Below are 144,179 nucleotides of genomic sequence, written 5' to 3'. Positions count from 1 at the left end.
TTTAAAATGAGATTAAGAGTGATTCTAGAAAAGTATCTAATGTTTGGCCACTTAAGAATATACCTATCAGTGATTTTACAGTATTTGATAGTCTTCTAATTTATCTGTGAGTCACAGACACCAGAATTTAGTTAACTGACCGTTGTCTACACATGAGAAGGAATGATTTTAGTGGCAGAAATAATATGTAACTATCAAGAATTTAAATCATGCTCTATTTGATTTTAGATATTCTGTATGTTTGAATTTTGTTTTTTCATGTCAAACTTTGCCATGTTCTGCTGATACTCATCAAACTTTCTTCGTGATTACATATCAACTGCATAATGGGATTAAAATTCAGATCTTAAAGCCCTACCTAATATTGGGATATTAAATTTCAGAGGACTTTTAGATATTCCATAAAGTAAATACATCTGTGCAGTTAATTGAAAATTGAATATACACAGTAAATCCAACTTAAGAAAAACACTGATGTGACGTTAGTGAATTAAGGCCTGTAGGAACAGAGGGGAGCACAAATGTTTTCATCCTCTCTACTATAGGTTTCCTCGCTAACATCCACCCAGTATAACTCTAATGCCCTCAGTCCTTCGTCATGTAAGACTTTAACGGCAAAAGAGAAGAGGACAAGATTTGATTTTTATTTTTTCCTTTATTCTTGCATATTCCAGTTTATTCTATTGGTTAACCAAAAATAAAAAGATAAAACTTCAAAACAATCATGATAATTCGGTACGCTACAATAATTATTTTGAAGATGAATTAAACACATATCAAATGGTCATTAACTTGAACTTCCCAGATTTGAATTATTATTTCAAAAAGAATTCATCTTTTTCTCTAAATCATTTTCAATTATCTTATATACTCAATCTTCTCTAGGACTTTTAAATATTATTTAGCCAAGTAATTACTTGCTAGAAAAAGTGTAGGGCAGAAGAAAATGTAAGGATCAAAGGATGTTTGTTCTGTTTTTTGTTTGTTTGTTTGAGACGGAGTCACGCTCTGTCACCCAGGCTGGAGTTCAGTGGCACAATCTTGGCTCACTGCAAGCTTCACCTCCCAGGTTCATGCCATTCTCCTGCCTCAACCTCCTGAGTAGCTGAGACTATAGTATCATGCCACCACACCTGGCTAATTTTTTATATTTTTAGTAGAGACAGTGTTTCACCATGTTAGCCAGGATGGTCTCGATCTGACCTCGTGATCCACCCGCCTTGGCCTCCCAAAGTGCTGGGATTACAGGCATGAGCCTCTGCGCTCGGCCCGTATTTGTTTTTTTAATAATGATTTAAGAAAAATATTCTCTGTGTCTCTTTTCCATTAGGTCCTGAAACCTGGATGAGTAGGAGGGAAACGATTTTCATATCTAATAATAAAATTTATTCTGTGAACGTTTATAATATGTGTTAGCTTCTTAAGCATCCTCCTGCTTTCTTTCCCAACCTCTTGATTTCTCTGTTACCTGTTCCCAACCAGTTCTTCCTCCTTTTCTTTCTCAGCCTGACTCCCATTGATTTTTCTGCTGTGATGTTTTCTTTCCCAGGTGACACCCATGCTGCCTCCCTTTGTCAGGATCATGATACTCTTTGAGGAAATCCTTTATATCCCAAGTTTTCTTTCTCAATACCTCCTTCTTCCTAATTATTTCTTTCTAATTTCCACATATTTTGAGGTCCATGCTCCTTCAAGCTTCCTGCCAGTGGGAACTTCTTTCATTCTACCTCAGTTATGGGCCCGAAAGACAAATTAATGGCAAGTTTATTCAATACCGGCTGTGCATTTCATGGCAGGGGAGCTGGTAATAGGTCACAACATCCAGAAATCACTTTAACAGTGGAACATCTGTCATGACCAAGGGCCAGGCCCTGTCTGTGCTTGGCGCCAGGCCTGCAGCACCAATTTATAACTCCTTTTAAGGCCCCTGGCTTCTGATATAATCACTGATAGAGGGTGCGCAGTGTCAACCACAATTAATTCCCAAGTTCACCTTCCATTCCCAGGAACCAGACTATTGACTAACAGAATGTTTTACCCAAAGGATTAAAAACAACTATGCTTAAGGAATATTATCTATAAAACCCTCACTGGTAGGGCTAGCAAAAGGCCAATATGAACTGGATTATTTTTAGCTTGATGACAACAATTTGAGACAAAAGATAATTTGAATCTTCCCAGAAGGAAGTGCCTCTATCTTTAAACTGAAAAGCTCAAGGAGTAGAAAAAAAAAATTAAGAGCTGTAGAAAGACTATGGATTGTGAAACTTTTATTCATGAATCACTGTCACTGAGTGTGGTTTTGTATTTCTTAATCTGAAGAGAATTTTGGAGTATAAAGCAGTGACTAAGAAAAAACTGGGATTGCAAAGCAGGCATTGTATCAACAGCGGAATTCCAGGGTAATAGTGGAAAACAGCACACACTGCTTACAAAGTCAGATTGTTTTTCCATCGAAATTCCCTTTTAGGAGCTCTGTCAATCAAGCAAACTCCATTCATTTTTTAAAAGATAGTTAGATACCGTCTAAAAGTGCAGTCTTTCCAACTTTACCCATCTTTTTTATTGCAATCTAATAGTTGTCTTACATACCGGGATAAAATTTAACCCCCCCAAATATCACAGAGGGTATAATATTATGTAAAATAACTTCAAACGAAATAATACTAAATTTAAGAAAAATCTAAAAACATTAACTTACAGGATGTAGAGGTGCCATATTCATTCATATTTATAGAATGGATCCTCATAAATGTAATGCATTCCAAAGACAGAATATAACATGACTAACCTGAGGGTCCTCAAGTTTTCAGGACTTTGGAATTGGCCTTTTCTTTAATTTCCAAATAAAAATCATTCAGCTCTCCATCCTGCGTGATTGCAGTCATGCATGCCTCCTTTCACACTCCACTTCCTTAATTGTACTAAGAACTTTGCAGAATGCTTATATATTCCACTTGCCCACCTTCAGTGTCACTACTCACTTCTTGCTCTTTCAAGTCACTTTCTTTGTTGCTGGCCAACTCACAGAATTCAAGTACTGGTGGCACGTCTTGAAAACATGCTGCTATTACTTTCCTGTCAGCCTCAGAAGAGAAAACAGCTATACTCATCATGAGCTTAGTACAACTGTGGTTAAAAAACTGCCTTGAAATCTTCTTCAACAAAGTTTAATGCAGGCTTCAATGATTAATAAGACTTACTTATAAATTTAAATATCAATAAAGGAATCACAACAAAGAAAAAAATTTAAGGTCAGATATTATTAGTACTAAAAAAGGCCACATGCCATGCCTTTTTTTTTTCAGAAGTTCCCTGGTTGTCATCTCCTTCCTTTCCCCTGGACCCTAAGGCTGAATCCCAGACCTTGGCAAATCAGGGTCTTTTACTCTGTCTCTTATCATACCCCATTGACCTTGTCTTTTACTCCTGTCAGCCACCACCCAGGGGAAGCAAGGAGTTAGCTAGTCTAACAATCTCTCAGAACCGCCTGCTTAGTCAATGGATGCTGTCCTTTTTACTACCGAGCAGAGCAATTTTTTTTCTTTGTGTAAACCTCTTTCATCAGACATACTCTGAACTTTACCTTTTCATAAGCAATATCTGTGTTAAGGCATTTTCCCCAAATAAAGTGTCTTCACTCTACTCAAAACTGAATTTTGCTTTACCCAACCTCCTCTCACCACAGAATTCACAAATAGTTAAAATGTTTTTTCCTACTGCATGTGCATGAAATCACTATAATCTATAGAAATATGTTCTTGGGGTTCAGCAGTATTAGACATATCTAATTTTTGAAGGAGATGAAAATAAAGGGAGGTATGGACAGAGGAAGAAAGAGAAGGCAAAAGTTCTAGAGCTTGGAACACACCTGTAGTCCCAGCTACTTGGGAGGCTGAGGCAGGAGAATGACGTGAACCCAGGAGGCGGAGCTTGCCGTGAGCCAAGATCATGCCACTGCACTCCAGCCTGGATGACAGAGGGAGACTCCATCTCAAAAAAGAAGTTCCAGAGCTTGAAAAGAAAAGGAAACATAGTTAAGAAGGAAACAATGTATTGCAAAATACAACTGGCACTTTGCTATCCTACATACCATTAGGAAATGTCCAGGTAGTGTTCATATGTGTGTGTGTATGTGGTATAATATACCAGGCTGTGCTGAATTCAGTATTATGCATAACAGTAAAACCACACTTTTATGCCATTAACTGTAAGTTTAAATAAATGTAAAAATTCTCATGGGGTTCTACTTATATCTGTCAAATTATTCACTTTTTGTAATGATAAGTTTACATGTTTCTCTCTGTCACTAGACTGGACTTTCTGGGATTATAATCATAGCAACTGCAAAAAAAAAAAAAAAAAAAAAAGAAAAAGAAAAAAGAAATTCTCATGAATTACTAGATAATGAAATACCAAAAACACAGCAAATCCTCCTGTATTAGTCCATTCTCACATTGCTATAAAGAAATGCCCGAGACTGGGTATTTTGTAAAGATGCTTAATTTCTTTATAATTGGCTCACAGTTCCCCAGACTATACAGGAAGCATGACACCAGCTTCTGAGGAGGCCTCAGGAAGCCTTTATTCATGGCAGAAGGCAAGGTGGGAGCAGGCACTTCCAATAGCCAAAGCAAGAGAAAGAGATGAAGAGAGGGAGTGCCTCACACTTTTAAACAACCAGATCTCATGAGAACTCACTCACTACAGTGAGGACAGTACCAAGGGGATGGTATTAAACCATTGATGAGAAATGCCCACCCCCACCACGATCCAATCACTTCCTAACAGGCCCCATCCAACACTGGGGATTACATTTCAACATGAGATTTTGACAGGGACACATATTCAAACTATATCACCCTCTTCTTCCTTTTTTTTCTTTTCTAGGTTAGAGGCAGAGCAAAAGCCAGAAGAGGAGAGAATCTCTGTCCTGATATTTTCCAGCCACTTGCTCCAGCTTCCTCACATTAGGGTGTGACTCCAAGGTCATTTCACCAGGCTGACTCTTGATCACTGGGTTGCCAATGGATGGGGAATCCAGCCCAGAGTGCCAGAACAGAAGCAAGACAAGCCTCCACAACAAAAACAAAATATACAAATGGGACTTCATTAAACTAAGAAGCTTCTGCACAGCAAAATAAATAGTTAACAGAAAATCTACAGCATAGAAGAAAATACTTGCAAATTATACCTCCAACAAATGACTCATTCAGAATTTACAAGGAACTCACGCAACTCAATGAGAAACAAACGAATCCCATTAAAACCTGGGCAAAGGACATGAACAGACAGTTCTCAAAAGAAAAAATACAAGCAACCAACCAACATATGAAAAAATAGAATTTATTTACGTTTACAGGTCTCTCCCTCTTCCCCATGTCTCCTCCACTAATCCCATCTCCTGCCTGTGCCATTTTACAGACACTGAACATCCAAATATTTACACAATAGGAAGAAACAGGAGACATTTTTATACTTGCTGTTTTTTTGCCACCCTAGCAATGATTCTCCCCATGACCCACACTCATGACATTAGCACAGGAACTCCCTCAGTAATAAGTACCTGAGGGTTTGATTAGCTCAAAGAATGTTTGAAACTTACATGTACTTCAGTAAACACAACTTCATTGAAGGCTTCCTTTTACTTGATAAGACCAGGCATAGGTAAGAATAAGATAATGAGATTGATTTGGAGAAAAAGTTCTTCAGAGGATCCTCAAAGGGAATGATTCTGAGAGAATCAGCAATTTGTCCAGGGCCACATAAATGGTGAGCATCAGGACTAAAACTCAGGCCCCCAGATTCCCAAATGAGTACACTTTAACACGTGCCGGTGACCCTCAAATTCTGACGTGCAAAAGAATTATCAACAGTGATAGTGAGACCCCGTCTCCAAACAAAAAATTAAAATTTATTCAGGCATGGTGTTGTGCAACTGTAGTCCCAGCTGCTCAGGAGTCTGAGGCAGGAGGATTGCTTGAGCTCAGGAGTTCAAGGCTAAAGTGGGCTATGATTGTGACACTGCACCTCAACCTGGGTGATAAAGCAAGACCTTGTCTCAAAAAGAAAAAAGTACCAATGAGGCTCTCTAAAACCTGCAAGCTTCTTTGACTCATCCTCAGAGAATCCTGTTTGGGAGAGTGGGACCTGGGAATCTGTACTGCTACTGAGCTCCCAGTGATTAGAGCAACACTCTGGGGAAGTGAAAAGGGCATCTAGTTGCTGAAGAGGCATCGATTTTGCTCCTGGTATTTATAGACATTTTCATTCTATCCTTAGTTATTCTCTCACATTTTCCCCTTCATCAACAGTCTCATAATTAAGATTAACTTAGCAACAAGTAGAAATCATGTTTAAACCAGAGGCATGATAAACTCTATGTAGTATTTTGGGTGAGGGTAAGTATGGAAAAGTCAGTCTCCCTCCTAGTAAGATGGCATGTCTTTCAAATAATTACACAAGCATTGCCTAAATATATGCCCATTTAAAAATTTAAACATTAAACAGTGCAGAAGAAGATAAATTAAAAGTGAATTTTTCCCTTCACCCCTCCCCTAATCTCACCCTCTACCCAGAGTTACTCCTGCTAACCATTGGTTACGGACCCTTCAGTATTTTCTATACAATGACATACACAAGCATCTGTGCCCTTTTTGCCCTTTTGCTTTTGAAAAGTTATGTTTATAAAAGGATCAAGGCATTTTTTTATGATATAGGTGACAGAAGATGATCTCACCACCACAGTATCAAACTTAAATTAAGGGCACTTCAAGATGCATGATTATTACTGGTAATTGCAGCATCAACTTTTGACGTTTTTAGAAATGAAGACTTCCTGGATCTTACTCACCTCCCCAGATACATGTTGGTCAGTAAGTGATATTCATCAGTCATATAAAAAAATACCTGTGAGGATGCTAAAGGAAGAGGAAAAGGCTGGCAGTCACATCGTGTGAACTTGTGAACACTCTTATAGTCCTCACTTGAGCGCAAGGTGCTAAATTAATTCACCTCATTGCAAGTTCTGCAGGACTGAGAATGTTTCCATGAGAAGGGTTGGATGGGGTGGGGCTGAGGGTACAATGGGGGATGCTTCTATGCATTCCCATAAAATGTACAGCATTCACTCTGCTTTCTCACCCTCAGCATTCCACTGAAATGGCTCTTGCAAAGATTACCAAGAAATCCTAGTTGCTAAACTTTATCTTCTTGACTTTGGTGGCATTTGCTGATTGACCGTTTCTTCCTTCTGCCAAGATTCTTCCTCCCTTCCTTCTCCTGTGGTTCTGATGAAACTGAGTATTCAATCTCTGTTTTACAGATTTCTCTTTAATATTCACATCTCTCAGGGTTCCATCCTGGAAACCTAGGGTGCTTTTATGCTTGTTTTGTATCCTCTATCTAACAGAGCTGATAAAATCCTATACTCTCAGCAATGACATCCAAATCTGCATCAACAGCCCCATTTTTGCATTGAGCTCAAGGCCTCCCCTTCTGCATAACCACCAGCATCTCAAACATGGCATGTCTAACAGGAAATGGAAGTCTTCCTCCTTACTTTCTCACCAACCCTGCTCCCGCCACCCCATGTATTACTCATATCAGTTAAGGATAAACCAGCATATCAGTTCTTCACATTAGAAATGGCATTGCCATTCCTCACTCCTGCTCTTACCTTTTCTTTGCATCAGTCAATCATCAACTCCTATGAAGTCCACCTCTAAAATATTTATTTACTCTTTCACTTCCTCTCTCCTCCCATTGCTAATACCCTGGTCCTTGTCATTGTCACTTGGAGCAAAGGATGCCCTAGAAGGCATCCCTATGTGGAATCTCTGTCCACTTCCAATCCCAAACATTTTGCACCAAAATGCCAGAAGCTTCCTCAAATGCCAGAATCTTCCTCATATATGCTTTTGACCATCCATTTCCTTCAGCCAGAGTGTTCTTCTCTGCCAAAAAAAGTCCTTCAGAATGTAAAGTAAATACTTTCTCTTCTATAAATCTATGCCTGGCATCATCTCTCCACACCTCCTCATAAGCAGTGAGACCTTCCTCTGTGCTTCCACTGTGCATCTACCTCCATCAGGACGCATTCTAACCTCATCTGGCCAACATGTTAGTAAGTGCTCATAACAATATATTGTGATAACACACATCATATCAAAACTCTACTCACTCTAGCAAACCTACTAAACTGAGAACTCTGGTGTTACAAAGACACATTTTTGAACCCTAGTACCAGATCTAAACCCTATCCTCCAAAATCTGTTCATTTGTTCTTTCATTTATTTATATATCCAGTAACTATCAAGTACCTACTGTGTGCTAGACATGGCTCTAGGTGTTAGGGATAGAGCAGTGAGCAAGAGAGATAAAAACCCTGACCTCCTACTGCTTACATTCTAGTGATAAAAACAAATAGACAAATATATAACTAGAATATATCATATTCCAGGCAGCAACGGGTGTTAGGGAGGAATATCAAGTAGAAAAGGGAATCATGTTGGGATATGGTTAAGGGTGGGGTTATTCTAAATAAAGCAGTCAAGAAAGAGCTTAAGATATCATAATTCTAGTTTGTACTCTAGGGACAGCTTCCTATAAAATCCAGGGAAAGCAGGACACTGAGCCTATGTTTCAGTCCCTTACAAAAAACAGCGGGGTGAATAAATGGTATATAATGGTTTGGAACCCAAAGTGCCCTTCATCTTGCCACCATTTCCCATGGATTCATGAGAAGTATGAATAGACAGAAATGTTTTCAACAACAGAATACAGTTATGGGTCATATGTCTCTTGGGAGAACTTTGGACTTTACAATGAAGAGAAACCTTGCAGCCTTAGGGCCTTATGGGGAACTTCAGAGACGTTATGTTAGTGAGAGAGTATGGTGTCCAGAAAGAAACCAAGACACCAAGCTAATGTGAGTGGGATCACCAGAAGAACCAATCCTATATCCTGACTAATGTTAAGTGGTAGAATCTGACGAAAGCAACAGTAGTACCCAGTACAGCTGGCAAAGCCCAGCAGACACCACAGTTTCTACTGGAAAAAGCCTGGAACAAAAGAGGGAAGAAATGGTAAATGCCCACAGGGAGCAATGAATAAAGTTGGCACATAAGCATATGTGAGATACCTCTTGGGTTTCCAGAGAATTTTTAGAAGGGTGCTTTAGAGAGATTTTGTATCCTTTATCATTAGGAAGTGGAGGTGGTGTGGAACCAATCAAAGCATGTTATCAAAAACAAGCTTGGACCTGAACGCTCCAGTCAGGCTGAAGAAGGCTTGGTAGCCTGAAAAAGCAGAAGTAGCCCAGTTCTGGAACAAGAAAATAAATGGGTCTTAGGGAGGGTGTCTCTTAAATTAATATTTTTATTTTTTATTTTTTTATCTCTTTCTTCTCTACACTGGAGACATGGAGCCTACTTACAAACTAGATCCAATTCCATGAAATCCAATGTTTTTACATAATTAATTTTATGTATACTAGTTTTTCAAATGTGCCAACAATTTTTATGGTGTCAGGCTGACATGTAGCTTTAGAAAACATTATTTCCAGAATTATACACATGACATTGCATTACAACAAACAAAAGTCATTTTTAAATAGGAATATTCTAATGAAGAAGTGTTTTGTTTCATTCTCTAACAAAATTTAGATCCTTTAAATACCATATTCAGCTATTTCACTGACATTCTGGTGGGCTTCCCTGGGTTTCTCTTACCTAATAATAAATTATCAGGGATTATTAAAACAAGTATCATTACTCAAGCTGTATTTGAAGGTCAGACTTATATAGAAATTGATTGGCATCCTAGGGACAGTTATTTTGAAGAGATTTATTTAGTAAGTGATGAAAGCTACAGTCATCATGTAATTTTGAATTTTTTTTTACCATTATTTAGAACTTAAATTTATTTCTGGAAATAAAACGATATAAAGCAAGAGTTGTGTGACAAATTCACAAATGTAAACACTGACACTTCCTATTCTATCATTCTAGACTGTGAACTAAATAATATCCTTGCAATAGTATATTATAATTGTAAATGATATCGTGTGGAATGATAGATTGCTCCAAAGAAGGCAGAACATTTATGGGGGGCAGGGGAGTGAGAGAGAGAGAAAGAGAGAGAGAGAGAGATCCTGCTAACAAAATTTAGATCCTTTAAATACCATATTCAACTATTTCATTGACATTCTGGTGGGCTTCCCTGGGTTTCTCTTACCTAATAATAAATTATCAGGGATTATTAAAACAAGTATCATTACTCAAGCTGTATCCAATCCTGCTACATTCTATTTGTTCAAGCATTCACAAAGGTCCATCAAGTTTTAAAAACTGTGTCTAGAGGAGCGATAAACTACCTCTTGGTTGGAAAGTTACAAGGGTCTGTCGGACTGGGAATATTGTTATAGCCATTTTTGGAAAATATTATCCACAACAATGGGATCTCTTAATTAACATACTTGAGATTACTTTGAACTCACAGTACAACTGCAAATAATTTATTTTAGCCTATTTAAATGTTTCCAAAAATGAAGTTGAATGTAGAAATAAAATTGTAGGTTAATCTGAAAGAGAAACTTAGTCAAGTGCATTTTTAAAAGGAAAGATTTCAGCATGATGAAAATGTACTATTTTGGTTATTCATTTGGCCACATCTAATTGGTCAATAAATAAAACCTATACTTTTGTGGTTGTAAATATGTGGGTGAATAACAGGTAGCTATAACCATACCTGCCTTGCTGTCTCTCCAGCACTCTAACATATATGTTTAGTGTACGTATGCATTTATATATACTCAAATATGTACACACATATGTGTATATTGTCCTTTTAAGCTAATTCAGAAATGCCATTTTAATAAATAAATGCATTTTATTAGAAATTAGATCATGGTTAATTTATACAGAGTGAAAATTTTGAAGAAGTTGCACTAGATTCTAGATTTAAAGAAACTATGCTCTTTGCAATTAAAGTCACTTCTATAGGATGAATTGTGTTCCCTCATCCAGATTCATGTCTTTAAACCCTAACACCCAGTAACTCAGAATGTGACTGTATTTGGAGATAGGGCATGAGGTAATGAGTTAAAATGAGGTCACTGAGGAAGACTTTATTCCATTCTGACTGGTTTTCTTATAAGAAGTGGAAATTTAGATACACGGAGAGCCACCAGCTGTGCACAGACACACTGTGATGAGGCAGCAAGAGGATGGCCATCTACAAACCAAGGAAGACAAAACCACTCTGCTGGCACTTTGATCTTGGACTACCATCCTCCAGAATGTGAGAAAATAAATCTCTGTTACTTAAGCCACCGAGTCTGCATTACTTTGTTACAGAAGCCCTAGCAAATTTAGAATACAATCACTCACTTTACTATTTGAATGCATGAATGAGGCCTAGCATGGTAGCTTTCACCTGTAATCTCAGCACTTTGGGAGGCTGAGGCAGGCAGGTCATTTGAGTCCAGGAGCTTGAGACCAGCCTGGACAACATGGCAAAACCCCATCTCTACAAAGAAATAAAAAGTTAGCCAGATATGGTGGCACATGCCTGTAGTCCCAGCTACTTGGGAGGCTGAGGCATGAGAATAATTTGAGACCAGGATGTAGAGGTTGCAGCGAGCCATGATCAGGCCATTGCACTCCAGCCTGGGCGACAGGGCAAGACTCTGTTTCAAAAACTAAATAAATAACTAAACAAATAAATATGAAATTATATATCTCTAATATGTTTCTAAATATTCTGTCACAAATTTTCGCTCTCAAAAATTTAAATACAAGAGGGAAAAGTCTATTATCTTTCGAGTACTATGTCTTCACTAATTTCTCTCCTACCTTTGTGTCCTTCATACACTCTTGTCTAAGGTCTTCTGGCACTGTGTGTTTGTGATCCTTTTATAAAATACAGTTCTGAGTATATTCGAAGCATTTCTCATTACTTTGGTTTCCTAGAAAAAGCACAAGATAGAGTTAAGATGAGAAGTTTCATTATCTTTAACAAACATTAGATTAATTTAAAGATCTTTAATGATCTTAAATCATTAAAAATAATTAAAGACCTTTAAGTCAACCTAAAGTTTAAATATAATTTTGGTTATAATCTTTTTTTTAATAAAAATCAAGGCTATAGGGTCAAGGTCAGAGCATTTGAGATCTGAGTTACTAGCCATGATGGACTTTTGCACCCCTCTATGATTACTAATGCATTGCCTTCTCTGCACAACAGTGATGCTACTATCACATAATCAATGTTGAAGCATAATCTGTAGGCAGAAACAACAATTATGATACATTTGTTCCCACTGAAGAAGGAAAAGTATACTTAATCTACTTAGAGCTGCAAGCAATTTTGTTTGCATTTTGTGTATATATGTTGATATGTGTCTCTATATTTGTGTTGGCATATCAATTAAGAATAGTGTATTCATACGTTTTCATGCAGCTGATAAAGACATACCTGAGACTGGGAAGAAAAAGAGGTTTAATTGGACTTACAGTTTCACATGGCTGGGGAGGCCTCAGAATCATGGCAGGAGGCGAAATGCACTTCTTACATGGTGGCAGCATGAGAAAACGAGGAAGCAAAAGCAGAAACCCCTGATAAGCCCATCAGATCTCACGAGACTTGTTCACTATCACAAGAATAGCATGGGAAAGACCAGCCCCCATGATTCAATTACCTCCACCTGGGTCCCTCTCAACAACACATGGGAATTCTGAGAGATACAATTCAAGTTGAGATTTGGGTGGAGACACAGTCAAGCCATATCAGATAGATTAAACCACTTATGAGGTTAGTAACTCAGTATAAGTTCCTTATTCTAAGCTACTGTTCCCTCATCTATAAACTGGGCTAATAAAACACTGTTTCCAAAACCTTGGACAATGGGATTAAATCAGAAAACATGTTCAAAAGTCTTTGCAGAGCGGCTCATCCATTGCAAGAGGTCAATGAATGATAGCAACTATGAGCTTTTATTGTCATAAAGCTCAGACATTGGATTCTTCAAAGGCAGAGACTATAGTTATCTGGGGAAAGCATCATGCCTGGCATTGCAGACTCTTAATGATAGTGTAGGTTAAATTCAGCTGGACTGAGCTGAAATAGATAAATATTATATTTACACAATGCTGTAAATTTCTGTTGCTTTCTAAAAGTATTTTGATATTGCAAAGAAAAAAATATCAAATATTAAGGTGAAACAAACTATATTGAGGAATCAAAGTCAGTTCAGGCTGAATTCTATAATCCCAACACTTTTAAACAATATAGAGTCAGTAACCAATTACTCTATTCTAAATAGACATGTTTCACAGAAAATTTAATAATTTTTTTTTTATATTCCAATTTGTTTTGTTGATCAAAATATTTATCTTTCCATAGTTATTTAGAGTGGATACATTTGATTTGTGATTTTTAAAAATTTCAGTTTTCTTTTTGAAAAAAAGCAAAGCATTTTGTTAATTTTCAACTTTCATGGGTCTGAAATCAGTTCAAAGCTCAAAACTGATAGTGGCACGAGTTCACTCAATTTAGCACAAGTGTGTTCTCTCTGTTCCTCTCTGAATGTTACAGATAATTTATATTTTTTCACATTCAAAAAACTGCAACAATAAACTCAGGATAAGAACGCATCATAAACTCATAAGATTTTCAAAATATCATTTGATTGCATATTTCTTCTTATAGTTTATTCTAACACAGGATTTCTGGAAAAGTATGCCAGACCTATAGAACAGCAAAAAAAACCAAAAAACAACAAACAAACAAACAAACAAACAAAAACAAGAAAAAGGTGTAATGGGAAGATCACTAGGATAGGATTCAGGAATTCAGATTTCAGCCCTGACTTCCCTATTTAAAATTACATCATCTCTGGTTAATATCACTAAAGTTCCTTGGATCTCATCCTCCTTTTCTGGAAGGTGAGAAGTATGATGTATGCATGCCCTTATCTATTAAAATGTGATTATGCTTTGAAAAATCACAAGCACAATTCATATATGAGATGATATTCCTGTATGTTGTCTGCCGTGGCATATATTTTTCTCTATAAAAGTAAGTACTAAGTTAATGCCACCAATAGATCTTGCATGAATTTAATAATGTAGCTCTAATATTTACTGCATGCTTATTATGCAGCATTTATTGTCTGCTTAAGAATTAGGGACCTTAAATACATTAACACTTAATCTTCGAAATGCCACTACTATAGGTGGTCATTGTTATCCTCATTTGAGAGACCAAAAACCACTAGGAACATTAGTTCTGTATGTTTTGTCCCCATGTGCAGAAAAATGTTCTAGAATGGAGCAATGAAGCATTATTATTTCCATTTAAGAGACGAAGCCTCTGAGACATAGGGGTTAAGTTGGCCAAAGTCAAACAGAAGGTTACTGTCACACAGAGGCCCCAATACTACTGTGAGGCAAGTACTGGGAGTTAAGAAGCTGCCATGAATTTTGCAGGTAGAAAGTGGTAGAGCCAGGCCTTAAACTGAGGTCTGCGTATCACAAAGCTGATGTTATTTCTACTGTGGCACAGTGTAAAATGATCTGTGTTAGACAAGCAAAGTGCTACCTCCTTTCATTTAATTAGCCATTGTAAAATAATCGTATTGTGTTTTACAACTTCCTTGTTCACTTCCTCCTCCCTCCTTGGCTAGAAAGCTCTTTCTCTCTTCTTCTAACTGATTTAACTGGCCTCCAAAAGTCAAACTGGCTTTATTTATTTATTTTTTCCAGAGAGGAAGATTTATGTACCATTACCTATTTTTTTTTTTTTCCAGCCCTGCTTAGAGTTCAAGGATTTCTTCCTTAACAATGCTAGATCTTTGATGCATTAGATTTAAGAGGAAAGTTTCAGTGCAAGGATAAATTGACGAAAAACTTTTCATTGAAGTTCAAATAGAAAAACTTTGTACCATAGCAAATAATCCAGATTTTAGCCAACTCTCTTTGTTCACAATGTCCTACGGTGTAGGCTATTTTTTAGTGAACCTTCTCTCCAGGAATCCTTCTTTCTTCAGATACCTTTTTTAGGTTCACTGTTAGTGCTTTAATACCTTGACTACCTATTTCTGCTCAACGCAAACTTTTTAGTTTCTCTTTTTCTAGTTAACACCATTGGAAATCAGATGAAAGGCAGCTTCTCACTTTGCACTGATAGTTGATCAAGATAAGCCAACACAAAGGTTACAGAGATGATATTGTTCAAGTTATACTAAGGTCGGTAACCAGTAACCCAATAATGGGGATTGGGGGCAAATCAGTACAGATAATCTTCAGCTTCCAATGTCTGCACCAAAAAGGTCCAGTGCTAGCCTATTTCCTTTACTCTACATAAAGGAACCTCGTTTTGCTTTCGGAGCCCTTCATTGTCATGAAATCAGTCATTGAATCAAAGTCCTTAAGGACATTTTCCACGCTGTAAATACTTCTTTGAAAGGTGTCTAATTATCCTGTAGTCCGGGTAGCTATCCAGCATGCCCTAGGATGAGACAAGTTACTTTTTTACCTTTTGACTACATAAGGAAACTCTGCAATGTAAATACTATGCTGTATTATCAGAAATGTTTAACTGACTTCCTAGCTCATAAATGTTCCCATTTAACAACAAAGTACTGTTAAGGGATACACTAAAATATTATGGTTAAAAGAATGGATTTTTAGAGTCACTCAAATACCAGCTGAATCCCAAATTGGCCACTTTCTAGCTCTGTGACCTAGAGTAGTCACTTAAGTACCCTTGTGACTTAGTTTCCTCATCTGCAAAACAAGGTAATTTTACCCATCTCGTAGATGGATTTGATCATCTTATTTCCTTTCTCTAAATAATGACAATGATAAGCACCACATTATTCACAGTGAGCTTACCAAAATCAAAACCAAAACAGACAACAATAGCATTCTTAGCAGTGTTGTGAGGACTATTGTAGAGCACACCTTTTTGGTGCAGACATTGGAAGCTGAAGATTCAACAATATATGGAAAGTATTTAGTGCTTGGTAAATGCTCCCTAAACAATTATGAACTGATCTTAAGTCTATTGCATAATTCTTAGGTTATTTACAGTATATTATTTGGCTACCAGACCATAGAGAAAGCAAATCATAGATCAAATTCTCTCACAAATGTAGACATGACTAACCAATACATTGACAAGTGGACACAAGTCAGGTCATACAAAATATTATTTAAAGCTTGAGTAAGTCCCAGTTCTTGGTACAGTTAAGTGCTCCCTTTAACATCTGAAGTGAAAAATTCACTCAACACAAACATATCCTTAGAGTTTCTCTCAGTCAATGGCTAGAACCAGTTTGTTTAGGGTTCATGTCCTTAGCATCACTTTTATTGCTACAAGCTTCAGGCCTCCCTGGATTCTTACACCCTGGTCATGTTTATGTCTCTAAAAGAAGTTTAACCAATCCACATATTCTTAAGAACTTTAATCTTACCAATTAGAGCTCTCTTTTTACATTAATGATGCTGATCAGTCAGTCACTATTTTCACCTCTAAAAAACCATTTTCCCATATAGTATGCTATTCATGAATAATATCTATTAATAACATTCTTATTTTGAACATATTTCCAACATCTGTGGATAAGCTACATATGGGTAATATAAGTGCTTGCATTAGTACCTGCTAAAGCACTGTATTAATACGTTCTTATGCTGCTAATAAAGACATACCCGAGACTGGAAATTTAAAAAGGAAAGAGGTTTAATTGACTCACAGTTCAGCATGGCTGGGAGGCTTCAGGAAACTTACAATCATGGTGGAAGGGAAAGCAAACATGTCATTCTTCACATGATGGCAGCAAGGAAAAGTGCCCAGCAACAGGAAAAAGCCCCTAATAAAAACATCAGATCTCGTGAGAAGTCACTCACTATCACGATAATAGCAGCATGGGGGTAACTGACCCCATGGCTCTATTACCTCCCATTGGGTCCCTCCCACAACACATGAGGATTATGGGGACTACAATTCAAGATGAGATTTGGTTGGGAACACAGTCAAACCATATCAAGCACGGAACTCCCATTAGAAAGCCTGTTTGTCAGCTGTGGACTGAAATTCTTGAATAGAATGCTCTTAGCATGTGGGATGTAGGCCTCACTCAAATAGCAAACACACAATACCACACTGCATATTTTAAGGTAAATGAAAGCTATCATGACATTAATCAATCCAATTTAAGAATTAATTTTTGCTCTCTTTTTTTTGTTTGTTTTTTTAGATGGAGTCTTGCTCTGTCACCCAGGCTGTAGTGCAGTGGCACAGTCTCAGCTCACTGCAACCTCCGCCTCCCAGGTTCAAGCAATTCTCCTGCCTCAGCCTCCAAAGAAGCTGGGACTACAGGTGCATGCCACCATACCCGGTTATTTATTTATTATTTTTTGTATCTTTAGTAGAGATGGGGTTTCACCATGTTAGCCAGGATGGTCTCGATCTCCTGACCTCGTGATCCACCTGCCTCGGCCTCCCAAAGTGCTGGGATTAGAGGCATGAGCCACTGTGTCTGGCCAAGAATGCATTTTTAAATAAACTATAAAGGAAACATATTTAAAAATTCAGAAGTTATGACAATGAACATCTTGTTTAACCTGTGTCTCACCTTGGGTATAGTTTTCAGAAAAAGAAAGTTAGTGCCTGGCATTTGCCAACAAAAATAAAAAAAAAAAAAAAAACAGGTAGGTGAGGGCGAGTAGTGTATGTGGCCAAGGATGACAATGCCTGGGGCTTACTAACCAGTCTAAGTTTGGATATCTAAATTCTAAAAGCCATCTCTACCCTCAAGGCCTCTGGAAAATAGGTTGAAAGCTGATTAAGATCTCCATAACCTGTGAAGATGGGGATCATTGCAAACAGTCAGTTTCTAGCTGAGAGAAAACTCAGACACTGAGGTACATTGTTAACAAATGTATTTTATGCAAACTTGATAAGTGGTCTGATGACGTTGAAAGGAGACACGAAAAATCTACAACTTGTCTAAGTGGTACATCCGCCTCCCCCCCACAAAAAAAAAGAAAAGAAAAGAAATATTACAATGCCTGTTTCGGACTGTGGAACCCAAAATGGTAAAAGTTATCTGTTCCCTAGTTGCCTTAATGTCAAATTCATTCCTTATCCACCCCAACCCCCAAAAAGGCAGAAAGAAGAAAGAAAGTCCCAAATGTTTGATAGCTTCTCAGTATTCCCTGTTTATAGTTTTCATAGGAAAAGACACCATGGAAGTTGCATTCCATCTTGTGACAGAACTTTCCAAAACATTACTTTTGTCTATATACCTCACCCTTTATTAACTTTGTCGTTTCAAGAGTGATGCAAAACAAACTTGTCAATTAAGAAATAAGCCATGCTCCAGGAACTTCTCATTAAAATGATTCACTAGAGGACACATGTTTCAAAAGTAGAATACGAAAAACAACATTGCCACAGGTGAAGCCACAAATCTTTTAAAAAATCAAATAACCAAAAAGAATAACATTGCTACCAAAACCACCAACCTAAACTAATTTATCTAGTACAAATAAAAGTTATTAGACATAGAAAAAGTCACAAACTAAAATGATGCCAAAATGTACAGTTATATGATAGATTTTTAAGTGCTTATGAAGAAGAGGGACCTGTGGTAAAATTTATTAAAATTGTGGTATTACATTATATTTTAGCATCTAAAATGTATGCATTCAACAGCCTCCTATATTCTGGGAATATAGAATATAGAAAAGTATATTCATAGAAATACATATCACTTAGAAAATCAATTCTATCTTTTTTTCTTCTCTAGAAATTACTTTCTGAATAATCTTAAAACCATTGTCTCCTTAACAATGAGTCACTCTACTATAAACAACACTAGAATATTTACTCGTTGATCTTGATTCCTTGGAAGTACTGCTTCCAGACTAACCAAAAGGTTTTGCATAAGTCAAGTCTGAAGATGTGTGTTCTACTCCTCATTCTATCATAAATTAGCCCCTCTGTAACCTCAATTTCATCACCTGCAGATTAACTGTGTAAACTACATTTTAGCAAAATTTTCTTTTAGTTTTATAACCTGTGTTCACGAAATAACTCACAAACTCATAGTTCCTAAAAATCTCTAAATTTTCTCTAGTTTCTAAATTTTGAGTCACAAATATTTATATTAATAAAACTTTTAATTGCAAAAAAAGAATACACATATAGGACCTTTATCAAGACTTGATAAATGTTCTCTAGAATGTTCCCACCACATTTCTACAACTCATTTTACTATTTCACTCAACACATTTTGAGTAACAGCCTCTCCTTCACTGAGTGAAGGCTCGTGTACTACAAATTAATTTTCCCGTTAACAGTAAAACTAAGATTGTAAGGAATGAGCAACCACTCTGCTTCAAAGAGAAAGTGATATTTGAACCAGGCTTTGAATGATGAAAAGGAGATTTCAGGCAAAAAAAATGGAGGAAAGGCTACTCCATGTTAAAGGAACAATGTGAGCAGAGGCACAAAGGTGTCAAAGAGAAAATGTTGTTTCCTGACTTTTTAATGATTGCCATTCTAACTGGTGTGAGATGGTAGCTCATTGTGGTTTTGATTTGCATTTCTCTGATGGCGAGTGATGATGAGCATTTTTTCATGTGTCTGTTGGCTGCATAAATGTCTTCTTTTGAGAAGTGTCTGTTCATATCCTTTGCCCACTTTTTGATGGGGTTGTTTTTTTTTCTGGTAAATTTGTTTGAGTTCTTTGTAGGTTCTAGATATAAGGCCTTTGTCAGATGAGTAGATTGTAAAAATGTTCTTCCATTCTGTAGGTTGTCTGTTCACTATGATGGTAGTTTCTTTTCCTGTGCAGAAGCTCTTTAGTTTAATTAGATCCCATTTGTCAATTTTGGCTTTTGTTGCCATTGCTTTTGGTGTTTTAGACATGAAGTCCTTGCCCATACCTGTGTCTTGAAGGGTATTGCCTAGGTTTTCTTCTAGGGTTTTTATGGTTTTAGATTTAACATTTAAGTCTCTAATCCATTTCGAATTAATTTTTGTATAAGGTGTAAGGAAGGGATCCAGTTTCAGCTTTCCACATGTGGCTAGCCAGTTTTCCCAGCATGATTTACTAAATAGGGAATCCTTTCCCCATTTCTTGTTTTTGTCAGGTTTGTCAAAGATCAGATGGTTGTAGATGTGTGGTATTATTTGTGAGGGCTCCGTTGTGTTCCATTGGTCTATATATGTATATATGTTTTGGTACCAGTACCATGCTGTTTTGGTTACTGTTGCCTTGTAGTATAGTTTGAAGTCAGGTAGCATGATGTCTCCAGCTTTGTTCTTTTGGCTTAGGATTGTCTTGGCAATGTGGGCTCTTTTTTTGGTTCCATATGAACTTTAAAGTAGTTTTTTTCCAATTCTGTGAAGAAAGTCATTGGTAGCTTAATGGGGATGGCATTGAATCTATAAATTACCTTGGGCAGAATGGCCATTTTCACGAAACTGATTCTTCTTATCTATGAACATGGAATGGTCTTCCATTTGTTTGTGTCCTCTTTTATTTCATTGAGCAGTGGTTTGTAGTTCTCCTTGAAGAGGTCCTTCACATCCCCTGTAAGTTGGATTCCTAGGTATTTTATTCTCTTTGAAGCAATCGTGAATAGGAGTTCACTCATGATTTGGCTCTCTGTTTGTCTATTATTGGTGTATAAGAATGCTTGTGATTTTTGCACATTGATTTTGTATCCTGAGACTTTGCTGAAGTTGCTTATCAGCTTAAGGAGATTTGGGGCTGAGACGACGGAGGTGCTAGAGAGGATGTGGAGAAATAGGAACACTTTTACACTGTTGGTGGGACTGTAAACTAGTTCAACCATTGTTGAAGATAGTGTGGTGATTCCTCAAGGATCTCGAACTAGAAACACCATTTGACTTAGCCATCCCATTTCTGGATATACACCCAAAGGATTATAAATCATGCTGCTATAAAGACACATGCACACGTATGTTTATTGTGGCACTATTCACAACAGCAAAGACTTGGAAGCAACCCAAATGTCCTTCAACGACAGACTGGATTAAGAAAATGTGGCACATATACACTATGGAATACTATGCAGCCATAAAAAAGATGAGTTCATATCCTTTGTAGGCACATGGATGCAGCTGGAAACCATCATTCTGAGCAAACTATCGCAAGAACAGAAAACTAAACACCACATGTTCTCACTCATAGGTGGGAACTGAACAATGAGAACACTTGGACAGAGGAAGGGGAACATCATACACCGGGGCCTGTTGTGGGGTGGGGGGAGTGGGGAGGGATAGCATTAGGAGATATACCTAATGTAAATGATGAGTTAATGGGTGCAGCACACCAACATGGCACATGTATACATATGTAACAAACCTGCACATTGTGCACATGTACCCGAGAACATAAAATATAATAAAAAATTAAATATAGATATAATATACAACCTAGACATCTCATTCTTATATATTTACCCAAAAGAAATGGATAACTATATGTCCAATGAAAGATTTGTACAAAAAAAAAAAGGAGAAAATGTTGAGAAGTTCAATATGGTTATGTGGAAGGAGGTGGATAACAGTTGAACATAGAGAACTATAAATATTGTGGCCAAATTGTAAGGAGTCCTGGATTTTATTCTCTAGGTACGGAGGGTAAAAACACCACGACAGACAGAAAAGTGGCAAGACCACATTTTTACATGTGCAGCTGTAACTTTGGCAGCAATGTTGAAATGGACTTTAGTAATAGAAGACCAAGGATAGGAAGACCACTGGTGAATAGTTTAGGTGAGATTCAGGAGGCTCTCAAGTAGGGCGGTGACAAAGGAAATGAATAATATGCTTTGGAGGAAATTATTAAACACTAAAATAGTAAGTTAGAGAAAGTCGGTTATTATTTAACTATTAATTATTAATCATGTGCTTTAAAGGAAATAGTGTCATCTGGAAGTATTAACAAATGTTTGCCGAGCAAGGGGATTAATGAATAAATAATTGAAGTTCTCTCTGCAAAACTGAATTTGTACTTTTGAAATATACCAGAAATCCTATCTCTAAGATCCACTGGATTTATTTTCCCTCAAGTTACTACTAGAATGTGTAAATAAGTTTATCCCTTTAGATGTTCTTGGTAATCTCTTTTTCTCATTGGATCATGATAGCCAATACTGTAATGAGCATTTTAGCTTCAAAATACATTAAAAATTTTCTTTTCTTTTCTAATTTCAAAAGTTTTAGGGGAGTAACTGTTTTTTGGTTACATGGGTAAGTTCTTTGGTGGTAATTGCTGAGATTTTGATGCACCTACCCCGGAGCAGTGTATTCTGTACCTAATGTGTAGTCTTTTATTTCTCACCCCCCATCCACTCTGGTCTCCAAGTCCCTAAAGTTTATTACATCATTCTATGGCTTTGCATTCTTATAGCTTAGACCCCACTTGTAAATGAGAATATACAATACTTGGTTTTGCATTCTTGAGTTACTTCACTTAGAATAATGGTCTCCAACTCTATCCAGGTTGCTGCAAATACCATTATTTCATTTTTTAGGCCTGAGCAGTATTCCATGATGTACATACAACACATTTTCTTTATCTACTCATTGGTTGATGGGCATTTAGGCTGGTTCCATACTTTTGCAATTGCTAATTGTGCTGCTATAAACATGCATATGCAAATGTCCTGTGGGTAGATACCCAGTAGTGAGATTGCTGGATCAGATGGTTATTTTGCTCTTCATTCTTTAAGGAAACTCCATAGTGTTTTCCATAGCAGTTGTACAACTTTACACTTCCACCGGCAGTGTAGTGTTCCCTTTTCATGATACCCACACCAACATCTATTATGTTTTGATTATTTTAGCTATGGCCATTCTTGCAGGAGAAAGGTGGTATCTCGTGGCTTTAATTTTCATTTTCATGTTACTTAGTGATGTTGAGCATTTTTCATATGTTTTTTGGCAAGTTGTATCTCTTCTTTTGAGAATTGTCTTTTTCTTCTTTCCTTTTTCTCCTTTCCCCCTAGGCTCCACATGTAACCTTGAAGCATACTGCAGAAACCTTTTTCTCCTTAGTTTTAAAATATAGCCTTGAAGTCTTCTTTGGAACACTATGCCCCTCTCTCACCACACACTTCCTTGATATTATGAACATTTATCTAACTGTGTACTTGTTAAACTTATCCCATGCACACTTACAAGTTGTGCTTTCTTAGAAGTTCCAGAAGCTAATTTTGAGACAGACCAGGCATGAAGACCCAGACACAAAATTCCAGAGATTACCTCAAGGTAGTTAGTCAACAACCTTGTTGAGATGATGCCAGCCCACACTCTAGGCTAACCGTAACTCAAGATAGCCACTGGTACAAGACACACAGACCTTGTACCCAGTGCCACTCAAGCATGCCTCCCATTCAAAGTTCCCTTTTTAAGCCCCTCTCCCCAGCCTAAAGTTTGAAATGGTTTTAAGGCACTAGCCTTGGCCATTTCCTCACTGCAAGCCCTGGAATAAAGTAATTTTCCTTCTACTGCACTTCTTTCTTGTTACAAGCAGTGAGCAGCTGAGCTTGCTTCTTGATTATTTGATACATATGGAGTATAATTGCTTATCCATATCATAATTATCTCCAGGGACACTCATGCTTTTTTTATTTTTTGTCAAACAAATTCCATTTAATATGTAATCAATGTTTATTGATAAGACTAAACAGAACATTCTGAGTTAATATGAATATTTCTAGAGTTTCACAAGAGAAGTAAAAAAATAAACATTTCTAAGATGTGTTGTTATACAAGCTCAACTTTTTTCAGGAATGTAATTATTTACTGTTGATTTTTAAATTGATCATACAACTAATTTCTAGGCATAGTATTAAGAGGGAAAAAAGACAACCACCAACAATGTAAGTATTTGCTATCTGATATGGTTTGGATGTTTTGTCCCTTGTAAATCTCATGTTGAACTACGATTCCCAGTGTTGGAGGTGGGGTCTGGTGGGAGGTGATTGGATCATCTGATGGATCCCAAATGAATGGTTTAGCACCATCTCCTTGGTGATGAGTGAGTTCTTACTCAATTAATTCATGCAAGATCTGGTTGTTTAAAAGTCTGGGAGCTCCTTCTACTTGCTTGGTTGGTCTCTCTTGCTATGTGATACATCTGTTTCCCTTAACCTTTCACCATTATTGCAAGCTTCCTGAGTCCTCACCAGAAGCAGATTTCAGTACCACATTTCCTGTACATTCTGCAGAACTTTGAGCCAATTAAACCTCTTTTTATTTATATAAGCTACCCAGTATCAGGTATTCCTTTATAGTAACACAGACTAACACAGAAAATTTGTACTAGGGAGTGGGATTTTGCTATAAAGATACTTGAAAATGTGGAAGTAGCTTTGGAACTGGTAACAGGCAGAGGTTGGAAGAATTTGGAGCACTCAGAAGAAGATGGGAAGATAAGGGAAAATATGGAACTTCTTTGAGAATGGTGAAATGGTTGTGACCAAAACACTGATAGAAATATGAATAGTGAAGGCCAGGCTAAGGAGTCTCAGGTGGAAATGAGGAAATTATTGGGAACTGGAGTGAAGGTCACCCATGTTATGCCCTATCAAAGAAATTGGCTGCTTTGTCTTCATGCCCTAGAGATTTGTAGAATTTTGAATCGAAGAGTCATGACTTAGGATATATGATGGAAGAAATTTCCAAGCAGCAAGTGTTCATGATGTAGCCTGACTGCTTCTAACAATCTATACTCAGATGCAGGACCAAAGAAAGAACTTAAAGTTGGAACTTATATTTAAAAGGGAAGTAGAGCCAAAAAAGTTTGGAAATTTTGCAGCTTGTCCATGTGATAGAACAGGAAAAGTCATTTTCAGGAGATAATATAAGCAGGCTTTGGAGTGGCCATTTGCTAGAGAGATTAGCTTAACTGAAAAGGAACCAAGAGCTAATATCCAAGATAATGAGAAAAAAGCCTCAGTCATTTCCGAAGTATCTGAGGAAGTCCCTCCCATCATAAGCCCAGAAGCCTAAGAAAAACAAATGGATTTGGAGGCCTAGTCATGGGCCTGACTGCCCTGTGCAACCTCAGGTCACTGCTCCCCACATTCTGGTTGCTCTGGTTCTGGACTTGGCTCAAAGGGCCCCAGACACTGCTTTGGAGACCATAAGCCACTGTAAGCCTTGGTTGCTTCCACGTGGTGTTAAGCCTGCAGGTGCATGGATGCAAGAGTAAAGGAGGCTTGGCAGCTCCCTCCTAGATTTCAGAGAACATGCAAGAAAGCCTGTGTGACCAGGCAGAAGCCTGCTGCAAGGGTGGAGCCCTCGCAGGAAGCCTTTACTAGAGCAGTGTAGAGGAAAAATGTAGGGTTGAAGACCCTAAACAGATCCCCCACTAGGTCACTGCCTAGTGGAGCTGTGGGAAAGAGGCCATCATCCTCCAGATCTAAGAATGGTAGATCTACAAGCAGCTTGCATCCTGAACCTGCAAAGCCTCAGGCACTCAACTCCAACCCACGAGAGCATGCACAGCGGCTGACCCACAAAGCTACAGGGGCAGAACTATCCAAGACCTTGGGAATCCTTGCACCAATGTGCCATGGATGTGGGTCATGGGGTCAAAGAAGATCATTTTGGAGCCTTCAGATCGAATTACTGCTCTGCTGGGCCTTGCATTGGACCTGTAGCTCCTTTCTTTCGGTCAATTTCTCCCTGTTGGAATGGGAACATATGCCCAATGCCTGTACTATTTATTGTTGCATCTTGGGAGTAAATTACTTATTTTTTATCTTACTGGCTGATAGGTGGAAGGAACTCATCTCTAGATGAGACTTTGGACTTGGGACTTAGAACTTATGAGTTTACACTTTGGGGGACTATTGTGAAAGCATACTTGTGTTTAGAAATGAGAGAAGGACATGAGATTTGGGTGGCTGAAAGCAGAACTGTATGGTTTCTCATAATCTCCCCCCAAATCTCATGTTGAAATGTAATTCCCATTGTTGGAGATGGGACCTGATAGGAGGTGATTAGATCATGGGGGTGGACCCCTCATGAATAGTTTAGCACCATGTCTTTGGTAATGAGTGAGTTCTTGCTCAGTTAGTTCATGAAAGATCTGGTTGTTTAAGATCTGAGACTTCCTCCCCCACTCACTCTGTTGTGCTGTCTCCTGCCATCTGACACACCTGCTTCTGCTTTACCCTCCTCCAGGATTGTAAGCTTCCTAAAGTCTCACCAGAAGCAAATGTCAGCACCATCCTTCCTGTACATCCTGCAGAACTGTGAACCAAATAAACCTCTTTTCTTTAAAAATTACCCAGTCTTAGGCATCCCTTTATATTAATGGAAATGAACTAATACACTATCCTTGGCAATACTGCTAATCCTTATTTACATAATCAAGAACAACCCTGAGCTAGACAAATGAGTTTGATGCTGTTTTCTGAATACTAGAAAAAATATATTATTCAAAGAATACTCTGTGAACTTATTATGTATTTCACCATTTTCAAGGCTGGTAAAATCACACGCCTTCACACAGGCAAAGAGAACTTTACATTCTTATAGTTTGGAAACTCCATAGGAAGGAAATAGTGTTCCCCATTAGCTCTAGCAGAAAAGTCCCACAGTGGATTCTGATTGACCCACCACATGTGATGTACCCATTCCTCAACCAATCAGGACTGGACAGATCAGGGAACTAAGCCTATCTCCTATAGTGGAGGGAGGTGGGAAAACAGAACCATGCGAATGACAGTCTCTCCTGAAAGATTCGCAATAGTCTGAATTCTCTAAGGAAAGTGAATACTAATAATGGAAGAAGAATGACAGTAAAGTGTGCTAAGCAAACTTTAAAAAAAAAGTCCAAGCCAGGCATGGTGGCTCACGCATGTAATCCCAGCACTTTGGAAGGTCGAGGTGGGTGGATCACCTGAGGTCAGGAGTTCGAGACCAGCCTGACCAACATGGAGAAACCCCATCTCTACTAAAAATACAAAAATTAGTTGGGCATGGTGGCTCATGCCTGTAATCCCAGCTACTCGGGAGGCTGAGGCAGGAGAATCACTTGAACCTGGGAAGTGGAGGTTGCGTGAGCCAAGATCATGCCATTGCACTCCAGACTGGGCAACAAGAAGGAGACTCTGTCCTCCTCCGCTCCCCTCAAAAAAATTTCTAACCACAGTCCATATGTCTAGGTTAGATAATGGTTTTCCCACTTATCAAATGAGGGATCTTGAGCAAATCACTGTACTTCCTTGATCCTGTTTCCTTATTTATCAAGTAGAAAAGTTTAAAATTACCTGTCTTATGTGATTTTCATAAGAAGTTATTGACAGAATATAAACTAAGGGCTTAGACCAATTCCTGGCTTATATGTGGCAACAGCAACCTAATTGACCAATATTTAAGGGATTCACTCTGTTCTTTTCCCTGTGATAGATATTGACAATAAAATAATGAGCAAGGGCAGTCATAATGACTTTAACCAAATAGTCAAACAAATATAAAACTACAGTTGTTTTGTAAAAAATAGGTAATTCATGCTTGACTTCATAAGACGAGAATTGACCAAAGCAAAGAGATCAGGGAAAGCCTCCCTGAGGAAGGAAACATAGGTAATACTGAGTTGAGACCTAAATGATAAGTGGGTACTTACTAGGCGCAATGATAGGGTGAAACAAAGTGGTCCAAATGGAGGCAGAAAGAAGGGTATTTGCAAATGGTCTGAGGTGAGAATTACCAGGACAGAAGAGCCTTGGCCCTGGAAAAAGGGGATCACGTAATGAATTGACCTTGGAGAGGGAAGGAGAGGCAAGATCCTGGAGGCCTTGAAGGCTTTGGTAAGGTGCTAACTTCTTTATTCCAAGATCAATGGCAAGCCACCAAAGAGCTTTCAGCAGAGGAGATTTCATAATCAAAGAGAAAGCATTCTTCTCCTTTTCCCCCTCCTCTAGTCACCCAAAGACAGATACAGAGAGCCTGCCTCTGGTCTGGCTTGGTCAGGCAATAAGTTTCAGTTTGTGAGAGCCATTTTTTAAAAGAAAAATATTGACAACAATATGTGTGTCTAAAAGACGATATCCACAAAATAGTGAATGAACAAGAGATATTTCACATGCACAAAGCAAGATAAGACTTATTTGGTAAATTACACCTGCCTCTTAACAATAAAAATGATAAAGCTCAGGAAAAAAGCTTTTCAAAATTGGATTAATAAATAATAGCATGACTGACAAAGAGTATTGAAAGTATTCAAGCAAAAATTAGATAATTATGAAATACTTTTCTACCCAGTGTGTTAAATGTTGAACTCCCTGAGCTGTACAATGGTAGACTGCTATTTCCATAAGAAAACATACCCCATGCCTCCCATCTACCTGGAACATAGCCCTGCCTCTTGTTCAGTTTAAAGTAACTCCCTGGTTTTTCTTCTGCCAATCAACTGAATGCTAGCCTGCATCCCCTATCAAAAGCCAGTCTTAAAGAGAGATCTCAGTCATTCTGACCTATTTGCGACTTCCATATAAGCCTACTCAAAATCTATCATTTGCATATTAGCTCTTTCTAATCCCTTGGATATTTGCTTTGACATTCTCTTGATTTAATTTCAAGTAACATTATTACACAACAAAATTGTAATGCAGCAGTATGAGGGAAACAGAAGATACAGTTATGGATGAGAAAGTCAGTGATATCAATGAAGCTAGAACTAGGGAATAGTGGAGGTGGGAGGAGACAGAGAGAACTGAGAGGGAAAAGAACGGAAAGAGGGAGGAAGAGAGAGGAGAATGAGAATGCATTGCAGGAGATGAACATAGCATGTATTACTGAGTTGAATGAAAAGAAATTGAACTGAATTTCTGTTAGGAACACTGCCTGGTTTCTTTAAACCTGGTCCAACGAATCAGTCTAATCCTTCTTATTGGTCTCATAAAATCCGTATGGTTAGATCTACGATTCACAGGCTTCAGTAATTCTCATACGATTTTGATTATTTTTGTCATATCTGTCCTCCTTTAGTACTACTTGTTATTTACTTAATGTTATACATTAAAGTGAGTTTATGTTGACACTAAATATTTTTTTTTTTCCTTGGGGGGAAAATGGTGGTAAAAGGGTACACAGTTTTAGTTAGACAGGATGAGTAAGTTTTGGAGATTTATTGTACAGCACGATAACCACAGTTAATGTACTGTATACAGTTAACCCTTGAACAACACAGGTTTGAATTGTGTGGGTCTAATTATATGCAATTTTTTTTTTCAAACTCAGATAGAAAATACAGGATTCTAGAGATGTAAAACCCATGTATAAGCAGGGCTGACTTTTGTGTCAGCAGGTTCTGCAGGGCTGACTGTGGGTCTTGAATATATGTAGATTTTGGTATACCTGAAAGGTCCAGGAATCAATCCCCTGAATATACTGAGGTACTTCAAAACTACAAAGAGTAGATGTTAAATATTCTCATCTCCCAAAAATGATGAGTATGTGAGGTGATGGATATGTTATTTAGCCTGATTTAATAATTTCACAATGTATACATAAGCAGAACATCACATTGTACATGGTAAATAGATACTACTTTTGTCAAATATAACTTAATAAAGCTGCAGAAAAAAATAAAATGCTTCACTTCAAAATAGTCTTAAGGAGGCCAGGCACGGTGGCTCATGCCTGTAATCTCAGCATTTTGGAAGGCCAAGGCAGGTGGATCACCTGAGGTCAGGAGTTCGAGACCAGCCTGGTCAACATGGTGAAACCCCATCTCTACTAAAAACAATTACAAAAAAATTACCTCGGCATGGTGGTAGGTGCCTGTGATCCCAGCTACTTGGGAGGCTAAGGTGGAGAATGCTTGAACCCGGGAGGCAAAGGTTGCAGTGAGCCAAGATTGCGTCATTGCACTTCAGCCTGCGAGACAGAGAGACTCCATCTAAAAAATAAAAAATAAAAATAAAAATAAATCTTAAAGAGAAAAAAAAAATCACTTGCAATGCCTTCAGTATCTAAATTAAGCAGCTCATTTTGATATTTGATATTCGATATATTTGTATTAAGAGTACCTAATGTATAAAAATCTTTCTAAGCAACTATCAACTTGGAATCATGATTGATGTGCTGTCTATACATATTTTTTTCTAACCTGAGGAAGTGAGAACCCAGTCCCACACTAAATTATGCAGTCAAGTTTCCCACATTTGGGGAAATCACAGAGGTCAGCACATCCGGATTGAAATAAATAAGCTTCGCCCTGATTACAGGTTTGGCATATTCGTGTTTAACAAACGCACCTAAACTAATTAAAGCAAATTTGGAATCCTACTCTATTATTAAAATAACTAATTTCTAAACTCATACATCATTCTTTCTTTTAAAGATCATTGATGTTAATGTTCAGCTAATATTTTCTTTTAAAAAATTAATGAAATGCTTTGGAATGTTCTCCAGTTATACAATCAAAAACAGACACATTTTGGAAAATCAATAAAATATTTGTTTTAAGTATTTTTTAAGACTCTACAGCTGGAGCTCCAGGTTTAAATTAGAGCTCTGCCATTTACTAGATATGGTTGGTCAAGAAAATTAACCTTGTATTTAACTGTCCATAAAATGAGAATAAAATAATAAGATCTATACTAATAGATTTGATGAAAGAATTTAATGAGATAATCTATGCGAAGTTCTTAGTCTGGCACCTGGTACATGAATAAGTGAATCACATAATGATGTTAGCTATTATTACTGTGGTGGCATTATCTTTCGTTCAAAAAAGTACAACTTTCAAAGCTTTGCTGTGTTGGTGACCTGTAGTTTAATAATCTATCGCTTCTCTTTCAATCTTAATTTCCAAAGACATAGTAACAAACCATTCCGAATGAAGCATCTCCCCTTGCAAAACTTAATCTTGAGTCGACAATTCTTGTAATTATTAAATATTCATTCACTAAAGTAATTTTTTTTTAAAAAAAAATAGAGGTGATAGGACAATGGCCTAACTACAGCTCGCAATTAAACTTTATTTCTCTAAGGCAGACAGGGTGAATTCTTTGCTCTGAACCTCCCCGACTTCTCTTCCTCTCCGACTCTATAAAAAAGGGAGCTCCGAGTCCTCTCTGGCGCACGAGGTTATTTCGTATGTCCCCAGGCGTGCCAGGTGAGCCCCGTCGGATCCAGGAGGGTGAGCTGGGACTCGTCACGAGCAGTAGCTGCAGGTACCAAGCTTCGCCCTCTGCGTCCCCGCGCCTCCCGCCGGTGCAGGTCCGGGGCCCCCAGGCGAGGAGACGAGGATGGCCTAATCTGCCCAACTTCTGGGACATTTACCGTGCTCTGGCCGCCTTCCCGATTCTTCCCTCCGCGCCCTTGCCTGCTTCTCGCCTACCCGGGGCTCCGTAAGGGAAGGAGGCGTGTCCGGAGCAGGCGGGAGGGAACTGTATAAAAGCGCCGGCGGCTCAGCAGCCAGGCTTCGCTCGCCGCCTCGCGCCAAGACTAGAAGCGCCGCTGAAAGCACGGACAGTGGAGAGGGCGCTGCGCTCGGGCTACCCAATGCGTGGACTATCTGCCGCCGCTGTTCGTGCAATATGCTGGAGCTCCAGAACAGCTAAACGGAGTCGCCACACCACTGCTTGTGCTGGATTGCAGCGCTGCCTTTCCTTATGAAGAAGACACAAGTGAGTAGGGCGCGCCCGGGAGCTCCCAGGCTCGCCAAGAAAAATCGTGTCCGGTGCCCCGGGGAAGCCGGCGCGCCCTGGGACCTGGAGCTGGGGCGTGCAGGGCTGTACCTGCCGGGTGAACCAAGAGGGTGAGGGGGAGGCCGGCGTGGTGTACGATCCCCAGCCCGCTGAGCCAGGGAGAAAAGGAGTGGGAGTGCTGAGAGGGAGCCGGTGTCAAGTTTGGAGATTCCGCAGTTAAGTTTTGAGCTGTCAGTCGGAAACCGCAATTCCCGTTTGGTGGAAAGATTGGCTTTTGGGCCGTGGAATTTTAAGTTATCACGGGAAAGCATGTCTTTGCATAGGAGACGGTTTTCCCGTGGATTCTGGGAGATTATGAAACAGCACCCCACGCGCCACCCTCGCTGGCTCTCTCTCTCAGATTTATTTGCGTAGCCCCGAGGTGGGCGCCGGGCACTGGGAGCGGCGCGGACGCGGGTGCAGCCAGGGGAGCGAAGCCAACGCGGAGCTCCTAAGCGGCAGCTCTCGGCAGGGCGGGAACCTGCCCGGCCCGCCCGGGAAACTTGGCTCTCGGCGGTGTCTGCCTAGTTTGCGGCTCTGTGTGGGCTCTAACGAGCTGTAGTACCTCCACAATGCATGCACCTTTTTCCATTTCAGCCGGGATAAAGGCTTTTTATCAAATAGGCACCTCTAAATGATAGTGATTGAGATAATTCCTAGTGCTGCTAAATTCTGCATTATGCATAAAGCACTGTGGGTAAAGCGCTGCCCAGGGGGACAATTAGATTTTTTTTAGTGGTTTTTTTTTTTTTTTTTTTTGAAGAAAATACCTGGTTCGTCGTTTAGAAAGGGTCGCCACGGTGCCCCTATCCACAGTTCTCTTCACCATTGTTGATTCTTACCTCCTCTCACTTCTCCCCTTTAGAAATTGTTGTGTTGTCTGCCACGGTTTGGGTAAGGGTTGCCCTTTCACCCCCCAGAGGTTCTGTCGGAGATTGCAGTTCCTGAAATGTGTAGAAGGGGTGGAAGTGGTGGGGAAAAAGGAAATCGGGGTGTTTGTACACATCGTTGGTTTAGAATGAAGGCATCAATGTGCTTAAAATGCTTTATCAAATGACCTGCTTAGCATCATATCTAGGTCTGCAAATGTACACGTTGGGAAGAAAGTTGCAAGACTCTAGCCCCTTGTACCGGTGTGGTAAAAGGCAGGGAAAAGGGACATTGCCTGGCTAAAAGAGGCTTGCGTAGTCTCTAGAGCACTCTCTAAGAGAAAAGAAGCGATGTGCCTCTCCCCTCTCTTGCAAGCTGGTTAGCTTTCAGGCAAGGCATTGAGCACCACACCTGGAATCACCACAGAGTACTGCCGAAATGCAAATGTTACAGATGCTTGCAACAAAAGAAAAGCTTTATTGTAATCTCTTGATTTAGACAAGCTTTCTGCGGAATTATAAGAAGGGTAGAGACCTATTCCTTTTTGTAGTAGCATCTGCTCCCATGAATGGTAGTGGTGAGATCTGGGGGAAGAAGCTGCTACCTCCTAGTTCAGGAAAAGAGCCTAAACCTTCCTATTTAAAGAAGAACACAAGAGACAGATAAGGTTAATGTCCAACACTCCAAAGCCAGGGGACGTACTATCAAGACACTCTGAGAGGCAGTAGGATTGAGGATCCTTGCACCCCTGCTTTGCAAAACAAATGTGAGCTCTGTAATCTCCTTTCTCGCTTTGATTAAATGGCTGTGTAAATCGGATTACATGGAATAATTCCATTGAAAACTAGAAAGAGGTCAATCTAGTCTGAAACATTGTGGCTGTGGCATTAAGTGACTCAGTGCTGCCGACCAGAGACATTTGAGAAAGCTAAGTATTTTAGATATGTGACCTGTTCGGTCACACATCACACAAGTTAAAGTGCAGGCCCTTTGGGGGAACTTACTGATGTTAAACGCCTTGCAGGCAAAGGAGGGCAGTGCCCTTGTTGAATGAAGGCATTCATTGCCTAGTATCTAATGACCTTCAAGGTTTTCTTTAAGAATACTTCTAGCAATTCCACAGTCACTGAAAAAGGGGACACTGGAAATAGCCCAAAATCAATAAAATAATCTGCAGACATGGAGGGGGGATTAGATCTTCTTTCATATTGTTAAATTTTCTAATCCAAAGTTAAAAAGACATTTTTCTGTACAATGCTGCGTGGATGGAAAGTAGCCTACGTAAATTGGAAACTGAGAAGTAGGATCGATTGTTCTGAATCTAATGTTATCCTCACCAGGGAAGAGTATGTATTAATATTTAGTAGTTTATATAAACATGGCATCAATACCATGGTTGTATTATAAAGCAGCTGGTTCTGTACTCTCCTACTACCCCCCATATAAAAAAAACTTAATAATAATATTTTAAAATGGGCTTTAATTTGAATCACACAGCTCTGCAAGAATCATGGGGGCTCCAGGTATTCTGGCCTTTCAGTCAAGCTAAATAAGTGTGAAAATTCCATCAACAACCACTTGGGGTTTGATGAATGATTCATTCATTTAGCATGTGTGGTACACTTCAGTATTTTGAATATAATGACACAGGCAATAGCCATGAGGAGCAATTGTGACAATACATTTAATCACAGTTCTACAGAAATGAATGTCTTTTGAGTTTTTCAGATTTCTGTTTGATTTTATTTTATTGAGATTGTGTGGTTTTACAGTTTCTAGAGGTAATTGTGGCTTGGGCTTAGAAAAACGTCTCTTTCAATGTGTAACTATTTTTTAAACATAATATTCTGATACACCATTTTAGACTACAATCAAGGCACCATATTTTGCAACACTGATTAAGATTTGGTTAAAAGTGCCATCAGCTTAATGTACCTGGTGTTACATTTATCAATGTTCTGGTTAAATTTTAGTTTGGGGATGGTTTGTGATAAGTGTCATAACTGCTGTCAATTTCAGAAATACTGAGATAAGAAAGATTGATCTTGCAAACAATGTAAAAAGGCCATTGTAGGCTTACTAACTCTCAAGAGAATAAGCAAATAGAATGCTAGTTTTCACTACTCCAAAGAAAATATCTCTTTTATGTCTGTATGAAGTTTGTCATGTGGGTGACGATGCAAGTTTACTTTGTAGAAGAAAATTAACATATTTATGAAAAGAGCATTTTTTTAGTCTTGTCCTCAAGATCACTCAATTTGGAATGTATGCTTTGAATAATTCTAATTTATGTAGCTTTTAATTGATACGTTCTGCCAAGACTTTAAAACCTAAGTGCTAAGTTGATTACATTTAACATAAAACAAGGAAAATAACCATATGGAAATCTGAAAGTCTGGGCCAAACCAATTAAAATTGCTAAATTTTATTTACATCAAACCGTTGATTTGAAGAGAGCAAATTCTGGGTCACATTTGTTCTTTAATAATAGGTGATTGAAATGTTTCTATCACCATAAATCACATAAAAGTTTCCCACTCAAATAGCAAGTCTGGGTATTGGAGGTTTCTTACATGGATTGACAAATCCCACTACATGTGGCCTTCGCTTTGCATGTCTGAGAAACACCTACAATATGGTTGATGGAAGGATTCTAGGCTGTAGCTTCTGAAGACTAAGATTCTAATTCCTGTTTTACTACTCATGAGACAAATGACCTTAGGCAAATGTTTGTTAAACTTTTTGGGATTTTTGTTTTTTGTAATCTGTGTGATGATAATAAAAGTTATAAAGATTTTTCTCGCATGATGGCTTTATGGACTAAATGAAATTTTATATGTGTCTTTATACCAGCATGGTAGCTTACTATATGTACAGTTTGAATTTACTGTTCCTGAGAAGAGAGTGCCTGCTGGCCTACTTTTACAAGCAAGAGAAAAACTGACTTATTGCTGTTAAATGATGCCTAATGAACCAAGCACAGAGACCAAGTTTTCCTAAATCTACATCTGTCGATTTGGTGACTCCCATGATAGACTAATATCTATATTAATAGGTTAATATCTTAATTATAGACTATAATTAACACACATCAGTCCAGGAATATGAATATGTGAAGACAAAGGTGATATGTGGGCATAAGAGGTGCTATGTTTTTGAAGGTTTTTCTTTTAAAGTGCAAATGAATGAGATAATTAGAATAGAAAATAGAAATGGAAAATGGAAATATTATCATTATCGCTGACTCAGTTTCATGTTTCCACATTCTTGCTTTCTAAGTTCTCCTTCTATGATTCTAAGGGATTATTTTGGTTTATTTTATTTTATTTTGGACAAAGAGACTTGGTCAGTTTCCCATCCCTAATGTTCTCGCACTTGCTTTTCTGAGTGAGACCATGCATTCGTTTCTGTGGGGTGTCTTTGTTGTCTTTACCAGGCAACGTGCAGTGACTTTTTTTTTTATTATGCTAGTTTGGGACTTTTATTTTTTCTTTTCTGGATTATTTTAATGTTCCCTTTTGTAAATTAGGGCAAGACATTTGGATATAAATCTCTGAGAAGTGATCTTTTATCTTTCTTTCTAGCACATAAATCATGAGCATCTGCAAGAGACCGTTCTTGGTCTTAGTCACATGTGTAGCCAGAACAATTTACAAAACAAATTGAGGGAACACCAAGATACTTTTATAATATATGCTATTCTCAGGGTTGTTTTTTTATAGGCTCTGTTTCGTAGAAACCATTGACTGTAGCCTTTCTGATTTATAGATGCAGCAAGATGTGTTTGCCTTTTCACTTAATGACGAGTATACTAAAAACTATTTACAGGGGCCGGGAGTTTAAGAGAATTGTCATGATCCCATCTCTACCTATTTCTTTCTCTATAGAAAAAAGAGGTGGGGGAGTGATTTTCTCATAATTGAGGCTCATGGTTCTTTCTTTAAAATAATAATGTGTACCATCTAAAGGAAGACTGTTGTTTATTACCAGTCTTTGTCCTTTGGCTACATTTTACTATTTTTCTAGGCTGCCCCTTTGGCTTGGGTATTAGGAGACTGATTTCTTTTACTAACCTGGATACTAAGTAGTAGTAATTTGGGAAATTATTTGAACTCCAGATCTCAGTTTGCTCAACTGTAAAATGAGTAAGTAAGACTAGGTGATTTCTAAGTGCCTTCTGGTTCTGAAATTCTCTATTTCTAAAATACTGGTAAAATAGAGATTTGAACCAGATGGCATTTAAGCTTCCTTCAGTTCTCAGATTTATGTAGCCATTGCTTCAGTGTGAATACACATTATAACCATTGTTTTATGATTATGAATAAGCCAATGGGGAGAAATGAAGGAGATTTAAATTTAGACTGTTCTACTTTTATCCATTTCACCTACTAGTTGATATTTCTGTATGGAAAGAATGGTATTTACACTTTCTTGTTTTAGCAAAATCCATAGTTAAAGAGGATCTTTACTTTCTCTCTTCTAAATTTTTAAGTTCTATGAAAAAGAATTCTAAGACAAAGTCAGCTAACCGGAGGAGATAAGCTTACAAAAGGGGAATGCTTCCCTGTATTTGCCTGTTTTTCCTGTCCGTTTAACTTCCAGTACCTATGTGCATGGAGTTGAAATGGAGAAAGAAAACCAAGAAGGGATCTGATAATGTAGTAGAAAGAGCCCTGAGGGGAGAATCAGAGGAACTGATCCTACCCTTTACTCTGCCTCAAGGTGTGTGACCTTGGGCTGGTCTCCCAGTCTTAGCATTTCTGAATCATGCCCAAGAGTTAATCCTGAGAAGACAGTAAAGATGAGAGGCTGCAACTGGAGACACAGAGGTGGAAAGAGGAGGGAGCCTCAGGGAAAGGCAGTTCCTGCAGATGATACTATGCCAAGTCTCTCCCTGGCTGGCTTTTGTCTGGGTCCAGTACCATCCTTGCTTGCTTACCTGAGCTGGAGCAAACCCAGTAGCCAGCAAGAGCAGCCTTTTTTTTTTTTTTTTTTTTTTTTTTTTTAGCAGTCAGAAGCTATGGCAGTCTTTTCTTGTTGACATGCGAATATTCCAAGATCAGCTGGACCCTCCTCCAGCTAGGAGAACACACATTTCTCAGAAAACAGGGCCATAACAATGAAGATAATGCTCTTCTCTAATCACTGGTATTACCCACTGAGCTATTCACTAAAACGAAGTTTAGCATTGAGGCAATAGTCTAGAAAATTAACAACAACAACAAAAAGGAGCGATGGCTATCATTAGGATATTTGGATGCAGGAATTCAGCACTTGACTTTGTGCCTGTAGCTGTTGTCCTGGAGCTCTTAAGTGCTGCTGATTAGAATATGGTAAATTGGGAGGGAGCAGGGCAATTAGGTAGTCTTTTCTGTTTTCCAGGTACACAGACAGCAGCTCAAAATTTGTCTGTTGCTCACAAAGAATGCCTTTGCTCTTTAGGGTGACCATGTAAAAGGACATGAAAGAACCACCGCAAACTCATCAGTGCTCACTTGAAAAAGCAAGCCTTGTTCACCTTTGCAGAAAGGGCATCCCCACTGCATAATTGCATCCCTGTGCAAACCTGGGAGGAAAGAGTACAGCTTGGAGGGGGCTGTTGTGTTTGTCTTGTATGCCCATACTGTGTTGCCTTTTTAGGAGCAAAATTCATCAGCTGAACATAAGCCCTGTGAGTGCTTAGACCTTTTCCTTCTTTTTCACCTTGACATAAAATCCCTAAAGCAGAAGACCTTTCCCTTTCAGTGTCTTCCCTCTGCTCCTGGGCTGAATCGCATCTCATTGGCTTGTTTCACCTAAATGTGAGTATTTGAGTGGCCGTGAACCAGGTTGCCTCTGAGGAATACAACTGAATAGTGGTGATCTGTTGCGAAGGAACCTCTTAGGGCCCTACAGTGCTGAGTTTTCTACTGTTTACTTGGAGTTCCTTTCTCAGTGCCCTCCCAAACAACTGCCTTGGGAAAACACACAGATTCCTTGACTTCCAAGAAGAGTGTGACGGAGAAAGTGTGCTTTGTTATAAAGGCCTTGTCACCCTCCTGGGATGTGTTATCCATATGGATGTACTGGCTGTTAAAATTTATATTCACTGCAGAACTTGAGATGGAGGAGTGGGGAGAAGGGAGGGTAGACCTGTTTTCATATAAAATTGTTTCTAACATGATCTAGAAAACCCAAGGATTGCAAAACAGACCTCAGCAGTCATACATCATTATTTATGGTTCGTGTAAACGTACAATTTAATGCTTCTGAAATAGTAAACACATTAGGGATTTCCTTTTTTGATGAACAACCAAAAGCTCTGTGATTGCTTTCGTTTGGATTTCTGGCAACTTTAGAAAACTGCTGTATTCAGTGGGTCCTAGTCAGAAATATTTGATGTGCTGTGTTAGTCAGACGACTGACCTTAACACATATATCATTCTGCTGTTTGAAAGATGCATTATCACAGTGCAGGAGAATGGCTGGTGCTTTCTACTTCCAGGTGGTCCAAAGTGGGAACTAAACAAAATGAGGGGATAATAAAGGGATTAGGCAACATTCATGAAAAATGCAGAGGAAGTTATTAGCATAATGTTTTTACTATTTGGATGACATTGATTCTATGTAGAAAAGCACTGAAGTACAAAATAGGGCTTACATAATTCTTCCACTATCTTTGTAACAAATTATATATATATATATATATATATATATATATATATATATATATATGTACATGTTTATATTTATTCTTAGCCCCTGCCCAGAAAAGTGTTTTTAAAACTCTAATTCCTGTTTGTAATGTACTGAAGACACAGTACTCTATGCTTTAATAATACTTGAAAAATAATGTACCTTTTTTTAAATTTGAAACTAGAATGTTTAAGAAAAGAATATATATAGGCATTAAGCTTGCTTGATTTATTTCATATATAGATACACATTTGACTGTAGAGAATTTTAATTTAAAATTATAAGTAGCTTCTAATAATACTAGCAATCCTTATATAATGCTCACAGTGTAAGGACTTGTTCTAAGTACTTTGCATTTATTTATTTATATTTTTCAGTAATTAGACTTTTAAATCCAAGACTGATTTGACCATTTATTGTTTGCACTTCTGTACAAATGTCACACATAATGATTCAACTTGAAGAGATGAAATTTACTGTACTATGTGTCAAGTGTTTGGCATTTAAATGTGTAGCCATTTTAAATAGCTTCTATATTGTATTATAAAATCAAACCATCCTGATAATGGATCATGCCAAAATGGCACTTAGTAGAAACAGTTCCAAGATTAATTAATTCATAGCACTTTTCCGGTGAGAGGTAGTTATTATTTTTTAAAACCCCATTTCACAGATAAGGAAACTAAGACAAGGTCTTTCTCCTGCCACTCCCAGGTGTTTATTGCAAAAGAGACTCAGCTAGCATTAACCATAGCACATTAGTGTAGCTTATTTAATACCTCAAAGATATGCATTCTGTTTACATGAACATTGAATCAAAAACAAATGCAACTCAGATATTCAAAACGGCTGCCAGTAATAGAATTTGGACAACAAAAATTTCATGATTGCAGTTGCCTCAAAGAGTGGCTCCTGCCAGCTGCTCAGTAAATACTCTTGGAATGTTGTGAAATGAATGGAGACCTAATTCAGGTTGTTAGATACTGATACATTTTTTTATAAGCCTTTTTTTTAATGGCAAAATTTTAACAAGTGTGCTAGGTCTGTTACACACACAAGTGTGTTTGGTGCATGGCTGGCAAAGCTACTTTGTTCGCTGTTTTACAGCGTTAATTTTCAGTGAATGTGTAACATCATTTACTTAGTGAAACTGGAGACGATGTGAGAGAATAGCAAAAGTTTGAATGGTATAGATCAAATGTAGTATTGGTTCTGCCACTTACCAACCCCAGTAAGTTTTTGTCTTTGAACTTCACTTCCTCAGTATTTAAAATGGGCACAGAAGTAACCACCTAGGAGTAGTATTGATGTGATAATTAAAAGAGGTGGACTGTCTAACATCACAGCAACTGGCACTTACTTAATAGGTCATCATTTCCTTCTCTAAAAGAATAGTAAATCACACAGAGCATTATACAACTCTGTATGCTATAAGAAATAACTTCGGTGTTAGTAGTTCCTGGCTTTGACTATAGGACTTTCATAAATAAAAAAAAATTAAAACCAATCTTTAGAGACTAATAGCTTAACTCTCTTTTTTATACATTATCTATCTTATTTAACACTCATAAACACCCTTAGCAAATTTTTAAAAGTTTTCCCAGTTTTTTCTCCTTTACTTTTCTTCCCTTTCTGTTCAAAGGAAATAGCTATACAAAGTAGACCAAAGACAAGCTGTTTAAGAAGTAAAAGAAGAGCTTACCAAATAAGGAAATATTAAGACAAATTAATAAGTTAATAACTGTGAATTACTCCCGATGGGTGAAGCATTATGCCACAAACTGCACAAGTGTATCTCATTTGATTGTAGCAAAATGTTGTAAAGTACATATTATTATTTGGCATCATATTTTTAACAACAACAACAACAAAAAACCTTGAAGTTCAGAGAGATTACGAAAACTTGCCCAAAATGAGAATTTAAAAAGTGCAGGTAAGTGGAAGAGCTTGGATTTGAAGCCAAGCCTATTTAAATCTAAAGGCCAGATTCCTTCTGATCACTGCAATATAATGCACCAATATAGACACTCATGCATACACATACAAACTGTAAGGCTTGAACTTCTTTGTTTTTTTGTTTTTTCGAATTTATGTGTGGAGATGAAGATGCATTTTAACCTTACACCAGAAAGACTGAGAGCAGGCAAAGCCGAGTCCTCTGGTTGAATGATGTGTTGCTTCTGACCCCACACTCCTCAATACTTACCAGAAGTGTAAATGGTTGTATATGAGCAACACTCCCACAAGTCAGGGAGCTTGGGTTTCCTCATCAGGCTCTCCCACCCATCTCCCCAGCAGTCAAAGGAAACCCCTTGCCTGACTCATCTGACTGTTGTGAGGGAAGCTCATTGTAAACTCTAAAGATGTCCTCTTACTTTATGGAATTAGGAATTACTTCATTGCCAGAAAGCTTTCTGTCTTTCAAATAAAGTGGTACTTTGTTGGCAGAGGGCAGATTTTAAAATATTTTAAAGTTGTGTTTCAAAATAACTTCTTGGAATGGAAAGCTACTTCAGAAATTACTTTTATCAATTTGCTCTGACCCTCTACATGCTGTTTTGGAAGATGGTTTTAAATGCAATCATATTAGAAAACTATTTGATAATAATGTCGCTTATGTCTGGGTTTTCAAGCTACCAGCCTTTTATATTGTGGCCTTTGTTTTGTTCATTTCTTATCAATCCAACTGCATTAATAGTAAAAAAGAAAATATTTTCTGCATTAATAGCGCAGGTTTGGGTGATTGTCAGCATATCCTTATCAGCAGCATCACCTTGTAACTTACTCAATAGCAGTTTAGTACAAATGAAAGTGTTGGCTAAAAAGTCCTGGCATCATCTCAACGCAGGTGAAGGAGACAACAGAACAGAGATGTACTTAACCAAACTCTGCAGTCAGATGGTCTGCTTTGGTTGCCTAAGAACGAAAACCTCTTAGCCTCAATTTCCCCATCTGCCAAACGGAATGAGCAATGGTACATTTCTCATAGGTGGTTATAAGGATAAAATGAAATAATCCACAAAAAAGCACTTAGTCCAGTGCTGGACACCAAGAAAATACTAAATAAACATTTACTCTTGCTATTACCATTAAACAAATTGTAATATGATGCTTATCAACAGTGATGACTCCTTTCTTCAAGAAAATGACTTTAACTCCAAAATTTCCACTACCAGCGTGAAAGGGAAAGTTGAAGCAATTTATCCAAGTAACTCCAGCCTCAAATTCACTTTTGTCCTGAGTAACGTAGCTATTTTTATTCTTTTTTAAAAACAAAAACTGAAAAAGAAAAAATGTGTATATTTAGAATCACAAAAGAGTTTACCTAGACCAAAGTTACTTCTTTCTATCATGTGCCCAAGATCACAGCACCAATATGTGGTGGCTGGCTTATGAACCAGATTTGGATTCAGAGCTCGCATTCCCAAGCTCTTTGCTTTACCTGGAATTAGGGGAACAGAACATGAGTCATTCCTACTTTGAATAAGTGAGTGATTTCCTACTTTTCCCTATATGAGTGAAGTCATTTTCAGCATCCATAAAAATATAGCCACTTGTCAAAAGACAATGGAAATAACATGGCTTTTGTGTCAAAAGCACATAGATTTTACCTCTGGCTCTTGACTCTAGCTTGACATAGGAACTTAGGCTATTTATTTATCTTTCCTTAACCTTCTCTTAACCTTCTGTAAAATGGAAGAATAGTACTTTGCAGCTTCCTTCTGTTGCTTCCTCTTTTTTTCTCCCTTCTTTCCTTGTTCTTTCCCTTCCTTTTTTAAAAAACGTAGAAATAATGTTATATACCTAATTTGTAATCACAAATCACAATCACTCCAATAATTGTACTATTAAAAAACAATGTTTTTCAGAATTAACACGTTTTCCTGCTCTACTTTTAAGCAGTAAATTATATTTCTCAAAGTGTTTGGCTCATTGGCCTTGTGTAAACTGGAAGAAGGATGGGGTTTGGAGTTAGACAGAATGAGGTTTAAATCTTAGCTCTACTATTATGATTACAGCATGATATTTATTTCCTTCCCCTAGTCCCCAATATTCTCATTGGTGTAATGCGGTCGTAGGGGTAATAGTACACAGTTGGAAGAACACCATTAAATTAGATTATAGTCTGGGCATGGTGGCATATGCCTGCAATCCAAACACTTTGGAAGATGGAGGCAGGAGGATTGCTTGAGTCCAGGAGTTCAAGAACAGCCTGGGCAACGTAGTGAGACCTTGTCTCACAATAAAATAAATTATAAATATAAGAATAAAAATAAATAAATAAATGAGATAATATGTGGAAATTGACCCAGAAGTGATACTCAATAAATTGTATCTGTAAGCTTTAGGGAATGGATTATGCCAGCAGACACATCAGTAGGTATTAGACTGTCTGCTGTGTGTCTGTAAGGATATTGACATGTTGGTGACCTCACAACTTGTGAAAGTCAAGAGAGTAATTAATTGGGCAGTGTTCTACATACTGTACTGTCCATTGAGAGGCCTAGTGTTGTTGTATTGTTCTCAGCCTTGAGCAATACAAAATTTAAAGTTTCCAAATACACGAAAACTTAGTTTATTAATGGCTTCTAACATGAGCCTCAAATTACTTTTTGTATAGTACGATCGTGAATAGCTTTGGAGACTCATAAATCTGGAATCATCTCTTCAAACTGTATGACTTTGAGTCACTTGAGTCTTCTGATAACATTCTGATTTTCTCACTTGTAAAATTAGGTTTATAATAATGTCTAACTCCTAAGGTGGCTGTGAGGATTAAATGAGCTAATGTGTAAGAAGGGCACCAGGACAGGGACCAAAAAACCTCAGTAAATGTTAGCTCCTTTCAAATAAAATGCAGTTTTGCATTCGAAGGTTGTTTGTTTGTTGTTTTTATTTTATTTTACTTTTTTTTTTGCATGTGTTGATTTTAATAACTGTATAGAATCAACAGTTTGGAAATGTTTCCTTTATGAATTCAGGTTTTATTTTCTTGTCAGTGGTTCTGTTTAGTTTAAGGGCTTGGTTGTCCAGATGCATCTTTGAGTAAGTTTTGTATCAATCAAGACAGACGCAAGTTACTTTTATCAGTCCATTACTTCAGGTAAACAAGCATTCCATTCTTTGACAGAACATTAAACTGTTATGTTCTTTTTGATGGAGTGCTGATTTGTTCAAAACACTTGTGAAAGAGAGAAAACAGCTCCTGTTTTCTAACTCTTTTGTAATCCAAAGTTTGTTTCCAAAGGTTTTCTGGAAGTTTATTGATTGAATCTTTGATTATGGATACCACAGTGATTAATTTACCAAGCCAGAAATGTGGGAAGAAATTTTGGGTTCAGTTCAGAGTGGGATCTAACACAATAGTTTGAACCAAGACTAAAATGCAAAAATCTCTTTTAGATATTGAAAAAGAAAAAAAAGTATATATATATATATTAAAGTCCCTGCTTTTAAGGCCCAAAGGAGAATATAGTAGAAACACTGATAAGTGTTATTTTTGTGAATTGCTTAGAAACAGAATTAGATTTAAAAAGGAATTCCTTTTGCACTTTTCCCTGATGATTTGTATCCTACCATTTGAGGGATAATACAGGAAAGTCAGAAGAAGAACTTGCTGACAGCACAGGAGATCCATATCCTAAATTCATGTATGTGGTACTGTATTTCTATGAGCTTTCAGGATGTCCATTTTGTTAGCCATCAAAATGTGGGGGTAGATCCTATAATTTTAAAGGTTCTCTCTAATGCACACAATCTAGAGTTATTAACAGAAGTCTGACTGTGTCATTACCCTGGCTAAAATCCTCTACCGACTTTACATTACCCTCAGGATAAAGTCCAAACCTTCAGCACGCTATACAAGGTCCTCTGTGGTTTGGCTGTTGCTTATCTCCACCACTCCCTGAGTGGTAAGTTTCATTCCAGAGTCACCTAACTATGTACAATGACATAGCTATATTACTGCACTTGGTCTCCAAGGCCCTGAGGGCCTCTCATTTGGGTAGCTTTGATGGTCTCTCCTACAGGAAGTCCTCCCTGACTTTTGTTTGCTTTTCTTCCCCAGCCCCACTCCCTACTATGTTGTTCTTACCCTGAGCTCCTATAGCATTAAAAAAAATATATATATGTCATATCACTTATCACATTATATTAAAGTTATTTTTTTACTTACCTTGCTAAGTTGTCTAACACTGGTATCCTTAGCTAGTGGCACAGTGCCAAAATACTGATAAAGGTTTTCTGAACTAAACTATGAATTTAGTGCCAGATGTCTCTTTAAGGGACAGCATCCACTTATCAGCATTCTAAGAATGGATCCAGACATTTGACAGTTTTGTGCCCGCTGACCTCAGCTGACACATGAAACTGTGCATGTAACACTGTCCTGTATAAACATACATACATTGTTCAAACATAATTTTCCTCAGAAAGAGAAATGATAAATGAGCCACTTGGGGTGGTAGAAGAGAATGGAGACAGTAAATTAAAAATAAATAAATAAATAAATAAATAAAGGAAAAGGTGAGGCAAATGCTTGCCATTCTTAAGGTAATAACACAATAGGCTGAATGACAAGGACCAGTTAAAACTCGCTAATGCCAGATATATGAAGACTTAAGAACCAGAGGCCGGGCGCGGTGGCTCAAGCCTGTAATCCCAGCACTTTGGGAGGCCGAGACGGGCGGATCACGAGGTCCCGAGTTCGAGACCATCCTGGCTAACATGTTGAAACCCCATCTCTACTAAAAAAATACAAAAAAAAAAAAAAAAAAAGCTAGCTGGGCGAGGTGGCTGGCGCCTGTAGTCCCAGCTACTTGGGAGGCTGAGGCAGGAGAATGGCTTAAACCCGGGAGGCGGAGCTTGCAGTGAACTGAGATCCAGCCACTGCACTCCAGCCTGGGCGACAGAGCCAGACTCCCTCTCAAAAAAAAAAAAAAAAAAGAACCAGAAGGATTTTAGGGCAGAATATTGTGGATGATGATAAGGATGAAAAATATTGCTTTCCAATGTTTATTCCCTGTGCCAGATCCTGAGCTAAATCTGTTACATACTTTATGTCTCCTGATTCTCCCCACCTGTGAGGGTGGTGGCAGTGTGATTATTCCATTTAACAGAAGAGGAAGAATGTGAACTCACAGAGGTTCAGCAAATTACTCAGCATCTTACAACTTTCAGTCATCAAACCTCATCTGTTTGTTCCTAATTTCTTGCTTAGAATTAGTACTGTTGTCATTTTCTTTTCTTACCTAGAGATTTTTTTTTTTTTTTTTTTTTTTTTAGATGGAGTCTCGCTCTGTCTCCAGGCTGGAGTGCAGTGGTGTGATCTCAGCTCACTGCAACCTCTGCCTCCCAGGTTTAAGCGATTCTCCTGCCTCAGCCTCCTGACTAGCTGGGATTACAGGCACGTGCCACCACACCCGGCTAATTTTTGTATTTTTAGTAGGGATGAGGTTTTATCATGTTGGCCAGGATGGTCTGGATCTTTTGATCTCGTGATCCGCCCGCCTCAACCTCCCAGAGTGCTGGGATTACAGGCCTGAGCCAGCGTGCCCGGCCAAGATTTTTTTTTGATGCATAATAATTCATGAGACTATTACAAATATAGTAAATGGATTCTTCCTTCCCAGCTCACCCACACTCAAGATGCTTCGTTTAAAATTCTGTTAACAGTTTGTGCTGGTTAATAGGTAGTCAGTGCAATACACAAGTAAAGGATGTTGTGTAGTTTTGGATACTGAGGTGTATAGTCTGTCTAAAAGGGGTTCAAAGACAAAAATATGACAATATGAGAAGATTCAGATGATTCTATTAGAAGGATATTTATGTATTTAAGACAAATATGGTTAAGGAGTTTAGCAAAAATAATGTTTCAATACATAAGATCGGAGATTAAGTGTGGAGGAAGAAAGTTGGAGAAGGATTAACAAGAAGTGATGTTTTCAAATTTCCTATGTGGTTAGAAGCCATTATCTTAGTGATTCAAGGCAGTAATACTACTGCTTTACAATATAGTGCTCTAAAATAATGTTACAGAGATTGCGTGTACTTTAAAAAACATATATCATTTTGGGGATACTCTTTGATGCCAAGTTTTAAAAGTTCTAGTGTGTAAAATGATGCAACTTTGGAGCATGATCTTTTTTAAAAAAAAAAAAAAATCAGATAAGCTTGGTTTTGGGTATAGATCTGAAAAGTTAACATTTCTTAAACCAATAAAATGTTTCCAGTTTTGTATAATTATATCACAAAGAACAAAGTCTAAATTCTGCCTTAATTTGCAAAGAAAAGCTCCAAAAAGGACCGTAAAGAAGAGGAGATAACATACAAATAGTGAGCAATGAAGTAGATGTACAAAATGGTTTGTGCAGATTTGGCACTTAAAACATACAGCAGCTGAAGTACATCTTAAATTTCATTTAGCGAATATACTGCTCACGAGGCCCTCTCTTTATTTCCTGAGGAAGTAGATCCCTATTCTCTCATATATGGTGAGAAAATCCCTTTGGTATCCAAACAGTTTCCCTGTTTACATTAGTTCTTCCATCCCCTTCTGATTCCTCAGCAAAGCAGCTGCTTTGAAAAGAAGCTCAAAGGATTATCTTGAAATGGTTACCTACTCTCCCTCTTTCCTGTCCCAAGAAGAAAGTTTCTTTCTGTATTTTCCCAGCATTATTTAGAGTCAAGACTTGAGGTATTAAGGTACATTTTCTATATTCTTCTTTTGTTTTAAACTTGAAAGCAAAATAATCTTCCCAAGTCTACTGAGGATGAATTTCAGAATGCACAATAACTTACATTTACCGAGAAAATTGTTAGCTCAGAATCTTTTAAAATAGAGATAACAATAACAAGTGTGATGTGTGATGCCAGTACTCCTATCCTGATACATTGTAAAAACTCATCTCCTTCTTTGCTTCTGTCCTACATCCTTTTTTCTTTTCTTTTCTTTTTTTTTTTTTTTTGAAATGGAGTTTTGCTCTTGTTGCCCCAGCTGGATTGCAATGGGGCTATCTTGGCTCACTGTAACCTCTGCCTTCCGGGTTCAAGCAATTCTCCTGCCTCAGCCTCCCTAGTAGCTGGGATTACAGGTGCCCACCACCACGCCCAGCTAATTTTTTGTATTACTAGAGATGGGGTTTCACCATGTTGGCCAAGCTGGTCTCGAACTCCTGACTTTAGGTGATCTGCCCACCTTGGTCTCCCAAAGTGCTGGGATTCCAGGCGTGAGCCACCGCGTCCGGTCACATCTTCCTTTACATCTTCCTTTCTTAATGAATATAGAGTCTCCTCCTACATCATAATGGTATTAGAGAGAATGCTAAGTATAATTCCGTGAATCTCATGATAAACAATTGGAATAAAAGAGCTTGCCACTTAGTCATGATTATTAGCATGAAAATGTGATGATGCAGCCTATTTTAGGGGAGGGATGAAGTTTCATTGAATTAGCTCATGAGTAGGCTGGCATGCGACTTTCTGTTTCTTGCAAACAAGTTGCATGATAGGGGAACATCAACACTATGCCACTGTGACCCTGAAGAAAAGGTAGCTGGTTTTGTTTTGGTCAAAGTAGGAATGGGTCTGGAAATAGATTCGGTTTTATGAGCATTGTTTTGCCTGCTTTAGAAAAGATGACAGATAAGAGTCAACCAATGCTTTGGGAACAGATAAGATTAGCATTTAAAAGCTTAACCCATGTCATCACTTCTGGGTATGTCTGCCCCAAGTGAAATCTTATTCTTTGCATGCATTTTGAATGCAGAATCACCATGAATAATTTTTATGAATGGCTACTTTAGATATGTTGATGATTGCAGCTCATTGGAGAAATAAGAAGAAATTTATAGTTGCGTATTATAATAAATTCTAAATAAAGCAGTATGGAATCGTTGACTTCTCAGAGACTTCCAGTGAACTTACTGCAGGACAGGGTCTACATTTCAGCTCTGTGGGATATTTTTAGTGTTTTTGCTTTTTTATGTGCCCCTTTTTGTCAATAAAGGAAAGTGAGTCCACTTTATACTTAGGTAGTTTCTTCAGAAAGGGAACTCTGGGGATTTTATAGCCAGGTCAGCACTTTGATTTTGGGCCACATCTACCAGGAGAGGCATTTTTCAATGATTGTTCATTCATTAAAATTGTCTATGTAGCATTTACTACCACTGTGCTAGAGGCCGGAGATACAGTAGTAAGCAAAACACTTAAGTTGTTGCTGCCCTTCCTGTAGTTTATAGTCTACTCCTGGTTTTATAGCCTAGTTTTCCACTTACATGGACCTAGAGAAGTATTAAAGGTACAAAGAAAATGGTTAAAAGTTCAAACTGAGAAGCATTTAGCTAATTGTCACTGTTTGAATTTAGCAGTTATTGAGCGTAAGTAAGAATGAGGAGGATGACAATGGTTTATATCCAACTGATGAGCAAAGCCCTCCTGTTTATCCTTCACTCATTCATTCTCAATATATTTACGAGGGGCTTCTTCACACCCAGCATTATCTTAGTCACTCTGACAAAACAGGGAGGGACTGAAAGTCCATATGGCACCTTGTGGTGCTCACAGTCAAGTGCAAGAAACAGATAATAAGCAAAACTGGTTGGTGATGTTGCAATTCCATTGTGTAAATATGGAAACCACCTGCTAAGGAGTGAATTGTATATTGGCCAGCCTTCATCTCTGCCCCATCATATGTACCTGGTTTTATTCTCTAGTTACACAATTTAGATATTGCCACTACCTTGGTCCGTGCTATATAAAAGAGAATTTTATTGAAGGAGCACTTTTATGAGCAATTCAGTAGCAGTTAGCAATACATGCAGTCCACAAATATGGAGGATTATGTACTATGAGAAAGGACCAAATCAGGGTGCTAGAGGTAAGAATGACAGTAATAATATAATCCTCATTCTTATACCATGTATATTCTTGTTGGGAGGAACAAATGATAAGAGTAAACTAATTGGATTATCAAGATAATTTCTGAGAATGAAAAGTGCTTAAGGGAAAGTAAAACTGTGATGTGATGTGATATGAGGTGCTCCTTAAGACAGGTTACCTGGGAAGCCTTCTCTGAGAAGATGGTATTATTACCAGGAGGTCCTTGCTCCCAGAGCTCCCAAGATGGCGGTGGCCACTTCCAAGATGGCGTCGGCCACTTCCAAGATGGTGGCAAGCCTAGTGTTCTCTGACCTGGGGTTCTTGGCCTCACAGATTCCAAGGAATGGAATCTTGGGCCATGCGGTGAGTGTTATAGCTCTATTAGAAGCTGTGGGTGACGGAAGAGAGCCGTGGAACCCAGTGACTAGTGTTCAGCTCAATTAGGAGGAACCCAGGCACTTAGCCATGCAGGAACAATGGCAAGTCTTTAGCCCGATTGGAAGTGGCAATGGGCGCCTCACTGGATCAGGAGCACATCAGCCACCCTGCCGGATTCAGAGGGATGGAAGTCAGCCACCGGTCTGCGATGGAGGCAAACAGCAGCGGTGGGTGGCGAGCGAAAGCTCAGCTCGAGCTATAACAAAACACAGACCAGAAGAGTGCAGTTGCAAAATTTAATAGAGTGAAATAGAGTGAAGACAGAGCTCCCACATAAGGGCAGGGAACCCAAAGGGGGTTGCCCTTGCTAGCTTGAATGCCTGGGCTTATATCCTGATCCTTGTCCCTCCCGCTGTGCTCTCAGGCAATAGATGATTTACTGTTTCTTTACCTTCTGTTTTTGCCTAATTAGCATTTTAGTGAGCTCTCTGACTGGTCAGGTGTGGGCTAAGTTGCAAGCCCCTTGTTCAAAGGTGGATGCAGTCACCTTCCCAGTTAGGCTTCGGGATTCTTAGTCGGCCTAGGAAATCCAGCTAGTCATGTCTCTCAGTAATTGAACTGAGTACTGAATGATGGGAACAACTTGCCATTGGCAAAGCCTGAAAAAGAGAAAACTGACAGCAGACAAAGGACTTGAGGCAGGAATTACCTTCCAGGTATTTCAGGAACCTAAAGGAAGCCAATGTGGCTAGAGCATTGTGGGAAGATAAAGGTTACTAAGACGTAAATGTGGAGTTGGACAAGTCTGTTCTGAAGGTCTCTGTAGGCCTTGATTAGGAGTTCAAGTCTTACTGTAAATGTAATGGGAAGACATTGGGAGATTTTAACCAGGTAGTGACCATGTTTTATCTATCCCCAGAAGAAAATACTATTCTGAATAATAAGTCTGAAAGCAAAGAAGGCTATTTAGAGGATCCCTGTAATCATCCTGTAAGTGTGTGCTAAGAGCTTAGCACAAGATAAAGTTGTACAAGATGAAATGGAGAGAAATGAGTTTTGAGATTTATTTTGCTGGTAGAAATTATGATCAGATGTGGAAATAGGGGACTGGGAAAAATCAAGGATGGTGCCCAGATTTTTGGCTTAAGCAACCATTCTTCAAGTTTGGGCATGGTGTTACTAAGGATGCTTGTTCTCGACAGCAATGATAATAGCCATAGCAAACATCTTATAGATGTACTATACTAAATGCCTACTTACATAATTATATTTAATCTTCAGTAAACCTGTAAAGTCAGTTCTGTTATTATGCCCATTTACAGATGAGGAAACTGAGGCCCAGAATGATAAAATAACTTTCCAAAGGCCATAAGGGTTCTGTCGAAGTAGAAATTAAAATATGGGCAGTCTGATTCTAAAGTTAATGTTTTCCAACCCCCTACTCTGTACCATTTACTTTTCTGTGCATGAGTAAACACACTGTTTTCTTTTTCTTTTTCTTTTTTTTTTGGGGGGGGGGACAGAGTCTTGCTTTGTTACCCAGACTGGAGTGCAGTGGTGCGATCTCGGCTCACCGCAACCTCCGCCTTCCAGGTTCAAGCAATTCTCCTGCCTCAGCCCCCCAAGTAGCTGGGACTACAGGTGTGCGCCACCATGCCCAGCTAGTTTTTGTATTTTTAGTAGAGACAGGGGTTTCACTATGTTGGCAAGGCTGGTCTTGAACTCCTAACCTCGTGATCCGCCTGCCTCGGCCTCCCAAAGTGATGGGATTACAGGCGTGAGCCACGGCGCCCAGCCAACACGCTCTTTTCTAAAGCTGTTTTGGATGTATTAGTGAAGTTAAAGTTGACTTTTGAAACTCTACTATTTAGGTTAACATTCATCTGTTGCCCAAACAATTTTTGCCTCACTTTTATACTAGATAGAAAAGAGCCTGCCTGCTTGGAAGAGCGGATCCAAATCTAAGCTCAGGGGCAGTTTCACAACCTCTTTATTTCACTTTCCGTGGCTGATCTTTAATCTATGGGGATACAGAACATAAATGAGATTGTCTACAATTATTATGTGCAATTAAAAAGAAAATACATTTTTAAAAAATGGATTGCACTGTGAATTATTGTATAGTAATTTACTGTTAGCTCAGCTTTTAGAATTCAGTGTTTAAGGGATTAATAAAGATAAAATAACTGTAACATCAACTATGGTTTAACTGTAGCTAACTGAACTAGCTGTAGTTAACTATTAGCTATAATTAACAAAATAATTATTAGAGCATTAATAGTCATGTAATGATCTCCTAGATCTGCCAATTGAGTTGTGAGTGCTTTACATAACATTGTCTTATGTAATCTTTTCAAAACTGCAAAAACATGTTATCACAAGAAAACTGAGTCTCAGAGAGGTTACATAATTTGCTGTGGATTACAATTAAGTGACAGCACCAGGATTTGAATTCATGTCTTACTTGCATAACGTTCTTGTTTTAAATATCACCTTCATAAGCAGTGAACCTGCAATTGACATATATTGTTATCAGAAGAACAAGTCCTGGGCATGCTATTGAACCTGCGGTTGTGGAGTGTTGTTACCAGAGAAACATGTCTCAGGCACGTCAATGAATCTGCAATTGAAGTTTATTGTTACCAGAGGAACTTGTCCCAGGCATGCCAACTGTAAATGCTTTGCTGTGTTTCAGCTGGTAGAATTGTATTAAACTCTCATGGATTGCCTATCAAAAATTGGTCTTTTTTAAAATTTAAAATAATCCTTATTTTACAACTTGAATTGTGAAATACTAATGGGAAATTTCTAAGAAAAGTTTTGACCACCCTTAGGAGAAATAAATGCTTAATTACTTGGCTTTTTCCCCTTGTTTTGCTTAAGTTTTAATATTGGACAATATAATCCACTCTACATGGTTGAAACCTGGAATACACTTCAAAGAGTATATTGAAGTGCATTTGGTGGTCTGTGGAATTTTTGGAAAGGCCAGAGGAGCATACTGCAAGCTGAGCTTCTAGAGCAATTCCCAGCACTCAGAACTTAAGTCCACTGCAGTCTGTAAATATGTTGCAGCCAGTGCAGAAAGCTGTTACTGCTGCTGACTGGAGGGTCTTGCTGCCTGCAGTACCAACTAAACCAACAAAATGCATGCCCAGGAGCCAGCCTGTCTTCTCAAGTATTTCCTTCCCATATCAGATCTTGCAGTCATGCCTAATTCGCAGAACCAAAGTACCATCTACAATCCTGGCTAACTTAAAGGGCATCTGAGAAATGGAATTTTTAGCTTTCTAGCCATGATAGTTTAGAGGGATATGCTAGGAGAACATTGGAATGGCAATTAAAAGAGCCAATCAACAGTATTCTCTGCACTCAATACACTTAACTTTTCTTATCTTTTTAAATTTCCATAGGTTATTGGGGAACAGGGAGTGTTTGGTTAAATGAGTAAGTTCTTTAGTGGTGGTTTGTGAGGTTTTGTTGCACCCATCACCCAAGCAGTATACACTGCACCCAATTTGTCGTCTTTTATCCCTCACTCCCTCAAGTTACTGTAAATCAAGAGCATCTAGTATGTAGCGCTTCAATCAAATACCACCTTGTATACCTTTTAAGACATTTCTGTTTTGTTTTCTTTAACCAATATAGCACTCATGAACTATCTAAAATATTATATCTCAGACTTTATAGGGTACATAATAATCACATAGAGAGCTTATTAAAAGATGTGCTTTCCTGAGATGCACGCTCAGAAATTTGGACTCCCTCTGACATTCAGGAATCTGCATTTTAAGTAAACACCCCAGATGATTACACTTTATCTAAACATAACACAGCTGACTCCCTTGGTTTCAATTGGAACACCTTCAGTGAAAGAAGGAACATTTCAACAGTTTATTCCATCCCACTAAAAAGGCAGTTGGTATGTCTTGCATGCATTGCGTAATTCGGGAAGCTAGTTTGTGACCTTTGCCAATCAAGCTTGTTATCTGATGTGATGGAGAAAACGATCAAGACTGAATGTTCTTTGACCTCATGCCTCTAGTTCTACTCATTTTGATGATATTTGGAAGCAGTTAAAGTAGAGTATAAAGATTTAGTTTATTCTCACGTAGTAAAAGATCCAGGTTGATGGTGAGGCGGGGGGGACTTCACTGAAAATTTTCTGAGCTGCTTCCTCAGATTTTTATTTATTTATTTATTTTAATTAAAAGGTCCTGTGAGACTAAACTTGTCAGATTTTCAGTAGCAGATGTGAAAATGCATAAGAGCAAATTTAACTGCATCCATAGTGGAAAAAAAAAACACACAAAAAGGTCCTAGGAAGTTCAGGCATTCAGTCTCAGATTGGGCACTTGGGATCAGATGGCAACTGAAGCCTATGCTCGTTTCACACCACTAAATGGTTTGGAGTTCAAGATATTTTAGAGGTTTTAAAGAATTACATAATTTTTGGTGTACATGGGATCTCACTTTCAGAAGCAAGTCACGTATTTGAAAGAGTATAAATTATGATTTATGTTTCTGTAGCTGTTTTTGGAGAGCTACAACCCTCAGATTCTTTTATATTAGAGTAGTTCAATTTTAAGAGCAGCTAATTGGCATAAGAATGAATGGTGCCAGTGTCCATGGAGTGCTGAAGATGCAGATTTCAGAACTTTCATGAGTTTTTAAAATTATATTTACATACTTTGGCCGGTATTGGGGGAGGTCTGTTCATCTTATTTCTTTGACAATATACACTTACTGCAAAGAGTTGGCAGTAGGTATATAAATCTAGCTAACTTAAAGGGCATCTGAGAAATGGAGTTTTTAGCTTTCTAGACATGATAGTTGAGAATTAAACTAGTACCCATCAGTTTTCTAGACTAGTTCAGTCTGTTACACATCATTATCCTCATAGAAATTAGAATTAGTCATTAGCTCAGATCTCCTTAAAATTCAGTGAATTATACTGTGTAGGGGATTTTTTTCCTCTGCTTTGTATAACTGCTAAAGAGCTTTATTTATGAACAGCTAATGATCTACTTTTCAAACCATTGTTACTAATTGAATAGTCTATACTGCTGTCACAAATGCTTACTCTATTATGTACATCTTTATTAAAATTAATAACAGTAAAAACCTGAATACTCAGGCCCTATATTCTTGCCTGAGATATCAGTCTTTTATCAGGGGTTTTTACACAGGGTCAAAACTTCTGACCTCACCCGGCTTTGTTAACCTCAGGTGAGTTGTTCCCTATTCCTAGGCCATTTAAAAAAGAGAAATGCTGAGTTGATTATTTTAGTCCCACTCTTTCAGGGCTGTCTGTTCCCTTCTACCAAGACAGAAGTGAACTTTCTAGCCCTTTCTGTGATCACTCACTCTCTTCTTTCTTTTTTGGTAAACTGTAGTAATATACCTTTGAAATTCCCTCATATTCATTCAGTCCTGTAGTCCATCCACTGAGGTTGACTTTTAGTTCCATCAACTCAATGGCAACTGCCCTCATTAAGGTCAGTTCCATTAAGTATTCTTTAGTAAACATCATATTGACACCTTTTAGTGCTTGTATTCATTGCCCCCTCCCTTTTTTTTTTTTTTTTTTTTTTTCCTATTGGCTGCAGTACCCTCACAATCAACTGATTTCCCTCTCATGTATTTGGCTTTGCATTCTCTCATCTCCTACACAGATAGTTCATGATAGAATGTCCTCCTTGTATGGTAGTATTCTCTAAGGTTTTTGGTGATAAACTCCCAGACGCCTGCTGCCTCTTCTCTTCCTACATATCTGGATCAGCAAATAGCATCACTTTTTACACATTCACCCAAACTGGAACCTGGAAGTCATTTGTACCTCTTCCCTTTTTGACCCTACCCTCTTTTCATTAGTCACCAAGATCTTCCGTTCTACTTCCATATCCTGTTGAATGTGTTCATTTTTCTCCATTCTCAATGCCACTGCCCTAGTTACGGCCCTCATCATCTCGACTTTGGATTACTTCAGTGACCTCCTAATGGGCCTCATGCCCCCAGGCTTGTTGCCCTCCCTCCTCCAGTCCATCCTTCATTCTGATGCCTGATAAACCTTTTAACAATAAATCATATCTTGACACTCCCCTGCTTAAAATCATTCTGGGTCTCCCCAGGGCTTTTAAAATGAAAACTAAATCAATTAGCAAAATTAGGAGGGCCTCTATATCTCTCTCTCTAGCCTTGTATTTTTTTTTTTTTTGCTTATTCTCATTTTCCAATGGAGTAAAAAGTCACAGAATTCTAAGAACATGCCTTGTTTCCACACTTCTGTGGGCACCTGCTACTGCGTCTGTCAGGGGTCTTCTCCCTCACTGTCTTTGAGTTGGCTGTCCCTGATCACCTTTGGAGAAGCTTCTCCCCCCAGAAACTATCTCTCAGCCCCTCCCTCAAATGCTCCCCTCCCCAAGTCAGGTTTAGCTGTACTTGGGGCAGGGGACGGTTGAGGGAGGGGCTGGGCCTTTTCCCTCTGATGCCCACCTCTGTGCTGTGTTCCCCAGTAACTTGAGCTTCCTGAGGCCAATGACCATAGTCTTTCTGTCTTAAGCTTATGTATTTATTAGATACTCTGGACATGTCTGTTGAATGAATAAGTGGCTCCTGGGATAATGTTACTAGAAGTCTGAAAGCACCCAATTTTGTTTTTATAAGAAGAAACAACTTATCGCTTTATTTTTTGGGTTTCTCCCCTCCCTCTAGCTATGTAAATTTTTGTTTAAGCTATAGATAAGTGTAACTTGATTTACCTGCTGACTTTATTCAACCTAGTAATAACTTGACATGTAGTTTCAGTTTGAAACTGGTTGAGTTAAAGAGACCTATATGCCTTCTGCAATATGACCCTTTTAAATAAAATTTAGTTGTTCATTAAATATAAATGAAGTCAGTTTTATTATCTAACTGGCCCAGTATTTTTCTTTCCAGCATAGCTAGTGTAGGTTTTGGTTTATATCCAGTCCCGCAATTTCCTAGCAAAGTGGCCATGAGGAAGTTACCCAATCTCTCCAAATTGTGTTTTGCTCACCTACAGAATAGGGTAATAATATCTACCTGGTTGATGGGAGGATTATAGGAAATACTATCTGCAAACTGCTTGTCCTGTATGCAGCCCTTAGGAGTTCATATATTTTGAGTTAGTTCCCCTTTAAGTGGTATTTACATATAGAACAAGGACTGATTATTAAAGGGTGAATTTCCCCAAATTTTCTCATATGTTGAGTACCTTGAAATCTTTAAATTCCCTTATTGCATTAAATTGCCTTATTATATTATGTCGTCTGCCTTTTTATATTAAGCAATTTCTTTCTAGGACATTCAGTTTTTTGTTATAAGAACATATTCATTACATATTTTAATGATCACCTATATTTTAAAACATTTTTAGTTTACTTCTTCACAAAAGGATTTTTGTGGCGGGAAGTTAGAAGAGTATCTTTACAAGATTTTGGCACCCACCAATTTAGTTCCAAGTTGGTCTGAGTTTCAATTAGTTACTCTGGTAACATCTGCTTCATTGATAGTAGTTAAGTTTCAAAAACTAAAAAATCTACTAAATGTTTCATTTGTCCCTTTGAGATTACTGAGCAGTGCTTAGAGAAGAATTTCAGTCAATGTAAGATGATTAGGTATTTTCCTTATAATATTTAATGATACATCTTTAAGCAATTAAAAGGATCTGAAAAAAGAAGTCATGTAGAACTGAATGGTTATTCACCAAATGAGGATCCTATTGTTGGTTTACATAGATTATTTTTGGAAGATATGGTTCATATAAGTTAAGAAGACCTGAACTCAGGACTAATTACCATACCTGTATCTTGGTAACTGGCTTTCTTGTCTTTGGGTAGTTGAGCCAATTGGCTCTCTTCCAAAATACATTTGGGCTACAAGGGAACTGCCTGCTTCAATAGCTGGTATGCAAGATTAAAGAGAAGATGAATGTTGTTTTTGGCAGCAGCTGCTGTTTTGTTCAGGGCAGCTCTAATACCATTTCTTAGGTCTGTGCATAAAGAAAATGAGCTACACAAACACTTCACTCTCTTTTTGACTTTGTGAAGTCTGTAATGTGGACCCTGACAATGCATATTTTAAAATCACTTCTCATATTCATAGAGAAAGAAAGGCTTTTTTTCCTGTATTTTTTTTTCCAAGTTTAGAAGATTGGTATCTTCTGGTTTCTTGAACAGCATTTGTCCTCCTGATGTTCTTAGGCTGCATGCATTTTAATTTCTACTGAAGAAAAGGAATCTGCAGTGTGACTTATGTGTTGCAACACACGTTCAGATTAAGTCCATGGTTTCGTTTGGGGATTTTGTAGCTTCTTTTCCTGGCATATGGCTTTTTACTGTAAGGAAAACTCTGTGTTCAGGAGGGATTGGTTATTTGGTGAATAGCCCACTGGAGTCTGCTGATGTTTGTTCTCAATGAAAATGAAAATTGAGCAAGACCTTTGCCTTTGAGGTCTTCAGCCTCATCTTCTTGTAAATTCCTCCCACCCCAGACTTCTTTAAAGTGCTTTTCTAGTGCTATCTGCTACTGTTAAAACCTGCTCCCAGAAAAGGACCTGCCACATCTGTCATTGATGTTAACATAAATTTTAGTCAGGATTACTTCCCTCTACCAGAACTGTTTCTACTGCATGCCTTGGTTGTAACAGTGCACACAGATTTCTCATTTTTTTTTTTTTTTTTTCCTAATCATGTAAATAATTTGAAGGCAGCATTTAGCAATGAAAGGATTATTGGAATTTTGTGTGTTGTGGGGGAATACACGGGGGACACTTTTGATGCCTGTTTCTAAAAAAAAACGAGAACTACCCACGACAATATGTGTCTATACAATGAAAGACTATCCAGAAATGAGAGGTTATCACACAATGAGCTTGACCTAGAGAGAAAAGTTGTACAATGATAAAACAAAGTAGCCAAAGAAAAATGTCATTTACAGCTGCAGAGAATGTTAACAGAAAAAAAAAAAAAAAAAAAAACACACACACACACACAGATGATTACCCAAACTGAAAAGATACATTTTAGAGCAGAAGTCACAAACACAGGGACATTTTGCTTCAGGAGTATATCTCCATTAGGGTGTGTGTGAGCGTGTGTGCACACCCACACATTTAGGTACACTATCCCCTCAGAGTTCCCAGAAATTGGAATAAGAGGAAGAGAAAACAAAGATAAATATTTTGTTGATATATTAGAACACCTCATTTAATTGGAAGTCAATTGTCTGGTAACTAAAGCTACTCTAAACACAGTTCAGAACTAAGAAATAAATGAAAAAGGTGTGTGAACTCAGTCAGTATGAAAATATTCATGTGCTAAAGGTCATACTCTTTGTTCATGGGAGATTTACTCTATACAGTCTTTTCTCAGAAAGTTTTACTCGAACATTTTTGAAGTACTTGTTTCCTGGTTTCCTAGCCAATGCAAAGCCCATAAACCACACAACAAATAATTGCATAGCATCCGCAGTTTGAATCGTTTCTCATTTGATTCTTACTACTAGTTCATGAAATGGGTAAGACAAAAATTATTTTTACTCTCATTTTATAGGCTGATAAATGGATACTCAGGGGGATTAGCTGACTTGTTTGAAGTCACATGGGAAGGGACTGAGAGGTTTTCTGGATCCATGTTCTGCCCATGGTTTCCAAAAGCGTTTTTTTGTTTTGTTTTTTTTCCTAATTTCTTCTTGGTCCTTGGAAACCTTTGTTTAAACAGAATCTTTCTAAGAGACATGAACAAATTAAAAAAAAAAAAAAAAAAAAAAAAGGCTGAGCTGCTCTGCTTAAAATAAAGGGTGGGAGCCAAGAATTCTGACAGAGGGAGTTCACTTTCCTCATCTGGAATAGCTTGACCATCACTACACTACACCATTCATTCATTCATTCCAAAAGTATTTCAATTGAGCTGTGTTTTATTTTTCTGTTGCTACTGTAGTAAATTACCACAAATTTAGTGACTGACTGGGTGTAGTGGCTCATGCCTGTAATCCCAACACTTTGGGAGGCTAAAGCAGGTGGATTACCTGAGCTCAGGAGTTCAAGACCAGCCTGGCCAACATGGTGAAACTCCGTCTCTACCAAAAATACAAAAAAAAAAAAAAAAAAAGGCCGGCCGTGGTGGCAGGCACCTGTAATCCCAGCTACTCGGGAGGCTGAGGCAGGAGAATCACTTGAACCTCAGAGGCAGAGGTTGCAGTGAACCACGACCGCACCACTGCACTCCAGCCTGGGCAACAGAGAGAGACTCCATCAAAAAAAATATATATATATATTATATATATATATATATATATATATATATATATATATATAATATTATAATTTTGAAGATCAAGTGTTCAAAATAGGGCTCATTTAAATCAAAGTATCAGTTGGACTGTGTGTTGCTTTCCAAAGACTCTAGGGGAGAATCTATTTCTTTCTCTTTTCCAGCTTCTAGAAGCTTCCTACATTCCTTGACTCCTGGTCCCTTCTCTCTATTTTCAGTACCAGCAAGGACGTGTTGAGTCCTTTTCATGTCGCATTTACCTGACTGTTCTTCCATCATTGCACCTGTCTCTGAACAGAGCTGGAAAATAGTCTCCATTTTTAAGGACCGTGGGGATTAGATTGGACCCAGGGAATCTAGGATAGTCTCTTCATCTCTAGTTCTTAACGTAATCATGTCTGGAAAGTCCATTTTGCCATATGTGGTGATATATTCACAAGTTCCAAGAATTAGAACATGGACATCGTTGGGACCATTATACTTCCTGCTGTAAGCTCCCACATGGGACATGTGTTGTGCTCATCATCAAGAGTGCAGGAGACTGGAAATAGGCATGTGAGTGGTAAAAATATGTTGCAAGTAATGACATGAGAATTTGGGGGAAACAGGAAAACTAAGGAACAAACAAGTGAAACCTAAATGTTTAAAAGTTATACAAACAAGTACAGTAATTTGGAACCTCTTGGAGAAGGGAAGTTACAACTACATAAGTGAGATACTTTGAAAATCTTCCTTTTATTTGATGAACCTGAACCGTCAAAGAAAAGCAAAGTTTAATATTTCAATTCACTGTTTAAGAAATCAAAGTGTATGTACAATATTAGAAAGACTTCTGTGTAGAAAAATTAATACTGAAAAATTTCTTTTTTATATAAAGAAGTAATCTGTGCAGTTCAGCTGTCTCCTGAGTATACTGGTGAAGGAGGTGTCATCACTGCTTCGCAAAAACCTCAGTATTTCTAACTTGATTATCCCCCTGTCCTAATGTTTAGCTATGCCAGAATGAATTCTTTAATTTTATGAAAGGTGGGTAGTTTAAATGGTAGCAAAGTATCTGCAAAATTAAATTACAATATGAATTTATTTATAATGGCTTTAAAATAAAGGGCTTTAAGAAATATAGGTTTTTCAGAGATATTTGAATGTTTATAAGCCAACATAGGTTTAATTTTAGTATTTACTCAATAGATTTTTATAAAATGAACAAAACCTTATCTTTGTAAGCTATTTGAATTTAACTGATGCAAAAAAAAATATTGCCCTGATCAAATCATTCTTCAATTATTATAGCAGTGTGTGTTGATATATTTTAAGAAACTATCAAATGACATATATTAAAAATTATGATGGTTTGAATAATGTAGAATATTCAGCTGTGGCATGGAATGTGGAACAGACTTGTCTCCATATGCTTGATATTTACAAACTTATTAAAGTTTTAGAGATTTGTTATCACATCACAGTTCTCACAAATCATCTAACAGATTTGTGGGAGTTCTGGGACAGTATAGAGATGCTAAAAGGACAGGAGTTAGAATTGGACAGATCTGGGCTTACTGATTTCACCACTCAGAAGTCACCAAATCTCCTTGTACCTCAACTCCTTCATCTTTAAAATTAGGACATACGAAAGTTATTGTTTTTTCGTTATTAGATATCCAAGATGCTTGGTATATAGTAAATGTTCAGTAACTTTTAGCTCTATTCATGGAATTGTTCCCAAAACACCCCCGGCATCTGCATTCACATTCCAGTACTCTGCCTGATAGAATGGAACTACTTATACTCCTATTTAAAGCCACACTTTCTACTTGAGAACTGAATCTCACCCCTTCTTTCCTGCTCAAGGCTGTTGCCCAAGCAGTCCCCTCTCTTCTGACCTATATTGCCAATTGCTCCCTTCTATTGGATCATTCCCATAGGCATATACACATTGTGGTATTTCAACCTTCTTACAAAGAAAACTCTCTTCACCCCCAATTTCATGCCAGCTACTTCCTCATCTTGGTTTTATTTATGTGTTTGTTTATCCGGTTGCTCTCCTTTGAAGGAAAACTTCAAAACAGATGTTCATACTCATTGTTTCTGGTTAGTCTTGTCTCTTGCTTTCTTACACCCACCATAGACTGGCTTTTTCCCGTACCACTTCAATAAAAGTGCTCTTGTTAATATCACCAGTGACCTTAATGTTGCCAAACCAGTAGTCAGTTCTCAATCCTTGTCTTACTCGACCTATAACCAGCATTTGACATAGTTTGACCTTATTTTCCTTAAAGTACATTTTTAAAGTCTTGACTTTCTTCCATGATCTTTTTGCTTTGCTCTCTTGGACTCTTTTGTGGGTTCTAACTCTTCTGTCAGATCCCTTAAGGTTAGAACACCATAGCATGCTCAGTCCTTTGTTCTTTTTTGTACTTTTACTCACTCCCTTGGTTATCTCATCCACTCATTTGCTTAACATCCCATTTATATATGGAAGGCTATCATATTTATATCTGCAGCCCAAGCTTTCCTCCTAAGTCCAGATTTAAATATCTTGACCTGGCATTATCACTAGAATATCTCTTTTTTTTTTTTTTCTTTTTTTTTTTTTTTTGAGACGGAGTCTCGCTCTGTCGCCCGGGCTGGAGTGGAGTGCAGTGGCCGGATCTCAGCTCACTGCAAGCTCCGCCTCCCGGGTTTACGCCATTCTCCTGCCTCAGCCTCCCGAGTAGCTGGGACTACAGGCGCCGCCACCTGGCCCGGCTAGTTTTTTTTTTTTTTTTTTTTTTTTTTTAGTAGAGATGGGGTTTCACCGTGTTAGCCAGGATGGTCTCGATTTCCTGACCTCGTGATCCGCCTGTCTCAGCCTCCCAAAGTGCTGGGATTACAGGCTTGAGCCACCGCGCCCAGCCTAGAATATTTCAAAGACATCTTAAACTTAACATACTCAAAACTTAACTCCTGATCTGCCCCCCAAACCTTCTCTATCCCCAGTCTTCCCCATATCAGTTGATGGCAACACCATCTTTCCAGTTGTTCATACCAAAATTCTTATAGTCATCTTTGACTCTTTCTCTCAAATCTTACTCTGTCAGGAAATTCTCATGGTTCAGCCTTAGGAAGATGTCCAGAGTCTAACCACTTTCAGTCAATGTATTACTATAACCCTTTCTTGATTGGATTACAGCAACAACCTCCCAACTTGTCTGTTTCATTTTCTACCTGTTGTCACCCTAAAGTCTATTTTTATTATAGCAATCAGACTGATCTTATTTAATTTATTTTTATTCTGAAGTATATTTATATCCCTCCTCTGCTCAAATTCTTGCAATGAATCCTATTTTATTCAATTAAGAGTCAATGTCTGGGCAATGGGCTTCAATAAGCCCTACATAAGCTGGCCTCTCCATTGTCTCTCTGACATCATCATCCTCTACTGCTCCCTAATTTACTCTTGCTATATCTTAAATAACAGATGTCTTAAATAGACCTTAGGACCTTGGCACCAGCTTTTCTCTCTGTGTCTGTACTCTTCCCACAGATGTCTGCGTGGACCACTGCCTTAGCTTTGTCCAATCTTTGGTGAAATGTTGTCTTCTTAATGAGACACTTGTCAATATTACCCTGTTAAAAATTCCAAGCTGTTTCCATACATACTGCAATCTTTGGAAAGAAAAGAGTACAGTTAGTTCTGTGGCTCTTCTCTAGACTCAGAAATGCCTGGTGATTTGACCCTCCCTATAAGTCTTCTTTCAACAAGGACTCAAGAAACTTTTAGGTATTCATCTATACTTCCTCCAAGAGAACTCAGCTGAAGTTACTAGGTAGCAAGCACTGATGTGTGCTTTATTACAAGCATATATCATGCACTGATATGTATTAATATTTTATTGTTGAGACTGGTACTGGAAGGGATAGCTGCTCTAGAAAATGAATAGAAGTTCATGCCATATTCCTAAAAAGCTGCTCAGCTAGCAAAGTATAAGGAGAAGGAATCACCTACCCAATATCACCTATCATTGCCACACATACCCTGAGTGTTCAGTGACTTTCTGATATTAGAGATGGCCTGGGAGTTGGCTCTGCTGGTACTGTATGTACTCTTTTGTTACCTGACCTACTTTTCTTTCTTTCTTTCTTTCTTTCTTTCTTTCTTTCTTTCTTTCTTTTCTTTCTTTCCTTCCTTCCTTCCTTCTTTCCTCCTTCCTTCCTTCCTTCCTTCCTTCCTTCCTTCCTTCCTTCCTTCCTTCCTTCCTTCCTTCCTTCCTTCCTTCCTTCCTCTCTTTCTTTCTTTCTTCCCTTTCTTCTTTTTTGAAATGGAGTCTAGCTTTTGTCTCCAGGCTGGAGTGCAGCGGCACGATCTTCGCTCATTGCGACCTCTCCTCTGCCTCACGGGTTGAAACAATTCTGCTGCCTCAGCCTCCCCAGTAGCTGAGATTACAGGCTTGCACTGCCACACCCAGCTAATTTTTGTATTTTTAGTAGAGACGGGGATTCACCATGTTGGCCAAGCTGGTCTCGATGTCCTGACCTCGTGATCCACCCACCTCTGCCTCCTAAAGTGCTGGGATTATAGTCATGAGCCACCACAACTGGCCAACCTAACCTTTCTTAAAACTAAGTAGTACACATGGTACTGAGCAAAGCCTCCTGTGACTCATGACTGTGATTGTCACTCTGAACCCAAGATCACCAGTAAGGCAGAGTAGACATTATGATTCCAATTCCCTTAACCTTGCTCTAATCTTTTTTTTTTTTTTCCCACAGCTTTTGACACCTTTTGACATACTGTATAACCTAGTTACTTATGTTTGTTGATTAAGCCTTATGAGGGCAGGATGTTTTTGTTCATTATATAGGCCTAGCACCTAGAACAATGCCTGGTATACACCAGATACTCAATAAATACTTGTTAGAGGAATGAGTGAACGAATGTTTCTTTAGTATTTATTCAAGGCCAGGAGTAAAGGATTGTGAAGACCAGTAACAGAATTTCTGCCATTAAATTTCTTTGAGCCAAGGATGTGATTATGGTCATTTCTGAGATTGGTCCATTACAGAGATATCTTAGAGAAACTTCCCAAATCACATCAGGAAAGAGGGGCTTAGAGAAGTTTATTACCAGGGAGATTATGTCTTAGGAATGACAATATAAAAGAAAGCTGAGTTTACTAAATTATATTTACACATGTGAAGGAAGACTGTGAGACTGTGTTATTAACAGAGCGTTTGTATGTAGGGGTTGTCTGTCCAAAAAGAAGAATCCTCAGACAGAAATAATTTTTACAACTTAGTCTTCACTGTGGTCCAAGAAAGATGATGCTATGAAGAGTGTGACCCCACAGTGCTCAAAGTAGCCTTAAATTAAATTATGCAGGATTACTGCTAAAATAGACCATGGTGGTAAGGGAATAAAAGGATTTTTATTTTGAATACAAACCACTTTATCCATGTAATTAGCATTGTAGTTTTAGAAATTTTAGCAAATAATAATCATTATTTGTTCTAGTATAATATCTAGTTAGCATGCAGATATTAATTGAAAATAATAATGCAGTTCCTTTTAAATATGGCTAGCTATATAATAGAGAAGATTTCTAGCCATGTGCATCTGGACTCTTGTGTAATTTTAAGATTTTACAGAAAAATGGCATCTCATAAAAGAATTCACACATATTTTAAGATGTCTTCACATCTGCATGGTTTTGTCATGTTGCTTATTTTTCCTGGAACGCTCATCTTATTTTTTTTTTTTTTGTCAGCCCTTGCTAATCCTCCTTTTCCTCCTAAATCTGGCCACAGTCACATTTTCTCTCTGGCTTTTCTTGGCACTGCTTCCTGCAACTGGTTCTCCCCCTTAAGGTTAATTGATTAATTGCTTCCTCCTCTGTGTTCCCAAAGTGTTTATCACAAGGTGTGGGTGTTATTTATTTACCTGCCTTGGAGTTTCAAGGGCATCTTCATCATCTTTGTTACTCTAGTGACTAGCACTGTTCCTGTAGCATAATACATGTTCAATAAATGGTTATTGAATTTGAGCATCAGAATATATTGTTACCTTGACCACTGATTCACCCAGCAAATATTTATTAAGGGCTTTTTATATGCAAGATACTGTGTTATGTGTTGTGAAGATACTACAAAGATAAATCAGATGCACAAGTCCTTGAAACTCTATAGTGTAATAAGGAATAATAAGTCATGCATTAAAAGAACTATATGATAGAAAATGTTTTCAAGCCGATGTGTAGGTTATGTGTGTTTGAGAGAGAGAGAGAAGACAGATTACTTTCTCCTAGGGTTCAAGAATGCCTTCCTATTGGCTAAGGAAATATTTTCCTTAAGTGGGTAAAAAGCTGTGTTTCAAAATATTCTTTTGATGTCTCACAAATTAAGTGGAATTCTGTCTTAGGTCTAAAAATACACATCTCTGTCACTTTAACTTGGTGTACTATTGTAGATTATTGAATTAAAGCACTGCTCAGGGGTTATACTGCTACTTGCCAAGCGGGCTACATTTAAAGTAGAAATCAGATGTTTCTTTTGGTGCCATAAGGTATACATTTTATGCATTCTCTAGTTTTTAGAAGACACCCTAAGGGCTAAGTCTTTAACATGCTGTTACAAGTTTATTCCTAATTGCCACTGGGAAATTGGCTGAAGAAAGTTTTTGACAAAAGTTAACAATATTGTCATTGAGAGAATAATTCAAAATGGATTTTAGCTAAAAGCTTTTTAAAACTTTGGTGAGCATAGCTTGAATGTGTAATATTTAATTGCATTTAAGCCAATAACATATATATATATATATATATATATATATATATATATATATTAGACCAGCCTTTTTGTGCATCAAAGCATTAGATATTAAAAGTTTGAATGATTACATATTTTAACTGATGATCACCAAGCAATTTTTCTGTTTTCCTTTAGACTTGGATTCTCACTTGCATTTATCTTCAACTGCTCCTATTTAATCCTCTCGTCAAAACTGAAGGGATCTGCAGGAATCGTGTGACTAATAATGTAAAAGACGTCACTAAATTGGTGAGTAAGGAATGCTTTAAAGTGCTGTGTAAAAAAGAGCTGTGGCTCTTTTTCCTGTGCTTGTTGATCAAAGATTTAGATTTTTCTTGCCCCAAAGTACTGTTTTCCTAAGGTGGGGAAAGGAATCATTGGGTTACTATAAAGGGTTTATAGAAAGCAGGTAGTGAGATATTTAAGGTCATGGATAATTTGTTGGTAAAACTGGCTAGTTGCACACCACTGCTGTGACTGCTTCTTTGCTGGTCTTCTCGCCCTCCTTCATAGGCAGTGAAGGACCTTGGAGAGTTCGCTGTGTGCTGATGGGCTTGCCCTGGCTTGTTCCCCATAATCTCTCCAGTGGGTTCCCCAGCATGTTCACACGTCTTCCTACTCTCCTCTAAAAAGCCTAACGAAAGGAAATCTGAAATGGCTGTTCTCCCCATTCCATCAGTATGAAGACCCTGTCACATGTCAGTGGGCATTTGCTTCTTCAGGGAACATAGAGAGGTGATTCATTGCCCACATGCTGAAGGGACTCATCTCCCTGGTTTGTGACACTGAACTCTTCCCTCAGCGAAAGCCATTTGCATTGCTGCCCCTAAGTCACTGCCAGCTCCATGCTATGCTTTTCCAGGTGCTTTCTCTCAAGATCAAGCCACAGAGAGGGCATAACACATCTGGAATGCATCCTACCCAACCCTCACAATCTAGGGGAGATCTTACATGCTTGTTTGAACCATGTATGATTTCAGGATGAACAAAGCTTGAGAAGCAATTTTTTTAAATTCCTGGTTATTTAAATACTGACTGGAGAACCGAGGTGATGTGAGAATAGGTAAGAAATGAGGGTTGTGATGTAGAGAAAGGGATGAAAAGTTTATTTGTTGGGGTAATAGGATAAGGAGTAGAAGGGGCTCTATTCATCTTCCCTCTTCTTGATACATATGTTCCGGTGTATATGTTTTTTATTTTGGGTTTATAATAGAACTTCAAAACAGAAGTTTAAGGCCACTGTTGAAGTCTTGCTAGCTTAGCCTCAATATAGAAGTAGAAACCTACAGACACAGTTTATACAAATGCCTTAGGACCCAGAGAGTTAAGTTTTAAAAGCATTCTCCCATACAGCAGCAGCAGATGTATCAGTATGTCTTACTTGAGGGAACTATGAGCAAAGCCATGCAAGAGTTGCCTGGTATACACCCAGTTAGCTATTGTGTATAGGGTGGGGGTGAGGGGGACGTATTTAAAAAAAAAAAAAAAACATACTGTTTAAAAACAGATCATGTTTTTTTCCTTGAGTTGCTTGTTAGTTTGTGACCCAAGAAACAATACTAAAAGGACAGTATGTGTTTAAAATTTAACTTTTGTGCATGACCTGGATTCTAGTCTAGACTTAACAGGTGATGGCTGTGTGACTTTAGTCAAGGCACTTGACCTCTTCCAGCCTCAGTTTCTTCATCTGTTAAATAGAGATGATATGTCAGAGGGATCTGAGGATAAATTGTAACAATGTAGCCTAAGCCCATAGTGAGCACAGTGCCTGGCACATAGTAGATATTTGGTAAGTGTTAGACACTGTTACTATTTTATGATTATGTGAACTTAGGGAAGAGGAACCATACCAAGTGCCTCAGTTCAGAGCTGAAATGAGTGTAGGGTCGCATTACTGGAAGTAGGATGGTAGTAAGCACCATGAGATCAGTTACTGCCTTAACTCCCATCTGACTCCTTATGCCCATGCCTGAATTCATTTATCAATAAATTGTTTTCAGATTCTAGAAGTTATTGACAAGACCAAGCAGAATAATACAGAAAATGTTATGGTAAACTTGTGTGAGATGACCTAGTCTAGCAAACATGAACATGATCTTAGCTTTCTGTAAGGAAGATAAAGTTTTTAGAGACAAGATGAAGGAAAGAATAAGTCTACAAAGCAAGACAGACCCTTGAAGATGTAATGGTGCAAAACTACTTTTTAATGTATGTTATCTTAATACCCAATGGGCTCAGTCAGTTGTTGGCTAAATTATTCATCTGGGAATTTTAATGTTGATATAAGAGAAGGCTGGGGACAGCAAAGTAGAAGGTGTTCATTAAATGTTTGCTGCATGAGTGAAGAAGAAGAAATGATGTGCTCCACTTTAATGAGCATCACAATCACCTGTCATGCTGATGAAAATTATGCCTGTATTCACAATAGCAAAGACTTGGAACCAACCCAAATGTCCATCAGTAATAGACTGGGTAAAGAAAATGTGGCCCATATACACGATGGAATACTATGCAGCCATAAAAAGGATGAGTTCATGTCCTTTGCAGGGACATGGATGAAGCTGGAAACAATTATTCTCAGCAAAATAGCATAAGAACAGTAAACCAATCACCACGTGTTCTCACTCATAAGTGAGAATTGAACAATGAGAACACATGGACACAGGGAGGGAAACATCACACACTGGGACCTGTTGGGGAGTGGGGCGCTGGTGGAGGGGTAGCGTTAGGAGAAATACCTAATGTAAATCACGAGTTGATGGGTGCAGCAAACCAACCCGGCATGTGTATACCTACGTGTTGTTAACAAACCTGCACGTTGTGCACATGTACCCTAAACCTTAAAGTATAATAATAATTTAAAAATTGCAAGTGCCTGGACCTACAGCAAGAAACTGCTTTGATAAGTCTGAGAAAGGGATCCAAGCATCTATGTTTTTAACAAATTTCTGAAAGGAGGCTTAAGAGCAGTTGCTCTAGATGGTCTCTTCTGTCATTGTTTAGAAACGAAAATGTCTTGACTCTTATTTAATCTCAACTCCTATTATGACTAGTTATCTGTGTTGTATACATTTATAAGGATGCCAGATTAATACAAATCTTCAAAATTTTAAAGTAGGTCATTACTTTAGAACCAGCAGATCACAGTCTCTCAGGGAGTTATTTAAGGTACAGCTCTAAGAGCATCACTATTCCGAATCTCAACTTGTGGAGATGGGGTGTAAGAACCCTAATGTTTCCAATGAGCATCTACATAAAAGTTATTTATGTAGAAGTATCAGGACTGCTTAGGCAATAATGCTTATTGTGTGTGTGTGTGTGTGTGTGTGTGTGTGTGTGTGTGTGTGTGTGTTTTAATGTTTGAAAAGAAGTGGAGTGTTCCTATCCTAACTTATTAATTTCATTTATTCAGCAGCAACATGAGTGACTCTTGAGATTTATGGATGTAGATAATCACAACCTTTCTCTAAAGAATGCTGGGGCAGAGCATCTTGATGGAAGTCGGGATTACTGGGTTGTTTTAATGCCAGCTCCACTATTACCTGGCTGTGTGGCCTTGGACAGATCACTGAATCTTTCTGGCATTCAGTTTCCTAATTTTTCAAATGAAGAACATGGACATGATCAATAGGTCTTAATCTAGGACTGATAAACTTCAAATGCTTACACATGAAGCTCAGAATTGTGCTACCTTTGTATGCCTTATGTTCATTTCTGAGGAGAGTGTGTAGGTTTTATCATTTCTCAGATAAATCTATGGCCCCAAAGAAGATGAGAACTACTAAATCAGAGAAATTTGGAGGCCCTTTTCAGCTTTGAACTTATTTTATTCCATAATGATTTTTTTTTTCAGGTTGCATCTCTTGGAATAATTCAATAATTCAATAATGACTCGACTAAAGGAGGTTATATAGGATGAGAGGATCTTGCTTTGCAGACATAACCTTGCTACATTTTATGTGAGGGAAAGGAAGTGGCCTGACAGTTGATTTTTGCCTCTGCTCACAGTTATTCCTTCAATGGAAATCATTCCTTTGCAACCCCTACCAGTTCCGTCTTTGCATTAGGTGGCAGCTTGCACTGTGCCCACACACTTTAAGTTTATTTGCTTGAAGTGATTCTCATGTCACAGAAGCACATGATTTATGACTTTAATGTCAATTGTTTTAAATTTCTTCTTGAACACTTTATATTGCCCCTACAGTCCCCATGGTTTTCATTTGAAATGTTTCTGGCATGTTTACTAAGCATAATAGTTCATCTATTTACAGAACATTTTGCTTTGTTTCTAAAAAAAGTGTTGCAAGACTTGTTTTAAATGGCAAACTCAGACTTACCTAAAGAAAGGGTCAAGTATCTGGGAAGAGGATGAATCAAGTTTTCATAACTTGTATCTATGGGATAGTTAGGTTTCAGCTTTTAGTAGTTGCAATTGTTCATATAAGAAGGAAATTCAAATATATTGTTCAAATATATTCAAAAATATTGTTCATATAAGAAGGAAATTCAAACTCTTTTAGAGTTCAAACTAGTTTTCTCTGTGTATTCTCCCTACTCTTCTCTTTGTTTGTGATGATGTTGTTTCTTCATTTGAGGCAGTTTAACTCAATATGATTTTGCTGCTAAAGAGAAAAAATGTTTTTGTCTTTAACTTTCTATTGGGTAATGACTTGTCTTCCTCAAAATGTTTCTTAAGGTCCCGTCCCCATCTCATAAAGGTGGAATTATTCTGTCTTTTCAAGGTCAGTCTACAAATTAGTAAGATAGCATTAGAACAAAGGAACCTATTGTTTTCCTGGTCTTGTGGTAGGCACTTAATTCAAGTTGGCTATATTTATACATGATTCATGGAGATTAACATAATAAGAGATTATAAAAATATCCTCAGATAACACATTTTCACACTTTGAATAGACAGTCTTGATTAATTCTGATTATTTTTCTCTTCAAATATTATATTCCTCAAATAGAGTTACTACTGCATTAAAGTGAAGAATTGGAGTCCCTGAATGTCCCCATTTCTGGATGAATTCTAAACTTGTCTTCAAATGACCTATGTATATCATTAATAGTGAAGATTTCATATAATTTTGTTTGACCTTTGAAAAATAATAGTTTGAAAGATAGTTTTCAAATTTTATTTCATTAGGTTGCAATATTTAACATTTTAATTTCTGCTCCTGTGGTCAGCAGAAAATTATTTCTGTATTTAAAGCTAAAATTTAAGGACATTTTGTATTTTTTAAAAAAAGGACTATTAGAAATAATATTTATTAAAACTCTCTAGATAGATTGCTATATTATTAAGAGTATCAGTCTTATTGTTAGGAAAACATTGTTCTTTCTTTATACAATAAATTACTTAGATAATGTGTCTTCTGCTCCTTGAATTTTTATGTTTATCTTTTGTGGAGATGTGGGTCCCTTTGTGCTGCCCAGGCTGGTCTCAAACTCCTAGTCTCAAGAGATCCTCCCACCTCTGCCTCCTGAAGTTCTGGGATTACAGGTGTCAGCCACCATGCTCAGCCTGCTCCTTGGTTTTTTAAAACAATAGTTACGAGTACATAGACACCATGCAGAAACACTTTGCATGGATTGTCTCCTTTACTTTTCATAACCTTATGAGGTAACTGTTTTTAGGCCCAGTATATTGATTAGAAAGCTGAGCTCTAGTGGTATTTAGTAACCTGAACATTATCACTTGGGAAATATTTGAGCAGAGGTTTGACCCCCTAACTACGTATCATTGCAGCACAGTAATGCAGTTCATAATTTATAATGCATTCCCAGTAGTTTCAGGTGTAAATTTCAACCACAATTAATGAATTATCATTGTAACCTACTGAATTTTATTTCCTGAATAGTAGTCACCTTATCTTACTGTGATTAGGAAGCTATCATATTGTAGAAGCTCAGTTAGTACTACTTAATTGGAATCATCATCATAAGGTATGTCATCATCATGAGGTATTATACACTCCCTAAATAGGATAGTTTATAATCTCTTCTATTTGAAAGGAAAAATGGTTATCTATCTTTATTTAGATACTCTTTACTGAGGAAAGATGACCTTGAAAAGCCTCCTAAAATTGTCATCTTAATTTTTTTTTTTTTTTTGAGACAGGATGTCTGCCACTCAGTCTGGGGTACAATGGTGCAGTCATGGCTCACTGGAGCCTCAAACTCCTGGGCTCAAGTGATCCTCCTGCCTCAGCCTCTCTAGTAGCTGGAACTCCCAAGTAGTTGCCACCATACCTGACTAATTTTTAAATTTTTTTTCTTGAGATGGACTCTCACTTTGTTGCCAAGTCTGGTCTCAAACTGCTGGCTTTGAGCGATCCTCTCACCTTGGCTTCTTAAAGCAGTAGGATTATAGGCATGAAGCACTGTGCCCTGCCAATTTTGTAAAATCACAAATTGAGTTACCATTTTAAAAAAGTCCAGTTACACTTGAAAACTATACAGGTGTGGTAATGCACCTGGTTGGTTAAATTTTTAGTCAATATTAGTGGTAGATAAATTTTTAGGAGAAACAAAAAAGCAAAAAGCTTTTTTGGGGGGTGTTATTTCTGAAGGCTGAACAACTAACATTATAGTAAGCTACTGTGTATGAGTGAACGATGACATTTAGATAGAAGCGTAGAGCTTTTCTCCTCTACAGCCATGATTATTAAACAGTGCTAGGTCTGAAAATCATGGACTCTTTCCCCAGAAGAGTTGACATATGCACAGCATTTTATAAAAGTGTCAAGGGAGTCATAGATCACTACTGGGTTTTGATTCCTGCCTTAGACTTGGGAGAGACAGCCGAAACAAGTAAGGGTCTTGCAAAATGTCCAAGTGGCTGCTGATCTCATGAGATTTAGGGACCTCGGTGACACTTGAACCATAAGATTCAAAGGTTTTAAGATCAGTGATCTAGAGAGGAAGTTAGGTGTTCTGACGTGGAGTTATTTTTCTTCTGAGTCCAAATACCTGCAGGATGTGGTATGCAGCCCGTGCCAGTTTGGCTTGCAAAGACTTTTTCTTGGCTGAGTCTCCAGCATTTCCGAATGCTGTTCTCTCGTGGATATTTTTCCAATGTCACTGGACATGGTCAATCCTTAGGACATCCAAAGAAGACAGTAAATGGGGCCCACCAGCACAGTTAGCTCATCATCCAGTGACTTGTTTTTGCAGTTTCTTATTTTACAATCTGGCATAGTATTGACATCCTTGCACTCCAAACCAAAACTCATTACAATGAGTTAGCCTTTGGTAAAATTTTCCGTCAATTGATTTTTTTTTTTTTCTTTTCCATGAATTTCTCTTAGTAGAACAGATTTGTTTTTAAAAATATGTAGCCTTGGTTACTTACCCATTTAACCCTACCAACAGGGAATACTTCCCTGGACTCTAGACCTGGCTCCTGCTTTTCTAGTTTCTAGTTTACATGTAAATATTTAATGTACATTCAGATTCCTAGTGGTCTTCTAATCTTTTGTCTGTCTCTGTTTTCTCTTTGCTCCAAACTGTCTTACCGTACTAATCTTTCTATTTTACTACCATATTCCTTTGCTGAAACATGTTCAGTGTTGCATCACCACTTACATAAGGAAGTCAAACTAGATTGAATTTATAGAAATTACCTAGTTTGCCCTCTTTATTTTACAGACAGGGAGTAGAACTTCCACAGAGATGATGCTATATGTCTAAGCAGAAGCGATTTGCTGTAGAGTTCTGGTGGTAGAACTGTTCCTACTGTACTTTACTACCTCCCTTTTGACCTCCTTAGCTCAACATTTGGAGGGTCTCTATCAAATGCAGTTTCCCTGGAGTATTTCTTCTCTCTTATCTGGTCTCGCTAACACATTATGAGCTTTCCCATGTTTTTGCCTTTGCACAGGACCCTTCCTCTATCTAGAATGTCCTACTCCCTTGCATTTAGTATTAATAGAAATTCATACTCATTCACATACCATGCCTAACTAAGCACTTAGTATTTTACATGAGTTATTTAATCCTTATAAATCTGTCAGCTAGATTCTACATGATTCCCATATGACACATGTGAAAAATTAGGTTAAAGTAGATGAAGTGACTTGCCTAAGACTTTTGAGTTAGTAGGTTGCAGCACCAGGATCCAACCTGAGTGGTCTGTCTCCAGAACCTGTGCTATTAATCCATACATTAAATTCACTGCCTCTAAGGAATATTTTCCAAGTTCCAGGCCATAGGCTCGCTCTGTGATATATATCAGAGAAGCAGAATTTATTGCATGGTTATCTGTGCTTTCTGGAGGTGAATCAGTATACTACGATGTTGAATATTTCCTCCCCAAAATGCTTGGGACCAAAAGTGTTTCAGATTTCATATTTTTTTTCAGATTTTAGAATATTTGTGGTTTTTTTCTTTTTAATATACTTTCAACTACTATTTTTGATGCAGGGGCTACATTTGAAGGTTTATTACTTGGGTATATTGTGTGATGTGGAGGTTTGGGGTATGATTGATCTCATCACCTGGGTAGTGAACATGGTACCTAATAGGTAGTTTTTTTAACCCTGTCTTCCTTCTTCCTGTCTAGTTGTCCCTGGTATCTATTGTTGCTATCTTTATTTCCATGAGTATGCAGTGTTTAGTTCCCACTTCTAAGTAAGAGCATGCAATATTTGGTTTTCCATTCGTGTGTTAATTCACTAACAATGATGACCTCCAGCTGCATCCATATTCCTGCGAAGGACATGATTTTATTCTTTTTCTGTGGCTGCATAGTATTCCATGGTGTATATGTATCATTTTGTCTTTATTCAGTTCATGATAGGCACATAGGTTGATTCCATGACATTCTATTGTGAATAGTACTGTGATGTATGTACAAATGCATGAGTTTATTTGGTAGAAGGACTTCTTTTGGATATATACCTAGCAATGGGATTGCTGGGTTGAATGGTAGTTCTGAGTTCTTTGAGAAATCCCCCAGCTTCTTTCCGAAGTGTCTGAACAGTGTATATGCATTCCGTTTTCTCTGCAGCTTTACCAGCATCTGTCGTTTTTTGGCATTTTTTAAAATTATATCTTAAGTTCGGGAGTACATGTGCAGAACGTGCAGTTTGTTACATAGGTATACATGTGCCATGGTGGTTTGCTGCAGCCATCAACCCATCAACTACATTAGGTATTTCTCCTAGTACTATCCTTCCCCTAGTCCCTCAATACCCAACAGGCCCTGATATGTGATATTTCCCTCCCTGTGTCCATGTGTTCTCATTGTTCAACTCCCACTTATTGGTGAGAACATGTGGTGTTTGGTTTTCTGCTTTTGTGATAGTTTGCTGAGAATGATTGTTTCCAGCTTCAACCATGTCCTTGCAAAGGACATGAACTCATCCTTTTTTATGGCTACATATTATTCCATGCTGTATATGTGCCACATTTTCTTTATCCAGTCTATCACTGATGGACATTTGGGTTGGTTCCAAGTCTTTGCTATTTTGAATAGTTCTACAATAAACATACATGTACATGTGTCTTTATAATGGCATGATTTATAATCCTTTAGATATATACCCAGTAATGGGATTGCGGGGTCAAATGGAATTTCTAGTTCTAGATCCTTAAGGAATCACCACACTGTCTTCCACAATGGTTGAACTAATCTACACTCCCACCAACATGACAGCCATTCTAACCCATATGAGATGGTATCTCATTGTGGTTTTCATTTGCATTTCTCTATTGATTAGTGATGTTGAGCAATTTTTCATGTGTTTCTTGGCCCCTTGCATATCTTCTTTTGAGAAATATCTATGTCTTTTGCGTACTTTTTGTTTATGGGGTTATTTTTTGATTGTTGAATTGTTTAAGTTCCTTATAGGTTCTGGATATTAGATCTTTGTTGGATGCATAGTTTACAAATATTTTCCCCCATTCTGTAGATTGTCTGTTTACTCTATTAATAGTTTCTTTTGCTGTGTACAAGCTCTTTAGTTTAATTAGCTCCCAATTGTCATTTTTTGTTTCTGTTGGAATTGCTTTTGAGGACTTAGTCATAAATTATTCCCCAAGGCCAGTTCCAGAATGGTGTTTACTAAGTTTTCTTCCAGGATTTTTACAGTGTGGGGCTTTACATTTACATCTTTAATTCCTTTTGAGCTAATTTTTGTATGTGGTGAATAGTAGGGGTCTAGTTCCAGTCTTCTACATCTAGCTAGCCAGTTATCCCGGCATCATTTATTGAATAGGGAGTCCTTTCCCCATTATGTATGTTTGTTGACTTTGTTAAAGATCACATGGCTTGTATGTATGCAGCTTTATTTTAGATTTCAGATTAGAGATGCTCAACCTGTATAAATGCTTAGAAAGTAATATTAATACAATAATTTATTAAGTGACCACAAATATCTACAACTTGACTTTCTAAGTTCTCTTCCAAATGCAATTAGAAAGAAACCAATGAAAACCAAGAAAGTAATAATGGGGATACAGCGCTATAGGTAGGTGTGCTGTGCCCCAGCACAGAAAGCCAGGGTTTGCATCCTACCTGCACCAGTTACTCCTAATGCCTATGACCTTGGGGATACCAGTTAACCTGAGTTTCTATGACCTCATTTGTAAAATAAGCTTAATATGATCTCTCATGGGGTTGTGGTAGAGATTGTATATGAAAACTTATTTTAAATTATAAAGCATGTTTCAAAAACAGTATTAATTTTCAATCTCACCAGAAACTGAATATCAGCGAATCAGCTTAACAAAAAAATTACTTTATTATGATACACTGTCCCACTGCCAGTGGTAGAGTATAGATTCCAGTGTTTTTGTCAGGGAACTTCCTATAAGCCTTATTTGAACCAATATTTGTATATAAATTATTCATGAAATGGAATTGGTCAGCATACTTTTTACATTTTCTTTGGTTTTTAGACATATACTCAGATCCCACACTTTCTAAATACTAATCTAGTTGATTGTATTTTTGTATTTTAAAATAATATAAATTATGCTTAAGAAAGGGCTGGATTTTCAAGCAGCTTGTGTTCAGAATACCTGCCACTTCTTGCTGCACTTTACTGTGTGGAATGCCTTTAATTTACCTGGTTTATTCAAGATAAGATAGAATATTGCTGCTCAGTTGTTGCTTTCACACTTGCAACAGGTCTGCTTTGTCCTTGTCACTAGGGTTTACATAAATGACTAGACCCATTTGCTTTTCAAAGATGAGGATGAAGATTAAGAAGAGAAAAGAAATTATGGAAGCCTGGTGGAAAGTTTGAGAGGAAGAAAGTTAAGTGTAAAGAATGAGGGAGTTAACTCCAAGAATAAATGAAAAAAAAAAAACAAAAATGCCGTCGTGTCTGGCAGCTCAGATGTGTTTTCAATTAGAAGCAATGGAATGGACACGGTGGCTTATGCCTGTAATGCCAGCATTTTGGGAGGCCCAGACAGGCAGATCACTTGAGGCCAGGAGTTTGAGACCAGACTGGCCAACATGGCAAAACCCCTTTTCTGCTAAAAATACAAAAATCAGCCAGGTGTAGTGGTGCGTGCCTGTAATCCCAGAGGCTGACACATGGGAGGATTCCTTAAGCCCAGGAGGTGGAGGTTGCAGTGAGCCAAGATCGTGCTACTGCACTCCAGCCTAGGTGACAAAGTGAGACCTTGTCCCCAAAAAAGAATAAAAAAAGCAGCATTGATTCTAATATTTTATTTAGGGTGGCATGAAGAGGGTTGATGATGAAGATTCACAAGTGGAAAATACTCAGAACAAGTGCCTAGAGGGTGTAGAGTGTGAACATATGTAGTGGAGCTGAGACAAGGAAGGCTCTGCTCTCGGGGGACCTGGGTTCTAGTCTAGACTTAACAGGTGATGGCTGTGTGACTTTAGTCAAGGCACTTGACCTCTTCCAGCCTCAGTTTCTTCATCTGTTAAATAGAGATAATATGTCAGAGGGATCTGAGGATAAATTGTAATAATGTAGCCTAAGCCCATAGTGAGCACAGTACCTGGCACATAGTAAATATTTGACAAGTGTTAGACACTGTTACTATTTTATGATTATGTGAACTTAGGGAAGAGGAACCATACCAAGTGCCTCAGTTCAGAGCTGAAATGAGTGTAGGGTTGCATTACTGGAAGTAGGATGGTAGTAAGCACCATGAGATCAGTTACTGCCTTAACTCCCATCTGACTACTTATGCCCATGCCTGAATTCATTTATCAATAAATTGTTCTCAGATTCTAGAAGTTATTGACAAGATCAAGCAGAATAATACAGAAAATGTTACGGTAAACTTGTGTGAGATGACCTAGTCTAGCAAACGTGAACATGATCTTAGCTTTCTGTAAGGAAGATAAAGTTTTTAGAGACAAGATGAAGGAAAGAGTAAGTCTGCAAAGCAAGACAGACCCTTGAAGACGTAATGGTGCAAAACTACTTTTGAACATGTTATCTTAATACCCAATGGGCTCAGTCAGTTGTTGGCTAAATTATTTATCTGGGAATTTTAATGGTGATATAAGAGAAGGGTGGGGACAGCAAAGTTAGTACAATGTGTAGGAAGAAGACAACCTAGAACTCTGTAACTTACTAGGGTTATATGCCTCCAAAGTCAGTTGCCAATATAATTCTCAGTAAAGAACATGGATTGAGTATTTATAATGTGTTTGGCACATTCATCTATCTTAATTCTAAATGACCATTTGACATAGGTATCTTGATCTTTATTTTATAAATGAGAGGAACCAACGTACAGAGTTTAGACTTGTCCCAGGTTCCCTTGTCCCAAATCTACTGCTTATTCCCTTATGCCAGAATGACTGATGTAAATAAGTCAGACATTATTTAAAGCCTTCAAAAGAACCTAGGCAAATATTTGAGACTTCTCAAATGTTCAGCCCAAGACAAGAGAATTAAGTTACATCACAAACTGAGTCTTTCTAAATTATTTGTTGTAAAGCATTTGCATCTTGTAAGTAGCATTGTTCTTTTGAAGTTTCAGTGGTCATTTTTTAGGTTCAACATAAAATAGTAGTTCTCAAATTTGGGCGCACATTGGAATCACCTGGAGGACTTGTTAGGTAAGATTCTGTAGGTCTGGCATGGCCTGAGAATTTGCATTTCTGACGGGTTCCCTATTGCTGTCATGTCACTTTGCAGTCCACATTTTGAGAACCACTGACATAAAAAGCATATATTTTATGATTAATTCTGTGGAGGAACAAGTAGGAAAATAGTCCTGGAGGGGAATTCCGAGATCACAGGTGGAAGCTGAAATTCAGATCATGTTTCCAAAACTCAGTAGGTTATACCTAGCCAGCCATAACTGAATTTGGAGTCCAAAAAATTAGCATTATCACTTTTTTATTTTGAAGGGTGCCTTTCATTACAGAGGGAAATCAAGGATTAAAAATCAATATACATGTAAATATTGAAATTCATTGGTAACTTTAAAAAGCACAGCAGTTTTGTATGCTTTTCTCCAAAGCACTACAAATATGATTAATTGATGTATAAGAATTTTCTTATGGAATTCTTTTTTATTTTTTCTTTGTCTCTGTAGGTGGCAAATCTTCCGAAAGACTATATGATAACCCTCAAATATGTCCCCGGGATGGATGTTTTGGTATGTAAACTACATTTCTGAGTTTCAATTTAGTAGCTCATAGAAGAATTATGCAAAACTACTTTTGAACATATGTTATCTTAATACCCAATAGGCTCAGTCAGTTGTTGGCTAAATTTTTCATCTGGGATGAATAAAGAAGAAATGGGATAATTCATATTGAGATAGTACACTAGCTGCTATGTATGCTATGTAGGAGCTTGCTTATTGTCAGGATTTGAAGAATTTATCTTTGGAATTTGACTTGCAGGGGGTCCCCCCCCTCCCCCGCCCCACTTAAGCAACTGTTAAACTTTATCAGTGATCATTTCAGCACATATGTCCTAAACCTGTATAGGTGTTCTTCACTATCCTTAGGGGATTGGTTCCAGGACACCTTCCAACCCTCCATCCTCCCCACTCACTCTGCCGTCAGGATACCAAAATCCTAGGTTGCTCAGGTCCTTTCTATGAAATGGCATAGTATTTGCATATAACCTATGCACATTCTTCTGTATACTTTATTTTCAAATTTTTATTTTTCCCCATGGAAGGCACACTGGAACTCCCATGTGCTTTAAATGAGTTCTAAATTAATTCTAATACCTAATATAATGCATATATTGCATAAATAATTGTTATACTCTGCTTTTAAAATTTGTTTTATGTTTTCTTATTGTTTGAATATTTTCCATCTTCAGTTGGTTGAATCCATGGATACAGAGGGCCATCTGTACTTCCAAAGTAAATATAATTATCTTCTATAGGCCTAGCCACAGATTTTCTCATTTTCCTTAAGCATCCCCCCAAAAAGGACTTGAGTGTAAGTTTATGTAAATTCTTTTTCATAGCTGACCTATCTCACTTGTTTAATTTGAAAACGTGAAATATTTTATCTCTGAATTTACTAGCAGTGCAATAGATTCTTAGAACCTTACAACAAGTGTATGTGTTTACTGTTATAAATACTACTCTATTGCTGAAACCAGGATATTTTAATGACTTTTCTTGTTACACAGTATCAGAATTCATACATTGAGAAATATTTCAAGCATAGAGAATAATGTAATATCTGTATACCCATCACAGAGCTTATCAAACCTTACCATTGTGCAATATTTGCTTCAAATATATTTTTTAATAATGAAACATTTCAAATGTAACTAATGCCCTATGTATGCTCCTTCTCTATCTTCATTAATCCCCACTTTGTCTCTCAGTGGTAACACTTATTCTGAGCTGGACTTTTTCATTCCAGTGTGTGCTTTCAGGGCTTGTAATGTGGACAGCATTCCCTGATGTTATGTAGAGCAGGAGAAGCATTCTCTTATATGTTTACTGCAGTGTATGCACCCATACATAAGACATGGAACTTTTTGAATACTTAATAATTTTATGTTAATCTTCTATACTTTGAAGTTTGCTTATATCTTTCAACATGCTTTGACAAGTCGTTTTATGTTGACTCATTTCAACTACTGTACTGTGTTTGTTGAGTAAATTTAAAACCATTTGAGTTACTCTCTTCTCTATAGCTCTCATCTTTCCATAATCTACCAAAATTTATTATATGCATCTACTTTGTGCAACTTGTTTTAAGTTTTAACCAATTTTTGTGGATTTTTGTGGATCAGTCCATCAAAGTTGTTACCAATTTAAGCATATCATTATGTGCCTGTGATTAAAATGCATTTCAAAGACTACAAGGCTGTCATTTCAAGAGAATGTCAAAGCTACATTTCTTTTTATTCGTAAGCATTTTAGCATGAACTACCTAAAGTTTTTTTAGAACTCCTTAGAACATGTATCTTCATGTTGAACCATTTATCCTCAAGCCTAGGTCAATGTCTATCCTGTTGAGTTAGGGGGAGTTCTCTGGAAATAGAAATGGAAAAATATTAGCAGCCTGGAAGTTAATTAATTTTATTATTTGATTACTTAGTTGGCAATATTTAGTTAGGAAAAACTAACCAGGAGCCAGCACTTTACCAGACACTTTAAGAAACAAACACACATCAATTAGGCAATGATCTTATGTTCAAAAAGTTTAGTAATTGGTAAGGCAGGAAGGGGGTATTATGTGGCATTTTTATAAATCTTTTCCATTTGCAAAATGATTTCACATATTAATTTTCTTGGCTGATTAGAAAAACTCTGAGGAAGATATGATTCCTATTTTACAAATGATATATTGAGCTTTACCGCTCAAAAGTATTTTGCCCAAGGTTATACAATTAGAAAGTGACAAGAGTCTTAAAAAGAAATCCCTAGGTTAACCCTGGGTTACAGAAAGTGAGAATCTAAATAATTACAATACTTAGGGAAAGTGTTTGAAGGGAAGCCTCTGGTAATAAAGACCCACCCCAGATCCTTCCTGACTGCAGCAGCATTTAGGATTGTGATTGCCAAGCACTCAAAGATAACCTGCTGCTCTTTGAAAAACAAATGTTAAACTGAAAACAACTAAATAGAATATTTTGTGCTGGTATAATCATAGAATGTGCTAAATCATAGATTTCAATGTTGGCTAGTGATAGCAAGAGCCAAACTTGTGAAAATAAAGCTGATTCACTGCCACATATTTTGTGCTTGTTTCTGTAATTGAGAAAAGTCTGCTATTATTTGATTCTGGCATGCCGTCCTGGCACAACTGGAGAAACACTGTTCTTCTTGGCCACCACTGTGGGCAAGAAAAACAAGGCCATGCTTAGCGCATTGGGCAGAACCACGGGTCTCACCCTTTGTTTTACCTTCATTTTGAAATGTTCATTTCTGCCAAGACCAGAGGAGTTTCCCAGTGGGGAGGCCTCTGATTATTTGCAAGTGGTCAGAGTCCCAGCTGCCTTATCTTTTGTCTTTAAACAATAGAGGGTGGAGTGGGAATGGGTGCCAAAAAGATTCTCTTGGGCCAAAGCAATAAAATTCTGCCAGTGGGCACTGGGCAGAAGAAAGCTCTAGAATAGAATATACTTTTATTTTTTATTTTTATTTTGCTTTTGTTTAAAAAAAAAATCAGCTAAATTCTCCTGGAAAAGGGAGTTCACTTTTCCAAGGTCCTTCTTAGAAAATTACCTAGCAGATTCTCTCTCACAAATAGCAGGGTGTGATCAGCCACTTAGTGTTTAAATCTAACGGTAATCACCAATGCTATTTTAAACTCTTTGAAACTGTTATATTGCTGGACTGTTAAAATTTCCTTTAATTTCCTAACCTTCAAGAATACATAGATATTTCTGGTCTTTTACATTTACTAGTAATGTTATCATAAAAACATTACTTTCTCAGTCTATTACTTACAAACTTCAGAATTGTATATATTTATGTGGTGCACATGATATTTTGATACAAGCATAGAGTGTGTAATGATCAAATCAGAGTAACTGGAATATTCGTCAGCTCAACTTTATAATTTCGTTGTGTTAGGAACATTCCAATTCCACTCTTTTAGTTATTTTGAAACAGACATTTTTATTAACTGTGTCACCTATTTTGCTACCGAATGCTATGTCTTATTCCTTCTTCAATTTTTACTTAAAGTGTATATTCATCAGTTTTCTTTTAGTTTTTTATTTGCAAATAATTTTAAATTTACAAAACAGTTGCAAGAATATTTAAAGAACACCCCTGTGTCCTTTAATCCAGATTTACCAATTTCACCTATTTTTAACATTCTGCCTCATTTGCTTTATCAGTTGCTTTCTTTCTATGTATACATGTGTGTTTTATTATGTTTCTGAACTTCTTGAATAAGTTGTATACTGACATGTACATGGCCATTTACTCTTAAATACTTCAGTGTATATTTCCTATGTAAGGGGTGTTTTCTTACCTAAACACAGTATATTTGCAACTTCAATAAATTTTACGATAATTATAGTACTTAAATCTAGGTCTGTATTTCAATTTAGCCTCTTTTTTTTTTTTCATTTCTTTTCCTTCAGTATAAGATCATATTTAGGATCGTAATTTTCATTTTGATACTATGTAAATAATGACTTCCAAAGATGCCTTGTTTTGGGAATATATTACCTGACGTGGTAAAACGGACTTTGCAGATATAATTAAATTAAGGATTTATAACTGAAAAGGTTATTTTGGATTATCTGGGTGGTCCCACTCTGATTTACATGAGTACTTATAAAAGGGAGGCAAGAGTTTCAGAGCCAGAGAGGGAGATTTGAAAATATTACACTGCTGGCTTCAAAGATGGAAGAGGGGTTCACAAGTCAAGGAATGCATGTGGCCTCTGGGAGCTGGAAAAGGCAAAGAAAATGATTTTTCCTTTAGAGCATCCAAAAGAAACACAGCCCTAATGAACACCTTGATATTAGCCTATTCAGACCTATTTTAAACTTCTGACCTCCAGAACTGTAAAATAACAAATTTGTGCTGCTTTAAGCCACCAAGTTTGTAGTACTTTGTTATAGCAGCAATGAGAAGCTACTACATCCTGTCTCTCTAGTCTCCTTAAAGAGTTCCTCAGGCTTTCTTTGTCTTTATGGCACTGATATTTTTGAATGAGACAATCCTCCCCTTTAAGAAAAGTGTTTCTCTTTGCAACTTTGATTGATGTTTCTTAATGCTTCTGTGGCGTTTATGCAATTCAAGTGACAACACTACATAAGTGATGATTTGTTCTCAGGTTACCACATCCAGAGGCACACAAAGTCCATCTTCTCCTCGTGGTGCTGTTTGTTTTGATCATCTGGTTAAGGTGTTCAACTATTTATGTATATTTACTCATTCACAATTTTGGAGAGACACTTTAAGGCCATGTAAGCAATCCTTCTCCTTATCAAAGTTTCTCCCACAGATTTAGCATCTATTGATTATACTTATCTGAACCAATCTTTGCTATCATTGTCAGTTTTTCATTCAGAGTTTTTAAAGGCACAGCTAAATGTGGAAGAGATTGGCAGTATGTGATGCTACTCTAACAGTAAGCCTTCCAGCCTTCTTCCCTCTTCAGTACCCTTCCTCAGGTATGCACAATTTCACTTCTTGGCTATTCTCATCTTCTTTTACCTGGCCTTGTTACTTACCTCTGGGCTCTTTCCATTTTCTTTGATACCTCAGGATTTATTATTTGATGTTTTGGTTCTTCCTGAATAGACAGAGTGATTTAAAAAGAAATATATCCAATCATTTCGTTCCTCCTTCTTTATACTCATTGAGTGTCTTTTTGTTGCTCTTAGGAAACAGGAAAAGGAGCTACTTCAACAAGGCCTCCAAGATTATAGTGATCTAGCTGGGCAAGGTGACTCACGCCTATAATCCCAGAATTTTGGGAGGCCAAGACAGGCGGATCATGAGGTCAGGAGATTGAGACCATCCTGTCCATATTAGCCGGGAGTGATGGTGGGCACCTGTAGTCCCAGCTACTCAGAAGGCTGAGGCGGGAGAACGGCATGAACCTGGGAGGCAGAGCTTGCAGTGAGCTGAGATCGGGCCACTGCACTCCTGCTTGGGTGACAGAGCAAGACTCCATCTGAAAGAAAAAAAAAGACTATACTGATCTGGCACCTTACCTTTCCATATCCTTTTTCTTCCTTTATCATATCTTCTTGCCTGGCTTTCTCTGTACCTGGAATCCTGATTGGTTCTTTTGTCTAGGTAACACCTGATTCTTTTAGATTTCAGTTTTGATTTTTGATGAAACCAAATTGTTCTATTGGAAACTATTCATAACACTCCTCAGAGTAGCAGTTTTGGATGTATTTGTGGGATGATTTAATGGATAATCTTCCACCAACCTGTAAACTTAACGAAGGTAGGAACTATATTCTTTTTGCTCTGCATTAGATTTTCAGTGGTTCATGGATGCTCATAGGCATTTAATGAATATTTGCTGAAAGAAAGTGAAGAAAGGAAAGAAGAAGAAAAGTTCCCTAGTATATAATCATTTATAATTTTCTTGAGGCACAGATTTGAACTGAGTATAGTTCACAAGGTTATGATGATGTGGTGAGTGCCTATAACTCATCACACAGTTTCTGTACTGCAACATTATCTTCTTTTAGATGAGTGTGCATTTTTTGAAAGATTTTAGGTGTAAGAATTGTATTATGCAGTTTTGGGGAATCACAGCTTCTTAAGCCTTCTGTTCTACTGCTTTAATTGGTCATTTTTGTATTCAAGAACCTGCTTATTGTTTCCGTTTACTAAAGGCTGAGAGCCAAATTCCTGAACCTGATGTTCATGACTCTTCGTAATCCTGCCCTACCCTAACCAGCTCATCTGAATACCCATTATTCCCCAACACAAACTTCCAACCTCAGCCACATGCATTATGGCCTCCTAAAATCAGTGCTTGTTCTCAGGATGCCCTTTCTTCTCCCATCCACTTACCCAAATTCTACCCACAGAATCATGCAGAATCTTGGGGCTTAAACCATCTTAGTGGTCATCTCCTCCAAGGTCAGTGTAAGATTTCTCTTTCACACAAGGTCATTTTCTGCTCTTTCAGACCACACTTTCTCTCCCCTGTATCATTTGATCAGGTGAAATTGGCATCACATCTACTCTGTGCTGTTTTGCTTGATGCTGGGGCTTGGTGGTCAACAACACTGACATTGCACCTGCTACGTGGTCCCTGTCTTATAGTTTATTATCTTGTGACTTCTATGGAATTTGTCCAGAAGCTATTCATCTTGGGTACATGATCATATATTGCTTACATAGAACTTAATATTTTAAGTGTTATATAATTGTCTCAAAGTATTGTTGTGAGAAATAATTAAAATACAAAAAATATGAGTTGTGGTGTGCATATAATAATTGTCAGATATCATCATTATTATTTTGTTGTTGTGTTCTCTTTTTACTATATTTTGACTATCTACGGAGCAAGGTTGAAATCTTTTACTCCTGTGTATCTCCTCACCATTCTTTAGACAATCCAATGCATATAGTCGCTCCTCAAAAAATAGTTATGAATAAACATTTAACTCTTGGCAAAAATGCTAGTTTTCCAAATCTTGAAGGAGCCCATCTTATTAGTTTAGACTCCTGTGGTTTTCACTAATAGTAAAAGTCCCATTATAAGGACAGTAAAGAATAGCATGTCACCTAAGGGCATGGATGCAACAGGCCTCATGAAAAGACTGGAACCAGGATTGGGAACTATGAGTTTTTCCTTCTCCATCTCTGAACCTCTGTGTCTCTGCCTCATTCTTTTTGGGCAGATTTTTTTCTCCTTTGTTCCAATCACTTGGTAGAATGTAACTGCCCAAGAGCTGCCAGATTTACATATTCCAATTTCAGCCCTACTCAGAGACTAATTATCAGTTTCTAATGATCAATACCAATTTTAGGGAGGAATTTTCTGATTGGTCCATTCAAGACAGGTGTCTACCATCATCCCATCAACTGTGGCTACAGGGAAAGTTCACTGTTTGTAAGCATGGATTCTGAGGCTCCACTCCTATGATGTGGCATTCTCCCTATGAAAATAGACATCAGCCAAATAGACACTTGTACTCAACTATTTATCTACCTCGATCTTGTATGTAATAAGAATTTATTTAAAAGGAATAAGCATAAAATGTTAATTGAATGAATAAAATATGACATTAAATGCTATTTTAAGTAGCTCTTTTGTATATTCTACTACAGTACAGGGGGCCCTCTTCCTAATAAGTGATTATATTAAGATACTGTTCAGATTATCTAGGCCATTATTGTCTGATAGAAATACAATGGAAGCCACATTCATAATCTTAATTGTCTGGTAGCCACACTAAAAAAGTAAATAAATAAAAATGAGCAGCTGAAATTAAGTATAATGAAATGTATTTAGCCCCATGTATCTGAAATATTGTCATTTTACTTTAACATCAATATAAAAATTATTAATGGAATGTTTTATATTTTTCATATTGTTCAAAATCCACAGTGTGTTTTGCACTGGCAACATATTATAGTTCATATAATACATTTTCATTAGAAATAGTTATTCCATATTTAGATTTTTTTAAATAAAATTTACCATTGAAAAGATAGTTACATTTGTTTTTTCCAAACATACTTAAAAGTTTTCCAGCCTCTAAATAGGGTGATATTATTGACTTTTCAATTTAAAGAAATTATAGTTAAGTAAAATGAAAATTTTAGTTCTGCAGTCACATTCGATGCATTTTGAGTGAGAGGAGCTGTAGATGGATAGTGGGATTCCCATATTGGCCAGCACCAATTAGACAGGCCCCTTTGTTTTGCAGATGGAGAAACTGAAGTCCTGAATAGGTTAAATGACTTTCCTGAAATCACAAAGTGAATTGACAGAGTTGGGACTAAAAACTGGGCCTCTGGTTCATCGTTGCTGCCCTCAATCCCCAAATCCCTGTGCTATTCCTTCACTTTTCTATTTTAGGTCTGGCCTAGGGGCCATTTATAGGTCTGCCCTGGGAAATAACAGGTATTTAGAGTGCTTTGGTTGATTTCCATCTTAATCAGATTGAGGTTTCTACATCACTTTAATTCAAACAGGATGCCTAAAGTGAACACTGAAGACCCAAATTAATTGTTTAGGGAGAGGACTAAAATAAATCATTACAAAACCCAGCTTATCCAAAGAGAAGTTAAGATTTCAGAGACTACACTGGCAACATGAACATGCAATATTTTGCAAAGTGCTTTTATAGGAAAGTTTTAAATTTGCCTGCCCATGGAATGTTTGAGAGTAGAATGTCAGCTTTCTAGCCACAAGGATAAAAACCCAAAGAACAGTAAATAAAGTCTACAAATGGCAATTGTCAGGATTCCTCAGAGAAATTTACCTTCATTGGTATGACTCTGGATGAATTGAAATGAAACAGAAAGAACCATTTCTATTCCCAAGAGATTTCTTAATTGAGCCTAAGAATCATTGTGTCTGGTCCAGACGTGAGACCACATGAGTTATATGAATTCAGCAGAAAAAAACACGTCAGCTGTATGTGCTTTCACTATTCTCATGGCTACTAGAACAAAATGAGTGATCTAGAGTCCTGGTTTCTCATGTTTCTGTGTAAATTTGTTATGTAACCCGGAACGAGACACTTCACTACTCTAGGCCTTGATTTTCCCACTTATGCAGTTGGTGAGACTGGTCCTCAGTATTCCTTCTAGGTCTGAAATTCTGGTGATTCTGATGACACGGCTCTAAATTTTGAATACTCATCCCAGAAGTAGATGCTGAAAGCACAAACAGAAAGGCATGCTTTGTGCCCTAGGCATGCTTATGTCTAATTCCAGCAAGACTGAAGTTTGACACAAATTAAAGAAAGTAAAACAAAAACAAACGGGGCAGTAATGCCGGTAATTAGATCAATCAGATTAGAAGGTTGGGTGAATACTCCTTGTAAATATTCTTAGAAACCTCATAGTTTATGAGCTAGGCTTTTCTCTCCGAGAATCGCTAATTGGTATTTCACCAACTCCTGTGAAAAGAGCGCTCTCTCTGGGTAGATACCAGCTTTAGGCCCTATAAGAAAGCACATAGATATCTCTCTATGAATAGCTACCAAATGGAAAGTAGTGTAAAGTGCATCAATGAAGAAGTGTTATAGTATGTTTTGTCTACTTTCAGCTTTTTATTCCATAAATCTTACTGTGACTGTTCTTAAAGACTGTCTTTGGGCCGGGCGCGGTGGCTCACGCCTGTAATCCCAACACTTTGGGAGGCCGAGGTGAGTGGATCACCTGGGGTCAGGACTTCAAGATCAGCCTAGCCAACATGGTGAAATCCCATCTCTACTAAAAATACCAAAAGTTAGCTGGGTGTGATGGCGGGTACCTGTAATCCCAACTACTCAGGAGGCTGAGGCAGGAGAATCGCTTGAACCCAGGAGGCGGAGGTTGCAGTGAGCTGAAATCACGCCATTGCACTCCAGTCTGGGCGACAAGAGCAAGACTATGTCTCAGAAAAAAAAAACAAAAAAACAAAAAACAAAAAAAACGACTGTCTGTGCATCTAATACCAATGCGGAATAATGTGTCAAATTATTTCACCTAATAATCCAGCACAGCTTCCTGAATGAGGCAGGAATTGGAGAGGAGCAAGCATGCCAGAATTAGCAAGTCCCCAGGATGATTTTAAAACACATGGTTTATTTCAGCCAGTTTCTCAAATTTACTGGTTCTGGAACTACAGAGATTTTGTGTCACATATTTTGTGGAATTAGTATATTACCTTTTAAAAATTTATGCTTAGTTTTAGAATGTGCATGCATTTCTGTTGTTGGTCTTTGGAAACAGTCATATTTCTTGTTATGTTTAGAATACTTTTAATTTTATTCATTTTAAATGATACATTTTATTTAATCATTTAGTGAGATCATTGATTTGGTGTTCATGGTGCTTTAAAATTTCTAAGGAAGTTCACAGTGTTTAACTGAATTGTCAGTGGTAGTGACATGCTAGCAGCTCAAGCATATTGATTCAATATCATTGAGTCAGTTTGGATTCTAGAATCATACATGTTATAAGTACACAGGGATAGAAAGCACATGTTTTTAGTAGTCCTAGCTAGAGCTGCTATAATAAACCAAGAAAACATAAGACAGAAGCTATCAAGAAAGGAGGTAAGAAATTGAGAGCGTGGAGTCAAGAAAAAAGTTTTTACACTCAAAGCAGAATCTATATATTTCTTCATTTGGAAACTACACGTACAGATGAATAAAGCATCAAATTACTGTGCATGCACTTCAAGAATTTAAAAGCTATTATTTGTGTCACCTTTGACATCTGTATGACCGCCAATTTTCTTAATCCTTTATATTTTCCAGTGAAAGAGAGAACATTATATCCTACTTTCTTCTAATGAATATCATTGAGTAAATACTCATATAAAAATATTTAAGTTTAAAATGTCTCTGAAAAATAAGAAACAGTGATAATGTTGTTTATTAAGGCAAAGGAGAAAGTACATTTGTAAATTTGACAACCTTTAAGCATTTCTTTCATAATCATAATCTTGGAGGAATTGAAAAACAGAAAGTCCTGCTATCACCTCACAAATGAAATACTTAGTTCAGTGTGTTTTATTCTCCTTGTAAATCATTGATAATATTTAATTAAAAATTACAAAACTGCTAGACATTCTAGTCAAAACTAGTTTCCTCTCTTACAAGCAGGCAGATCAAAACTGACATTTAATATTATTTGTTTACCTTCATTTTATCTTTGATAAACTCAAGAATCTTAAAAAGCCAATATATACCTGGTTAAACAAATTACTGAAAAATAGAACTTTGAATTTATGATTCAGCCTTTTCCAAAGAAATAATAGCACAAGCAAAAATAAAAAACGAATGAAATGTTATTGCCAGGGTTTTAGAAATACACGATTTTTCAGTTGCGTAGGCACGTAGTTTTTATCAACTATCAACAAATTGTTCATGACTTTAGAAGGGCAAACATTAAAGTAGGATTAGATTGTGGAATTTCCATGGTTTAACTCTAAGAAAGCACAAGATTGGGGTTGGAAATTTTACTGGAAAGAGTTGATTGTTTACACTGTTGATTTAGGTATGTGAAAATGGGAGGAGGTAGGGTAATAGCTAAATAGGAACTTAGAATATAAAATGTAAACATAGAGTTCAGTTGAAAACAGTGATCAACAGAAGTGGCAGTAAGTACCCTAGAATTCCCCAGCTTAAAAATAAGAAACAAATCAGCAAAATCTTCTCTACTTTAACCACACACACACAAAAAAGGCAAAATGAACAAAGTACCCATTCATATAAGACAACTACCACAGAAACTAAAGGAATGTCTTAATTCAAAACAAGGGAATTTCACTTTGGTTCTTACTTGCCAGAGATCCTAGGCAAGCATATTCATAAAGGGAGGAAATAGAGTCCTAAGAGATTAATACCTGGAATTTCATTGTTAGAAAAATTTGCACAAGTTCAACGGAATGAATTGGTGAAAGCTACTCTCACATAAATACTATTCAAATAGCATTTACAGTGTATGCTGTGCTCTGTATCCTAGGAAATCTGTTCATTGTTGATAGCGCTGTCTGTCTATAAGGAATTATCACTCTCTAAAAGGAGAGAAACTTGCAGAGCAATTCAGCATCCAAGGAAAGACTGACAGCTTTGAAAGAGACCTGATAATGATGCAAGTAGGAACTTGCATGTGCTTGAAATAAGCATTGATTTAACAAAACAAAGACTCTATTCTGTACATACTTTGGAAGCACATATTCTTTGAGAACTTAGTTATGATGAGTTGCAATGGCCACTCGAACTAAATTCCCATGTTGAGATTTGTTTACCCTTCTTATCTGAAGCCAGAGCCAACAATCCTAAAAGTTTTGAATGGCATTTAATGGTTCCAGGAATTGGGGCTTACCTATCTGCAGATAAACCTGTTTCCTTTTTGGCTGTATTATGTTAAGTAAAACTGTTCTGTTAAATGAATATAAAGTGGTCCCTTCTATACTTTAGAATAAATAAATGACTTGAGCCAGATGCAGTGACTCACGCCTATAATCCCGGCACTTTGGAATGCTGAAGAGGGAGGATTGCTTGAGGCCAAGAGTTCAAGAGCAGCCTGGGCGACAAAGCAAGACCCCCATTTATATAGAAAAATTTAAAAATTAGCCAGATTTGGTAGCATGCGCCTTGTAGTGCCAGCTACTTGGGAGGCTGAAGTGGAAAGATCACTTGGGCCCAGAAATTCAGTGTTGCAGTGAAACATGAACCATGATTGCACCCCTGCACTATAGCCCAGGACTCAGAGAGAGAGCCTGTCTCTGTAAAAAATTAAAGTATAAATAAATAAATAAAAGACTTGACTTTTCCCACAGAGATATTCTGCTGGTAAATAGAGAAATAAAGCTTAGTAGTTTGATTTATTTTACATGACATCAATTACTCTGAGTACAATATTTTTGTTACAAGTTCTATTAAATTATTTATGCTTTTAATGAGCCAATTCAATGTTAGCTATTCCTAATAATAATCTTATTTTTGTCACTGCAGCATTTCAGCAGAGTTCAAAATACATCAGAGTTTCCACTTAAAAGATATTTATAAAAGAAAGGATAACACGTTAAAATCATATAAAGTATGTAACTTACAACCTCCTCCCCCTGTTACAGGAGTCCCTCCTCCTATTACAATAGTCCCTCCTCCTCCTGTCACACTAATCCCTTCTCTTCCTGTTACAATAGACCCTCTCCTCCTTCTATAATACTTTAAGTAATGTATATTAATTTTAAAAATCTGGCCAGGCACAGTGGTTCATGCCTGTAATCCCAGCACGTTGGGAGGCTGAGATGGGCGGATCATTTGAGGGCAGGAGTTTGAGACAGCCTGGCCTACATGTTGAAAGCTCGTCTCTACTAAAAATAAAAAAGTAGCGAGGCGTGGTGGTGGACACCTGTCATCCGAGCTACTCGAGAGGCTGAGGAAGGAGAATCACTTGAGTGACTAAAATGATAGCTTTGAAGAGTACTCCGAGTTTTATGGCACTTATTAAAATAGCTGTTTTGTTTCCTTTTTCATATCTTGCAGCCAAGTCATTGTTGGATAAGCGAGATGGTAGTACAATTGTCAGACAGTTTGACTGATCTTCTGGACAAGTTTTCAAATATTTCTGAAGGCTTGAGTAATTATTCCATCATAGACAAACTTGTGAATATAGTGGATGACCTTGTGGAGTGCGTGAAAGAAAACTCATCTAAGGTAACTTTGTGTTCATTGGGATTATTTTTCATTACTCTTCTCTAAAAACCCATGCTTCTTGGTGCTGTTGGGGAAAATGAGGCACTTTTATGATATTTTGATTGTATAAACTTCAAATTTAAAAATCTTGTTCAGATGAGCAAAGAAAACAAGTATTTGCAGTTATAGTGCAATACTGAAGTGTGCATTCAGACTTAAATATTGTCATCTAATATAAAAATAACACTTATTTACATTACAATGCAAAATCAGTCCTGCCTTTATCTTCATCTTTCATAAGTGAAGTCCTCAAAATCTTCCTGTTAAGTTACAAGTGTTCATTTAAATGGAAAATTGTCTGTAATAGACACATATCCCTGTCCTTTTATCCATAATGTAATCACCCCATAGATCACAACAAAGAAATACATTTTGGCTCCTCAGAGTCATTGGATAACTGATCATCCCCAACTTCAGGATATGGGCATGACACATGGAATAGGCAATGTACTCCAGAAAATAAGAGTGAGATATTGAAGTTTAAATTCTGGCTCTGTCACTAATGAGTTCTGTGAGCATAACTTCTTTGTACCTCACTTTCTTTATATTTAAAGTAGGGACAATGCCAGAATTCATCTAACAGGGTTGACATTAGGTGATTTGTCATGAGTACTTTAATACCATACTGAGTAAAATAAATATTAATAAAATTTGACATTTTTTCATCACACTGTGTCTATAGCAGAATCATGCTTAGGAGACCTGATTTGGTATACAGTTCAAATGGCCAAAGATTAGCTTAGGAGACTTCTATAAGTTTAAATTCAAAGTTTTAAACAGGATTCTGTACCTTAATACCTAAATGCTTTTTTCCTGTGTCCCATCCAAATTCCAGCTACTCTGTAAGAGCCAACATCAATCCTATTTGTGCTCTCCAATCTTATAATTCTTACCATACTAATAATCCAATCACTACCTTTAATCTTTCTATTGTTTTATTTTCTAATTTCCAAAGTTAGAATGTAGTGTTAACCACTCTTTCATATTGCTACTGCATATAGTGTGCTGACAGCATTCAAAAGAAGTAGAAGTCACGAAAAGAATATATCACACAAGGTGTCACAAAGGAAATAACATATGCATTAGAGCCTTAAAGATAAGTTAGGTAAATGAGTTAGGTCAATGGTGATGTTGGGAGGAACACTGCAAACAACAAAGAATGTGCATTTACTAATCATGACACTTTGGTGGGAACCCAGGAGATTACCGATGATATTTCGCAGTTGTTTTGGAGATTGAGTTAATCTATATAGCGCACTTAGAATAGTCCATAGTAAGTGACAGGTAGTTGTTTATTTCGGTTACCTACTTTTCTTTATAATCCATTATGCATCCCTACAACATAGCTTTGATTTGCTTTGGGGAATTTTATATTAATTTTATATCCATTAATCAGACCATTTTTATTATTTTGGAACTTGCTTCTTTCACTCAGCTTTAGGTTTAGAAGATGTATCCACTCTAAAGCATAGAGCTGTAGTTAACCTTCTCCTGAACTGAACTCCACTAATTCAATGTATCACTAGTTATTAAGCCACTCTCTTTTGATTGACATAAGTGATACAGATATTGCTGCAAAAAACCTTTTTATATGTCTGATGGTATATATGTGCAATAGTTTCACTAGGGTATTTACCTGAGAATGGAATTTCTGAGTCACAGGAGGGGCACATGTCTAACTTTACTGGATAATATCAAATGTACCAACTTACATTATCTCAGCAGTATATAATAGTTCCCTTGCCAATATTTAGTATCATCTGACTTTCTAATTTTTGGATATTAGAGCATGCATTATGGAGAGATCTCTTTTTTTTCTAAAGACTAGAATTTCTTGTAATGGAGGGATCTTTTAAAAATAAACGCTCATGTTTTTAATAAGCATCTCTAAAGAAAAATATCCCCAGTTTGTTTTTAAGGTTATTATTATTATTATTATTATTATTATTTTGCCAAGACATTGTGTTCACTGCCCCAGATTCAACTTGTGATCCCACTGAGATCACTACCCTACATTACCAATTTGGATTACATACATTGAAACAGCCATCTAAAAGTGCTAGTTGTAAGAGTCCAAATACTTTAATCTTTGAAGGACATATTTATAGTCCATTATCTTGACCTCAGTTAAGTCTAAAGACTATTTGAAAAATGTAATCCTATTTTTTTGTTGTTGTTCTAGGATCTAAAAAAATCATTCAAGAGCCCAGAACCCAGGCTCTTTACACCTGAAGAATTCTTTAGAATTTTTAATAGATCCATTGATGCTTTCAAGGACTTTGTAGTGGCATCTGAAACTAGTGATTGTGTGATTTCTTCGACATTAAGTCCTGAGAAAGGTAAGACATGTAAGCATTTCCAGTTCAAATGTAAACAACAAACTTAAATCTTCCCTATATAGTAAGAATCTACCTCTGTGTTTAGCTGTAGCAAGATAATGTGCATGTATATGTCTAATAAAAAAGCAAATATCAACAGCACAGAAGAAACTAATGATTGTAGATTTTTTGGTTTCCAAGCCAAAGGAATATTCATCAATTTCAAATTAGTGAGCTGTTTGTGAGTAAACAATATATGAGATGGCCACTCATACCTTTTCTCATCTAATATTTGCCAGTAATTACAATTATATTATTCTGTACCTCCAGTCTACTTAATGTTCCTTCTCAAATTTTTTTCTTAAGGATCTAATTCTGAAGTCACAAATTCTGATCCTCCCCAGTTACTCTGTATTGAGACTCTCTTTTCCCTTTACTGGGTCTCTGTAATACAAACCTGGATTCATGGCTTTCTTTTTTAATAAGAGATTACCATCAATGTGTCATTATTTGTATTTATTAACATATTTATTCAATAAGTATTTGTTCTACAAGGTGACAATGGTGAATTTCTTAGTAAAATAGAATAGCAGGACCCAGTATGAAATAAATAAGAGCTGAATACTCTAGATTTGGGAAGCAGACCTGGCAAGTAATCTGGTATTACACTTCACCTTTCAGGGACTCTATAAGTCATACAAATCACCATATAACACTGACACATTATTGCTTTCTATTTAGATTCCAGAGTCAGTGTCACAAAACCATTTATGTTACCCCCTGTTGCAGCCAGCTCCCTTAGGAATGACAGCAGTAGCAGTAATAGTAAGTACATATATCTGATTTAATGCATGCATGGCTCCAATTAGCACCTATAGGAGTATTGCATGGGCTTTCAAGGAAACTTCTACACTTATTACTATTGATACTGTTCTGTTACTGTTATTCCTTTTACGACCTTCCTGAGACTTAAGTTTGTAGAGTTGAATTTCCCTAGAGCTGGAGATAATGTTTAGAGAATTAGGCCAATAAATTTTCTGCTAAGGTTATTTTAAATAAGACATAAAATTCATTTTAGAAATATGATTTATGCTTTTTGTTGAATCATTAAAATATATTCTGTGTGGAATGTGCCTGACAAAAACAGAAGTTTAAAATTGAGTATATAAGTGCTGGTCGTATAGAATTCCAAAGATATTTTCAGTTTTGTGTATATCAGTATTTACTATTGTGCATTTTGAAATTTGATGATTTTGTTATTTTACTACAGAATTATATGTTTGACAACAATAGACTTATTTTTCTGAAATGTCTGTCCTCTTTGGCCAAGAACCCAGTTTTCTTTTAAAATCCAGGCAAAGATCATTATAAAGGTTATTGTATTTACTGAATACTCTCTGGCCTCATGGAAGGTGCGGGAAGAAAAAAAATCATCTTGTGATCTAAGCTAAAAAGGTCATCCCTTAAGACTTACAAATGGGGCACTGTCATTTGTTCAGGGACTTAGAAGACCTGTCCATGAAACTAAGTAGCAATTTATTACTAATTCATAATAGCTTGTTACAATGCGAAATGTTTTTTTAAAAAAAAACCTCTAAAATGCAATTTACTTATTTTGGAATTCGTTGCCAGCAAAACCTGACCTGAAGTGATTTTCTTTCTAAAAGTGAATATATATTTTACTAATGAAATATTAATTTATTTGATTACAGGATGCTACCCAGGATTCATTGGGGATAGTATATGTTATACATTATTTGCAGGACAGAATCTTCTAAAACCTAAAATTCTAAATTACATATCAGTTCTGAAAGTGTCAAAAAGGGACTACGGCCCTCTTTGTGTGTTAGTCAATTAAGGGCTTTCTTACTAACTATGGATTTTACTAAATTTTCAAAGAAGCAACTCTGTCTTCTTAAATTCTCTGCTTATATTTCATTGATTTCTAATCTTCATTATTTCCTTCCATTTGCTTTGTGTTTCATTTACTCCGCTTTTTCTAGCCTTTCAAAGTGGAAAAATTAGATCATTGATTTTAAACTATTTTTGCTAATTACAAGCACTTAAATGTATAAATTTTCTTATATACACTGCTTTAGCTGCACCTCACCCATTTTTATGTTGTGATTTTATTATTTTTCTAAATGTTTGTTAATTGTTATTTCTTCTTTGATTCACAGATAATATAAAAGTGAGTTGTTTGATGTCAAAAAGTTTGAGGTTTTCCTATGTATCTTGTTGTTACTGGTTTATGAATTTTGTTGTCAGAAAACATACTCTATAATTTTTTTGAAATCTACTGAAACTATTTTATGTTTATTATTTAACTATTGAATGCAGCACTCAAATTTGGCCAAAATGGTTGATAGTGTTGTTTATGTCTTCTCTTCCTTATTAAACATTGTATCTAATTTTTATTAATTATTGTGAAAGGAGAATTGAAAATGTTTACTTTTGTTTACGGATTTGTCTGATTTTCCTTTTGGTTTTGGGTTTTTTGCTTCATATATTTTGAAGCTTTATTATTATGGGCTTATACACTGACTGTTGTTAGATCTTCCCTGTTTAATTGACCTTTTAATCTTACTGAAATATCCCTCTATCTCTGATAGTGCTCTTTGGCTTGAAGTGTATTTTATCTGATATTAGTAGAGCAAGTCTTTCTTATGCTTACTGTTTTCATGGTATATGTTTGATTTTCCTTTATTTTCAGTCTATTGTCTTTATTTTTAAAGTACATTTCTGGTAGACAACATACACTTGGGTTTCACTATTTTATTTAGTGTGTCTCTGATTGTTAATTAGAGTGTTTCATCCATTTCTATGTAATACATCATCAGTATAGTTGGATTTTAATCCACCATTTTCTTATTTGTTTTTTATCTGTCTCATTTGTGTATTGATCTTCCGTTCCTTATTTCTCACTCTTTTTTTGGGCTACTTAATTTTTTTCTAGTGTTTAATTTTAATTACTGTTGGCTTTTCAACAGTACCCTTTTGCATTATGTTGTGATTATTTGGGGAATTAAAGTATACACTTTAACTTATAATCTTCTACTTAGAGTTACTGTTGTAGCACTTGAGAAAAAAATGCAAGAACCTCGAAACAGGATAGTTTTACTTACCCATACCCATCTTTTGTGTCATCATTGACATACATTAACATATCTACATCAGTTGTAAATTTCACAATACAGTCTGCAATACACAGTGCAGTTCAATTATTGCTTTGAACTGCCATACGTATTTTAAAGTAAGAGAAGAAGAAATATATTGTCTTTTATATTAACCTGCATATTTGTTATTTCCTGTACCCTTCATTCCCTCTTGTCAGTCCAAGTTTCCATTTGTTATTAATTTCCTTCAAGCTGAAAAACATTCGTTGGCATCTCTTACAATACAGATCTGCTGGCAGCAAATTCTTTTTTCTTTTTAATTGGAAAAATATCTTATTTTGTCTTCCATGTAGCAGGTACTTTTTACTAGATATTGAAGTCTGGGTAAGCAGGATTTTTTTTTTTCTTTTAGTCTTTTAAAAATATCACTCTCTTGTGTAGCTGCAGATACTGTTTCTGGAAAAAAAAAAAAAAAAGTAGCCACCATTTGTGTTATTATTCCCCTGCATGTACTGGGTCGTTTCTTCCTCTGCCTTCTTTCAAAGTGTTCTCCTTTTTAACAGTTAAACTAGAATATGCCTACGAGTGGTTTTCTTTGTATTTATCTTTCTTGAGATTTGTCAAGCTTTTGGATACATAAATTTGTTTTCTCTGAAATTTGGTGGAAAAATAGCCATAATTTTTTCAATTTTTTTTAATCCATTTTATCTCTTCTCTCTTTCTGAGATACTACTTGCATATATGTTAGCAGTTTGCTAGTGTGTCATGGGTCACAGAAGTTTTATTCATTTATTTATCCTCTTTTCTCTCTGTTCTTCTGAGTAATTTCTACATGTCTGCTTTCAAGTTCATTGACCTTTTCTTCTACCATCTCTGATCTGCTGAATTTTTCATCCAGTGAATTATTTTATTTATAAATTTATATTTTGTCTTCTAGAATGTCCAGTTAATTTTTTAATGTATTTTATATTTGTCTGCTGGAATTTTCCATCTGCATACTCATTATGAAAAAAATTCTTTTTAAGCATAATGATCATAGCTGCTCTAAAGTTCTTGTCTCCAAATTTCAACACGTAGGTCATCCCAGAGTTGATGACTATTGACTTCTTCCTCCCTGATTAGGGGTCACATTTCTTTTTAAATGGTTAGTGATTGTTTAAATGCTGGATATTATGAATTCTATGCTGTTGCATATCTTTCAGATTCTATAGCATTTCTTTAGAGGCTATTGAATTGTGTTTTGGTAAGAGGTTCGAATACTAGCAGATGAGGTTTATCTTTTCTCCCAGCCTTGTTTTTAAACTTTCTTGGGTACAAGCGAAAGTAGCCTTATTCCTAAGGCATAGAATATCTGAGATACCTCTAAAGTACTCAGAAAATCTCTCCAATATTGCTTGTCACAACAACTTTGTCCACCATTGTTCTGTGACTGCTAAGGTCTCTGTTAATATTATAGCTTCCCAAAGGTTTTGTTTTTGTTTTTGTTTTTGTTGTTGTTGTTGTTGCTGTTATTTTATTTTTTAGTCAGGTTTTGTGACATCTCTACTGGTACATATACAGCTTATTATTGGACCAGTAACTTAAGGAGATTCATCTAGAGATTTCTGATGCTCCTTCTTTGCACAGCTCCCTTCTTTGAAGTAACCGAGATCTAGAAACCCCAGCCTCATCAGCAGCCCTGAATTTCAATCTTTGACTCCCTGCCTTAGTGAGGCCATTGATTCTTGCTTGGACTCTGCCTTCCACACCTCAATCTGAAAGTGCACCCCAGACAGGAGAGCTGAAAGCCGAAAGCCAGGGCAAACATGAGCCTCACATAGTGTGGATTCCCTGTCTCATGAATTACACATTTGTGCTGCTGTTCCCTAATTTCTGAAAAGAGTTGCCTCATAATTTGTCCAGAATTATAATTACTTAGATTGGAAAGGCTAGTCTGCTACCATCGTGTTTGGAAACAAAAGTCTTTCCTACTGATTTTAAAAGATAAACTAAATATAAAATAACTATTTAATCCCGTGCCTCTGAATTAGAGATTACTTTTTAAATTGCAAGATGAATGGACAAGCTTCTTTTTTGTTCATTGTTTCCTTTTTCTTTCTTTTTAAAAAATTTTGAGTCTTGCATTGTCAGCAACTTTTAGCTAGGTGATGTCACTCATGAATATGCCACTTAGATACCTATGCACAAGACAAGATTTTGTGGTGCTCACATTCTAAGAGAAACAGATGTAAATACTCATAGTACAGTACATAATATGTATCATAATAGAATTATGAAAATGTTTTTAGTTGTAGCACAAAGGGAGTAAGACTGTTTTTTGGGAGAAGGGTTAGGGAAATTTGAAGAAAGCATGCTAGTTTTCAGGGATAACTCAAAACCTGGCCATGTCAGAGGACCAGGTCATATGAAAACTTATTACAGAGATGTGAGTGTGTAAGGAAAAGTCATGGGATAATGGAATAACATACAAACCTACTAGTTATCCAAAGGAAATTATGTTTATAGCATAACAGTAATATCCTTTATGATAAGTAAAGAGAATGTTTAAAAGATGTTTATGTTTGAGATCCTTGCAGACAGTACCTAAATGATAGAGAAAGAAATCCTAACTTTGATATTACCTTATACATCTTCTAGAAATAGTCTTGACTCAACCTTCCTGGACTCATATACCAGTCAAGTTAAACTCTGTTGACTCTTCGGTCAAATGGAAGATCATAATACCTCCTTCACAGAGTTTCTGTGAGTTTTAAGTGAGTTAGTATGTGTGTTCTTGGAGACATACCTGATGTCTTGTAAGAGTTCATCATTAAGTACTAGAATAATAAGATGCAATAAGACTTTGGATCAGTAATTATGTTGAACCTTTAGTGAGCCCCAGATCTGAATCAAGGAAGAATACTTATTTGCTTGTTTCATAAACAGCAAGATAACCATGTCACAGGCATGGTGCTCCTAAAAATGCTTACTCTAAAAAGAAGTTCAGCAAAATTATAGCACAATTCTTTGTGTTCTATATGTCTACAGATGTTGGTTATTATTAGTCAAATGAAACAAGTCAGTTCCCAAGATTTCTGGACAGTGGATAGTTTTGGTAATAAGGAGATATAATTAATATGGTAATAACCCAGGAGTTTGGGATTACTCATATCCTGCCCAGATGAGCTTCCTCTCCACACATATTCTCTGCAGGCTATCTTTGCATAAAATCAAAACTTTGTTGTCAGCTTAAGCTTTGTCCCCAAATACCCTTCATTTGGGCCTTGAGGCATACAATTCAAATCTCATTGATTCCTACTGGATAGCTGCAGTGGAAAGTATTGAAAGTCATTCCCTGGAGGTCTAAGCAAATCTCTTCTGATAAAGTTCTTTTTGTCTACCTGCAAGAGGGACAGTAGTATCCCTGATGGACTGAAGACCTGGTTCTTAAGCCCCACGCATGAACAAGTGAAATTAAAAAAGTGAGGTAACATTGACCTCTATAGGATGTGAAGCTCAGTAATCTATGGGTGCTTCCCCCAACCCTCCCCCGCACTGCCGCCCCACCACCTAGTCTTTGCTGTTTTTCTCCCTCCCTCTCTCCTGCAGGAAGATTGCTGCTATGTCTTAGTCAGATTCCAGGATTGCATGTTGGCTCATAGTCTTAGGGATGGAACTGTCAACGTGGTAGTCACCGCACTCTCAGAGAGCAAGTCTGCTGTACTTAGTGAGGTCTCCCACACAGCTTTGTTTGAAGCCCCTTCTTTAGGTGCTGTCCTTCTCTCTGAGAAAGGTTTTAGGTAGCAAATTCCAGAATATCTCCCTCTTTAGTAAGCTGCTTTTTTGCTTTTAAGTCTGGTCTTTCCTTTGGTCTGAGTGGTGAATTTCAAGACTCAGGTTTGGTCTTTGTATAGAACAGGAAGAACATGCTGTTTGGCTACCTTGATTCTGGGACATCTGGCTGACCCAACGTAGCCAAACACCAAGATAAAGGCATGGGAGATAGATTTGTTTGATAGTGTAAGTCATTCCCGCCCCCCCCCCCCCCCCCAGAAATACATTAAGTCTGTGTTCCATATGTGTCAGAATTACCCAAGCCAGATTTCTTTCTGTCTCTGTGATTTCTTTCTTTTTTAATGCGTTCATCTTTTGGAGACTACATGGACTTATATTGCCTTGCAAAAGCAATATTCAGCAGAAAAATCAATCTTTTGAATACTTTAAACAGATATAGGTCCAGAATGTGTTACAGAAACAGTTAAAAACAACCACAGCATAAGAGAAAAACTTCTAGGATGGATATGCTGTATTCATCACTGTGTTCTTTAAATTATAGGGAAGGCCAAAAATCCCCCTGGAGACTCCAGCCTACACTGGGCAGCCATGGCATTGCCAGCATTCTTTTCTCTTATAATTGGCTTTGCTTTTGGAGCCTTATACTGGAAGGTAAGTGTTGCCATTCCTTTTTTTTTTTAAATATGTTATGTTTACATAAATTATTAATCTTTTTTTCTTAAGAAATGATCCATTACGAAAACAGTGAATTCTACCTTAGTTTATAATCTAAACAAAATTTAAATTTTAGAAAGCTTCCCATTTCTCATTACATCTGGAGACAATCCCTCTAGCTGATTATTCACACTTAAGAATTAGGAACTAGTGTTAATAGCCTGAACTAAATATGAAAAGGAAGATCTGCCAAAAATCATATGATATACTTAAAAGGTAAATAGAAATGTCATTTGTATTATCTGCTATTTTTGGATTTCTACTCTTTTGTTCTCTTCTTATTGAAGCCTGTCTAAAATTTTAAAATGTGCAAAAATCATTGTGATTCAGCTTCTTGAAATGTCTTTTGAATTTGATTAAATGTCAACTTCTTTATTACTCTTTATCCCCCAACATCCTAAAAATGTTGAGTTGATGGTACCATGCAACTCTCGTAATTTTTTATTACAAAAACATTTTGCATGCTACATGCTGAAAAAAACTGTTCTTGGAGTTATTGACATAAAAGATAAAAGTAGAGTCCACTTACCTCTTAAATATTAGACCATTCATTGATCGTTTTACAGCATGTGTGTTTCTTCTTTTTCCAGAAGAGACAGCCAAGTCTTACAAGGGCAGTTGAAAATATACAAATTAATGAAGAGGATAATGAGATAAGGTATTTTGTTTTGCTAAATGTGTGCCTAATCAAGCATGGCATTGCCATTTCACACACTGTGTACATGCCCATAATGTCTTTAAGAAGTCCTTCATTCATCATAGTAGATCCTAACCAGTGAGTCCCAACTCTTTATCCATGTTTCTGATGTCTCTCTCTCTCTTCAATGCTGCATCTCCATTTACCTGTAGAATACCTTCACATAATTGTTTTCATGACCCTTCTTAGGGTTTATAAAGGGGTTACCTCTGCTTTCTTATTTAAGTAAGGCAGCAGAATCTTCTCAGACTCCTAGTTGTGGAGCTCTGGAGGCATATTTGCTCATGTTCTTTCTTTTCCACACTTTTATCAAAACATACTGATTCAGCTCTCAGAGCCTCTTCCTAAGCTTAGTTCTTTTGGTAGGAAGCATTATCATCACTGACATCTTTATGATCTCATGAGTTGCTGCCTCTGATCTTTTCTTTAGCCCTTCTAAACTCAACCTTTAGTCACACTCTTCTGTAAAAACTGTTTCATAGTGTGACTTCTTATTCGAAATACGTTCATTGATTTTCTCTTGTATATTTAATACATCTTTTATTTTACTCTGGCTTTCAGAGCCCTTAACTTTTGTCAGCATGCTCTTTGTTTTCTGTAAGGCCAAATACAAAATTTGCGGTAACATGACTTTCCATTCACTGTAGCTGGCTTTTGTTACTCTTTCACCTTACCCTATACTGCCCAGTGCTCATATGTTCCCTTACCTTTGATTATAATTTTCATTTGGTGTGTTGCTTTCTCTCATGTCATGCCTATTTGTATACACAGACACATATGAAATGCATATAGGCATGTTTGGTGTGTATATATGCATATACAGAGAAAGAAATGTTTTAACTACTTTGAAAGACTACCTTAAGACAAATGAAGTCTTCCCTCTTCCCTATAGTAATAAGAAGGTAAGCTCCCCATTAAATTTTGCAATCTTCTGCTACTGTATTTACAGAAAAGCTGCCTTTTACAATGCCCAGGTCATGGTGTACCTCAGAATCTCTGACTAAGAGCAAATAAGCATTTTTTTTTTTTTTTATTGTTTTTCAGTATGTTGCAAGAGAAAGAGAGAGAGTTTCAAGAAGTGTAATTGTGACTTGTATCAACACTGTTACTTTCATATATTGGTAAGTTTTTTTACTTTCCTTTTTTTTTCTTTTTTTTTTATTCTTTAAGTTCTAGGGTACATGTGCACAAAGTGCAGGTTTGTTACATATGTATACATGTGCCATGTTGGTGTGCTGCACCCATTAACTCGTCATTTACATTAGGTATATCTCCTAATGCTATCCCACCCCCCTCCCCCCCACCCCATGACAGGTCCCAGGGTGTGATGTTCCCCGCCCTGTGTCCAAGTGTTCTCATTGTTCAATTCCCACCTATGAGTGAGAACATGCGATGTTTGGTTTTCTGTCCTTGAGATAGTTTGCTCAGAATGATGGTTTCCAGCTTCATCCATGTTGCTATAAAGGACATGAACTCATCCTTTTTTGCAGCTGCATAGTATTCCATGGTGTATATGTGCCACATTTTCTTTAACCAGTGTATTATTGATGGACCTTTGGGTTGGTTCCAAGTCTTTGCTATTGTTAATAGTGCCACAGTAAACATATGTGTGCATGTGTCTTTATAGCAGCATGATTTATAATCCTTTGGGTATATACCCAGAAATGGAATGGCTAGGTCAAATGGTATTTCTAGTTCTAGATCCTTGAGGAATCACCACACTGTCTCCCACAATGGTTGAACTAGTTTACAGTCCCACCAACAGTGTGGAAGTGTTCCTATTTCTCCACATCCTCTCTAGCACCTGTTGTTTCCTGACTTTTAATGATCACCATTCTAACTCGTGTGAGATGGTATCTCATTGTGGTTTTGATTTGCATTTCTCTGATGACCAGTGATGATGAGCATTTTTTCATGTGCCTGTTGGTTGCATAAATCTTTTCTTTTGAGAAGTGTCTGTTCATATCCTTCACCCACTTTTTGACGGGATTGTTTGATTTTTTTCTTGTAAATTTGTTTAAATTCTTTGTAGATTCTGGATATTAACCCTTTGTCAGATGGGTAGATTGTAAAAATTTTAATTCAAACTGAAATATTTAGCAAGAACTATACAGCATATGAGATGCCAAAATTTATAAACAAACTTCATTAGTAAGTGGTCTATCAAGCAGATGTCAGTATGTTGGCTGAAGTTGTTACATAATTGAAATGTGCATATCTAATTCATTGTGTATTCTCCAGTTTTGAAAGGTAAGCAGTGTTTGTCCTGACTAGTGGATTCATCTTGTATGGGAAATGCACAAAAAATTAACAGTTGTATGTTTACTTGGACTGTTTTTGAGGCCAGAAAATTAATTAGACAAGGGGAATATAGCAAATTAGGACTGAAATTAAGTATTACTAATAGAATAAAAATATATGGAATCAATTTTGTTTAGGTGTGACCACCATAACATGATGGTATCCCATGTGTTAGATGCTGAAACAAGAGAAAACCAGAATGTTTCCCTGCCATTTTAAGGAAAAAGAGAAAACATCCAAATATCTTACAGTCAGGAGAGTAAGATTTTCAAGGTCAATTGCCACCTTCCACATGACTAGTAATAATTATGCATCATAATAGTTCAGAGCCCAGGATACACTGAGCATAAACACATGGCAGACACGTGCTGTGATTGTATGGGTCAGCAGAAGGATTGTGGGAGAAAGGAGAGTAAGATGTGACTAGAAGTTACTGGTGATCATTATCTCCTGTCCTGTCTACTGTCTCTGCTCCCTTGCTGCAGATACTGTTGCGGGAAGACCCACAGCTGCATTAACTTAATCAGCATTGATTCATGCTGTCCCTCACTTTTGCTTCTGCTAATTGGCTGTTATTTTTGTTACTGTCATGGAATCCTGAGTGCATTTACCACAGTGGTATGCAAATATTCTCTTCTCTTTCTAATTCCTCATTTCTTCTGTGCATTCCCTCATTGTCAAAGGATTATTTACTCTCCTCTTTATTACCTAGAATAGTCTGTAGTGAGTTCCTTCTTTACCCTGCAAGTAACTGCCCTTCCAGCTTTAACCCCTGTCCCAGCTTCAGAGATTTATCTCTAGGCTGAATCTTCTTCAGTGGAGCTGAGTCATAAAGTATCTGGCCTCCTGTATGAGCTTACTTTTATGGTTATACAACAACATTTTTTTAACAACTCAAGATAACATGATATAATTATGTTGCATATTTCTCTAACACTGTAATACTTTATTCTACACACTCTGTCACTTTTACCTTCAATCATACTCTTGATTAACATGTCCATACCATGAATAGCACCCTCTGTTTTCTGCTGCCCATTCCCACTTCTTTCTAGGCTCATTCTTCCTGTCAAATAATGTAAATGGATAGACCCTTTGCTTAACACTTTTTATTTTCTGGAGCAATATTTCCCAAGCTGAAATGATGCTTTTTCCTAGAAATTCATTTTTTTGCCTTTGAACCACAAGATGAGATTCACTGTTTTCTTTTTGTTTTTTTCCTTCCTTTTCTTCTTCTTCTTGACAGCCATTTCAGTTTTCTCAAGCAGCATTCACAAACCACACATTAAATGGTTAATTGAGTCTTAAATGCTCAAGTAATGTCCTCTGTTGTTTGATTTGGGATTGCATTGCTGGGATCCTGTTTTGGCACACGGGTCTTTAATCATGTGGTTTTAATTATGACATTTGTCCCATGACATTTGGGAGTGGATTAGGATACGGAAACCCAGGCCACTTGTTTAGGAGGAAAAAATATGGTATTTTAAAGCAACCATAGTCAAACAACTTATGAATGTTTGAATATTCAGTTAACATTCCAAGACAAGAGCTGGGTCTTTCTGTTTCTTGCTGTACCCTCAACACCTAACATGCTACCTGTGCACTGTTGGCTCTCTATAAATGTTTGTTGAATGAGAGACTGAGTGAGTGACTCAGCCCTAAATGAAAGTTTAAACAAATGGCAAAGAAGATTGTTCTTCTGAAGTAGGGTTAGTTTTTATCTTTTGTGTGAATGTGTGTGTTTAATTTATTGGCTTGGATTAATGAGACAGCAAGGTATGTATATGAAGAGGGAATATAATCACATAGGAAGTTAATAAATTATTTTTCTTAAGGCATGAATTATTACTCATGTATAAAATGAATCACATTACCTAGGTTAAAGAAGCCAGAATTACCCAGAAAAAAAAAAAAAAAAAAAAAAAAAAAAACCCAGCTCACTTATTGTGTAGTCAATGGGAAATAGATCACAGAATGAATGAAAACATGACTCATTCTCCTTCATAAAGTGCCTTACTCATCATCTCTGCAAAGCTCTGCCAAGGCTCGGGTCACATACTACCACCTACAAAAAGCTGACTTCTCAAATGAAAATAATCTCTATTTGTGGCCTTCTAAATAGATTTCATATGACCCTTGGTAGGACATCACAGTCACTTAAATGAATATTTTGTGCCCTTTTCAAAACCATAAGCTCTTAGGGGGCAGGATTTCTTTTTTCTTAATTTAATTTTGGAGCCCCACTAAACAATGTCACTTATACTGTGCACATATAAATGATGAATAACTATTTGTTGAATAAATTAATAGAAAGATGAATGAATATCTCAGAATTACAATAACATGAGAATAAAATATATGAAGATAAAAACAGAAATAAACTTGTATGTGTGTATGAGTACATAAGAATTCAAATGCTGAGAGAAAAGTAGGGAAAGAGGGAGAAAAGGGCCAGTTCATCATCAAGAATCTGAAAACCCCAAAGTAAAAATGAGTGTATATCATTTGTAATCATCTGTTGACTACCCATTATATGAAGTAAACCCTTACATTTGGCCTCATACTAACAGAGATGGGAAACCCTCCAAGGAACTCTTAAGTCTAGTTCCTAGATAGGTGTGTAGTAGAGGGAAAGTCTAGGCCTAGATAGGTGTGTAGTAGAGGGAAAGTCTGGGAGACCAAACTATGATGTGGTAGGAGAGAAAATCTTTTAAAAAATAAGAGTAACTGTAGTAAAAAATACCAAGATAGAAATAAAATGTGGAGTTGCAATTATACATTTAAAAATAGATATAATTTGGATTATAATCATTTGCTTGGTTAGCAAGGAAGAGGAAAATACAAGGAATGACTCAGGTTTATGGCAAGGATTTCTCCCTGAAATGGAAGTTTCACCAACTGAAACAAATTAAATCAAGACAAATATTGGAACAGTAGAATAGAGAACATATGGGCTAGTTCTCTGAAGGAAATAACCTATAATTGGGAAATGAAAAGAAGGAGGGTTTAATATCTTAAATACAAGGAACAAACGTGGAAGGAATATATTGAACTAGAAAGAACAACAAAAAAAGTTGCACCTAGGAAAAAATATGCCAGGAGTGGTGGCTCATGCCTGTTATCCCAGTACCTTGGGGGGCTGAGGTGGGAGGATCACTTGAGCCCAGGAGTTTGAGACCAGCCTGGGTAACATAGGGAGACCCCATCTCTACAAATAATTTAAAAATTGGGTGGGCATGGTGGTGTGCACCTGTGGTCTCAGCTACTCAGGAGGTTGAGGCAGGAGGATTGCCTAAGCCCGAGAGGTTAAGGCTATAGTAAGCCATGATCAAATCACAGCATTCCAACCTGGATGATGGAGCAAGGCCTGGCCTCAAAATATAAAAATAAAAAATTAACTGAAGTTGTGTTTATTTGACACCATGCATGAGAATAGCTATGTGAAAAGTTAAAAATTTACTTGGTCACATAGCTTATGTCAAGTATCCATAGCAGCATCCTACAAAAACTTTTTTCATATTGGGTTGTGTATAGCAAAGATTAAGATAAATAAATAAAACAGATACATTATATTAAAAGCTTTATTTAGGTTAATACATTACAGGAAACTTTTGCTCTTTACTCTTCCCACAAATGTGATTCCAACAAACTCTAGTAGGTGCATTGATGGATGCAAAGCTTAATATAACTTCGTTGTGTCCTCAGATTGTTTATAGCCTACAAAAGGAAATCAGACATATACATAATAACCAATTTTTAAAAGTGAACTAAAAGTTTACAAAGTTACTTTGATCAAAGTCCAGGCCTCTGCATGTGGTCCTACAAGTTGTGAATTCAACACAGTTCTAGATACTGGCATGGATGACATCTTAGAATTGGGCACACCCAAATACAATTACCTATTTTTGAAAGGAGAGAGAAATCACTAACAATAGGAGAAAAGCTTCACTTTGTAAGTGATGGAGGTAGCATCTGTACAGAGCACATGGCGTAAACTAAGTCAGGAAAGTCCCAAAGTAGAAACTATGTTCACGGGTCAGTTTGGACAGTTGGGTTTCAGTGGAAGTCACATATAAAGAGTTAACATGCTGAGAAGAAAGGGTGAGCATCAGTTTGAGAAAGGGTTTGAATTCCAGGAATGGAGCTTAAAATATAAGCTTGTGTCACATAGGGAGCTATTGGGATAAAATGCTGTAAGAAAGATGTGGGTGACAATCAAAGCAGAAGTGTGGGAAAACTAATTCGTTGTTGGTATGGCAAGATGTATGGGAATGGTTAACTAGAGAAATGGAGTCCACTTACCAGGCCGGTCTTCAAATAAGATGTGAGAGAGAATGACAACAGAATTAGCATCAGGGCCAGGAAATGAGAAAGCATAGACCATTTGAAGACATTGCAGTAAAAGAATCGACAAATCCTAGTTACTAATGGGATGTGAGACTTGTCATCACAGGTAGAACTCAAGAATGATTTGGAGACTATGGGACTTACCAGAGTGTGGTGGCATTAACAGGAAATGTGAAATCAGGAGAAGAAGCTGTTGGTAAATATTATTGAAACTAATCAGTGGCCAAATATGTTAGACTGGAACTTCAGATAACAGTCAGGCCTGGAAAGAATAGATTTGCAATTTGAGAGTTATCTGCAAAGAATCTTATTTGAGACCTTGAAAGAAAAATGGCTTCGTCACAGAAATGGCCCAGTGTGGTTAATAGTAAATAGCATGGGTTTGATTGTGGAGAGGTTCACCAAAGAAATACAAACAAAATGCCCTGTATATCTGACCTAAGGGGGAAGAAAATAAATCTTAGAATTGGAATAAAGGACAATTTCAAGTCAAGCTTGGAAATTTAGGCCTCAAGGTTTGGGAATGGTTGGTTACCAAATGACAAGATCTGTGATTTTTTGCCAGATATTTCCTAAGACTTTTCCAATGCTTTGGAAGTTTGGTTTCTGTAGATAGATTGTAAAGCAGATGATTAGAAGGGATTAGACTTGCGTTCAAGCCTTGACTCTTTGGTGTGTAATACTAGATGAGTTTATATCAGTTAACCAGTTCATGTCTTTTAAACCTTGGTTTTTCATGTGTAATGAGGGTTAATGATAAATTTACTCTTCTTATTTCACAAGGGTTCTTGCAAGACCCAGGTTGTCATTATAAAAATTGTAGTTTTGTTCTATGGGAAAACAGGTGTCAGTCTTTAAGTTTATTTTCTTTGCTAAGTGACCCAGGGACAAAATCAAAAATAGATTTCCAATCTTCTCTACATATAATTATATAATTATCTTGCTCTCGCTCTTTTTTTTTTTTTTTTTTATGAGAGAGAGTCTTGCTCTGTAGCCCAGGCTGGAGTGCAGTGGTAGTGGTGTGATCTCAGCTCACTGCAACCTCCGCCTCCTGGGTTGAAGGGGTTTTGTGCCTCAGCCCCTGAGTAGCTGGAACTACAGGTGTGCACTACCACACCCAGCTAATTTTTGTATTTTTAGTAGAGACAGGGTTTCACCATGTCGGCCAGGCTGGGCTCAAACTCCTGACTTCAGGTGATCCGCCTACCTCAGCCTCCCAAAGTGCTGGGATTACAGGCGTGAGCCACCATGCCCGTCCTACATTTAATTCTCTACATTCAGCTTTGTGTTTCAAACTATTTATACCTTTAAAAAATACATTCTTTTGCTTTTTGTGGTTCCCTTTTGCTTTCTAACCATGCTTTTAAAATATTTTCTATATATTTTGGATTTCTGAAGTTTTATCTTAGTATCTATTAATTTTTGTTCTAGATTTAATTCTGATTTCGTAAATACAGGTTGTCTAGCTTCTAGAGTTCTCTGTTTGTTAAATTGTATAAGACAGTTTTTAATATATTACATTTAGAGAGACTGGGAAAATATTGCAATTCTTATTACTCACACGATGGAATTTTATGGCTAATCTGTGTAATGATCTCAATACTTTAAAAACAGTGACCTGTGACGCTGGGTTGATAAACAAGGACAAAAGTAGTGAAAGAGATTGAGCAGAGAAGACGAGAAATGCAAAACACGTTTATTTAGAGATTGTGATTGAAGATGGGATGATGATACCATCTATATATATTTTTTTAAGTAGAGAAGAAATTCAAATACTTTACTGGAAAGTTGAAACATCTGAAAGCTAGTAGATTAACACAAGTTCTGAAGAACTGAAACAAAATATGGCTTTCATGCTTCAACAAGTACAATAAGCTACACCGAGGCCAAATGAACCTTCCACAGAGGCTTTGTTGGGATGTGGTGCCAAGATTTCAGTCTTTCTTTTTTTGGCTGGAAGTATTGGATGAAGTCTTTCTGCTGCTATTTCCTCAGCTGGGAGAAATGATTGCTAGAACCTAACTAGATAGTCAAGATACTAGAGTGGCTCAGTGGCCATGTGAGGCTATTACTTGTTGGTGGCCACTGACCAGCTTCTCCACCTGTCCTAGGGATCTCTTTCATGCTACTCCATCTATCTCCACTTCTCTGGTCTCCACTCTCCAGATACTTCTTTGTTCATCAATCCTTCTCCCTTCACCCCCATCTACTACCTTTTATAGTCTTGCTAGAGAAATTCAAAGCTAACTAGGTTGATAATTATATTATCACAAACTGAGATCATTGGTAGAATATCAGGAGGTATGAAAGTTACAGAGTGAAATATTTATTGAGAATCTGTTAAGTGCCAGGCATTGTTATAAGAGTGGAGGTACAGCGGTAAAAGAGCTGGAGAAGCTCCCTGCCCTCATGGAGCTTATATTTTAATGGGAGGACATAGATAATAAACAATAAGTAAGATTGCTTCATATAATGTGTTACCGGGAAGATCATAGAAAATGACTGATCACTGCATCTAAGAAAACATTTGTCAAGTTCTTTTATGCTATGTAAGTGAAGCATACATTGTAAATCTGTTACTCATTCTGTGGTCATATATGATTTCAGCTATTGAGATTTTTAAAAAGGCAGAAGGCAGATACACCATAATCTCTCTTTTTGTTTCCTTCCTTTCTAGGCTGGTAACAGTTCATGTTTGCTTCATAAATGAAGCAGCTTTAAACAAATTCATATTCTGTCTGGAGTGACAGACCACATCTTTTTCTGTTCTTGCTACCCATGACTTTATATGGATGATTCAGAAATTGGAACAGAATGTTTTACTGTGAAACTGGCACTGAATTAATCATCTATAAAGAAGAACTTGCATGGAGCAGGACTCTATTTTAAGGACCTGCAGGACTTGGGTCTCATTTAGAACTTGCAGCTGACGTTGGAAGAGAAAGCACGTGTCTCAGACTGCATGCACCATTTGCATGGCTCCAGAAATGTCTGCTGACAAAACACCTAGCTTTATTCTTCAGATACAAACTGCAGCCTGTAGTTATCCTGGTCTTTGCAAGTAGATTTCAGCTTGGATAGTAGGGGTAACACTTTTTCTCAAAGGGATCTAGAAAAAAATGTTTAAAACTCAGTAGTGTCAGCCACTGTACAGTGTAGAAAGCAGTGGGAACTGTGATTGGAGTTGGCAGCATGTCAGCTTTATAGTTACTGATTAGTGATATGGGTCTGATTTTGATCTCTTCCCGATGTAAACCATGCTCATCCATATCCCACTAAACAAATGCAAATGGTTGCCTGCTTCCATTTATGCAAGGGAGCCAGTACTGAATTATGCCTTGGCAGAGGGGAGACTCTCCAAAAGAGTCATCGCAGAAAGAAGTTAAGAACACTGAATATCAGAACAGTCTGCTGAGGAGGACATCGGCATCCTGGGAAAGTCTGCCTTTTCCCTTGACCACTATGGGGTGTATAAATTGTGTTTGCAAAATATGTTATGATGTGTTTATACTCTAAAACTATTACAGAGCTATGTAAAGGGACTTAGGAGAAAATGCTGAATGTAAGATTGGTCCCATTTCAATTTCCACCATGGGAGAGAATAAAAATAAATTATGACATTTAGTATCTAACATTAGAAAACCAAGCCCACGTGCTAATATGGGTGTTGAAAACTAGGTTACTTGGAATGCAAGGAATGAGGAAACTTTAGTTATTTATAGTATAATCACCATTATCAGTTTAAAGGATCCATTTATTTAAAATCAGGCACTCTATATTCATTAAGCTTTTTGAATTAAAAATAAAAAGAAAGCTTTATGTAGTTATGCATGTCAGTTTTGCTATTTAAAATGTGTGACAGTGTTTGTCATATTAAGAGTGAATTTGGCAGGAATTCCCAAGATGGACATTGTGCTTTTAAACTAGAACTTATAAGACATTATGTGAATATCCCTTGCCAGTTTTTTTAATATTCAAGAAAACGTCCGAGTAAAGTCAAAGAATGATTTCTTATGGTTTATTTTGATGAAAGTTCTTTTAACATGTCTTGAATGTACACATAAAGGAATCCAAAGCTTTCCTAGTAAACTTAATCTGTGTGATAACATTATTGCCATGTTCTACAACCATAAGATGACAGTTTTCAATGTAGTGACACAAAAGGGCATGAAAACTAACTGCTAGCTTTCCTTTCATTTCAGAAGTCCAAGAATTTCTAGTATATTTAGATTTTAGCTTCTGTTCAAAGCTAATCCAGATGCAACTCCAGTAAGTGGCCTTTGCTCTTTTTTGTACCAAAGAGCCCAGATGATTCTTACAGTCCCTTTCTTCTCTAACATGCTGTGGTTCCTTAAATATGAGTAATTTCTCTAAGATGTAACCCAGGTGCTTTGAGAAGCTGCATTAAGGTGTTCAGGCCCTCAGATATCCCATGGTACACTTGATTAGTAATAAAACCAGAGATCAACTTAATTGCTGATAGGTCCTGTCTCGGTGTGTAGCATTGATTGTTTTCAGGAAAATAGATAGAGATTAATATGAGTTATGTGTATAGGTCGTGTATAGATTGAGAAGATAGATACTTCTCAATCTAGTAGTTTGATTTATTTAACCAGTGGTTTCAGTTTGCTTCAGCATATGAAAATGCTGCTTAATGTGCTTAAGAGTATAATAAATGTACTTTTGTCCTCAAACCTAGTAGCTGGATTTTAACACTCATGGACTTGGTCTTAATCAATGGAATTAAATAAACAAATTCAATAAGTTATTAAATCTGACATGGTAGGAGAGGGGAGATGTGTCCTGCTTATTAAATGTATTGGTCCACTGAAAGTTACATGGATTGCCAATTTTTAAAACACTAAAGTTGAATAAAATGCATGAACAATAGAAAAATGCTGAACGTTATTTTGGATGCTAGCTGCTTGGACATTAACTGTGTCATTTCTGCTTTGAGATAAAAAAATATATATATTTATCTTTGCTTATTTTATCCCAGATGTGTTCTGAATATCCTTCTTCATAAATCATGGAAAACTCACTGCTGACATAGTAAACCATGAAATCGCCTTTTCAGTTGGTGCCATGTATCTGATAGTTCCATCTTACAAGGTTTCAAAATTACCTTTTAAAATGATCTCAGAAGTCTGCAGATTCTCAACAATACTGAAAGCTTCGTACTTCTTTGGTAGAAACCAAGTCTATTTAAAAAACGGCTTTATGATAAATGGTGCCTCCTGAGTGATAATGAAGTGTTGCTGGATATTGTGTTGTAATTTAATGCGCTTACCACACTGCCACCTTTTAATGAGTCAGAGACAAATTGATTTTTCTTCAATACAATAATAGAACAAGTAGCCTATTCTCTTAAAAAGTATGTGAAAAAATGAAAATTATGAAAAATTTATGCATACCTAATGAATTACTGGTTTTAGTAATAAATAAATACATTTCATTGAACTTTAAAGTACTTTGGAGAAACTTTGTATCCAGTTTTGCTACTCTAATTCAACTGAAGTTATAAATAAAGAGAAAAATTCATTCAGAAATCATGGATATTTAAAAATGTTTCACTGCAGCCAAGTTTTCATTTCAAAATGTAATTCCAGTTTGGAGCTTTTAGGCATTCTGTATATTTAAAAAATATATTCTTCAAAAATGCATTTTGGCCTGGTGGAATGGATGTTGCAAAAGATCATCCAGAGCCTCCAGTGTGTCATTAACTGATATGGTAGATCACCTCTCCTCTTTGGATCTCAATTTTGTATTTATCTATATGGTAAACTCAGAGATCACTCCTTAGGGGTGAGTCCTATTGCAATATGACTGACAAAGAAGATAAAATAGCATTGAAACTAACCCATAGAAAATATCCAATTCTGGACTCTGTGAATAAGTATCTTGACCATAAAAAGTCATTGCTGTTCTTGTTGCTAATGTAAATAGTGTCCATTAGTAAAAGTGAAATTCAGTCTCAAGTAGGGTGAATTGGATCACCATTTACACAAGAGATGGCTTTTTCCTTTGCTTAAATAAACATTTTGGATCACCTCCAAAGAATGAAAACCAGTAGTACATTTTAGTCATATTAGTCAGGATCAGAAACTGTAAGATGTGTATAACATTTGGAAATGCACCAAAGTGAGCATTTAAATCTTCTCATTTTATTGAAAACTAAGAGCAAAAAATGTAAAATGCTCATAAAGTTTTTGAATGCCAAAAGATATTTTAGAACCAATTTATAAAGGGGTAATTCATTAATTACACTTTAAAATTGGAAAGTGGGATAAGAATTCTAAAGTAAACCAGCTTATCTTTGAAACAACATTATTTTGAAATTGGCTTTAAAATAAAACCATTATTGAAATTCTAATTAGTTCATTTGTGGAATTAGATCACACAATTCATAGTGTTGCTGCTTTCCACTAACTAGTCTTGAAATGCCTTTGTTTGTAAAAATAAAATAATGGTACTTTCATTTTATAACAAGGTGTTTTTTTAAAGAAGTAATCCATGCTAAAGTGGATATTCGTGATCCTGAAATGTTTACTAACCATTGTAAATTTGTTTATAACTGCCATCTCCAACTACATCCTTATGATGTTTTTAACAATAAAATTAAAACAATTGTTTAAACTAAAAACCACACCGTTTTCCAGTACTTGATCTCTGAGCTACAAGACTCACTAAATATAATTTTCCAATCAAAATATTCTATTCTCCTATATTCTAAGGATTAATATGTGATTATAGTGTCCACTTGCCACCATTTTTTTAACCAATGGACTTGAAAAGTATTAATTTAGATGGATGCACAGATATACCCTTAGTTCAGTCATAGATTGGAGTTTGCATATAATAATGTAAATGTATGTCAACACTATTCTAAATAGTTTTATTATGACTGAAATTTAATTAAATAAAAAAGGTTGTAAAATGTGATGTGTATGTGTATATACTGTATGTGTACTTTTTAAAATAGGTGTATGTCCCAACCCTTTTTTATACAGGTTTGAATTTAAATTTACATTATATATACATATACTTTATTGTTCTAAATAAAGAATTTTATGCACTCTCATAAATTTGCCCTGTCATTTTATATCTTAAGTTTATCACATATGTTTACAACATGGTTGAGCATTTATTAAACTACAGTCAAAATTTTTTATGGAAACTTTTGTCATTAATCTAGATTTTGTTGAAATATGGACACAAGGAGATATGAAATTATTTAAATTCAATAAATATTGATTACTAAGATAAGTAATCAAGGAAAATAAACAATGAATTAACACGATGTTTGCTTTCAAGAGATTTATAACTTGGTTGGGGAAAAGAAATGCAATAGATATATAGAAAAACACTATAATATAGCTTAGGGCATGCAGGAAGGAGAAATGGATACAGAATGAGGAGTACCGTGGAGGAGCTGATGTTTGGACTAAGAATGATGAGATAAATTTTTATAGTGAGAATTATGCCCAGTCAGAGCAGCATTTTCCATAGAAAGAAGTTATAAAATTTCTAATCTTATTTTATCAAATCAAACAGGTATGTCCATAGCATACACCGTATAAAAAGACATACGCAGAGATAAGGCCAGAGCCTTCAATGTAACAACAGGGAGTGCAGACACTATTCTTAGAGTCCCTGAGAAGCCTAGACTCCTTTGCTTGTTTCTGAGAAGAGGAATGACAAGATCAAAACCCACTACAGCTTCTGTGATTTAGGCAGTAGATAATCGTCCTGCTTAACCACTGGATGCTATTTGACTCTCAAGCACATACCCTTGCTATATGACACCACACTTATCGCCCACCATTTCTTTTCAGAATTTGCTGATTCTCTCTCCTCTGTTTACCTTTTATATTGCCAACTTCGACCAATATATGACTAGATGATTAGAATAGCCTCCTAACTGATCACATGATTCTACTTTCACCCTTTTTCAACCAGTTCGTCACATTATAGTGAATAATAGGGAGACATCTGGTTGGGGTGTGTGTGTGTGTGTGTGTTTCTGGCTAAAACACTTGGATGGCTTCTCACTATTTTTGAGATAAAACCCAAACTCTTCAACATGGCCTACAAGGCTCTACTTGAGCCACCTCATCTTTTTTTTGTTGTTGGATTGCTCGTTGTTGTCTTTAATCCATAAACAACATGAAGGTTGGGTCCATAAATACTGATATAATTGCAGTCCTCAAATGTAGTGCAAATGATAATTAGTGGAATTGAAACAAAATGTGATCTATTTGGCTATCACCTACTGCACTGAGAAGTTATTTTTTAAGATTGTTGTTATGGACAATTAGAAATACATGCAAAAGTCGGCAAGATAGTGTAACAAATTCATATAACCATAACCCTACTTCAACCTTACTCAACTCCTAAACAATCTTGTTTTATCTAAACTCCCTATCCACTCCCCATTTCATATCATTTTCAGGAAAGTACTTAAATGTATTTGATCTGGAAATATTTCTATGTATATCTCTAGTTGTTAACTTTTAGAAAGCATAACCCTGGTACCCTTGTTATACCTAAGAAAAGTTATTAGTAATTTCTTAATATCAAAGAGCCAACAAGTATTTACATTTTAACTCTCTCACACTGTACACTGCAGTATTGCACTAGAGTAGGGTATAAAATATAGTTAAAAGTCCCCCTTGAACATTAAAGTTAGTTTCCCTGGAGATAAATACTGCTAATTATTCCTCATTAACTTCTGGAATTTTTTGGCATGTGCAAACTATGTATGCATCTGTATGCAATATCCGTCTCTAACCTTATCTCTCATTTATTAGGAGAACGTGGAACACTACATTAACCTAGATAAATCTTTACCCACTGCACCCTAATAACCAGGAAATTATAGATAGGCATTATGATTGTAATATAATGTGTGCCCTTTGGAATTTCAGTACTCAGCAAAATCTAACATACTATCAGAACTTTTTTTTAATTACCTAACTCAAAATTAAAATGAAGCTCTCTTTCAAGGACATATCAGCCTCAGCAGCACTCTCAATTGGTGACTCTGTTCCTCCTACAGGTGTTACTGGGTCTGGAGGTGGGTTCCCTCTGCTCCTCGTTGCAGCCTCTGGGTCACTCTTTTCTCATACTTAGACCCTTGTAGATTAGAATCTCCTGCTATCATATTATATACCCACTGCTACTCATTTTTGCTTTCATGTAGAAACTCCCAGGTTTTTACACCTGGTTTATTGATGGGTTTAGCACCTGGATGGATCATTGTCACTGGATTCATTTGTATAATACTATTCTTTTAATTATTGAGGATTTTAATATAACCATAAATGGGCCTTTAAACATCCTGCACTTTCAGGTTATTGAACTTCTGTCATCCTGGGAAACATGCCTTCAACACTATTCTAACCGATCGGTCTCATGGTCTTCCTATACACCTTGCTGTTGCCATTAACTGTAACCCATTCTTACATCAACTGCATTCATTCCATCTCTGAGCACAACTTTATATCTTTCCAGTTTACTCCCTCGTATACCCCAATCCTAACAATCCTTTAACTCACTGGACCTGTCAACCTATTGATTCTACCATTTTTTGTACTACTGTCAACCTCTGATGCCCTCTCTTCCCTTCCTTGGTAGTTATTAAAATCTGTGGTCCAGCATTATCATTGTCCTCCTGCATACACCTTCTTCACCATTGGTCCCTCTTACTTTCTAATATTTGTTTGGTAAACCATAGCCTGGCTCAAATCCCATTCTCTACTCACCCTTTGTCTATACTTGTATGGCTAACATGGCTAGAGCACAATGCACCTTCAGGTCTACTGGTCTCTCTATAAATTCCTTTCCATGAACTTCAAGCAGGCACTGTATTTCCCTAGACCATTTGCTTTTCTATTCTCAAAACAGACTATTTAATACATTATTTTCTCTTCCAAAACACTCACCTTGTTCCCATTCTCACTCTTAGCTTATTATCTTGACTGCTATGGCACCTTGAATATTGAAGAAAAAAAAAAAAAAAAGATAACTTTCAAAGACTCCTGGAAGCTAGAGGCTAATTTTCTGAAGTTTACATTTCAAAAACTCTAACCTATCCAGGTTATTTATAAGTTTCAAGAGGGGGCCGAGGAATGTGTTCACATCGTGATGTTTTTATAAACTTTGCAGCGACTTTCATTTATCAGTGGCTGTTCTGGTGTGGGAATGGCTTTCAGTGACACTTCTACTAATCGTGGCACCAGCTCACCAGGGCATCATGACCCAAAGGTGTGTGGCCAGAGGCTGTATCATGATGTGAACATGTCCTATAGACCTGGCACCAAAAGTATGTGTGTAATGGAGGAGAAACAAGATTTGAAATGAATGGACCCAGCAGCCCACTGTGGAAAATTCTCACAATCATAACAGTCCCCTGTTGGGTGAAATTCTAAGTAGGAACTCAGCTTTTATTAGTGCTTGACCAAAACGGAAATTTTCTCCTGCCAGGAAAATAGTAATGTAGAGTTTACAATTACAAACAAACCATAAAAAACCTTTTTCGGTTGTTAATAATGAAGAAACACAATAGAATTTAACAAAACTGCTGTAGTTAAAAGCTAGAAAATATGCATGTCAGGTCACATGTTTTATGCTCCTGAAAGTACATTGGAAGCATAAAACGTGTGACCTCACATACATATTTTGACAAATGTATAATATCATGTATCCTCCATTATATTATCGTACATAATTATTTAAATACCCTTTTAAAAAATCTCTTGTTCTTCATGTATTCAGTGATTCTCCCCTCTCCCTGAACTTCCATGAACCACTGATGTTTTAACTGTCTTTTACCTTTTGCAGAATGTCACATAATTAAAATCCTACAGTATGAACATTTTCAGGCTGGCTTCTGTCATTTAACAATATGCATTTAAGATTTATCCATGTAGTTTGTGCCTTGATAGCTCATTTCTTTTTGTCAATGAATAATGTTTCATTGTAAGGATGTATCACAGTTTGTTTATCAATTCACCTAAAAGAAAAGACATCTTGGTTGCTTTCACTTTTTGACAATTATTAATAAAGCTACTGTAAACATTAGTGTGCAACCTTTTGTGTGAACGTGTTTTCAATTCATTTTGATAATACCTAGAAGCACCATTGCCAGATTATATGGTAAGACTATGTTTAGATTTATAAGAAATTGCCAAACTGTCTTCCCAAGTGGCTTTACTATTTTGCATTTCCAGTAGCTATAAGTGAGAGTTCCCAGTGTCCTTCATCTTGGCTAGCAATTGCTATTGTCAGTTTTTTGGATTTTAGCCATTCTAATAGGAGGGTAATGTTATATCATTATTGTTTCAATTTGCAAGTCCCTAATGACAAATGATGTTGAGCATCTTTTCATATGCTTATTTGCCATCTGTGTATCCTGTTTGATGAGATTTCTGTCCAAATCTTTTGTCCATTTTTAAATTGGGTTGTTCTTTTACTTACTGTTGGTTTTAAGAGTTCTTTGTATATTTTTATACAAGTTCATTGGTAGGTATGTGTTTTGCACATATTTTATTCCAGTCGATGGTTTGTCTTTTCATTCTCCTGTTTTTCACAGACCAGCTGCAAGCATTTTTTTAAAACGTTTAAGAACAGAGTGTATATCTTGATTGATTTATTCCCTAATCTCACAGAGAAAAAGCAGTCTCCACCATACCTGAAGGTGATTACTTTGATATTTTGCACTTATCATATTTTCAAGTTTCTCTTTTTGATGGAGTATTTTAAATACATGCAAACTTCGATCTTTAAGAGTTTTCATGTAACAAAATGTTCTCTCATTATAAGACCTTGCAACATAATTAACAATATTCTAATTACTTCTAAAATATCTTTTAATCTTCATTGCTTATTTTTTTAGAGACAGACTAGAACTATATTTTTAAAGACTTAAAAAGCTCCAATACATGAGAAGTAAAAGGTTGGTGGAATTCATGTACATTTAACTCTAATTTTAAAAGTTGCTTTAAACTGTTTTATAAAAACAAATATGAAATTACGAGCTCCTGATTCAAACATATGAAATGAATGTAAAGGATCTCTTTCTGACATCTTTGTATTTATTTTGTTAAAGAACTGAGAGAATATTTAAATACAAAATAAACTGATATGAAACAAAAATCAATATAAATACTTGAGAAAATAAATTTAAATTATTCTAACTTTGAGAAGTAAACTGTAACAAAAAGTATCACATCAAAAGCAGTAATTTGTTAACAGGGAAAGATAACTTCCCAATAGTTATAAATAGGCCCTTCGATTGTTTTACAATCAAATTAATAAAGAAAGTGGGTCACTGGAACACAATGGCAAATGATTTTGATTTTTTGCTGATTTAATACAAAATACTACATTGATGAAAATAACTTAAAACACAATACATCTTCACAACAAGGGTATCAGACATAAACAGGTTAATAAAGTCATCAATTTTTAAAACATTTAAAATTAACCACAACAAAAGAAAAATGTAAAATGTTCTCAAATCTTACAGAGCTCATGTATAAGAAAAAAACTTGACAGAGTTTTTCCCAAATTTGATAGTTCTACAAATTTACATGATATTGTCAAAGTGAGGCATAAAGATGAAAGAAACCTTCTACATTACCGATAGTAAAAGCATAAGTAAATAAAATTGATCAATCATATCAATCATGGTAGTGTGATTGTGGTAGGAATGCTAGATTATCTCTATAAAGCATATTTCCTTATTTCTATATGAAGAAGTGATAAAAACGTATGTAATCACAAAAGGGAAAATAATTGTTATGGGTATATGTCTGGCAGTTAACTAATCAAAATACTATTTTTTTAAATTATAAAGTTTGTGTTTGTCAACCTCTTATAACTCACAGTTTTTGTTATATCCTTTCCTTCTTAAAATATTTATTTTCCTACCTACCTCTATATTCTATATATTAAGAAAAATAATATCTATATTATTTTTCTTAAAGAACACACTAAATGTATCAGTTTTGAGTCCCCCAAAAAACTGGATCCACTAAAATGGATTATTAAATCTTGGCTATTGCAAATAGTGCTGCAATAAACATGGGAGTACAGATATCTCTTCAATATACTGATTTGCTTTCTTTGGGGTACATACCTAGCAGTGGGATTTCTAGATCATATATTTTATTAATTTACATTCCCAACAACAGTGTACAATGGTTCCCTTTTCCCCACAACCTCGCCAGCATTTATTATTGCCTGTCTTTTGGATACAAGCCATTTTAACTGGGAGGAGATGATAGACATTTCACTGTAGTTTTGATTTGCATTTCTCTGATGATCAGTGATGTTGAGCATCTTTTCATATGCCTGTTTGCCATGTGTATGTCCTCCTTTGAGAAATGTCCATTTATATATTTTGCCCAGTTTTAAATCAAATTATTAAATGTTTTCCTATTGAGTTGTTGAGTGCCTTATATATTCTGTTTATTAATCCCTTGTCAGAAAAGTAGTTTGCAAATATTTTCTCTCACTCTGTGGATTGTCTCTTCAATTTGTTGATTGCTTGTTTCTTTTCCTGTGCAGAAGTTTTTTAACTTGATGTGATCCCACTTGTTCATTTTTGCTTTGATTTCCTGTGCTTAAGGAGTATTACTCAAGAAATCTTTACCCACTCCAATATCCTGGAAGGTTTCTCCAATATTTTCTTCGAGTAGGTTCATAGTTTGAGGTCTTAGATTTGTCTTTAATCCATTTTAATTTGATTTTTGTATATTATGGGAGATAGGGGTCTAGTTTCATTGTTCTCCATATAGATGTCATTTTCCCAGCACCTTTACAGACACTGTCTTTCCTCAATGTGTGTTCTTGCTTTATTGAAAATGAGTTTACTACAGATGTATGGATTTGTTTCTTGGTCCTATATTCTGTTCCATTGGTCTTTGTGTCTGTTTTTATGCCAGTATCATGCTGTTTGGTTACTATAGCTCTGTAGTTTAATTTGAAGTCAGGTAATGTGATTACTCCAGTTTTGTTCTTTTTGTTTGTGACAGGTTTGGCTATTCTGGGTCTTTTGTAGTTCCCTGTAAGTTTTAGGATTCTTTTTTCTGCTTCTGTGGAGAATGTCGTTGGTATTTTCATAGGGATTGCATTGACTCTGTAGCTTGCTTCAGGTAGTATGAACATTTTAACAATAGCAATTCTTCCAATACATCATATGAAATGTCTTTCTATTATTTTTGTGTGTCTTCTTCAATTTTTTGCATCAATGTTTCTTACAAATTTTATTGTAGAGATCTTTCACTTCTTTAGTTAATTCCTAAGATTTGTATTTTATTTTTATCTGTTGTCAGATTAAATAGGATTGAATAGGATTGCTTTCTTAATTTCTTTTTTAGATTGTTCACTGTTGGCCTATAGAAATGCCACTGATTTTGGGATGTTGATTTTGTATCCTGCAACCTTGTTGACTTTGTTTATTAGTTCTAATGGTAATCTTGTGGACTCCTTAGGGTTTTCCAAATATAAGATCATATCATCAGCAAACAAGGATAATTTGACTTATTCCTTTCCAATTTGGATGCCCTTTATATCTATCTTTTGTCTGATTGCTCAAGCTAGGACTTCCAGTACTGTTGGGTAACAGTGGTGACAGTGGGCATCCTTGTCGTGTTCTATATGTTAGAAGAAATGCTTTCAGTTTTTCCTCACTTAGTAAAATACTAGCTGTGGGTCTGTCATATATGGCTTTTCATATGTTGAAGTACGTTCCTTTTAAGGCCAGTTTTTTGAGGATTTTATTATGAAAGGAAGTTGACTTAGCAAATGCATTTCCCGGCATCAATTGAAATGATCATATGGTTTCTATCCTTCATTCTGTTGATATGATGTGTCACACTGATTGATTTGTGTATGTTGAACCATCCTTGCATCCCTGGGATAAATCCCACTTAGTCATGATGAATGATATTTTTAATATGTTGATAAATTCAGTTTGCAAGATTTTGTTGAGGATTTTTGCATCATGATTCATCAGGGATATTCGTCTGTATACGGTTTTCCTTTTGTGTGTGTACCTTTGTCTAGTTTTGGTATAAGGGTGGTACCAGCCTTGTAGAATGAGTTTTGAATTATTTCCTCCTCTTCTATTTTCCAAAATAGTTTGAGTCAGATTGGTATTAGCTCTTTGTTAAATGTTTGGTAGAATTCAGCAGTGAAACCATTAGGTCCCAGGCTTAAATCTTGTTACATGTTATTGGCCTGTTCATGTTTTGGATTTTTTTATGGTTCAATCTTAGTAAGCTGTGTCTAGAAATTTACCCATTTCTCCTAGATTTGTCAATTTTGGGCATATAGTTGCTCATAGTAGCCATTAATGATCCTTTGAATTTCTGTGATATCAGTTGTAATGTCTCTTTTTCATCTATTATTTTATTTATTTAGGTCTTCTCTCTTTTTTTTTAATCTGGCTAAAGGTTTGTCAATTTTGTTTATCTTTTCAAAAAAACCTACTTTTCATTTCAATGACCTTTTGTATTGTTTTTGACATTTCAATTTCATTTATTTCTGCTCCTACTTTTATGATTTCTCTTCTTCTACTTATTTTGGGTTTGGTTTCCTCTTCTTTTCCAATTCTTTAAGATTCATTCTTAGATTATTTATTTGAAGTTTTTCTTCCTTTTTGATGTAAGCACTTATAACTATAAACTTTCCTCTTACTACTGCTTTTGCTGTATCCCATAGGTTTTGGTATGTTGTGTTTCTTTATCATTTGTTTCAATAATTTTTTTTATTTACTTCTTAATTTCTTCATTGACCCACTGGTCATTCAGGAGCACATTGTTTAATTTCCATGTGCTCGTACAGTTTCCAAAATTCCCCTTGTTATTGATTTGTAGTTTTATTCCGGTGTGGTCAGAGAAGATGCTTGATATTATTTCAATTTTTTAAATCATTTAAGACTTATTCTGTGACCTAACATATTGTGTATTTTTGAGAATGATCTGTGTGCTAAGAAAAATATGTATTCTGCAGCTATTGGATAAGATTTTCTGTAAGTATCTATTAGGTTTATTTGTTCTATAGTGCAGATTAAGTCCAACATTTTCTTGATTTCTGTCTCAGAGCTCTATCCAATGCTGAAAGGGGGATGTTGAAATCTCCACCTATTATTGTATTGGAGCTTATTTCTCTCTTTAGCTCCTATAATATTTTCTTTATATATCTGGGTGCTCCAGTATTGTGTGCATATGTATTTACAACTGTCATATCCTTTGATGGATTGCCCCGTTTATTATTCTATAATGAACTTCTTTGTCTTTTCTTACCATTGTTGTCTTGAAATCCATTTTGTCTGATGTAAGTACAGCTACTTCTGCCCTTTATCGGCTTCCATTGGCATGGAATGTCTACTTAACATCCCTTTAATTTCAGTCAATATGTATCTTTATAGGTGGAGTGTGTTTATCATAGGAAACAGATCATTTGGTCTGTTTTCTTTTTATCCATTCAGCCACTCTATTTTTTAAAAATCTATTCAGTCACTCTATTTTTTATTATTGGAGAGTTTAGTCCATTTACACTCTATGTTATCATTGATAAGTAAGAACTTACTCCTGTCATTTTGTTGTTTTCTGATCTTCTCTTACTTCTTTCCTTCCTTTCTGTCTTCCTTTTGTTGAAGGTGATTTTCTCTGTTGGTATAATTTAATTTCTTCCTTTTTATTTTTTGGGTATCCATTGTATGTTTTTAGATTTGATGTTATATGTTGCTTGCAAATAATATCTTACAACCCATTATTTTAAATTGATGACAATTTAACACTGATCGCATAAACAAGCAAGAAAAAAACTAATAAAAACCTACATTTTAACTTCGTCTCAGAGCTCTGACAACTTTTGTTGTCTCTATATCTTATTGTGCTTTCTATTTCTTGAAAAGTTGTTATTATTTTTGATTGGTTCATCTTTGTGTCTTTGTACTTAAGATATGAGTATTTTATACACCACAATTACAGTGTTGTAATATTCTATGTTTGTCTGTGTAATTACTATTACCAGTGAGTTTTATACCTTCAGATGATTTCTTACTGCTCATTAACTCCCTTTTCTTTCAGACTGAAGAATTCTCTTTAGCATTTCTTATAAGACAGATCTGGTGTTGATGAAATTCCTCAGCTTTTATTTGTCTGGGAAAGTCTTTATTTCTTTTTCATGTTTGAAGGATATTTTTCCTGAACTACTATTCTAGTGTAAAAGTTTTGTTTTTTCTTTCAGTACTTTAAATATGTCATGCCACTTTCTCCTGGCCTGTAACGTTTCCACTAAAATGTCTGCTGCCAGACAGATTGGAGCCCGGTCGTTTGTTGTTTGTTTCTTTTCTCTTGCTGCTTTTAGGATCCTTTCTTTATCCTTGACCTTTGAGAGTTTAATTATTAAATGCGTTTAGGAAGTCTTCTTTGGGTTAAATCTGCTTGGTGTTCAGTACCCTTCTCGTACTTGGATATTAATATCTTTCTCTATGTCTGGGAAGTTCTCTGTTATTACCTCTTTGAATAAACTTTCTACCTCTCTCTCTCTCTTTCTCTCTCATTCTTTTTTATTTTGTCTCCTCTGTGCATTTTCAAATAGCCTGTCTTCCAGCTCACTAATTCTTCCTTCTGATCCATCAATTCTGCCATTAAGAAACTTTGATGCATTCTTAAACCCGTCAATTGCATTTTTTAGCTCCAGAATTTCTACTTGATTCTTTCCAATTATTTAAATCTCCGTTAAATTTATCTGACAGATTACTAAATTCCTTCTCTGTGTTACCTAGAATTTTTTCAGGTTTCCTCAAAACAGCTGTTTTGCATTCTTGTCTGAAAGGTCACATATATGTGTTTCCCTGGTGCCTTGCTTAGTTCATTTGGTGAGGACATATTTTCCTGGATAGTCTTGATACTTGTGGATATGTGTTGGTGTCTCTGTATTCAAGAGTCAGGTATTTATTGTAGCCTTCACAGTGTGGGCTTGTTTGTACCTGCCTCTCTTGGGAAGGCTTTCCAGGTATTCGAAGGGACTTGGGTGTTGTGATCTAAGATGCATCTGGATTAGGGGACACCCCTAATTACCCCAACCCCAGTAATGCTGTTGTGCTTACAGCCTTGTAAAGGTACTGCCTTTGTGCTCTTGGATAAAATCTGTAAGAATTCTCTGAATTACCAGGCAGAAACTCTCACTCTCTTCACTCTCTCTGGAACAAATGTAGTCTCTCTCTCTGTGCTGTGCCACCTGGAGCTGTGGGTGGGACAACACAGGCAATTCAATGTTCACCACCACTGAGACTGTACTGGGTTATACCTGAATCCAGCACGACACTGGGTCTTGCCCAAGGTCCACCGTAACCACTACCTGGCTACTGCCTATGTTTGTTCAAGGTGGTAGGACTCTACAATCAGCAGGTAGTGAAGCCAGCCAGGCTTGTGTCTTTTCCTTCAGGCCAGTGAGTTTTCTGAGGCCCCAGGTTGATCCAGAGATGCTGTTCCAGAGCCAGGGACTAGAGTCAAAAACTTTAGAAATCTACTTGGTGCTCTGTACTGCTGAAGCTAAGCTGGCATTTAAATCATAAGGCAGAGTCCTTTTCACTTTTTCCTCCCTTTTCCACAGACAGAGGAGCATCCTCCCATGGCCACCACTACCAAAGGTCCAAGGGAAGTACTGCCAGGCTACTGTCAGTGTTCACTTAAGTCCCAAGGGCTCTTCACCAGCTTGTGGTGAATGCTGCCAGGCCTGAGACTCACCTTTCAGGGTCATGGGGTCCCCTCTGGCCCAGAGTGAGTCTAGAAATGCCATCCAAAAGCCAAGACTTGAAATTGGATACCCAAGAGCCTACTTGGTGCTCTATCCCACTGTGACCAAGCTCATACCTAAGGTGCAAGACAAAGTCTCTTTTTCTTTTCCCTCTGCTATTCTCAAGCAGAAGGAGTCTCTCACCATAGCCATCACCCCAGCAAACATGCTGGATCTCACCTGAAGCCAGTATATCGCAGAGTCTTACCCAAGGCCCACGGCATACTACCTGGGTATCACCACTTGTTATTCAGGGCTCGAAGCCTCTTTAGTCAGGAGGTAATAAAATCTGCCAAGAATAAGTTCTTTCCTTCAAGACAGTGGGTTCTCATAGGGCCTAAGGTGTGTCTGGAAATGTTGTCCGAGAGCTACGGTCTGGAATGGGGGCCTGATGATGCTGCCTGATGCCCTATCTTACTGTGGCTACAGGATACAAGACAAAATCCTCTTTACTCTTCTTTCTCCTCTCCTCAAGCAGAAGGAAGGAATCCCTTTTTGTTGCTGTGAGCTGCACTGCCTGGGGTTGAAGGAGGGGTGGCACAAACATCCCCTTAGCCAACCCAGCTGATGTCTCACTAGGTCATGTGTCCCCTATTTCCACTGGTTTGGAGCCCAGCACAGCACAAGGACTTGCCTAAGAATTGCAGTCCCTGGCCAGGCGCGGTGGCTCACGCCTGTAATTCCAACACTTTGGGAGGCCGAGGCAGACGGATCATGAGGTCAGGAGATTGAGACCATCCTGACTAACATGGTGAAACCCTGTCTCTATTAAAAATACAAAAACTTAGCACCTCTGGCCAAAAGAAACATCTAATAATTTCATTTATTAAATAGATTCAAACAATAAGTATTTATGTACTAACAAATTACTAGTCATTTGAAAAAATAATATACATAAATTGAAAGAAAATGATATGTATACATTGTTTGAAAATAACAACAATTACTCATTAATGGGATGTGTATGCCTATTGAACCCTAAATGGCTCGTCAATGCTTGGAGTCACAATGGACAACACCACCCTCATCTCCCAATGCACATTGCTTTTTGTGCAGTTACTTCCTTGTTGTCACAACCACCAAAAAGCTGGTTTTGAAAAGATATGATGTCACTAAAAGAAATTTATTATAAACTAATGTTGAAAATATGAGATTTGTCAGCTAGTAATTTGTGTATTTTCTGACAGATACTGCTGTGTGACTTAGTATGCTGCTATAACAAAATATCTTAGACTGAGTAACTTGTAAACAAAATAAATCCATTACTTATTGTTCTAGAGGCTGGAAAGTCAAAGATCAACATGCCAGCAGATTTGGTGTCTGTTAAAGGCCCATAGCTTGTAGACAATATCTTCTCGCTCTGTCCTCACATGGCAGAAATAGGGACGAGGACAAACACACTCCCTTCACCTGCTTTTATAAGGGTACTAATCCCATTCTTAAGGGCGGGACACTTAAGACTTTATCAGTTCCCAAAGGGCTGCACCCATTAATACTATCACATTGCAGATTAAATTCCAAGATACGTTTTGGGATGACACCAACATTAAGACCATAGCACTATGTTTCCCTTAAAATTGTAAATAAACTGCAGTGAACCTATAATTTTGCTCTAACATCCCAGGGTGCTTTGGTACACAGTTTGGGAACCATGATTCTAACATACTGTGTAATTAGTTACTTATTATGTACATTATTTATTGTCTTCTCCACCATCACCCTTATAGTAGACTGTAGCGAGGCACAGAAATTTCTCTGTTTTTTCTCTGATATATGGTAAGCACCTTCAATAATCCTGGAATATGTAGGTTTTCAGGTTATATTTGTAAAATCAATGGTTATTGACTATGTTTCTTTTTCTGTGAACTCTTTGTTTTACATTTTTGCCAATTTTTCTTTCAGCTGTTATCTTTTTACAGGTCTATGAATGTTTTCGTATGTCTAGAAAATTATTGTTTTTGCTTATTATATGCTCACCAAATATTTTCTAATTTTTCTTTTGACACTTTTCTGGTAATTTTTGCTATATGGACATTTTTTGGCTGTATTTTGTATAATTTTTCTGTATGGATTTTTAAAATATTTTTGTAGTCAACTGTGCCATTTCTTTTTTCTATATCCTATAGGTGATATATCTTTTTAAAAGACCTTGCTCATTTTATAATAATATTTTTTTCTTATTTTATGGTTCCTTTTAGCATTATTATTATTATTATTACTGTTGTTATTATTTTAAATCATTGCTTTACCAGGGATTTATTTGGGTTCTAAAATATAGATGCAACTTCGTCTTCATCCAAGTGACTAGCCAGCTGTCTCAACAATGCCTGTTAACTAATTGATCTTTCCCCACTGACTTGAAATAACAGATCTGCCACACACTAAATTCCCATGTGTATTTTGGGTTTATTTCTAAACTGTCAATTCTGTTTGATCTGGCACTTTTTTCCTCCTCAAGCACCCATCCATTTGACTCACTGTGTTCTTGAAAATTGTTTTTAGTGTTGCTTCACACATTAATGGGTCTTTAATTTGGGGGAAGTTGGGGAGAGAATAAACTATTACCCTTTGAAAGCATTCTTTAAAAGTTAATTCCAACAAACAACTTGGCAAGAATTAGGAATCACAATTCAAACGGGATCTAAACAAAAGTTCTCTAGGGGACTTCTTTTTTGTCCATTCAAGTATTTATACCACAGTTCCGGGCATATTGTGAGCACATAGAATTTCACTGAATCAAATACCTTCTAGCACTGAAAACAGGACAGCATAAATGAACTTCTTATACATGGAGTACAGAAATGAATATCAATGGCTGGATTTTTCTGTATATAACCATCTACCTGGTTAGTCATTGTGTTGGCATGATCTTTTAAATACAAAGACAATGATGTCATGAATTATAATCTTGTCAGTGAATAGCCCAAAACCTAACAATATGCAATTAGAAATACAAGGCAAAATATTAATAATCTCCTGTTTTTAATGATACTTCTGAATGCAGTATGTATCAATATATCTGACCAACATAAAATATCACAGCTAAAGAGCATCACTATCCTCTATCTTCTGAAGACTCAACAAAACCTTTATACATCTCCATAAATTCAAGGAAGTTGCATACATACATACATATGCAAATAATTTAAGGTAGCTCTTGGAAGTGGACATAAGTAAACATTCAAATGGCTAATCATGGTTTAAAGGGTTTTCAATAATTTTGTCACCTGGTCCAAGTGCTCTCACAAGTAATTATAGCTCCTTTTTCCCTCTACACAAGTCTGTGAGAAACAGGCAGGACCTAAAAATATGAATTAAAGGGTCTCCCCACAGCACCCTCACCAAGACGTATATGAGACTTGGGCTCCTGACCAACAACAAATACAATGAGAGTTTTCTTTACTCCTGGCATTGCAACATGCTTTCTTGAGCTGATGGAAAAAATAATTCTTGGAAACCAATCACAACAGCCTTGCTTATTTATTACTAGAGGCAAACAGATTAAATGTGTAATAGTGAAAATGAACCAATTAAGGTAAAAATCACAGAAACAGAAAGGCACTGTGTGCAGTCTTTGTCAAATGTAAATAATTATATCCCAAACGCTCATGTCTTAGCCCCTAATTTTGGAGGATTTTTGCTTGTGGTCACTTATACTGAGGCATGAGGCTGCTTAAGACCAACCAATTGTATTATATGTATTATTTTGTTCCCAAAGTTGTCATTGAAATGTCTGGGGTATTCATACCATTGAAAATATAATTCTGTCAGCACACTCAGGTAGAAGCATTTTCCACTTCTATAGAAAATGGACAAAGCTAGGATATTTTCTGTGCCAATTAACAGTTCTGCTGAGCAAGAAGGAAGTGTGTCTAAAGAGACCTGAATAAGAACCCAGCAAGCGCAGTATTTGAATGAGAACAACTCAGCAAGCTTTCTTGGGCTTTTGGCACCCATAGAGGCTACAGTAAAGAGTTCCCAGGAAGGTCATCCAATTCTAATGAACCATAGGGATTATGTGGGAGGGAAAGGAGTTGTGTGGCTTGTTCCCTTCAGTACATGTCCAGGGGAGGACATTTGCCAATGCCTGGCACCATAGGGCTTATAAATATTTTCTAGCTAAACTTATGAATACAGCTTTTCAAATGCCAGAGAATTGGTGCAAAAGAATAAGTTCAGTGAAACTTATGAATTGTCTGAAAAAATCAATGAAGTTGCAAATTTGTATTTGGAAGTAACATACAAGACCCAAACACATAATTTGAGTTAGATTCAGGATACTCATTTATTTAACTGTGGGATACTTATTTGGTGATTTGTATATGCTGCTGTTTGACACAGCCATTTGAAAAATGCCAATTTTTCAGAGTTGCAGCATATTTAATTTTAGTGGGGACATATTGCATTACAGTACAGTTGGCATCATTTTATTTGTTTAATTTATACTGTTATTATGCTAGAATTCTGTACTCTTTTAGGTCCCAATTCATTTTTGAACTCTAGGAACAATATTGTATTCCATTCTTTATTTTAAAACTATATTCTTTACCTAACTATATATGAGTTTATTTAACTTTCTTCTCTTTTTCCCCTTCTACAGTCTACTGTCTCTATCAATTTAGTTTTGCTTGTCTGTGGAATCAAACCTAGTGTAATCTTTTCTGATTGCATTTCATACGTACCTTTCTCTTGTGCCTGATGAAGAAATAGAACTAATTCAACAAACACAGGATTACTTGGTAAGTCTCCCAAACACCTGCAAGTAAAAAACACTTTAAGATAAACAAAATGCAGGATTTGTGCTCAAAGAGGGAGAGATGCTAGAGATAAATAAACAACTAATAACTACAGTATAATAAGAGTTCCCCCAAAGTCTATCCTCAGCCCAGCAACCAGAGTGAACCTTTAAAAAAATAAGTCAGATCTTGTCAGTTCTCTGCCCAAATTCTTTATCCAGAGTCAATGGCTTACAAAGTCCTGCATAATCTGGCTCCTGTTTTTATTTTTTGATTTATAAATAAATAAATATATATATATAACTATATATGTATTTGTATGTTTATTTATACAGGGCCTGGCATGGCCCCTGTTTTTAATTTGCTCCCCTCTCCTATCATTCTTTCCCTCTGTTCTCCCTGTTCCTTCACACTGGTGTACTTGTTCTTCAATGACACACTGATATTGAACATGATAACTACACTCCTGCCTCACTTTGCCTCCAGATTGCCACCTGCTTTCCTACCTCTTTTAAGTCTTTGCTGAAAATTCTGTCTTCTTAGTGAGACCTTCCCTGAACACCAATTTTACATTGCAACCTCTCACCAGCATTCCTTATCCCCCTTTCCAAGATTTGTTTATCTCCACAATGCTTTATATCTCCATATCATACTTTTTTGTTCATGTTCAATTTCTGTGTTGCCTTCTAGAATATAAATTCTATGAGGGCTTGGATTTTTGTCTATTTGCTTATTTCTGGATTTTCCAGTGCCTGTAAGAGAACCTAGTACATACAAAGTATTCAATAAATACATGACAAATGAATGAAGTATGCATTAACCAGAGTTCTCTAGTGAAAAAGAACAATATATAGACACGTGTGTGTGTGTGTGTTTGTGTTAGTTTATAGTGCATATATATGGTATTCCCTCAGGATCTGTGGGGGATTGGTTCTAGGACCCAGCCCCGCATATACCCAAATCCATAGATGCTAAAATCTCTTATATAAAATGATGTAGTATTTGCATATAACCTATGCACAACTTCCCATATACAGTCTTTTCAAGTAAGTAAGTAACCTGATAATATTATTATTTGCTTTTTGCTATTTTTACAACTGGAAAAATAATTCCAGATTGGGAATGTTTGAGGGAAAGAACATCTAGGATGTTATTGTAATTGTCCAGGACAGCTTGAACTAAGACAAAGAGAAAGGAACTTAATTGAAGATACTTTTTTTGCATAATATCAACAAAACTTTAAAATCAATGAAATAGCTATGGATAACAGATTAGAGAGTCAACGATGAGTCTGAGGCTTCTAATTTGGAGACCTGAAAAGATATTATGGTTTTCAACCTGATGAAAAGAAGATCCACTATGAGAAGGAGTATACTGCAGAGGAAAGTTATAAAAAAGTCTTACGAGGGATAAACCAAGAAACCTGCGTGAAAATTGAGAAAGAATAGAACCAATGCTTTCTCAGACACAGGAAGTATGGTGGAATTTTGTTGTGTTTTGATTTCATAATATTAATTTGTCCTTCTTCATTACCTTTTGGGGAAGTATTGCTTCTCTTTCGGTTACAGCTTGATGAAAAATTGGAGGCCCTGCTTCCACTTAGCTGAGAAGCAACTTCTTGGAGGCCCTGCTTCCACTTAGCTGAGAAGCAACTTCTGTAACACAACGTAAGTCACTTAGATGCTCTCTTTCCAGAAAGCAGAATGACAAGAGACTAGAAATAGCTGTATTCATCAAAGAAATCCGGCCTGCAATACCAAGCTGTTTTTGTCATCAAAGAGACTATTTTCTAATCCCCTCTGGGGCTTCCTCACTTCCCACACATTTTCAAGTCCACGTCTCTAGGTTTCTTGTTGATACCATGACCTTCTGATAAACTACCTTCTGATAAATTCAACTTTTCAAAGGGGGAAGACTTTATTTTTGTCACCCCTGCCAAAGAAGCTTAATACAGAAGAGAGAAAGATGATGAAGGAATAACATGTTGGAAATAACAGATATTGAGGGTGTTCTTACAAGATATACAAATTGTAGGTTATATATAAAGTAGGTTGTCATTTCTTTTTTGAGAGTTGGGGGCTTGAGAAGAACCATTAAGTCTTCTGTCTGCTTTATTTTTTTAACTGCAACTGAAAGGAATGTGTTAGAAACTGAGTAAGAATGATTAAAAGAGTTGCTTATCTCATTGAGCCTGGAAAACATATATCTTTAATGGCTTCCAACCAACATAATTATGCAATTTTCTTTCATAGTATTTTGAAATTTTGGAATGGGATTAGAGAATGCAAATCAGTAGGGATTTAATAATGCAAATCAGATTTATGGATTCATGGCGTATACTTTCCACTAAGTAGTCAAAAGACTGAGAGAAGGAAATAAGTTGGTAAGTATGTACTTGACATCATGAGTCCTGGGATTCTGCCTGGGTAGATAACTATCTAGATGTTATATGGGGGTGGGTAGAATTATCTTATCCTATCTTAACCTATAAATGCTGTAGCAAGGATACGATTCAGGACTGAACAATTTCAGGAAGATATTCATCCAGATGTCTGTAGATAGCACAGACTAAGTCTATTACCCAGAAAGAAAAAATAAGGTTATAACCATAAATTCAGTGCTGTAAGTCAAGCCCTGAGACTAGTGAAATGCAAAAAAAAAAAAAAAAAAAAAAAGTGAAAAATGAATGGCAAATTCAGAAATTTGGAGAAGTGAAGCAGATTGATTTATGCTGTCAATCAAGTGACCTGGAGCATGCTTATAGCATCAATGCATAAGGTCATACCTGCTTGTTGAAAAGGGATGTGATAAGCAGAAAATGATGCTAAGACTAGTGTACTTGAAGCTAAGAATACATAAATTGGAGAATAGATAAGGTCACAACAAAAGCAAAAAGCAAACATTAAAATTGAGGGAGTAGAAGAGGTGGGAAGAGAGGAGAGTTCAAGAGAGAAATCTCAGGGTTGAAGACATTAGAGGTGTGGAGGGCTATGTGAGTGGGTTAGAGGTGAAGGTTATTACTGTAAAGTAGATAAAGAAAATGGACCTGGAGCATTGAATGTGTCATAAACTAGAAATTAATTAGAGTTATTGAAAAATTATGAAAAGAAAGGGTGGGGGAAAAAAGCATCAACATCCTTGGTGAAAAAAGGGTCTGACAGATAAGTCAATGATGAAAGACTGGATTGACAGGTAATAGCCAGGAGGGAAATGATTGAGACTGGCTAGAGTATGTGTAGACTACAACTGAGAAAGGATTGTTCTAAAAAGAATCTTGGTTTTGTAACTGGGTCTTGCAACTGGGTCTGCCTTCCCCTCCCCTCCCCTCCTCTCTTCTCCCCTCCCTGCCCCTTCCCTTCCCTTCCCTTGATCTTCAGATCAGCCTGTCTTCCTGAAATAATTCCCTGCTGATTTTAGAACCACATTACCATCTACAGACAAGCTTCTTCTGCAGTGTTATTTTCCTCATCACAAGTTTTCCCCAAAGAGCTTAGGAGATGGTGAGAAGATATTGAGCTCCCTGTCCTGAGAGAGGACCACAAAAGAAGGTAGTAAAGTCCTGTGATAGGTGCAGCAAAAGTGTTGGGCACTATAACTGAATGAGGGAGACAAGAACCTTGGGTGTGATACGTGGGATAAGGATAAATGGCATCTTCAGGGCATTCCACACATGCTTTATGGGGAAAAGATGCTTCAGAAAGATAAATTTTTAAGACGACTCATAGTAATCCTGAACACAGACTTTGGAATCAGATAAATCTTGATTAAAATATTGGTTCTGCTACTTAATAATTGTGTAACCCCAAAGCAAGCTCCTTACCTTCCTGAGGCTGTTTCATCATCTTTAAAATTGCTGATGACACTTCCTCATTACAGAAATTAATTATATATGTAAATAGGACCAATAATTCTTCTTTTACTAAATATATCTGTTATGTGAACATACTGTCAAACTCATAACGAGTGTTCATTAAATGGTAACTAAAGGCAAAATCTAACCAATTGGACCTTACCCAGTGGATTTCCAATTCTTATTTCCTTTCTACTTGAACCTCATACTTTGAAAAATATCTTCTAGTTTATTGTGTTTTGATTCTTTTTTCTTTTTAACCTGACACATTCAACCTATGGCCACATTTTCAGTCTTTTACTTCTTATTATAATATTTGTATTATGGTATAAATAGTGCACTATACTAGAGTCATAGTTTTTTCCTTGACAATGTAAATGCAATATATGGATGATATATGTCCAGTGAAATCATTCCATTGTTCTCAACTCTCCAATCACTTCCCATCATACTAAGCACGACATTGGAAGACATGACCATATATGACAAGACACCCTTTTGATATAATTTCCTACAGTTTGCCCCACGCTTCCCACAGTAACTCAATTCCAGCTCCTTGATGTTTCTACAACATTCCAAGTACATTCTCATTTTAGAATATTTGATCTTGTTCCTCCCTCCTCTTGAAATGCTCTTCTCTAGACATTTGGATGGCTAGTTGTCTTTTTTCATTCTTTATTATTATTATTATACTTTAAGTTCTAGGGTACATGTGCATAACGTGCAGGTTTGTTACATATGTATACTTGTGCCATGTTGGTGTGCTGCACCCATCAACTCGTCAGCACCCATCAACTCGTCATTTACATCAAGTATAACTCCCAATGCAATCCCTCCCCCCCCGCCCCCACCTCCCCATGATAGGCCCCGGTGTGTGATGTTCCCCTTCCCGAGTCCAAGTGATCTCATTGTTCAGTTCCCACCTATGAGTGAGAACATGCAGTGTTTCTTGACACTCCTGAAATGTCACATTCCCCCAATAAGGCCTCTCTGATTAATCAATATAAAGAAGCATATCTACCTCTATATTCATTCCCTTCCCTGCTTTTTTTTCCTCACGACATATTACTACCAGATATTATGGGTTTACTCATAGGTTATCTAGTTTCTCCACCAGAATGTAAGAACCATGAAGACAGGGAATTAACTTCACCACATTGAACAAAAGAATCACTACTTAAGTAAATTAAAGTTCACTAGAAAAGTTGAAGATAGTTGTACACCTTGTAAAGAAATTTAAGTGGTCAGTTTCTAAGGGTACACATTTTTGGAGCATGACTTTCACATATCCAATCCTTATAATTGTAAAATACTTGGCATCTCAGTAGTCCTCAGAGAGTTATTGCTAGCCTACACATTTTTCCACTGCAAAGTTTCAGAATTAACCTAGGCTATTCATCTGGATAGATATCACAGACTTTAGAAAATAAAACTGAAATACTTCCCAGATACTGGTTAATAAAGTATTATTGTTACAAGGAAGGCTATTAGTCTCAAAACTATAAATATATTGAGTATTTATTCAGCAATTATTCTGTGCCAAGCAGTACCCTGAGTATTTTACATATGTTTTACTTAAATATTCCCAAAACTTATATGTTAGCTACTATTATCATCTCCATTTTATAGATAAGGTACAAAGACGTGAAGTTCTTGTTTAAACTCAAGGTACAAAGAAGTGAAGTTCTTGTTTAAACTCACATAGCTAACATGAGAATGTACTGGGTTGAATAGTGTGCCCCTGTATTCATGTCAAGTTAGAACCTCAGAATACGACCTTATTTGGAAATAGAGTCTTTGCCATTGTAACTGGTTAAAATGAAATCATGCTGAATTAGAGTGGGCCCTAAGTCCAATGACTGGTGTCCTTATAAGAAGGTGATGTGAAGACAAAGACACAAAGGGAAGAGGGCCATATGACAATGGAGGCAGAGAGGAGAGTGATGCAGCCACAAGCCAAGGAACATCAGGGACTGCGAAAGTTGCCAGAAATTAGGAGAGAGGCATGAAACAGATTCTCTCTCAGAACCTCCAGAAGGAACCAACCATGCTGGCAACTTCATTTCAAATTTCTGGCCGCCAGAACTATGAGAAAATAAATTTCTATTGTTTTAAGTCACCCAGTATGGTAATTTGTTACAGCAGCTGTAGGAAAATAATACAGTGAGGAATTTATTTCAAATCCAGGTCTGCCTCACTTTACAAGTTAAGCTTTCAGCCTTTTTTTTTTTTTTCTGAGACAAGGTCTCACTCTGTCACCCAGGCTGAAGTGCAGTGATGCAATCTCAACTCACTGCAACCTCCACCTCCCAGGTTCAAGCAATTCTCCTGCCTTAGCCTCCCAAGTAGCTGGATTACAGGTGCACGCCACCATTCCCAGTTAATTTTTGTATTTTTAGTAGAGACACGGTTTCAGTGTGGCCAGGCTGATCTTCAACTCCTGACCTCAAGAGATCCGCCTGCCTCGGGTTCCCAAAGTGCTGGGATTACAGGTGTGAGCCACAGTGCCAAGGCCAGCTTTCAGTCATTTTACTGCCTTAATTTCAGCATGTCTCTTCTATGTCTCCTTTATAGCACAAGTCACATTTGATGGCAATTTTCTATAACTAATATTAGGGAAAATAGTTTTAAAATTTTTTTAATTTTTGTTTTGTGACAATGTATAGTTGACAAATAAAAAACATATATATTTATGGAGTATGAAAATATGTTTTTTTTTAGAGACAATATCGCTCTATCACCCAGGCTGGAGCACAGTGGTGCAATATCAGCTCACTACCTTCTCCTCCCACATTCAGGTGATTCTCATGCTTCAGCCTCCCAAGTATCTGGGATTACAGGGAATATGTCTTACTCATCTTTTTACCCACAGGCCTTATGTAATGTCTGACAAATAGCATATATGATTGGTTATCAAAAAAAATGAATACCCATTTCTTTATTGGCAAAATCTTCATTCATAGTTCTCCCTTTTCTTACACCTAACAGGTAAACGCCTTGGTTAATCTCAGCAACAATGAAAAACTAGTATAAATAATTATGTTGTTACATACATTTCTATAGTTTATGAGTTTATTAATTTTAAGTTAATGCCTCATTCTTAAAGTTCATGTTCTAATTATGAATGATCTTATATTTGGATTTTTATTTAATTCTTTATATCATGATTTGTTATAGATAGGATTTAAAGCAATTACTTCATGGCAATGCAGTAAACTAAACTAAAATAATTGCACAGAAAAAAGGGACAAAGCACAGAATGAAAGAAAAATTAATATGAAGGCAGGGGTGAGGTCTGAACAAAAAAATTCATTGAGTAGATTCTTACCCTTATAAGAGATGAGCCAGAAATATAATGCTGAGTGCTGCAAGAGAAATGCTAGAATAAGAAGACATGCTCAGAAGAGCCCACAAATTAAAACATACCAGTTGCTCAAGAGGCTCTCAATAAGCTATTCTTGGCTAGACACCAGGTAGAGATTTGTCCCACAGCTATCCATATAAAAGAGAATTTCATGTATCTTTAGCTATGCTGTATTATTAGGAAATAGAATTTGGCCATCACAAGAACATACATTTTGGAGTCATATAAACCTGGGTTCAAATCTTGGCTCTACCACTTCCCAACTGCATGATCTTGGAGAGGTTCTTGAATTGTTTCTATTTTTGATAATTAAGGTTAACAAAAGTTACCTTATTCTGTTCCTTTGAGGGTTAAAGGGGATAAGACATATACAACACTCGGCAAAAGGAGATGCTCCTTGTTAGTTATCTTTTCCCAGTAAATGATAATCTTTCATAGTAGACCTCTAAGCAATCCTTTCTTTGTGAATTTCTTATTGCCCTTTCCTGATCCAGATGGAAATTGATGTTCATTTTAGGCAACTCCCAAGCTATTGGGCTGTAATTCTACATTTTCATAGTCATATATATACTTGTTTATATTTATATGATATTGCAATGTATGTGAATTTAACTTATGTATATTCCAAAAAAATAGTGATATCCAAAGTGTGAGAAGTGCTGCTCACCATTCTACTCAAAAAGCATAGGCTCATATTGAAATTGTGATGGGAGATTGAATGCTGTTGTTTAAATCTAGAAATCTGTCTTGATTTCTATCTGTTCCGCTGTGTGTCTCACAACAATGAATGTGATTTGAATTTTAAAGATAGATATTTATCAACAATCACAGAAAGCCCCCCACACACAAAAAGCCAATTGCTTCATTTAGTTTAGTGCCATTTTTAAAAATTTAAAAATCATTCTAACTTCGGAGGAAAAACTAACCATGTTGAACTTATTGTGAGATAGTTTATTCCTAGAAGACTGTGAAACGTAGTTTTTATTCTCTGTGATCACATGTAAAATCTGAAAGCAGACTTTAAAACCTACTTTGTACAAAAGATAGGACATCTTTTTTATACCTCTTTGTGCCAGATAGAAAACAGATACTCAATAATTGTATATTGGAAGAAAGAAAGCAAGAAGAGGAGAGAGGCAGAGAGAGACAGAGGTAGAGGTGAGGCTAGAGAGAGAGAGACTGTGTGTGTGTGTGTGTGTGTGTGTGTGTGT

The 144,179-nt window shown here is 36.8% G+C and overlaps 1 protein-coding gene across 2 annotated transcripts; it reads left to right on the top strand.

Annotated features, from left to right (window-relative positions):
• Positions 1-31,491: 31,491 nt before the first annotated feature.
• Positions 31,492-119,283, top strand: KITLG (KIT ligand). Of its 2 annotated transcripts, XM_023205300.2 has the most exons (10): positions 31,493-31,700; positions 67,775-67,888; positions 81,182-81,244; positions 94,726-94,896; positions 97,118-97,274; positions 97,995-98,078; positions 104,685-104,794; positions 105,448-105,515; positions 106,599-106,675; positions 114,880-119,283. In XM_023205300.2, exons 1-9 carry the CDS (start codon positions 31,686-31,688, stop codon positions 106,636-106,638), a joined length of 822 nt encoding a protein of 273 aa, XP_023061068.1. In that variant the 5' UTR covers positions 31,493-31,685; the 3' UTR covers positions 106,639-106,675; positions 114,880-119,283. The 2 variants fall into 2 exon arrangements, with proteins under 2 accessions (XP_023061120.1, XP_023061068.1); XM_023205352.1 differs by lacking the exon at positions 97,995-98,078 and having other exon boundaries at positions 31,492-31,700.
• Positions 119,284-144,179: the final 24,896 nt, after the last annotated feature.

The sequence above is a fragment of the Piliocolobus tephrosceles genome, chromosome 10, assembly GCF_002776525.5.
Source record: "Piliocolobus tephrosceles isolate RC106 chromosome 10, ASM277652v3, whole genome shotgun sequence".
In the NCBI taxonomy this organism is placed as follows: Eukaryota; Metazoa; Chordata; class Mammalia; order Primates; family Cercopithecidae; genus Piliocolobus; species Piliocolobus tephrosceles.
This window is presented reverse-complemented; position numbering and strand designations above follow the sequence as displayed.

Bases quoted from the DNA above. Each gene is read 5' to 3' on its own strand.
- KITLG (XM_023205300.2), top strand. The intron at 67,889-81,181 runs GTGAGTAAGGAA...TTGTCTCTGTAG, and splicing joins TAAAAGACGTCACTAAATTG to GTGGCAAATCTTCCGAAAGA. The intron at 98,079-104,684 runs GTAAGTACATAT...TTTAAATTATAG, and splicing joins TGACAGCAGTAGCAGTAATA to GGAAGGCCAAAAATCCCCCT.